A 133,806-nucleotide genomic window follows, 5' to 3' on the forward strand; every position below is an offset into this window, starting at 1 on the left:
CACTATGGAAAAAGATGTTTTATTGTCTTGTGGATAATTTGTGCACATGTCCCTGGAATGTATCTGAGCTAGAATTTAAAATAAGCCTCTGAGGTTTGAGAAGTGCTCATTCTCGGGATTATCAGGTGTTTAATAATGATATATTATCCAGTTATTTGCATTTTATCTCCATGACAGGATGATTCTCAAGGCAGCACACCAATTAGAGTAGCGAGTTTGTTTACTCCCAAACAGATATGTAAATGAATATCTTGAGTTCATAAATTCATCCTAATGATCAGTTAGACGCAGACTTGTACTGCGTAAAAATAAACCCAAGTGATTTTTCACAGGTGTCTCTGTAATTCGGGGCCCCTCCTTACGTTTAACAAATCTCCATCTGCCAGACGCTGTGTTCCTCAAAAACCACCCGAAGGTTAAAGTTTGAAAATGTTTTCATGTATTGGCATGCTCTGCTGTGGAGGCTCCTGCCGCTGCGCTCTCTGCAGACGTGTATTCACTTCAGTTCAGTGCAAAAACACTTACAAATTGGCATTACTTTCACTCTGTATTTATTGTCACAGCAGGGGAATTTTATTTTGCTGTCTGAGCTTGTTTTTTTATGGCGTTTAAGCTACTTTATTATTTTGTTTCAAATATGCTGTGGTTTTAGATAAGAAAGTTGTTTTGCAAACGTTTTGCAAATGTTTACTGAATAGATGTGAAGACTCTACGCAACTTTCTAAAGATATCTAATGTCTCCCAAAAGGTATCACAGCTTAAACAGAAGCAGAATAAAGTAAATAAAATATCATTATCACCACAGATTAGACATATATTATAATGTCCTTAACCAAAAGAATACAGCAAAAAAAAAAACTAAACTAAAAATTAGGTTAGAATAAATGGCTGAAACTTTTACACACACTCCCTTTGTCCTTTTTACTGGACTTCCAAAAAAAAAAAAAAAAAATCAATATAATGAATAATTCATACAAGAAACTGAAAATTGGGAAAGAAATGGAAAAGTTTAATTCATGTATGTGGCATGTATCCAATTATATTTTCAAGCTTTTGATAGCAACCCTCTAATTTAAATGAGGTACACCTGCTGGGTTGAGATGTTCCAGGTTTAATGCTGCAAACTAACCTGATTGGACGAATTTCAGATATTCTTTAATGAGGAAGGTAATTAGGGCGAGTTCATGATGCGTTTACTGAACCTACTGACAAGTCAGTACCTTAAAGCATATGGCTGGTGATTATTTTTATTTATTTATGTCAACAAATCTCATGTGCCAAACCAACATCTAATTGATCCCACTTGCAAGTGTTGTGTGTGCCTCATATTGTATTCCTCCTTCATTTGTTGTTGTCCAAAAATGATTAAAAACACGTCAATGAGCAACACCGCTGCAATGGATGACATGCTTCTTCACCCCTGAAAAGTTTTGGGCTTGTTAGATTGTTTGGAAAAGTCTCCAAACATTAATAACAGTAATCATATTGTCAGTCATTGCCTTCTGTGTAGGCAGATGCACAGGAACATAGTGTTGTTTTGAGTGCTTCTAAGTAGTACTTTGCATACATTTTTCAAAGAACTTCAGTACATAGTCAAGAAGTTATGACATGTAGCACAAGTGGTGTCTGTCTTACACAGAACTAATCTCTGGAGACTTAAAACGTGATCCCTGTTTTGTTTGTTTTGTTTCTAAACAAACTATTGTTCTCTATTATTCTCTTCAAGAAGAAAGAACATGTCACCCACTGCAGCAATGTGACTCGCTGATCTGATGTGCTTTTAATAGTTTTAGGACAACAACGGAGGTCTATGGCAGAGAACAATAAGATATGTCAGCCTTTGGATACACACACAATACTTGTAAGTAAATGAATTCATTGTTAGTTTGGCTCTGTACGTATTTATCTTTATCCTTTGAATGTATAGCCACACAAATATCAAAATAAGATAATACATCAAATTTGTGAAGGTGATTACATATTGAAGCTCGTGTTTAGACATAAACACATCCTGAACATACTGAACAAAGGCATCACAAGTTCCAATAAACTAGATTCTACAAGAAACAAAACCTTTCACACACAAAAAAAACTATATGATTTTATGCTTGTGGTTGTTTTTTTTAACAGGTGTAATATATAATATTACATAATCACTGTAATATATCCAGAGTCTGGGTGGTTGATGCAGTTGTTAATCAATAAGAATGACTCAGCATGTAGGTGGCCAGTGGCTGAGAGCTCTGCTTGTCATAAATCACTCGTGCTCTGTGCTGGAAGCTCATTTACTGTAAACGAGCCCCCGGTGTCATATTTCACTCTCAAATAAAAAATGATAAAGTATTATTTTAACACATTTCAGAGAGGTGTGTCTTCATGGATATTATGAAAATTTGATTTTTTTTCATTAACAAGCCAATCAATACCGCAGCAGGTGGCTACTCATTTACTCTGTTTCTTGGGCCGTGCTGACTAGAATTAGCAACATCACACATTCATCAGTCTCATTTTACACTAACAATGCAATATTTGTGGTGTTTCATTAATTCCCTTCAGCTCTTTGTAACTTTGGCTCCTTCAAGCCTAAAGCTCTTTATAAAGAAAATGCCCATTCACCCACATACCAAGGTACTCATACGAGCATGTAATCTGGGGTATACACACACACATACACACACATTGTGCCAAATCTCCTTAGTGTCAGTTCTAATGGGGTGTGCTCTCCTTGTGTTTGGTGTGACCAAGGCCCACTTCTCTCCGCCAATCAGGAGCCACAGGCAGTCAGGCCACCTGTAAGTCCACATCATCCACAGTCCACTCAGGAGGAAAGCTTCTGGCACGGAAAAAAGGATATGAGCAGATTTAAAGCAACATGCTGCAAGAATAGTGAGGAACAATGCTGAACAATGCTGCTTAGCGGAAAACTCCACCAAATTCACTGACAGTGTTGATCCAATCCTAAACAGTGAACAGCTCAACACTTGAGCCTCTTTACACTTTTAGTACTTTGTTGATTGTTGCACTACTTTCTTGTTTATGGCGTTTCTTATGTGATTGTCTGCTTCTTTCTTGAATAATTAATTTAAAATATACTTCTGTGTAGAGGTCTTTCATATTGCACCTGTACCAGATCAGCTACTTGATCTCTGTATGTAAATGTAAATGTAAATATCTGCTACCCAAAATGACAGAAGGTAGTTCGAAACCATAGTGGTATCATACATCTTTCCATTTCAGCTAGAGGATTATGCACCTCGTGATTTATGTGTGATGCCAACACTCAGTGCCAGTTCAGGGATTAGAGTTTCCTCTGTGTACATAAGCAGAAAGCACAGGTATGGGGTGGTAAGGAAAGCCAGGGAGGCCAAATATTCATCTTCATTTTCTCAAAATGTATCATTGGAGGTATGAATTAAAGTCTCTCCCTGGTAGGGATATAGCCACAACATGGCAGAGGTCAACACCTCACAGAGGACTCACAAGTGATATGTTCATTACCTGGAGTCCACAATGGAGGTCTCCAGTAACTTGGGATTAGTTTTCTGTTCACAATAGGATCAATTAAACACTACTTATATTTAAGTTCTGGTTTTGACTGATCACTGATTATTTTGTAAGGTCAGCTTTTTAGTTGGCTAACCAAAGGAAATGCACACTGTCTCCAAAATATACTGCTGACTAATTCTAGTGGTGTTTTGGCTACATTCCCATTTTAAATATGTCAAATTGAAGTCAACATGTATATTATTTTTTTACCATAGTATTTCTTGCTCTACGATGTATAAAGTAATGGAAGAAAAAGTTAGCAAATTAGCTTCTACTAAGAACAAAACAAAAGAATATCCAACACAACACATAAAACCCAAAACTTTTATGGCTGAAGTTGTTTGTGAACATCTTCATCTCCATAACTTCAAATTAATGCAACTGTTTTTGAGGACAGAAATAGTACTGATGGGTATTTATCTGAGCTGCATGCTGATACAAAGGACCATGTGCCTCTAAAATACCAGCGGAGCAAACATACACTCAAACAAAACATACACCCTTTGCTGTAAACTTTTATTCAAGGCTGTTGTCCATTCACTGGGATATAAAGTATGTATATATAGCAATTCATTTAGTTCCTTTAACTGGACATAGTTTATACACTGAGAGAAGAAAATATGTAATTACTGAACAGAAGGGAGTCATAGGTGTTTGCTGACATGGTTTGAAATAATAGTAATTGACTTTTGATGCAATTTTAAAACATTTTTGCAATGAACCTCTTTATTCTCTTTAATGTGTCCTTAATTCTCAGCCAACATTTGAAGGACCAGATTGTGCTCACTGCATTACCTATTTCAACAGCTTTGAACAGTGAGGTCTGTCTTTTTTAAATTAAATTCTTCCTTATACAAAGCTGTTAAATATTGAACAGGTGTTCTCCTTTTGTATTATCTTTTATGGGAAGTGTTATACTGAGTTATACAAGTTCTCTCTCAGCAGTGCCTTGCATCACATTTCACAAGCTGCCCAGCAGAATTAAAGTCTCGTGTTTTCAGCAGCTGGTGTTTTAATGTCTTGCTTGGAGGAGAACTCCTCCCTTAATATACTGCTATATATCGTTTTTTGGTTTCTGGTTTTCTGCTGTTATTTTGTGACTGCCCTCTAATTTAGCATTTGTTGCACCCACATTGCTTCAGTCTGCCTCATCTACAATACCTGTGAGCCCAGAATGCAACCTGAAGAGAGTCTGAACTTGATGTATTTCAGCTGTGGGTAATACATTATATTACAGCAGTAGATGAAATGTAACTAAAAAAAGAGTCATTCCCATTTCTCAAATTGCAGCATATCCCGAGGCTGCTCTGTTGAGGTTTACTGATGCTGCTGTGGGTGGAGAAAGTTGTGTCATCCTCTTGACATTATATTCCATAATATGCATTTAGCTTTTGTTTAAAAGTACTTTAAAAAACAAAAGCTGGATGTCATTTAAACTTCCAAACAGTTAAAGGTTGGACTGGTGCTCATTAAAGATGGATTTCTCTCTGTGTGATTGTTGAATGGTAGTAATGTTTAAATGCTGTTGAGGTTTCAGCTTCCTGAAATAAATCTTGAGGTGACATCACATTATCAACATGGCCAGTTAAAGCAGGAGGGGGAAGAACAAACAACAAATATATATCCAGACATGCAGTAAACTATGTCACCAACAGCTGTTTTCGTACTTGTTACAGGATGATTACAGGACAGGCTACTTTTCTTTGAAGGGCAACATTGAATTTTTGCTGTGGAGGTTTTCAGATTTTCCCAACAAAAAGATATGAACTGGCAACATTCATGTTACAAAATACCCTTTACTAATGGAAAATAAAAATAATACACGTGTATTTAATCAGTTAGGGTTTTCAACTCTTCCCAAATTAAACAGTTTGAATAATTTCGTCAGTGAATATAACTTTATAACAATTGATAAACTTTGTCCAGGGTCTTCGGTACTGTTTTTACTCAATATCAGTTTCAAAGCTTTACAAAAATCTATGTTGTGACATTGAAACAGTGCAGGAGGTCCCACTGATCATGATGTCAAACATACTGTGTAATGCTGAAATGTTCGGTTCAACTTACCAAACATTTGTGTTGTGAAATCGATCAAACACCCTCACCAGAACTCTTCTGCCCTTTTTGACTTTGCAAGTTGGGTATGTACAGTTTTAATAGTTTCACGCCGAGAATGTGGCTTGTCAGTTCCAAGGTATGCAGGCTAAGGCTTCTAAAAATCACACTGCCTCTGGTTAAATTACTGTGTCAATAGCCAACATGCTCAAACTCCTAATCCCCTGAACGCCTTCAGCAAGACTGTACACACACTGGGAAACGGACAGAAAATGGTTCTCTTGTTAAATTAACCTTTTTTAAATTAAGTAGAAGTTGCAATTGTTAAAAGAGCATGATGTAAAACAAATACCTTAAAATGAAATTATATGAAAAAACGGAGAGAGGTTGAGCTGCCTGTGCTTTCGTCGAGGAAGTTTATTTTATCCTTTACTCTTGAGTAGTAATTTCTTAAAGCAAGTTATCATCCCAATCAATAACAGGCAAATAGACAAATCATAGAGCAATAATAAACAAACAGAAATTGAATATTGAGTAGTAGAAATTGAGAAATACTTCAAAGATGTGCACTTTACCTACAATCTAGATATTCTGTGAGAACAGATGACATTTTTGCTGAGTAACAAGCATCTATGAGTCTATGATAAGACAAGCATTGACAGCTGAATCTACTGTAGTTCTTGTTTTTTCTCTGTTTCAGCAGTCACCATCCTGCACCATAGTAAAAAAGAATGTGCAAAAACTCGACCAGGAGTCCTTGCAGTACTCGTATGCCAGTTTCTTGTTATCAGGGAGACAGGATTTGACACCTGTGGACGCGGGCCGTGGGGCAGAAGGCGGGGCAGGGATCCTCGATGCATTATGGAGTCTGAAATTTGCATCACTGGCAGCTCTTCTGCACATTCCTGCTCTGATCATCGCTTTACTGTCCTGGCACACATTTTTTTGCTTCTTCAGCGCCCTGGCAATTTGCTTCCAGTACAGTCTGATATTGGAAGCGTACTCAGGACAGACAGCCGGTCTGGCAACATACTCACAGCTGAAGCTCCTGTCTCCCTTCTTGCAGGTGACACTGAGGGTGAAAAGATCTTCACCTGTTGCAGCCCAGGTACAATCTGATTTGTCTTTGGTGACCATTTTCCCCTTAATGGGCTGTGGGGTGACCGATTTAGATTGGCGGCTCACTTTTATCCCCCTGCTCCTGTCTTGTCCTCTGTCTACTCTTCCCCTCTTTCCCTGGCTCTTCTGACAGCTGCTTAACATCAGCTGATGGGAGATGCAAGCCAGGACCAGCAGGATGGTGAAATTGGTGATGAGAGCCATGAAAACAGCACAAAACACCCTGCAAGAGGATAAACTGAGATTTAGATATCTGACCTCAAATCACCTTTACTTTCCCTTCTCAAAAAGAGCCATTATAATCCCATATTAGACCTGTAAAAATGTACATTAATAAGATATTCCATTGTTTAAATTAGCTGCTCTTTTCTCTTGTTCTCTAAAATATTAAGCAGAGTCAAGGTTAGGGATAGAGCTACATTTTGTCTATGAAAGGGGTTAGATGGTTGTTATATAAATGAAGCTTTTTATTATATTCTGGAGATGACACAAGCACCTGTCTGACACTTACTGAAATATGTTCATTACAAAGTTATGGAGTAACACACTACATCAAAAAACAAATCAATTTAAAAGTTGGTTCTTGAAAACTCAGAATTCAGTGAAACCTAGTGGAAATACCCCTTAAGCTCCAAAAGTAAGGTTTTTTATTTCTATAACATACATATAGTGAATATTAAAAATGTACACATATCATTGACATTTTTTGGGTACAGTCAGTACACACACAGCGATCCGTTGACTAATCCTAATCCTACCTTGACTAACCTTAAATACCTTTAGTAAGATTATAGGAATCCCACAGAATTACCATAGAAATTGAAACAAACACATAAAAACAAATGTAAAGCAAGTCACCGCAAGCCCCAGAAAATCTATTAATGAATAATACGAACATTAAAGGTACGAATTAATAAATCAGGGTCCAACAAAGACACACACAAACACTTTAAGTGCCAACAGTAATACTACGGTAATGCAAAAGTGAATTCTTATCAGCATGACTCACCTGAAGTTTGCAGAGTGAACTTTAGTTCTATGTCCTGACACCTGAGAGCTGAGAGTCGACATGAGCTGCAGCTTGAAATATGCTGCTGCAGAATTAACCCACCCATTTACACACACACACACACACACACACACACACACACACACACACACACACACACACACACACACACACACACACACACACACACACACACACACACACACACACTTTTGTTTACTTAAGTCACTTTTGGGGTATTTACATAGCCGGGCATTAATTTCCTGGAGACTAACCCTGCATGAGCTGGCCTCAGTCAACTGGCCTTAAATCTGGTGTGTGTCCCTGAAAGTGACTTAAGTCAAACCACACACACACACACACACACACACACACACACACACACACACACACACACACACACACACACACACACACACACACACACACAGTTTAATGAGCTCAGACTAGTCCAATGGACAAATGATCCTAATTTCAAATTTAATTTTCTTGCAGCAAATAAAATTATCATAAACCCAGCAAACGACTTCAATCACCATTAAATAATACTAATTTGACTAAAAACTATCACAAACCGAAAGGCATAATAACATAACAAATGTTTTCACCATTCTATTTACCTTTAAGACATCACCTCCTCAGTTAATTTACAGTTTAATTCTTACAACAGCAAAAAAATGATAAGCCTCTCACCAAAGGCAGAGGCTAATGATGTTGAGATATCTGGTCTCAAGATTTATTTTTATACAAATACAAATAACTGAGCGTTTTTTAATATGGACCATCTGGTGTTACAGTGTGCCAAAGATTTATAAATAAATACATTTGAATATATTAAAACGAGCCAGATGTCTTTGCAGGATAAAATCACTGAGAGATTGAAGTTAGTGTTGGTGGCTTCTTTAATTTACGCAACACTGACATCCAATGGTACAATGTGGTACTGCAGGTGACTCAGTATTTTACGATGGCTACACGAATGGTTCCTCAGTAGAGTCCACATTTTTAACAGTTTCAGCACTCATCACACAGTCAATTTTACAAACATGCTACTGCTGGCGGTTTTTGAAATAGTAAATGACTTTGTGATCTCTCTGCTATTTGTGTATGTGTTGTCTCTTAATCGTTGATAGTGAGTGTTATAAATGTGTATATATTTTGTAAACAAACTTTTTATTACAAAAATAGCCTACAGTAAGATTTGTAGCTCTCTATAGAGCCTAGTCATAGAAGTGCAGCAGAAAATGATTCAGTGGGGCTCTATTTTTGACAGTTTGTTTGGTTTCAGGTTGAATATAGATGCATCAGTGTGGTTATGATTTGGCTATATGAACAAACGTTAGTTTTTTAACATAAACTGAAGAGTTTTTAAGAAAAATGAGTGCAGATCCACACTATTGTTGGCTGTTTGTGTTTGAGCGAGAAAAAGTATACACAGAATTTAAAGGCTGTAGTCATTGAATGCGTTTGAGAGGAAGCAATGCAAATGTCATCACAGTTTGATACAAGATTGTTGCTGTACAGTTGAGTTTTGAAGTTGCATACTCCGTACTGAACCATGCAAGTAACTAACTGTAAAAAAAACTGTATGTAACTATAATAATATTAATAATGCATTTCATTTATAAAGCACTTTCCAAGATTTCAAAGACGCTTCACACAAGTTTATATTAAAGTGTTGTAAAGCATCCATTATTTATATACTAATTTAGCAATCAAATCTCAATAGAGTCAATAACTTCTACAGTTTATCGAAGGATTTTGCAGTCTTTCATAAAGAAGGATGAATAAAAGATAAAAAAGAACATCCATACAGAAATACTAGGAAATAATGTTTATTCACTTTATAAAAAACATTTTAACATTCAGTTGTTTTTTTTGGGTCAAATACACCGATACAGAAGCCACTGCCTTTTAAGAACCATTCCCAACAATGTAATATTCAAGGTAATATTAAGTTATGCAAATTGGTTAAATACTAGTAAAAACAAAACAAAACCCACAAATACAAATAAATGACACCAATGAGCTTTCTGTCATGTTCGAACATATTGATGAAAAGTTTTATTAAGAAGTACTTTTCTTGTCCCATTTCATACGTGTGTTTCATAGCTCACGGTATAAACCATTCTTAGAAGTAGTAGAGGTCCCCCAATCTTGATTGCATAGGTCACAGTGGAATTTGATGCATGCATGATTCATTGAGGAAAATCCTGCCAGTCTTGGTAATGCCATCTCTCCCCTGAAGAGAGCGCTACATTTCTTTTACTGCCACTAACAAACAGCTGGTCGGGTATATCCACCCCAGGGCAGGTTTAATCAGACATCAGAAGTTATCTTCATCACAATTGTAAATCTGTGAATATAACAGAAGGGGAGGAAATGGTTGAAAATTATGTGCATCAGTAACATCTTAAACAAAGAAGAGAAAAAAGTTTGAGTTTAGCAAGTGAATGCTGGAGGCACTCTCGACTTTCTCTCTCTCTCTCTCTCGCTCTCTCTCTCTCTCTCTCTCTCGCTCTCTCTCTCTCTCTCTCTCTCTCTCTCTCTCACACACACACACACACACACACACACACACACACACACACACACACACACACACACACACACACACACACACACACACACACACACACACACACACACACACAAGAACTCTCATTCCACCACAGTAATCTTGGATTATTCATAAAACAACTTAATAGATGGTGTGTGTGAATAAAGAAGCCCAGTACTTCTACTCACCTTCCTCGTTAATTCCGAAACAAACCGATGATGTAGGTGCAGACGCCTTGAAGTGACCTCCAGCAGTACTTCTGAGCCATCCTCTTACGATAGCTCTCAACAGTCGGTGCTGTTGGCTGTGGAATGGCTTTCTGTGTGGTCTTTACTCTTGGTGAGATTTGGGTGGATTTTGTGGAGGCTTGTCTCACTGAACCAGACCTTATAGATGGTAGAATTTTGGGTTGAGGTCTTGTAGGCTGTACTGCTGGTCTTGATCCTGTCTTGGAAGCCCCTGACCAGGAAAAGGAAGCCGATGAGAAGACCATTTGAGAATCATTGCTTGCCTTCCTGCACATGTGAGGTTGGATCTCCCTGGGAGCCTGGCAGGCATTGTGGAGCTTTCTCAGACCCCACATCATCTGGACGAAGTAGTGACGAGGGTTTTTGTTGTAGGGGCTGCATGTGTAAGGTTTCCCCAAGTACTCACACCAATATGAGCGCTTGTTGCTCCGGCATGACAGCCTCAGCCTGGTGTACTCCCCATGCCCGGTGATCACCATGGTGCACAGGTCCTTAGCTTTGGTGTTGAATTGGATGGGATCATCCCAGATGCTTTGTCTCCTGCCGCTGTTGCTATGAGCCTCGGCTGGACAAAGGCAGCAGGCGAGCAGCAGCAGAGCACTGGCCTGGATCCACATGGTGTCAGATGGATACTGAGTGTGAGAGGAGGAGAGTGGGACTGCTCAAACTAAGGGTCCCTCCTGCTATATATTGGCTAAGCAGACAAAGAGGGAATTCAGGTCACAAAAAAAAGTAGTCAGACTAAACAAAACTTTCTGAACAGGAGGAGGAGAGCAGCAACACCATCAGATAAAGCAAGAGCCACATGTCAATCCAGCTGAGATGTTGATAATGGTACTCATGTTTATTCATGTGTTATATAACAGAAGTACATACTGTAACACATGAAAAATTCCTGAAGAACTCAGTTATGTCAATTGCACCTCATATAACCATTTCTTAGCGACCAGACTGACGCATTTTCTTGCCCGAGGGTTAATATAATCATGCAAACTTCACAGTTCCCAGTAACTCTTCTCAATTAAACAGTGGCACGTCTGGGAATACGCTCATGTAAACGAGCCCCCCCGAAGTTCATGCTTGTTTTAAAAGGCAGTTAGCCCTTGCAACCATGCAGCATAACCTATCATTTCCCTCCCAAACATAAACACAGTCAGACTGCACAACCACAAAGAAACTTGAGTAGGAGTCAGTGACACATGGCGGGCAAAGATCAGTGTGGAGCATAGAAAGTAATTGCCATACCAATTAACAGAGAACAAGTAATGCCTCTGTATAATACAGTGGTGGTTGAGTGTGGTTAACAGGGCACAAAAGTGTAGGGTGGGGTATGTTTTAAGTAGCTTTATTTTCATGTCCATCTGTAGAAAAAGGTCTCTTTGTGAGTGAGTCAACACATCCGGAAGCGGTTTAAGTGCAGGTGAAAATAATACAATAATACATTTTTCATTCATTTAGTTTATCATTAAACAACACAAATGATCATGATTATTCAATGTCTCAGTTTTGGGATGAAGGGAAATTCTTCAGCTGCAGTCCCACATTTTTCTATACACCAAATCAACACAGTTTCTCTTAAAATTGTCCTTCCCCTCCCATTTTAGTGTATGCATTCCCCTGAGATTGCACCATATTCTCCTGCACACTTGGTATAATGTCAGTAGTACAATATGTTGTCTAATGCTATGTATAATATTCAGTTCAAAACAGCTTTACTTTTCCCTGTAGGGCAATTGTAGCTATGTGGAATAACCCACATGATAAACTTTGCAATAACAATAACCACTAATTAGATTATAAATTCAGAACAATACACATTTAAAAGCTAAAATTTGTGTATGTGACGTTCTAATGATAAACACATTCATAAATAAAAAGCTATGAAGCCAACAATATAAAAATAGCATTTCAGCTAGTGGACAGTCCTCATGAGTATTACGTATTTTACTCTTTGAATACTTTTCCACAAAGCACCTTTAAATATATACTTATATGACATTGCAAGTCCTGGTGGTGGTTTTACTGTATTGCTCAGCCCATCAACTTAAAGATGAACTGTACATAAAGTACAATGTGCAGACCTCACTGCAAACCTTGGAAATAACCATTCCCATAAAGCACTTGATGTGTAAAGAAACACAATATAAAGGCGTTTTCTCTGAACCGCTGCTTCTGTTTTTGACTGTTGAGAAGAAGGAATGAGATGTTGTTGTCATGTGGTTTTTCTTTTGGTGTTTATTCACATACTGTTTGGTTCCTGAGAAAAACCTCAGAACGAAGCTTTTGGAAGAAGATAATCATCTCCTATTAAAAATAGCTGACCAGTAACGCAGCCCAGTGGGTTCTGGCCAGCAGTGGCAGCACCACCGAAGAATGACTGTATGACCTGACTGTTGTTAGCATCAAATACACACAACGGAACAAAGTGTGCATTCTTTGTTTTATCCTATAAGACCACACACATACATAGTGTTTATTATTTGCTTAAATCTTATGCAATTTCCTTGTTTGCTGCATACAGATTGTTTTGCCTTACCAAAAAGACCTGAATGTTTTTTTTTTCTCATTTGCTTTGAAGAAAAAAGTATTTACCCAAGCTTAAACCACATTACCCAAAAATGCACTGCATATTCAAATCACTATTACGCCCATATGAATAAAGTCTTACAAAGGCACTATAGTGTAAAGAGGACTGGAAAGAAAGACAGTGAGATAACAATAAACTGAAATCCAGTGTTTATTCACAATTTGTACACTCTCATTTCACCATCACCACCACATATAAAGTTCCTTCCGTGGCACCGTCAGTGCCCAACTTTGAAACATCACACTTCCAACCAGTCACCACTATCTGTCCTGATGGCATCGATCCAGAGTTTGGAGACAAGATATCTAGTTTAAGCACTTAATAAGGGCATATCTTTCTTTCCCCAAGATGCGTCACATCCAGAGTCTTGCAAACAAGAAAAAAACAGTGATAGTCCTGACAAAGTGAGCCCACTGATAACTTCAAAAATGTCCATCTTAACAAGAACTGGGTATTGAAACAAAACAAGAAAAAAAAGAACTGGCAAGCATGCTAATTGAGGCCATTTTGAATTTATATCACAATGAGATTGATACTTTATCTAAGACTAGCAGTATGTACTGTATACTGCATATATATACACTTTTACTATATGCTATATAATGTGTTAAAGTATACTTTATATGAAGTATATAGAACAAGAAGGCAGCTAGCTCACTAGCTTTAGCTACTAGCTAACTAACCTAGATTTGTAACTAACATAGATACATTAGGTATCTACGTGAGGCCAAAATTATTACTTAAAACTGTGAAACCTTTGGGTTACTCAGTTGGATTCATGACATCAGTTAGCTTGTCAATGTGATATAAATTAAAAATTGTCACTGTAAGACTTTTAAAAAGTTGTTTCAAGTGGTAAAACTTTGATGCTCCTGTTATTGGATCAAATAGCTAGCATCAAAGTCCTATCTGCACTTTCTAAAAATAATGAAACGAGAGAAAATATTTCAGTCCACTCGTTTTTTCCAAATGGCAATTTTTGTCTTGGTTCAATATAAGATCAGTTTTTTTTTAGTTAATCCTAAACTAGCATATTCTGATGTTGAACCGTCTAGTAAAATCCAAAATTTGTGTTTATTAAAATGTATTATATTCTTAATAGTGCATTAACACCATCAGCTCTGTAAGCCATAAAGCATTCTACTGTGTCTCTACTGTTTGATTGATATTTCTTACTTGTCTCATGGATGGATTGTCTAATTTTTCACCATCATTACTACAAACAGCAGCTGCAAAATCTATCTAACTTGTAAACATGGAGGTGATGTGGGTGGGATAACTGGATTGGCTTGTCCAATGCGTTAGGAGTTCAGCATATTATATCTCAGCCAACATCATCAAGCAAAACAATTTTTCTTTAAAAAAAACAACCTCTTGAATACATTCACTTGTACCATAGTTTTAAATGTATCCATATAGCTACCTGGGGGTTTATAAAATGTTGAAACAAAATAAGCACATAATTGAGTTAGACCACCTGAGACCTACAGTTAAAAAAACAAGAATTTGGCTTGAGAAAGAAATTCTCCACTTTAAAAAGTATCATCACTATGAAAGAAAGAAAGATCTCAGTAAAAATGTCATGTTAGTCACTTCATCACGTACAGTAGGGAATATACGCTTTTACACTTTTGTCTAAGTATCTGACATATTAGGCAGATATGCTCTGACTTTATGAAGAGATTTAAAAGGGAAAGTCCACCCAAAGTACTGTACTCTAGAAATGATATCTTAACTGTTTTAATAAGTTTGTTGTTTGGTTGTGTGTTGTTTTTTCTCACATGTGATAAATATCCAAACTTCGATGACAGCTTGCTGTGGGGAGATATTTCCAGAGCAGGTTAGCAGCTGTGCTTTTCTGTTTAAAGCAGTGATTCTGAAATCATTCAAATTAGTAATTTTGAGAAGGGAAAATCACTCTTTGGTTAAACTTCTCAAGGCTTGCTGATATGTACAACTTGTGACGAGGAGTTTCACTTACACGTTGCTTTGTTTTAAAGCATCACAAACCACAAATGTTGGGTACCGCTGGTCTAAAACACCAGTAAGAATGAAGGAGAACGTGCACCTTTCAACTGCATCAGTAGACTAGAATAAATTCCCTCAGCAAGCCATGTTTATGGTCTAGTTATGGAGGTGCAACTTACTTTTTCAACTCTCAGACACGCAAGTGCCACAGTTAAAGTAGTCATTCCTTGCTGAGGTTGATAAAAGGCTTTTCTGAGAAAATGTAGAAAGTCAACACCTGAGAAGTAGTGGACAAACATACAGTAGGTGGCACAGGGAAAATTGAAAATGGATACGATGAAAGAAATCGTAAATTTCTGACACATTAAACATCAAAGATTGGTGATTTTTTTACCACTGTAGGAGCATCTGAGGGTGGATTTTCCCTTTGAAAAGCAGCATATCTGTCAAATCGCCAGGAAAAAAAAACAGACTTCTTGAAAGGCAACCAGTCATTTGCAATGTGCCCAAAATCAGCAAAGATGACAAACTTTCTTGTAATATTGTAAACATTTAAAGTCATGCTAAATTTCTTAATATTAATCACAAAAATCCATCTGGGAACAGCCTGTTTCTGTATTTTTACCACGTTAATGGAGTCATCCAGTTCTCAGTCATGAAGGTACCACACACCCACCAACCACACACCCACCAATTCACACATCACGCTGCAGTTATAAAAGTTGTGCCATTTCCAACAAACCAGCGTCTTCTTCCAGAAGAAAAACACATTGTATGTCATATTAATTTACATCATTCCTCACAGGTGTATTGAGAGACTGTTGCATCCTTAACACAGGTTGTATTGAAAGTGATTCATCCATTTTAAGTGCAGGAGAAAAAAGTTTCCTTTAGCAGCTTGTCATGACCTTCCTGTGACTATTTAGCCAGTTTTCAAAAGCACAAACTATTACATAATAATAAACAGGCATCACAGTTATTGTCATGTCCTCTTGCTGAAAATATTTTCAGCATGGTTTTGTGTCTGAACAAATGTAAACGCAGACACAGCAGTCCTTTGAAAAAAAAGAAGCAGAACAAGCCTGGCTCAGATTGATGCTGAGGGAGAAGAAGTTTGATGTCCTGTAGGCAGAGTTTTTCTTGTAGCGGCAGGAAACGTCGGGGGAGCAGGTGAATCGTTCGCTGAAGGTAAAAACACCCAAAAGGATTTGAGTGTTCTCCTGTTGTAAGGAAACCAGTTTTTATAGAGCTTCTTCTGGTCCGAGGGTTCATGAAACAAACGGCTTGAAAATAGATGAAAAAAAGAGAACAAGCTTTGGTTAGTAAACCCAAAATATGCCAAATGTATTCGGACATTACTTTATATATTATTGTATAACCACATGAATCCACTTTTGAACCATCTTGTTAAACTGTCAGGAAAAAAGCTTATCCTTTTTCTTCATATTGTAATTTACTCCAAAAATGTTCCATTCAAGTGAAACTACATTTGCTACATTGGTGAACTTTTTCCAACTTGTTTTAGAGAAAATTAGATTTTCAGACTCAATACAAGAGTAAATTGCTTGGACATCTTAATAGCCATTTAAACCTTGTATTCCCCATTATTGATCCAGGAATCGAAACTCATTCTGATGTTTTGCTGCAACAGATTGAACAAAATGGCACAAATCTAAAATGTAAAAATGTAAGAAAGCAAACTTACTATGCAGTATTTTAGTTCCAGTTTTCGAGGGCACTGGGAAGACAAATATTGAAGGAAAAATGAATTAGATGTATTAAATTATTAAGTGAATAATTCAAGACTTATTGTAATACTTATTGTAATTTTGGATGGCCCAGGAGATTAATGTAGCTGTGGCTGAGTTGTGAAATAAAAGAAATAAGAGAGGCGTCGATGACGCTTTCATGATGCTCCATTGAGGATTGCATTGCTTCTAAAAAAATGTCACTATTTTTACAGTACTCCTATATAACCTGCTTTCAACTGGGAATAAAGCAATATAACCAAGATATTACAAAGTTATATATCCAAATCATCTCGGAGAAAAAGTTATTTACTTACTGTGACATGTAATATGTCAACAACAAATTATTTCAATTAATACTGATTCTGAAGTATTTTCTTAATGGCAAATATTTGTTATACTGCAATCTTAACTTTACATGATGTACTTTGCCGGAGACAATTTCTTCAGTGCAATAATACTGTCAATTGACTGTTTAAAACTTTAATAGTTGTCCAAATTAAAACTATGGCTTAATCTTAATTGCTAATGATGCAATTAGTTAAAGAAGGACAGTGTAACATTTGAAAGAAAAAATAACCAATGTTTTGTTTCTGTAGATATTATTGTATAAGCGACATTACTGAGTCAGTTCATTTGATTCTATGACTTTTTTCTGCTTATATTACATTACACTGTAATTTTAGCATTTACTATTATCCTGTAATTGTCAGTTGTGGCCATGGTGGCTGCTGCTTAGAAAAAGTTACATAGTCTTGCTTTAATATAAATGTCATTAAACATTATTAACTTTTTGAGGAATTTGGGTTCATTTATACATTTCCTAGAATGTAGAGTTGCTTCATTTGAGATAGTTTTGGAAAATAATACCTGCTTATGCATCTTAACAGGATTTTGTCCATACTCTTTTATTGAATATTAACTGGATATTTGCTTATTTGCAGTGTGTGAAAGTTTACTCAGACTGTTTATGTTGTTGTTGTAACAGTGTTTATGTTTCCCTTTTGGCCAGGTCTCTGTTGAAAAGGAGATTTTAATTTTAACAATCTTAGCGAAATAATTGCTTTGCATGTCTTTGCAAAGCAATTATTTGAAGGATTCAACTGAAAACCAAGTGAATGAATTTAAACATATAAGGCACTTCAGACAGGCTACTGTTTGTTTTGAAAAACAGTCTTTTTTTAGTACTAAACTACATTACTCCAAATTATCATCAAACACAGCAAAAAACAACCTAGACGAGAGAGAGGTAATAAGCACACACAGCATTCCTTTTCTAGAGCACACTGACTAAGCAGTCACAAACAGTCAGACATAAATACCGTGAAGACATTTATGGTTCGTTAGTGATTCCAAAATTAGCAGTTCTCACCATGATGGTTTTCCTGCAAAGTCACTGTGAGCAGAAAAGCACTAAAACAAGCTGTAAAGAAGTGCGAGAGGGTTAGTTTAGACGGGTACGTAAGAAACAGAAAGAAATACGATGAAGAACGAGGAGAGAGGTTGGATGGATTCTTGGCAGACAGACAGCAGGGTGAGATGACAGCTGTGTGACGGACGATTGAAATGAAAGTAATAAAATAAAACCGGTGTTAGATTAAAACAGAGGTCTGACACGTTGTACCTTTCAGGAGCCAGAACAAAAGCCGGCTCTCTGTCACCAGTCAATGTGCCTCGGAGGAGCCGAGGCCCGTGGGAACCTGTTCATAGTGTCATACGTAGGGATGCTACCAGCACACACACACACACACACACACACACACACACACACACACACACACACACACACACACACACACACACACACAAAAGGCAAAACATTAACAGCCACGGATGTAAAATTCAACAATCACCATTTTGTGAAGCCGTCACCTGCTTCTCTCGGACCTTTAATTTGGCAAAGAGGAGCAGAATGAATGGTTCACGAGGCAGAGAGCAGAACATTTAATCCTCTTAACTGTACGGGCTGTTAAAGGGGCAATATGTAAATTTTTTCCAGTCTGAAAACAAAATAATGTTCATATTAGTGTATCTCTGTGGGGTAGATGGGATGATTGATCAATAACAGGGTGAAAAGGATGATTTTACCTGTTTCTGAGATTTCTGGCGTCAGAATTTAAAGTTTAGAGGAAACTTTTTCTATTAGTCTTTTTGTAATAATCCTAATTTTCCCATGTCGTTCTAACGTAATTTATTTGTGTCACTTTACAGGTTAACGTAGTTTAAATAGAGACAAAAGGGTGAAATGTCAGTGCTTTAATATCTACTGGCTGCTGGTCAACATAGGTAAATATTACTTATTGCCCCTTTAAAATCATACTTGACTTATTTATTGTTTTCATTCCAAAATCCTGCATTCATTTTATTTCAAATTTGTAAATATTTAAAAAATGTAGACAATTACATTTTTGTGAAAATGCTCCAGTTTTCTAGGTGATCTATTTCAAGCTTTGACAATTTTTCTGTGGGTGTTTTTATACCTTTTAGCAAACTTATTTAGCCCAAAAAGCATTGCTCACTTGTGGATAGCTTGTTTTAGAATTAAACTCTTCCACTGTAAACATACCCTTACATACTGTTCTGGGTCAAATTGACCCATTTTAAAATTTGAGAGTGGTAAAAACACCCTATACACATTTCTTTTAGCCAGACTTTTCCTACTGTGAGAAACAGTTTACAAAAATAGAAATAAATTGCATCATGTTATTAAACATTCAAACATGTGTATTAATCATATTCTAAAAAATGCTCTCCTGGACCATAAAAAAGTGATTGTGAATGTCTTTTTTCATTGTATTTATCAAACAGGGGGATTAATCAAACATTTATTGATGACTGATGGATAATTTATGAATGTGAATTGATGTAGAGACTTATTATGAGTCAGAATATGAACAGTATGTAAGGGTTAAAAGACAACACGTTTTAATGATGATTTGGAGGATAATTGTGGAAGCACAGACCAGTGGGATGACTGGTTTTAGTTGTTTTGCTCTCTGCCTTTAGTTACTGTTACACTAGGCTGGTTGTCGAAACGTATCCCGGTCCAAATGCAACTTAAAAATATAAAACATGCAGTTAGACGTTTTTGTTAGATTAAGGAGAACATAAAAGGAGCAGCATTCTCAGCATCACACCAAAGCTTGACATGCTTGCCTCTCTCTGAACAAAATGATCAGGTGTACATTCATCGGATTTTGGCTGACTCTAGACGACAGGAAACAGGAAGATTTTTCAATCCGTGTGAGTATCCCAGCGCGCACACATGCAATGGGTTAGTGACATGGCAAATTCCCCAAAACCACACCGAACATGAAGCAACAAGTCTGAGAGAAAGGAAGCAAAGATAGCAATAATATAAAAATGGGAGGTATTGAGCAATACATTTATAAGAGACAATTCCTTTCTGAAGTAGTTTTCTTTTCACTCTCTGGGAAACATACTGATTCACTTTCTGTCTAAGAGTGAGGTGAGAAGATCGATACCACTAAGTCCCACTAAGTACTGTATGGAGCTAGAGCCAGTAGGCTATTAGCTTAGCTTAGTATAACATAAAGACTAATGGAAACAGGAAGTCTAGCTGTCTTCAAAGTTCGAAAATATGATTGCCAGCACCTTTAAAACACCTGAATGTCATGCTGTAGCTTGTTTGTTTAATCTCCTCACACATGTGGTTCTAGTGTGAGTTAATCACTGGAACAATTTCATGATGAACAACAGGTCAGCATAATATCATTGCAACTGACTTTTTGTTTGCCAAGTAATACAGTAATTACAGTATATAGCAGATTAAATGACACACGTGTGTTAAGTGAGCTTTAAAGGTTAAGCTAAGCTAATTGTCTCCTGGCTACAGGCGAGAGATGTGAGAGTGGTATCGATCTTGTCATATAACTCTCAGAAAGAAAGTGAAAATGTTGAAGTTTTCCTTTAAAGCACCTAATGACAATTATTAAAAAAAAAAAAAAAAATTAAATAAAAGGATTACAAAACACAATAAAGCTTTTAATGTTATTGTTCAATTTGGTGACCTCCCAATGTGTCATGTGTGTACGTGCAATGAATCAACTCCCTCATACGCATGCACTGTTTCTGGCCATGTCATTAAGCTTGTAAAAAAACAAAAAAAACAAAAAAAACCACATTCCCAGACATGCCTCCACTCCCCATCACATGCAGTCAACATGATTGATATAACTTTTACCTCATCATCATAGGATTTGGGATACCTTGTGAGTGCTCACTATGATAACCATTATTACCAATTTCCATACTGAAAACGAAATATCGCATACAAAAAAAAGGGGATGAAAAATGTAAAGTGAGAGACATGGCATGCTGATAAAACCTTTAGAGTAGAAATGCTTATTTTTGAGTAGCCCAACTTTGCAATAGTGTTAGGACATACATATTTTTTAAAAGTATAAACCATAGTTTTCTTTTTTTATATGTATTTACACATTAACTTACAAAAAACAGGTGAACTTGTAAGGTAATGATTGCAAGAGCCCTTCATGAAAGGTAAGGGGCACTTTTAAAAGGTAGCACACGACAAGAAGCCACATCATCCACCCATATAAGAGCAAGTCCAAGCTTAAAAACGTAAACCAGCACCAAGAATTTAGTAAACAAGTCTATGTACAAGATTCAGAGAAAAGCACAGAGTGATAGAAGTTGAAAAGCAGAGGGAGGTGGGTAAAATGTCTTACGTTTTCATGGGAATTGTCTCAATGCTATAAAGGTACACAAAACAAACAAAATAATAATGTTATTGAAATGTTCAGCCATCGAAATGTACCAGAAAGTAGCCACATGGCCAGAAACGCCACTAACTGAGACATTATGTTGTATTCATGTAAAGCTGTGACCCAACCAGAGAGGGTGGACAAAACATCTATGAAGAAGAAATATGAATTGACGAATGCGTCAGTGATTCTTTGTAAAGTGCCAAGTGCTTGACAGAGAGGAATGAAACCAAAAAAATAAATAAAAAATACAAGATATGGAAGATGGAAATAGTAGAAATGGTTATCACAAAGTAAAATGCCAAGTCCCCGAAACAGAGGAACTACAAAGAAGAGAGAATAGGGGAGAAAATAAACCAACAATCAATCACAAGAGTTACTACGGCAAAAATAACGCCTTTAAAGTTATTTATGTTGTATTGAATCAATTAAAAAAACCTCAATATTATCATATAATACTATAAATCTTCAAGAAGGCAAACTACAAACTGAAAGGTTTCTTCTTATAATTAGCAGGAAATTTTGGCAGAGCATGCAGAGAATAAGAAACTAGAGATGAGAAGGATGTCCTGCAACCATGTACATCATATAAATTAACTACTGTAATGACAACATACTATTTATTAGAAATTGCCAATCAGCATCTTTTAATCTCGTCAAGGTGGTCGGTATCCAATCAGGGCAACATATCTTATTTTATACTCTATATCCTATAAAATACAAGATAAATGAATGTGCTTTAAATGCAGTTGAAAAGGAGGGAAACAGCTACTCACTCGTCGTAAACATCCTCTGTGTCCATCCTGCGGTAGTACTTGGCTAATTTCACTGCAAGGATGACACTTGGGAGCAGGAAGAGGGTGCTGCAGCCCAGGCCCATCCAGAAAGTGTTCTGTGGAAAACATAAAATATTAGTATTACTGTTGTTTGAGACAAAGCAAGACATTTGAGGTTGCACCTTGGGGTGGCTTTGGGAAACAGTAGTCAACATTTTCCACCATTTTTTGACAGTTTATTGACTAAACGACAAGTTCATAGAGAAAATAATGGGAAAATGAATCAATAAAGGAACATTTATTACTTTAGTTTGACATTTATAGACCAAATGATTACAATAATCCACTGATTAATCGATAATAAAAAGCAATCATTAGGTGCAGCCCTTCAAGCTATTATTAAAAACATTTGTAAATGTATATTGCATTCTTGTGTATGTTTATCAATGTGCAAAATGTAACCAGTAAATACGTTATTACAATTATTATTTTTTATTAATTTCATATTTGGGTTCCATACTGGCTGTGACATGTATGTAAGCCTATTAGAAAACCGTCTAACCTTCTCCACAAACTTTTTAAGAGATTTGTGACCGAAGTGGTTGTATTATAAAGTATTAGACCCCCTTAACAAAGACTATAGTTAACCACCATACCTCTAGTTTTTCATAACATGTTCCCACATGATAAATTGGGTTTCTGTCCCTGTATCACATAATCATTACCATAGAGTCAATCAGGAAACTGCAAGCTATGATCTCCGCTGTGTCCACCATGTTGCTGAAGGGCTTGCATGGTGCTACCTCCATGGCCAGCTGCAGAAAGCAAAATACAAACAGGAAACGTCAGTCACATATCTGATTTAATACATAATGTAAACCAACATATGATGTTTTCTGGTTGCTAATGTTAAACCCTCTCATGTCACCATACCCATTGTTAAAACTGTCACTACACTTTTACACATTGCACAGTAGACTGCTGCGCTTTTAGTGAAAACAAGAACATTGAGATTGAAAAAAAAGGTCCCATTGACAGTTGTGAGATCAACAAAACAGCTTCAGGCTTCAAACATCTTTTTGACTTTGTTTTGAATTCTCTGGTTAACTCCAGCAGAAACCATATGTGCCACGAAGCAAATTCCTCAAATTTATAGAGGTTGTAACTGTTATATTTGTCGACTCTATATTTACTAGAATGCTCTTGCATAACATTCAAAGGTCTTTGCCTGAACATAACTCTAACACTTTGGTTTTGACTGAATTAACATATATATTAACATTGAGAAGTGACAACCACATGAGTCTTGGCAAGTTAACACATTAACACTTACAGATGTTCTGACCCATTCTACGTATTGATGGAAGTAGCCAACAAGGGTCGCTGTGTATTTTTCTGTTTCCTGAGGAAGATTAGGACATCATGTTAGTTACATGTCTGTTTTAAAATTGAGAATGTTAGCAAAGAAATGAATCCTGTAGTTACCTGTTTGATTAAATGTGTAGCATTCTGGGAGATGAGAAACTGTGCGATTTCAATGGCCTCAAGAACCGCTAAGACTTTGTTCTATAGAAACAAAACAAAATATTCAAGTTAGTTTAAGACTAAACCTAAATCCAGATTACAGAACGGAGGGCTGGTTTACTCACCGGCAGGTCTGACGCTGTTCTCTCCAGGAATCTCATACTCTGGTTCAGTGCGCTCTTTAGAAAGAAAAAAGAAAAGTAAGTTAACATCAGCAGTGTCAAAGGTCATGAGGTCATTTTAACACCTGGAAACGTACGCAGATGATACATGTGAAGACACCAGGCAACACCAAAACTGAATGAATGAACAATATTCTGTTTACAGTGCAAGCATGCTGAAGAATTTTGGTCCAAAATCAAATATCCACAAAGTAAAGAAAATGCTTTCTTCCTTAATACAGTTGCATGTAAAAATACAGAATATATATATAATATAGAATAAAATAGTTTTTTTGCTATCCACGATTGACAAAAAAGTCAAGCGTTGAGTCTCCTGAGTGGCTGAAGAAAGTATTTTTTCTTTTCTCAGTGAAATGGTTTGACATCCTTTGAAATACAAGTCAGAGTAAGATGAGAAGATCGATACCTCTCTCATTTTAAAGGTGCTATCGGACTTCTCACCAAACTTTTTGCAAGAATGTGAATAATTGTATTTTCCAAAATGTCAAGCTATTCCTTTTCAAGTGGATAACATCTTGACACAAAATTCCTTATTGTTATCACCATAAATGACCTTAACTCGGATGTAAATACAAACAGACATACAATATAGTACAATACCATCCAAAATGAATATTTTTACTCAGATGACTACATGTCATGTGTGTTTATATGAATGTTTCATGTAATGGATGGGACACTTAATACACAGGATGGAAACATTTCTGCTTACCCTTGCTCTAACATATTTCTTGAGGTTGAAAGTGGGGAAAAAGAAAAACAAAAGGAAAAAAACAAAGAAAAACAGTAAAAGCCTAGTTGGAGCACATCACTGGTCTAGAAGCTAAGTGCTGTAAATGCTTGATGCTTTTCAAAAGAATGGCATTGCCTTTGACAGAAAATAAAGCTGAATATTTAATTTGTTTTTCACAGACATGGTATTTTTGATGACATGCCTGAGGGTCAAAAACATTCTGCTTTTGATGATATTAAATTAAATATTGGAATATATTTTCCCTGTCAAGGCTGATGCCATTCTTTTAAGTACACATTTGCATGATGATAACACACCAATTACTCTAACTCAGTGGCTTTCACTTCAGCCATACAGCACATTACAGCTGTTTATGCTGGATAACATTTTGGAGTAGACCTTCTTTAAACCTGAATGAATTGATTTTTTGACCCTCTCGGGGACAGCACAAAAAGCTGCAAATCCAACACTGGCATATCATAATAAGTTGATACGGTAAACACGTTAGCAAATAATTGCTTATTCACACATCTTATGCAGACTGATAAATGAAAGTTCAGTATTTTTACCAACTCCTGAGGGGAATATCTGTTCTTTTATTTATTGATGTGGCACTATGTTCACCAGCCAGTCGCTAACTTTGTCTGTTGTATGTTGGATGGGTAGCTTAGAGCAGGTTTATCAGAGCTTTTTTTGCCTGCTGCTGCTGCTACTGAAAAAACAATTGATAAAAGAGACTGAATCATAACAGTAAAGTTGCAGGCCATAAAACCAAAATAATGGGCTGAAAGAAGCTGAAACACTCAGAGGAACTTCAGAGGCAGGGTGTATTTGATGCCTTGTTAATATAAAAGTATTGATCAGAGCAGCTTTAAAGTCTACTTAACATTAAAATCGTTAAGACAAGAAACACACCACATGCTGTAAAACACAGACAATAAATAACAACATAACTTTTTGGATCATGACGTTAAAACTAATGTATCAAACAGAAAGTGTCAGTTATGTTCCTCAATATATTCTTAATGTGTTTTCCTACATTAACAAGAATGCCTTTGACCACCAGTTGAGAATGAGTAAGTATGCATTGCAGATTGGTTAGCATACATGCATACATCCATGTGGACAGAGCAATAATAAAAGCATTTTACATTATAAGCATTCTGGTCTTCTGAGGCCAATGTGGGTGAGCAAATCAGTCTCTATGCTTTTTCTATGCTGGGTTTCTGTATGACTGCTGAACTCTGGTGCTGTAATAACATAATAACAACATGAATGTTAATGTGAAAGGTGGTACGGTAAGGTTTTTAGTTTTTTTTTAAAGTCTAACCAAAAAGCAGTCCCATCAGACATAAATATTTGGACTAAAAAACTGATTACCATGGCCTGCTCCATGGGGATGATCTGCTGGCTGTGGATCTGCCGCAGAGTGCCGACATAGCCTTTCAGAGCAGACTGCAGAGGGCCTCTGGGCTAAAAAACACACAAACAGAGAGAAAAACATTTTGGGTGAAATATCATTTATCAAAGCACAGAATGAAATTTAAACCCATACATAACAGTAAAAGTCATGTCAGAGACATGGAGGTATTTGTTGTTTCCCTTGCAAAAAAAAAATGTATTAACTTATACTTTCTTTTTCCCCTATCATATAAAAGTCATAATTTTTCCTGTCATATAGAGGTCAGGTGCAAGAACTTTACACTATAAAAGGAAGAAACAAGAGAGACATTTGGTATTAACTATGGATATGAAAAATGCTGCATGTCATACCTTCGATGCCATTACAGAGTGAACAGGAGTCAAACTTTAAAATAAATCCTGTTTTACTAGCTCCTTCATTTAAACTGATATATCTGCAAGCTTGAGTTGCCATTTAGAGGTGAATACATTATGTTGCCTTCCTGAACCTGAACTGTTATGTGTTGGATAACGACAGACCGAGCTTGGTGAGTAAAGGCAACCAAATCCAAGATCAAGCGTGGCATTGCAAATAAATAAGCAAATCAAATTAAGCAACTATGTACTAAGGAAACACAGAAGCTGAATTTAGAGGATGTTTATATATCAGCCAGTACGGCACCAAGGTGCTCTTACCATGAGGTCCGTCTGGGCCTCCAGCTCTCTGGCAAATGAGAGCAGGTCCACCACAGTGACTCCTTTGTTGACCTGCAGATAATCAGGTAAGAGTAAGAGAAAGACATATTGTAACTACTCATACTACTTTCTGGTGATAATTTCAAGTGTTATCTTTTCAATTACTACCATCTATAGTTTGTGAGATAGAAAGTTGCTTTAATATTTTATTCTTTTATACTTTTTTCATAGTATTGTAGAAATCTGACAGCGTCCTGGACAAGCTACTAAAGAATAAAGAGGCTTGATATGAATAATAGAGAAAAGCTGTAAAACACAGATCAGCAGATCAGCATTACCTTTTAAAGCACGTCAATTAATAGTTCTTACAGCACTTTTTTGACAAAGGGCAAACTTAAAACGACTTAATTTTAAGACTGAATATTATCATTAAATAACAAAGTAATACAACCCCCCTTTTCACCTTTCCATTAAACTGCTGTGTAGAAATAACTCAATTAATTAAGGCCAAAGATCAGATCTTATGTTAAGCTGCACAGCTGATTGAAGTAAATGAAATGGCTGAAAACCTGAATTAGTGCACGGGGGCTTTATGTGGTTTTAAAAGTGTTTCTAATCTTTTAACCTGAGACATGGCTAAATCTGCTTACAAAAAGGTACAAAAAGGTGCTGAGAGAAATGTGTTGGACATTAAAATCTCTGGATTGTGTGATTTGTTCATCAGGGCAAGTGGTACACGTGTTTTTCCTCGCCCTCTCTCTGGAAGTAAACCTGACCGTTAGTGTTGGAGATGACAGGGAATGCCAAGTCTGGCTTGTTCCTACACACTCTTTGGCTTGGCAGGAGCAGTTTTGGATAATCGAGCTTCAGTGGTCCTCAACAGAGCGCAGTGTACTGTGTCATGTCGCGGCTCATATCAGGTGAAGCAGGGCTGCCTGCTGTATGTTCACTGACAGCCAAGGAGGAGGGTGTTCAGCTGAAGCCAAGCTATTTCTGGTAACATACCATTAAAGTACAAATGTAATACAATAATATTAGTAAATGTGTAGAATAATCTGTCGTTAATATTTACACTGATCTGTCATATATGCACTGGAATGTATGGTAAGCTAATAAAATGACGTCAAACTGGTACAAACTGGTATCACAAAGATTACATTTATCGTTTTTCTGTCATTTTTAATCAGATTTTGTTTAGTTAGTGTGTGTGTGTGTGTGTGTGTTATCTGTGTTATCTGTGTTTCCAGCTCATTATTTCTGTTTGTGAATCACTTATGAGTTTGTGCCTGCTTGTCCTTCTGTTCCTGCTGCTTCATGTGAGTTTGCCTGTTGTCCAATGTCATTTGTGTGCTTCCCTGCTCATCCGTGCACAGTTTGAGCATGTCTATTTGTCTGCTCATTCACATGTGTCGGTGTGTATCTGTCTGCTTTTGTGTACCTCTTCCAGGTAGTCGGCGTAGTTGATTTCTGACAGTCCTGCTTCGGAGAAATCCTGCAGGTTCTGTTTCCCCTCCGCCTCTAACAAGATTATTGCCCTCAGGTCGATCTTCACACTGTCCAGCTGACTCACCATATCCTTAGTAAACTGCAAACAACAACACAACAACAAATAGTGTACAGAAATACATCTGAAAAGAGTAAAACATTACAGCTTATCTAACGAACTAGTTGGAAAATGTTTGGGTTTGCATACGTTTATGTGTGTGTTAATTCTCTAATTTTATAAATCTACATAAAAAACACACAGTACTTGGAGTAAAACACAAAACTAACTTTCCAGACTTCCTGACAATTTCATGAAAGTGATCAATCTTTTTAAATCTGTGTGGAACTGAAGCAGACAAATACTGTAACTATACATAAACAATGTTGACATGATGAAAGGTCAACAAAAAGGCACATCAAATGTTGGCAGTAGAGTGAGAACAGATCTTATGTGGTTTGGATGCAACTCATATCCCACTGGAGAGGTATTTTTATGTTGTTTCTCCTTGTCTTCTTATTGATAAATGCATTCCTGCACTTGATACTCTCTCTTTATTTGTCTAATTAAAGACTCACATATATCTACACCAGCTGAACAAGTAGCCTAATTCTCACATATAGAGGCCAACTGAGCAGAATACAAAATGCTGCATTATAAAATAGTTTATTAGTACTTAATTTCTTTGTCTCTTCTGAAATTAACCAAAGACATGTAACTTTGGGACACGTCTCAATTTATTTATTCAATTTATTTATATTTTTTGCTGAAGTGCCACAAACTGATTTTCATTGTGTTTTAACAGTGACAATAAAGATCTATCCATTTTCTTAGATGTCTTGAATAACAATATGCAATTGTACCACCAAAAAAGAAAACTTGTTTTTTTGTGGCACAATAAAGAGAAGAAAACAATGTTGCCAATAAAGTTCCTCATATTACTGACACTGTATGTTAACTCAGACGTCTCTGCCACAGAGTGAGTCTATGGGAAAAACCCATTTTGGGCCAGTGTGCATCATGTGAAGTTTAATTACAAAATTTGGCTGCTAAGTCATTTTTGCTTTGAAGCCTGGCCCTGTTCCTGGATGCTGTTCCCTTTAAACATCTATGGGAGCAGTCTTCTTCGATGGAGCCCAACATGTTGCACCGCCTTGTTTCTACAGTAGCTTTAATGCTTTAAATCATCAGTCAGCAGAAAACTAATACAAATATATTATCAGACCATCAGATGTCAGATGTGATATTTTGAGAGTGGCCTGGTGTTGAACCATATCTTCTCAAGATAATAAAATGTCATTACACATTAAATAGAGGAGTTTTTTATTTTATTTCAAATGTTCATATATACCCAGTTGGAAATATTTTATCAGCGAAGATAAAAAAAATCTGTTGCCTCATCATCAGATAAAATAACAGTTTTTACTTTAATGAAATTATTTCAGGTAGGCTGCCACACTTTTGGAAACTCCTCCAACATTTGCAGGCGCTAAATGAAGACAAATGACCAGTGTGCAGAAACCGACGCAGTGTGGGACATAGCTGTCGGCTATAACGAGCCAAGACAGTCTTGCCAACTGGCAGGCGAGCACTGAATATCTTTGGAAGGCAGAAGTGGCTGGCTGGTGGTCAAAAAGAAATACAAACTTACATCAATGTAATGTCTCAGGCATAGACTGAGGTAAAGGGTAAAGCATGATAAAGGTTTTCGGCTGTCACAATTCACTTTATGTTGGCAGCAAAGAAATCATTAGGTAATGTTAATGCAGTGCGGCAGCCGAGGATGAAGATTGTGGGACACTCCATCACTATTAGCATATAAAACTACATACTTTTATATTCTTGGATGTGGTATTTATGGTCTCTCACAATGAATCTCAATATCATCTCGATAGTTCTGAATCATGACCTATATTTGGAGTAAGTGGCTCATGAAATACAGAAGGCTACAGCTGTTAATTGAATGTGTCAGACATATTTAATTAACATTTCATATATTATTCTACTAATCTCCTTTTTTTCAGGCTGTGCATACAAGTTGTGAACATTTAAATAGGATGCCACTAAAAACGGTACTATTTCTGTCTTTTTCAGTCAAATAAAAGTGATTAGATATCTTTGAGTTGTAGTTATTTTAGCCTGTAGTTACTTGGGAATGTTTGAATGTGAACCTAATAAGATTTGATAAGGGATTTAAACAGATTTGGATTCAGAAAATGGATTTGAATTTGATTAAATTGTATCAAACTCCACCCCTGACTGGCATTGGAAGTATCTTAGAAAACAGATTTACTGGCTGAACTTGAAATTGATCGATTAGTGTGCAAAAAGATGCAACTCGATGATTTCCAGTTAGTACTAATGAACACTGCACATTTATTTTGTTTGCACACAATGTGTCTATAATAGCATTTGATGAAGATTACTGCATAGCTCAAGTTCATAGTTTAAATTTAGTGTACATTCCTAGAAAGCACAGCTACCTTACAGATCTATCTTAATGATTGCTTCTTGTATCCTTGTATTAATTGTATCCAGAGGTCAGCAAAATGTCTTTGCTTTAAGTTTGAGTTATTTTTGTATGTTAACATAACATGTATGTTAAGCTTTTTTTCATATGAAAGTCAAAGCTTCAGAAACACTTGTAGTATAGAATGACTTTAGCCTTTAAAGCCTTTTTTCCCTTCTCTGTACACCTTGGAGGTAGGTGAAGTTGTGCCAGAAACCTCTACTACTAAAACAATATACAGCACTGAATGTACTGAATGAATGAATTGTGCTTGTGTGCTGCATTTAAGTATATTGTCTGTATATTTGGCTCTAACATAATAGTGACATTACTCATATTAGTCACAAACTTACAAAACTGTTTATACCTTATACCTGTGACCAGATAAAATAACACTGCTTCCTAGTTTAATATCATGTTTCTTATATTATATGATTAACTTAAAATATTTTTGTAAAGCTTAAATTTCAGGTTTGATTATTTAAAAAAAAAATTAGAGTTATATTTCCATCACTTAGTTTCCAATTAAAGGAATAAATGAATACAAAGACACCCAGACAACCCCAACAACATATGACAGCATGCTATTAATGATGTGTGTTGCGTTTACTGACCACTGTAGTGTTCAGGAACGAGGAGATGTTGAAGACTCTGTCCAGACGCATGGCGGAGTAGATACCTTTGTTTTCTTTGCAAGTACTAAGAAAGACAAACATACACATACACATACAGGCATGACAGAGAAGAAAAAAAGAGGGGAGAAAAGTCAACTTTAAAGTTTAAAGTCAGAGTGAAAATATTTGCTGCCACCAAGTGAAAATGATTGGAAGTACACGAAACATGACAGGTCTCCTGATAGGAAACAGTGTGATATTCCATATAAGCTTTGAATAGTTGCTAATGTTCAATGATAACATTTAGACTGCCACATACCATATAGACTCACATAATGCACACAGAATTAGCACTGCTTGCTTTCTAACGGGAGACGACTGCTGAAGCAACACTGCTCTATTTGGAAATATAATGACTGCAGGTCTGCCGCCCCGGTTACTGAGGATACGCAGTCTCTCACTGGAGGCAGATGATGAAAGCTGATGCAATGTGTGAGTAAGAAGCTGAAGAAAAGCAGCACAGATAGTGTAGAAAAATGATGCTAATTAGATACTCAAGGTTAATAACACTTCTCTGTCTCATTTGCATCCCCATCCACGGAGTTTAAATATTCAGTTGCCTGCTTGATGCCTGACCGAAAGCCTCCGCCAATAAACTGCATCATCTAGTAATTCTGCCGACTGTAACTGAATAAATGGCTTGTAATGCTGCAAAATCCTTTCTGTTTGGTAATTAAATTTTAACATGACACAAAGTGAACAGTAAATCAAAACGCTGAGTGGGCCCAGAGGACAATACTCATCACCAAAGTACTGCCTCTGAGAGGTAACACTGTCATACACTGTTGCCCAAAATACATAAAAATTAGTTTTCTTTGCCTGTACAAACTCTCCGAAGTCAGCTCGAGGTCAGAGTCGTTGTACATGTAGCCGGGGATGAAGTTCTTCCACTCTGAGTTGACCAGATATGGCGTGTCCACGACCTGGTGAAACAGAGAGCCAGAGAGAGGATGTGTGAGACCCAAACAGAGCAGCATCCGAGCTTCACTTTGACCTGTGTTCACAAATTTTGTTTGTTTTTCTAAATGAGGTAAAAACATCTTTACCAATGAACATTTGTTATAGAAAAAAAGAAGCTAATGCTCAGTGCATTTTTCTTGAATTACTGTAATACTGGTTGAAGTAAGGCTTTTTATTTTCATAGTAAGTAGCAGAGAGGCCGACAGGAAACAGAGCAAGAGAGGGGTGTGACCTGCAGCATAGGTCCCCTGCCAGAATCGTACCAGGGACGCTGCCATTATGTGGCATGCACAGTAACTACTCAGCTACCAAGGTACTACGAACTAAGGCCTATAAAAAATCTTAACTCTTTTTTACTATTTTCTTTATGTTGTGTGTTCTACGCTATTAATACTGCAGCATGATGACTTTAACTATGAATGAAATGTGCAGTGCAAATCAAATGTATTACTCTTTTTTATTATTAATCTTGTATACTATGTCACCATATTCTGTTAAGGAAAGTCACTCCGCTTATCAAATTTGCTTTATTAAGAGAAAAGGAGGGACACATAATGGAGCAAATTCTGTTAGGAAATCAATATCAGAAAGTTGTTTAATTTACCGTTTTGTAATGAAAATCAAACAGTAAAGTAAGAAAAAGAACATTTTCCACATTATTGATGACTAAATTACAGCAGAACTTTGGGCCTAATGAAATAGACAGCATGCCACATAAAAGTGGGAGTAGTAGCTAGTCTTTAAAGTCTTTCAGTCCAACCCAAGAGACACTGACTTGTATGTTAAATTATAGAGGAAGAACAGTGTCTTGACTTAATCTATCTGAAAGACAAGCTAATTTAGGGTTTTAGTTATATGATTATGAATCTTATGGACTAAAGTCCATCCAGTCAAGATGTACTGTATGTATCAAACACACAAAATATGTATTGTATGAAAAGTACTTGAAATATACTGTATATATCCATTGTGTGGTGAGGGTGCCTATTTATACTTTAAATTTTAGGGGAACCCTTGTATCATTTCTTGGTGAAAATGTCCTATTTCTGACTCTCTGACTTACCTTAAAGAGTTCTTTAGTGTGGAAAGGTTCACAGAAAAGTTTCTCTAAGTTTCCTCCAGTCAGGAAGATGACGGTCACCACTCCCATCAACACCCAGGAGAAGATGAAGCTGAATCCAACGCCACTGTGGAGATAAACAGACAGGACCTCAGATACAGCCGAAGCAGAGAAAAACAGGAGAGTAGAAACCACTGTACTGAAGGATAGTACTGAGTGGCAGGTGGAAGTCAAGGAGGTGAAAGAGTAGCAGGCTGGTCGTAGTATTATAATATTTACAGTGGTAAAAAAAAGCATCTAGTCTTTCACCTTTCAGAAGTGCTGTAGCATGTACAGTAAATAGTCTAGTGAAGTAGCAGATGTAGTGGCTGGTATACTAGAAGTACTAGCACCTGAACAAGTTCTAAAAATACTTATAGGCAGGTGTATCATGACAATAAAACAGACAAATTTACATTAAAAACCTTGTTAACACTTTTTGTTTAAGATCTTGAAAATCACAGAGTTTTTAAGTGCATAGCTGACTTACGCCATGAGCATCGTTCCTCCTGTGTTAGAGATGCAGCCCCGTGTTGTAGGCGAGGCGTGCTTGTCATATCCCAGGGTGCCACACAGCAGGCCCAGGTAGTTGAAGGCCAGGACCAGGACCACCATGCAGCACAAAGCGATACAGCCAACCCACCTGTAAGCAGTAGGCAAAGCTAAACAGTCAGATCTCTCACTGAAGGTTGTCTCCAGCTTCCTCTCCCACCACAGCTACAGTACAGGAAAGCTTAAAACATTACTCATTATAAAACGAGCACATGAGATAAAGGGAGGTAAATTAAAATTTAATGCAAAGCTTTTAAAACTGATACATCTTCTCGGGTTTCCCCTCCACTGCACTATTTTAAACTGAATTAATGTAGAAGTATGAATATTTCATCAATGCAAAATATTGATGCAGGCTAATACGCTCAATTTAATTTTACATTACTTGTGGATTGAGTCTGGTCAGCACAGACAGCATCAAGCTGAATCCCAAAGCTATAGACAGTGTCCACATTACATTATTTATATTGTCGTTTTAACAGATTTGTTCAGGTTTGATTTATGTGAGGGAACTATTTGTAAATGTATAATATATTATTGTCAATTTTATTATCATTTTACAATAACTATAATAATATGTCTACCTGTAGAAGTCCATTTGGTCAATTTCAGGGTAGTAGTCCTCAATCTTGGCGTGAGCATGGCTGATGAAGATAGTGAAGTTGGACAGGCAGCTCTGCACCGGGAACGCCTTGGTAAAGCTGCTGATGTTGCTGCCGATATCGTCCACCAGACTCTGCACATCTGAAGGAGCAGTCGGTTTCAGTTAAATGGCTCGGGTAAAAACAGCGGAAAAAAATACTAAAAACACCTGAAAGTTACACACAGTAAAACTCAAACACTCAGATATTAAAGTAATGTGACATCAGTAAACTGCACATAGTAGGCTTACTCATGTTTATTAGTGCGTGTGATTTGTGTTGCATAATAAGAAGCCACAGGATGCCAAAGAGCTACACATTTTGGGATTTAGGCTGGCAAATTGTGTATTTTACACTGAAATCCAACCCCCCTGTTGTCCTTGGTTGAATTTTGACCGGGGAGAACAACAGGTGTTAACTCAAAAATTAGGTATAGTTTCATTTAAAGCAGGTCTATTGAGAAAAAATTCCAATATATATATAAAAACTCTGATAATAAGTTGGAATAAAGTTGGCTAAAAAGGTCTAACAAAGAATTTTGTGATCATTTATACCGTATGCTTTATAAACCAAACTGGGTCAATTTTCAGATTCAAACATATAAACCATGTTATTAGGCTCAAAAGCACATAAAAGTGGAGGAAAAAAGATATGTAGACAGAAAAGGTAAGAATATAAAGTAGTAAATGAGTGGAGATAGATGTCAACAGTAAGGAGAGTTATTAGATTAATATGTTTGCTCTCAGAAATGGGTTTAAGAAATATAAAATGTATCTTACTCTCCACGACACTCCTGGTCTGTTCAGTCACCATGTTTGGCGTGTTGTTCAAAGAGGAGTAACCCTGTGAGGGGGAAGAACTTTATTAAAATGAGTAAACAGTGCATCACCATATTCAGATTATTTAATGTCAAACACCTACAAGATGTGACATGCTTTAACTCACTTTTACTTGCCTGTAAAACTTTCTATGTTTCTCTCTCTGTGCTGTCACTGTCATTTTTCCACACCTATGCATAACACTACAGATGCATGGAAAATAAGGGATACAGTTTCCTAACATTTTAATTTATTCTGTTTATTTCTCAGGGTAAGAGCATATAATAAATAATAAACATCACTGTAAATAAGCCAGAATTAGCCAAGAGGGTGGCAGCTGTCATAGGCACCCAAGAGTGCAAAAAAAGCATCAACATACTTTATAAGACCGAATATTTCAATTGTAAAAATCCACAGAGACTGATTTACATTTGTGTGATGTTCAGGGAGTTTTTCTTCTTAGTTTTATAGCAATTTGTTTCATAATGGACATCTATAGCAAAAGTTTTTCAGATTCAATGGACATCATGTTACCCACGGTTCGGGCTGTGACAATAACACCAAAATTGCTGCATAGCCAGATAATTGCTAAAACTCATGCCACAAATGTATGCCTGTTTTTAGGTGTTATGTAATGTTGTTGATGCAAATAGAAAAATAACTTCTTAAGTATGCTGACATCGTAGAAAGACAGCTGTGTAAGATTAGTGTATGACTGGCTAAGACTCACCCTCTGGACAATAGTGCTGAGGTCTGTTCTCAATACATTGTTCATCTTCTCCAGCTGAGTCGTCACTTTGGGTAGCTGAAATAAGAAAAAAATGAGACATCAGTAGTTGCCAATTCTTATCCTTAACTTAAACATTAGTTGACAGCTTAAAACAGAACCTGTCATTGTGTTATTTTTTACATAACATTTCATCGTGAAGTAGCAATCTTTCCATTATTCATCCCCACAGCAAGTCATCTTTAGAATATGTTTTATTCAGTTTTGTACCCGTGTGAAGTTGGCGCTGATCTGCAGCTGGGACAGTGACTGGCGGATGTTGCGGCACAGCTGGGCAGTGGTGGCATCTGAATCCTCGTCATGACAGCCGGGGTCGTTTAGTGTGCGGTTAATGCTGACCCGGACCAGGCTCAGGTTAAAATTGAGTTTTCCCGTTCCTTCCTGGAGGACTTCGAGAGAAACACTAACATTCTCCAGGGCTTCCTTGGTTTCTCGCATGGCTGCATTAAAAGAGAGCAGATATGAATAGAGACAGACGAAGTGGGCTAGATTGATGTAATGAGGGAAAACCAGGGCAAGAAGGAGAGAATGCCCATCAAAACAACAGACTCTCTTAACATATTTTCCCTCCTGAAAAGTGACACCATTTCCATTGTTTCTCAACCAAATATATTGTTTTTACAAAATCTAAAATGAGTCAAGTGCTTGTTGATAAGAGTGTCTCTATTTCAAGATATTGCCAAGTTATGAGAAAAACAATATTAGCAGTACAGTATTAGCTGAATTGTATTTTGGCGTGACATTTTAAATAGAATGAGTTGTTAGGAACAGTGTTTTGTTTTTTCTGGCTCATAATGATGAATATTTCATTAAAACCCTCCACTTCTGTCCTGGGACAGTTTGTAGAATTGTTATAATTAGAAGTGTATAGATGTAGACTTGTATTCAGAGCAGTAGAGTAACTTTTTTTTGTCAATCATGAAGCTATGACGTTTCTGACTGACATCAGAGAAACAGATATTTAGTAGCTGGTGAAGTGGTACCATCACATATTGATCAGTTACCTGTGAAAGAGGCCAAATGGTTTAATTCACCAAGTGATAAATGTGCTAACAATATCAGCACACACAGAAAAACATAATATTGGGTCATTATACACAAAAACACAGACACATACAAAACACACTGAACAAAAACTGCACTTATTGTAAGAACAAGGCCTGAGCCGAGTATAAGTGTGCCAGCTGTGGTCCTTGTTAATGAGTTTGGACTTTAGTATGTCTGGTGTGTGTTCATATTTAGGTGTAAATCTCAATTATCTAAAGTTGGACTTTTGGCTACTTGAAAATGTTGCTGTTGAGTATCTGAGATCTTGTAAGTTGGACATTTCAATAGCAAGTAAATGCATCACTAAACAACAGCCATGTGTTTGTTAACAATCACAAAGTAGCGTGAGGCAGACTTTTAAAATTTAAAAGGATAAAGCAAGCTAAACTGTGGCATCCTTGTCCATATAAAATATGCAGAAATGTAGGAAGGAAACAGTGAATTTACTAGCAGCTAAGTGCTTTAAATGAATAGCAACACTGGAGGAAGAAAAAAATACAGATAGATGCTCTGTGCTAAATGCATAAATACCTTATTCACTTCTACTTGTGCTTACTGAAATATTCCTTTTGTTTCTCCAATTACGATCCCTTAATATTTAGTTGAATAATTTAGTATCATACAAAACACAATACTGGATACTAAAACCCTCTGACTACTTGGCTCAGCCCTTGTAAGAACAAAAATAGTGCACAAACATTGAGAACACAACTGTAATCACAATCATGTAATAACTGTGGTCATCTAATCAGATGCTCAGTCAACACACACAGCAATGCACTTCACTTCATTGCTATAGGCATGCTTGCTGACTGCTGCCTCATCGACAGTATCCGTCCAATGTGCTGCAAAGCTTTCTTAACCCTTATAGTCGATACATCAGTTATTAGCTGCTTGTTGTAATTATTTAATGAGTAAAATTATTCTTTCATTGTCTGTTAAATATTCAAATATGTGATTGTTTTGGATTGTTAAGATTACATTGTAGTTTCTAATAAAAGTGTTACAAAAACACATTATTTTATGTTCACTTTACACAGAGGAACACAATTGGAGTAACAGGAAGGGAAATGTCCGGGTGCAGGTTGATGTTGTGTTAGGGTTTTGGCAAGATCTGGGGATGTCACTAACTTAAAACTGCACTAGGCAAGAACTGAAGGAAAGATTCCCTTCCCCCTCTCGATCCTGTTTTTCCCCAATTTAACTGTCTGGTGGTAGTTAAATTCACAGGCAGAAATTTATCTTGTCATGTAGGAGGTGGTGAATTTGATCTCACAAACAAAACCCCAACATTTTTCCTCATGGGTAGCATGTAAACATTGCATCAAAAGAAAACCAGACTTCAGAAAGACAGTGGAGCCTGCTGTGAAACGATGTTTTACACCACCTCCGTCCCCTCCAGTCACTATGAGTAACGACTTCAGATTCAAGCATACACTTAACTGATCCTTCAGACACACTCATCCGTTGTCTGAGGTCACCAAAGTGTGAAATTGCATAGTGCAGTTTTAATGTATAAATGGCTTGTTGTTCATTAAGATGGCAATTGGGGAACTGATAGGTCCAAATGCTCAAGGAGGATCACAAAGGAGCAAATCATAGGAGTAATAACAGTGTCAAAGTTCACAAGGTCAGGGGTCAAGGGATCATAGGTTATTATCCAATAACTGTTACCTTTGATGGCTCTCTCGATTTTCACTTTACAGAAAAAATAAAAAAGGAAAATTGGGGAAAAAAACATACTTAACTATTATTAGAAAGTTTTATCATCAATTAATCACAATTCATAGGTTTCACTGAACACTGAAATATTATAATTAGATCCTAAAAACTGTTCACTGTGTATCATATGCATGTAACAGGTGATTTATTATTTAATAGAGTTTTTAAACAGTATATAATTATACATACTGTTGTATAGTATAGGTTTAATAGGGTAAAAATGTGATTATGTGATTATACTCCGAACTGTGCAGCTGTAACCTGAATTCAGTAGCTTTCAGCTGACAGTAACCTGATGGCATCGTGATAGAAAGAGGAAATGAAAATTGAGCGGATGTACCTCCAGCCATATTGAGCACTTTGTCCAGGGCAGGGTGGACCTCCTTATCCAACTGATCGTGTATCCTTCCACCCAATAACGGTCCAATATCTGTGGAAAACACAGCATCAGATCAACAGAATAAACAACAAAATTGTCCATTATGTCCCTTAATATTATGTGACTTGTGTTCAGCCATCTCCACTTCTGATCTCATGGTTTGCAGGTATAGAGACACATCATATTATCGTGTTGAAAGTATGCTATACAGGTATTGCTTTTGCAGGTCTTAACTTTCAGCAAAGAACTGTCTGCAGTGCTATCGCAGGAGAAAAGTAGGATGAATACTCAAGAGATCTTCTATAACAGTCACCGCTGTAGCTATCTAGACCTAGTTATGTCACAAATCTGTTGTGAAAACAAGTCAAGGAAAGTAGACATTCAGATAATAAGCATGATATATGACCAAGAGCAACAACTCAGTGAATCGTTTCTGTCCACTTAGTTCACTATCAGAGGCACAGAGAAGTTCTACTTACTATCTAGGTCATAGATGACTTTGTTCTTGGCTGTGGCGTATTGGGATATTAGGTAATCAATTTGCTGCAAACAGGAAACAAAACAGAACAGAGTTTCACAAATGGAGGCAGATAAAAATGTGTTTATTCTAATCTACTCACAGATACCAACAAGCACCCTGAAGCATAATCTCAACATTATGTTTTTTCTGGCAAAAAATGAAGTAAAGGAAATGACAAAATACAAAACCTATAATGTTAAATAAGCTAAGAATTTGTTTGAATGTTGAATGAGGACAACAATTTAACTCCCACGAGTGAATTCAAAGTGAAAACCCGTGCTCCTGAAATTTCATGGAATGAGACACATGTTTTAGAAATCAAATTTGCAGCTGTCGCACATATAAGATGTGAGAAAATTCTCTTTTGCCACTTTGAAGGTGTTATATAAAGGAGGCACGACAAGAAACGGTAGCAGACTGACAGGAGGAAAGCACACTGGGACACGAAGGCCTTATAATTGGGGTGGTGTCTTCACGTATCAGGAGAATTGGATGTTTCGACTCGGTTGTTTCATATTCAACCATGACTGAATTCTCTCCCATACCCTACATGAACCATTATAGCTTAGTTTAATATCAGCAAACAAGTGTCCAATTCAAGGGGGTCAAACTCATTTTAGTTCAGGGGCTACAAGCAGCCTAGTTTGATCTGCGGTCTGGAACAGTAAAACCACTGCATTATAACCCATAAATAATAATAATATATATATTGTAACTTTACTATAATAAACCATCTATTTACCTAATAAAAATGAGCAATTTCAACAATATTTTGTCTGTTTTTTTCAGATTATTTTGCACAGAAGCTGCTGATTGACCAAATTTAAAATGTTTAAAATGAATTACCACAATATGTATTATTATATATATTAATCATAAATGTATGTATGCTTTATTTCAGATATTTGCATTCCTTGGTGGGCCAGTTCTAGCCCTGAGCCCTATGTTTGACACCCCTGGTCTAATTCATGGTATCACACAATGTAATTTGTAGTATCGTAGGGAAAAGGATTCTGGTTTGTAAGACAATGGGTTATGGATTTAAATGCTTATATTTAGCCATTAACACTATATTATATTCATGGTCTCTGTGTCATACCATTGGTGTGTCATTAGCGAAGGTTTGCAGGTCCCTCATGTTGCTGTTCACCAGTCTCCGTATGTTCTTCACTTGTGAGCTCAGGTTCTGGTTGGCAGCATACGCACACAGCACTCCAATCCTGCACACAAAACGACAAAAACAAACACTGTGACCTTTTCTATCTCGAGACAGAGTGATATTGCTCCTCAACACCACCAAGATGCCTGGAGGTGTGCTTTACAGAGCAGGGTGATAACATGTTATCAACATTAGGGGTCAGTATGCACCACTGCATTTCTTGCAGGTTTCTTAGCAACTTCTATTAAAGTGCACCTGTAGAATGAGCTTAATTTTCTTGACAACCAGCATTACAAAAGACAATGCACGTAATCACAGTAATGCATGATTGTCAACACACACGAGTATTAATCATCTTTCTCTTTTTAAATATAATTCTCATTAATCCCATTTATATTAATGGTATAAAAATAGCATTTACTGTAAATCAAGCATGTTTATAAATGAGTGGAAGCTGGCACATTGCAAGTCTGAAAGCCTCATTAATGCTACTTTCCAAAATCATACATCAACAGAAAATAGTTACACATACTCAGCAATCATATAAAATGACTGGAGGGAAATATTTTATTATTATTGTTATTATTATTTTATGCACAAGGTTTGTCTGCTTGTCTGCATTTTTAATATAAAAATAACTTCAGGAGGAGATTTGATTTCCCAAGCAATTTGGAAAACAACATAAAGCAGGAAATTCAGGTGTATCTACATTACACTCCAAGGCCTTATCTGTATAATCTGCGGTCCCTTGCTTGTAAACATATTCTAATTAAATGCGAGAACACAGAATTGCACAAAGCAGACCATTAAAGTGAGTCTCTTGCATACTTCAAAAAGACCTGAGTAGCTCGGTACGAAGCTTAATTAGCTTGAGAAACATCAAGGGAAAGACAGCCCATAATATTAAGCTGTTTCCATGACTCACTCTCATCCCAGCTGAATTTTAAGCTCAGCACCTCACAGCCGGCGCCATGCTTATAAGTACGTGTGTGCACATGGTTTCATTGCCGCATGTACTGTATATGTCTGCAAGTGAGCGTGGCTGGGGTGATTAACTTCAGAAGAGACAGTCACAAAAAAATTTCTCTACGATGGATTGTGAGGGGTTTTTCTTGACGATACAGTTGTATAACACAGAAAATCTAATTTATAGAAATGCTTCAGTGGGATAAGCAGCTTTATGAATGATGCAAGATGACTCGTAGAAAAGAATAACAAACGGACTCAGAAGCCACTGGGAAGGTTTAGATCAATGGAGATGAATCGGGGTGGTTGTGACTCACTGTATAATAAGGGAGAGGTATGTGTATGTGGGCCTGCGTATCTGTGTTTCTGTGAAGGTATGCATAAGAGCGAGTGTGTATGTATATGACTGCAGTGCATGTAAAGTGAGGTTACGCCCCATTCCTTGTCTGATTGCTAATGCATGAAAAAGGTGGTCTGTGCCTGTCTGTGTGTGTTGGTGTGTGTTACAGTCACTGCTGTAGAAGTCTCCCTTTGTGGATATAATCCTGTTAATATAATCTTATCTAACCTGCAATAGAGATTTTACAGTATGTTTAAACACTGCAAAATTTGATGGCACATTTTATAATCATGAGGTACATTAAAAGCCAGATAATAGTCATTATACGTAATTTACTTAAATCATTTGATTCAATCTGTATAGATAGGCAGTGTAGTTTAGAGAGGCGAGGGCTATCATTTATTTTCCTTTCCTTCATTATTTAGTGAATGTCAAAAGTAGTGAAATTGCACATGACAAGTTCTGAGAGTCCCGAATGTGATTTGAAAAAAAAAAAAAAAGCAACTGTGGAAATCAGCAAATTCTTAAACTTTAGAAGCCGGAAACATTCATCTTATGGCATTTTTGTTGAATTCGTGGATTCAATGATTATCGGTTATCAGAATAGTTGTTGAATTACTTTGTGTTGATTGATTGATTGACTAATCCTTGCAGCTCAAGATTAGAGTATCTTGTACTGCTTACAAAGCTCAAATGGTCCTTACATGCATCAGTTCACAGAAGAACAGCATGAAAATGAATACCTGGAGAATTAAAAACCTGCTTGAGACGACCAACCAATTACACTGAGTGAGCCATTAGTCGCCTTTTTCATCAGTGTTTCTTTATCTTTGTGCAGTAATGCATTTGTGACTTGGGACCAATTTTTTGAGTTCATTTTAGAGACACTGTGCCAGCTGAGATTTGACAAATGACTTCGAAAGAGAATCTGATGGTTAAAAAAATAAATAAATGAATCAGACCCAGAAGATAAAAAAAATAAGGATTTTGTGAGTATAAACAGTCTGCTACTGTTCGGCAAATGACTCAAACCCGTGGATGTCAGAGCCTCTTTGATTGTACCTAGAAGTAGATTTTTCAACAGTCTCTGCTAAAAAAATATGTATCTTAGATGCAATTTGTTGTTACTAAGCCAAAACATATAGAACCACTGACACAGCTTTTAAAGAACAAATATCTTATATGATCATTTGCTGCCCCTGGGAGAGAAACTCTTTGCATCTGTGTGGCATTTAGGTGCATCACGTCTGGAGGAATTATGATGATGTTTGCCATAAATAGAGAGAGGGGCCGACATAGTAAACACCGCCATGGTATAAGTGGAGACTTAATCAGAAACTAGGCCAAACAACTAGGCTGGGACACAGTGAAGTGGAGCCATCCGGAACCAGGGGAAGATTCAAAATGGCCACATCCAAAACAAAAGCCCTTTGTCAAACTCTTTCTCTGCCCTCTCTCTGTCTCTTTCTTTCTCTCTCTCTCTCTCTCTCTCTCTCTCTCTCTCTCTCACACACACACACAAGTACACACTTTCATACACATTCTGCCTCTTTCTCTGTTACATACACACATTCACGCACACACACACCCATCTTCCTTCTCTCTGTCTCTGGTTGTCTATGTCTTCATCAGCAGGGATCATACTTCCCTCTCGTCTGTCTCTCTAGCCCTCTCCCATTTGTCTTTCTGCTCTTACTCGTCTGTTTTCATCTACGTCTCTTTCATTTCACTACTCGTCTATTTCTCAGTATCCCCTGCTCAGACTTTTTTCCTGTTTTTCTCTTCCACTATTTTACTACCAAGCTCATTCTGTAATTATCTGCATTTTCATACAGCACCCTTCTGTTTTTCTCCTCCTCTGTCTCCTCTTTTGTCCTCAGTTCCCTTTTTCCTTTCCTTTTTTTCTCTCTCTATCCACCTCCCTCTCTTTTTCTTTGTCTCTCGCTCACTCCCTCTCCCTGCTGGTGTCCAGCAAGGTCAGTGGAATCTGCAGCCAAACAAAGACTCTTTGAGGAAAACGCCAAGTGCTTTCCAATGAGCTGTGTAGTACACCACGGCCCACCTTAGTTCAGTAGAATCAAGCGGGGTTTAGTTTTGAGTTGGGATTGTTTCCTCTTTGGTTGCTTTTTAGAATTTTTTTTTTCTTGTTTGAGAAAGGATGAAATTAATTAAGGAATAAAACAATGAAAGATGAGAGAAAAACCCCCACAAAAATACACATTTATTTATGAAAAAGAAAATGATCAAACAAACAGTAAACTCGTGATGGCAAACAAGACACGCCAAAGCTGAATAACAGAAAATAAACAAGCACCGCTGTTGAGTGAATTAATGTGGGAAAGCCTGTTTTCTTATTGATGCTTACAGCGTCTAAATCCAGGAAAAAAGGCAAACATGTCACCATTCCCTCTGAACTAATTACCTCCATTTCACCTTACATTTAATGATGTATTTCATATCACACACTGTATAACTGCAAAGTACTCCATTCAGAAGAATTGTTATTTTAAAAGCAACGTCGTAAAACTCACTTGAGTATAGTATGTAAAAAAAGACTCAAGATAACCGAAGAGCAGGTTAAGGATTCAAAGATGTGAAGTTCAAACATAAAGTACATAAAATACAACCACTCATACTGACAAATGAAAGAGTTTCTTTCAGTAATGTCACTTTTCTTTTTCCCCGTTTACTGTAAAAAGTAACACAGGAGTAAAATTATGACTACGGCATAATATTGAAACTCCTATTGAAATTTGTATGCAAATACTTTGTTAGTAATCATTCATATTTAGGTAATCTTGAATTCTAACTTCCACATGACTGTTACTCTCTAAAATGACCCCTGAAAAAAACAATTTATTGATTCAACTGTTCATCTTTGAGAAAATGAGCAACTGGTCCCTTGTGCTGCATCATCACATTTCTCTGTTATCAGCAGCTCTTCAACTGACCCGCTAGCTCACACTGTGCCTACTGGCTGCTCGGCAGTGTGGCTTGTTGATAGTGTGTTTGCTCTGGACCACAGGAGACAATTTAAGCACAGTGGGAGCATGATTTACCTCTAGCCACCCTGAAAAAGGCCTGTAATCCCTGATTGAACTGGAGGCAAATGACACATGAAACTCTGCCAAAGGGTGGAAACCCCACAACATGCAGATGGAGAAGAGCATGGAACTAGTACAGTGCCCCAGAATCTAGGCCACTACTGGGGGCTGGGTAGTGAGTGTTACATGGTCTGGTAGCTCCATAGCTTTTACAAACTCTAAACAATGGCCCGCTTTCAGCATGATTGTAGTTGCGAGGCTGGGACAGTCGCCTTTCAGCCCCTCCCTGCTTTCACGCTGCTGAAACTGGACCTCTATTATGCCTCCTCTCTCTCTCAGCAAGAAAATGATAACTGGTGTCATTGTGACCGTTATAAAACTAATAATATTCCTAACATTTTAAAACTATTGCAATGCTTGGGAAGATGTGCTTTTGTGCATTGTGCATGAAGTCCTTTTATTGCCGTGTCATTTTTAAGCCTACAATGTAGACAACTGAGTCACATAAGACATGCAAACTATCAACTAACAACTAACAGACAACTCAAAACATTACATTTATAGCTTTGAATATGGAAATTCTGCAGCATTTTCAGTCCTCTTTGTGTCAGCCTGACCTGAGTGACCTGCATTTAAAAGCTGAACAGATAAATACCACATAACAGTTGATGTGTATGTGTGTAACAAAGCATCAGTTTACTAAATAACCAATTGTACGTGCATTGAAATTGTCGGGCACAGCTGCTGGGTCCTGTCATACTGTGCTATAATTTTGATTTGGACAGCAACACTTCTTTGAATTGAACTCAATTTGAATTGACTTTTGAGACCACGTCGCAACAACAAGTATAAGCCACCATTTCATTGTATTTTAGCCACTGTTTGATTTCATAAAGCCAATATGACTCTCAATACAGCCACATTTTGCTCAATATTACCATTTTTATTGACTACTATACAGTCCTATCAACTGTTATATTCAATTATAGCCCATATTATTTTCAATTGAGCCACAATTTAATTCTGTTAAGCCTCTAGTGAGCCTGTTTACATGGCAATAACTGCCTTTTCCCCTCAAGTAGCCATTGTTATATCCTTTTATCCACTGTTTTATTTGTCTCTCTCTTAGAGCTTGGCAGGGTCAGCTTGAGCCTGATCTCAGTCCGGCACTGGTGTGTTGTATAAAGAATTTAACCAGACAATGAATACTTAAGCTATCTGACTCCAGGGCCCTTGCTCTGGGCATAACAACCAAGTAATCACCACCCAGCCTCCACTGCCTATAAGGACAGCGCGTAAGTTGCTGTCTGTTCCATCTAAAGACTGGCTGCAGTAGCTTGATGGGAGGCAACAGACCATTAATTCAACCCAGGAATGATATGAATACTAAACTCTTAAGCCAAACAGCCTGTAGGGCTCAGGGTTGTACAAACAGCCACATAAGGTCACTGAAGTGTAGTAGTATTTTAAAATCTGTAGAGGGGCCAAAAGACACATTTTTTAAAAATCTGGTCCATCCAACAGAAGGAAGCAGTGCACCGCATGATTTATTTAGCCATTATTCTGTCATATCCGCAAGCTTATACTGACTTTTTGGGCTTGAATTTAGGCAATTAGGATCCTTCCATGGCAACAAATCACCAGATTTATGAATCAAATTGGCAGATTCTGTTTTCAATCCCTGCCTTGGAAAAACCTTTTTAAAGCAGCAGCCAATGCATTTCAGTGCACTGCATAAAAGTAAAGAAATGGAAAAAAAGAAATTAGAGCACAGGTGTGGTTTAGGAATTTGAAGACTATCATTCAAATATTTCCATGAGGATATCAAAAAACAAAGGTGATGTTGAAACACATTTGTTGTGCTCAATAAACCATCCCTGTATAAATTAACGTTTTTAAAAAGAATTAACCTTTCAAGCAATAATGTGTAATTTATGAAATAAATGTCAACTGTCCAAAAGAAAAAAAAGAAAAAAAAACTTGTGTAGAGAAATGACTGATGAAGAGATTTACTGTGCAGAGCAGGTAATTTACTCTGTGATAAATAACTCCATAACAACTTTGTGCACTCTGTTAAGTTTTGACAAACCAAAATGATGCTGTGAATTGAATCACTGATGAGTTGCACTTCATAATTTAGCTCTCAGCCTCAGAAGGTCTCTGTAGAAGGACTTGATATGAGGACTGTTAGTACTGAAAGTCTATTTATCACAGACTCTGGAGTTCAGTGACAATAAAAACTCACTGAATCACTGTGTTTGGTTATAATTGTGTGGTCATTCACCAGTAGCTGAGTTCTGCAAGGAGCAAACACTGCAACGGTCTGTGGTTTTATGTCCACTGGGTGTACATTATATATAGAGTGAATGATTGGGGGCGATTCAAGGAGCTTTGGATAAAAGTAACCACCTCTAGAGTGTGCACAATGTTTATCACATGATCAGCATTGAGTTTTGCACAGTCGCTTCAGGGGAATCTACACAGACATGCAAAAAAACAGACAAGCAAGCACAGAACACTATGTACAGTATCCACGATGCTACACATCAGTTCAGTTGGCTAAAAAATAAAAATGCCATTTCAACTCTTGTCACACACAATAATCATGAATCTCCAATGTCCGTTGTTGCCTATGAATATTCTTGCTCGATAAAGCGACTAATTGTGTCAGCTCTAATGTCACTGTAGGTTTCTCCAGTAGGGTTTAGCCCAAAACATAACTATAGGTGTGATTGCGTCCTTATTGTTTCTGTCTGTTTAGCAGTGGCAATTTTAGACCCTTTTTTAGGGATGCTCAAGCACCTCTAAATTTGATCTCATATATAATCTTTCCCTCAGGGTTCATTAACTATCTTAGTGTCCTCTCTGTAGAAATCTGTGATTGTTTATTCTGAACTATTATTATCATACATTATAGTAGACCACTTTACTATGTATTTCTTGTTGTATTTTACGTTATCCAGTGAAATGTGTAATTTAACAGGGGGTTTGAACACTTGCAGGGCATTGTATGTCAAATTCTCATTAGGAGCTGAGCCCCCTGAAGGTCTGATCCTAGAATCACCCCTGCTGTGTAGATTATAGGGAAGCATAGGAACCCTCTCAACACAGAAAGAAAGAAAGCCAGAGTGGTGTGTTAGTCTTTTCTATTTTTTTTTATCACCAGGCTGTTAAACAGTGGCTGATTACTGGTCAAAGTGGCTGCTAGAGTAAAACATTTTACCAACCACAGCCAAAATGTCTAAGCATTTGGCTGTTGGATTGGAGCTCACATCTGACCAAGTTAAAACAGAGTGGCACAAAGAAATGAAAGACAGTTCTCTGCATTTGAAATACTGCTATTTCTGGGTTATAAATCCTCCCAGTCAGACGTCCCCGAGACAGAGAGCACCACTTAGCTGTAAACCACATCACCTAGCCCTACAGCTTTGCCTTCTCACATCTCTTCTTGCTCCTGTGCAACAATGTGCCACATCATCACTATTGTAACATGAATGTCTCCAATAAATTCGAAAGAAAGCCTGACCAAGCTGTGAACATCCATTAGTTTCACTGTGTTGAATTCCTGTTGGAGTAATTTTTGATATGAAGGGTGCACAGTGAAAAAAGACCTTGGGATGATATGGCGAAAAAAAGTAATTAGTAAAAAATAAAAAATGGATTTTAGCTATAAACCAGAAATTATGAAGAATTACAATGATTAGTAAGAGTGAATTCTCTCCAGGAGATGTGATAAATTATGGGATGCACATCATACTCAAACATCCTCTCTAGTTAATTAGCTTGGCAGTGGTTTGTGTAAAGCTGCCATTGTGTGCTGTCTACGTGCTGGGCAGCGATCACGGATATTCTTGGACGTCATGGACAGCAAGGGAGAGGCGATGAGCTTACTTCAGTTCAAAAATAGAAATTCAACTTACAACGAGGGACATTAAACACAACAGCAAACACATACAATAAAAAAATATGTTCCAATATAAAGCCATAACAATACGTCTTTAGGTACAATGCATATAAAAGAAAAGGACAAAAGCAATATTGTCCAAATTGTGAAAAAAGTTGAACATTTCAATGCATCCAATATATGTAATCTTCAACTACTCATGCACTGTGTGAGGTTTCTGCTGCCTGTGCTTGCTGTGTCAGCTTTACTCTCATGTTACTGCATCAATCCGCAAGACTCTGCATCAGTCTCATCAATAACTGATGTGCACATTTTTTTGTACATGGCCAATAAAATATAATGACCATCTAAAATAAATCATGTCACTGTAACATTTTGTCAACCCCTGCCTGGTTCAGGACCCCTGAATTCCTGCACATATCTCTGATATTTTCAAAGTGTTGTGATAATTGACAACTACTTCCCAAGGTTGTAAAAATAACCAAGCCTTTGGTTAACAAGCAGGACATCATGTTCCTGTGTAAGAGTCCGTAAAATACAGACAGAAATGCGGCAACACATGTAGTGACAAATCTGGATGTGATTGAGGCAGCTCTACAGGCTGTTGTAAGACGGCTTAACTCCTTTGATGACATATTCTTTCATTTACATGACAAAGTTATCTGCTCCTAGAAACATTTTGCGGCGACCATAAAGATTGAATAATAAAGTTAAAATAAAAAGGCAGTGCATTTTTATGATAAGGCTGATAAATATTAACAATTTAGAGACTGAGAAAATTTAAAAAAAATGTTTTAAAACAATGACCCAAAGCTCAACACACTGATGTTACTACTCCTACTGATGTTAAATGATTAATTATTTGCACCTGCATATTCTCAGTATCATATTGGTGTACATAAAACTTTTCTAAATGACCTATTAAATAAGCAACTGAGAGAGTTAGTGAATGAATAAATAAATAAATGATCTTTTGTGTATTTAATGATGCTATGAACTACTGAACTCGATAACACTGCATAAATCATAAGTCGATGTGACAGGTGAAAATGATTTTTTTTGTATTCACACTCTAATATTTGCATTTTCAACAGCTTATTTTTTATCATCATGACATCCTTTTTCCCACAGCCTCCTCAGTTTCATTTTGCTTTAAAACTTGGCTCTGACATTGGAAACAGATTCCCAATGAAGGCTTCCCACGGTTTGACATTTAGTCAGCAAGAGACATCTTCATAGTCATTGTCGTTTCCTTCATGACAGCGAAGCACTGAAGTTAATGCTCATCACACTATTAATGAATGCCCTAAAAATAGCCCTGCATGTGATGACTCCCCAGGGTGGCTGTTATCCGAGCGACGTGTGGGGTAGGAGGCAGAGGAAGTGTGAGTGTGTGCGTTTGGTCGTGCGGGTCTCTAAGTGACTAATTGTATGCTTGTTTTTTCTCTGTGTCTGAGAGACAGAGATTGTTATGTATTTGTGTCAGGAGTAAGTAGGTGGCAGCGAGGCATTTCATTACCATTACTGGTTTACCTCTTATCAAATATAAAATATACAGCGGTTCAACAAAGAATGAAATACCAGTTTCCTGATTACTTTCATTTATTAAGGTTAAGCAAGGAAGAAGTGAAAGACTGAGTAATATATGACATGTCTGAATACAGATTCACTGTGCCACATTTTATGGAGACATTACTGTATAACGCTGGCAGCGATTTTGATTGATGCTCTGGGTTTCTAACTTACAGTTAAAACAGTATTCCCAAATGTAATCCCCATCCCAACAAGTGTATCCTATCACATGAAAAACCCTGTATGTGTGAGCCAACAAGAGGGGAAAGAGAGAGACTACATGTCTAGATTTATTTGTGTAGTATTGTATATTTAAATGTGTGTGTGTGTGTGTGTGTGTGTGTGTGTGTGTGAGCTTTTGGCTGCTGAGTTCCTGACGCTGTCTCTTCAGTGCGCTGTGCTCCAATAAAAAGTGGACCAGTGAAGGAAATTAATTGGGTCACTTTATTAATAATTCAGCAGAATTCAGAGCTAATATATCTTGTTACATAAATAAGAGTAAAACTACTGTTTTCCAAAAAGCCCATTCACTGTAGAAACTCAACTCAAATACATTGAAAACAGAGATAACTTCGTTCTTTGTGTTCTCACTCAGAGGTCAGAGGTCAAGTCATTATAAGTACCGGCCAGAGGCAGAATCTAAACCAGGGAGCCCCGAAACAAATTAAACCTTAAGCTTTGTTTTTTTTTTGTTTAGACTTTTTTATGTCATAATGTTTATAAAGCTATTGCTCTGTAGGTTAACATCATGAGACATTCACCTCTGCAGCACTTCTGAAGGAGCTGTGTTTGAATATTTTGGAAAAAGTCATCATCTGGATCAAAAATGATCAGTGTGAGGTACGAAATTTCACCAGATGTTTGAATTCCATCATACATGTATCTAGGTCTAGCTTTAAACCATCTTAAACCAAACAAACCCTAAAGGCATATAGACGTCTGGTCCTATTTAATGCAGAAATTAGCAGCTGGTCAAAATCACAAAAGCTTTTGATGATATTCTGGTAGTTTATATATACAGTAGATGTGTAAAAAAATATGATATGATATGATTTTATTATATGTTTAATTCAGAAAATATTACACAACCACTCAGAAAGTATTACATGTTGCCTTTTTTCTTTTTTGCCATCTGTAAACTTGTGTCTGAAATCTCAAAATGCTGAGTTTCTTCATGCAGTTGATTGCACTTCGCCATTATAACATTTCATTTCATGAGCTAGGGGGACATGTTGGAATTTGCCAATGCTGGAACATATTTTGGGATTATCTAACACTATTCAGCATTTTTTCCAATGTATTAAGAAAATGTTAAGTAAAAAACTACAAATTTAGGGAGTGAAAGATGGGGGGTAAATGCAGCCAAAAGTTGGGGACATTGTAGTTATGTGGTTTTCACCTTAGACAACCACCTGCAGATCTAAGAGAGCAGATCTCTTATTTGAGGTCAAGCTCTTCAAATCTAACCTGATTGACAGCGGTTTAAAGTGCGAAGTGCCAAAGGCTCAGTTCACTGGCGCCTACATTATCATTAATTAGACTCCATATGATTAGCATGAGTTACTAAGCCTATAATGTTGAGACCTTTTTCTGTTAATAGTGTTAGACACCCTGTGACTGAAATAAACTAATGAAAGGCATGCTGGGTAACACCATGAGGCAAGGGTCTTCCACTTGGCCTGAACAGAGGGAAGGATGTTCTATCTGTCATTTTATCATAATAAATCCATGCGGGGGCTATGTGGGATCCGAGCTGATTAGTATAGACTGAAATAGTTCCAGATGTTCTTTTAATAAAGTGCGGTGTGTCCTTATAGTAGCTGGCAGGCACAATGCAAATGCTGCTGTAGTAAATAGTGCATGAATGTATGCATGAGCTAAGAGACGATAAGTTTATGGCAGATGAACACATGTGAGCTGGTGTGTTGAGAAGTCGTCGTGCTGCAAAACGACCACATTTGTGATCACATTCACAAGACAGTTAACAGTAAGCAAATATTGGGATTTGATTTTTATTTTGTTCATACAGATATCAAACAGAATAGTCTGTCAAGGCTGCATCACTCATATAACAATGTGTTTCATTTTCTGAGCTGGAAATAGTTTCACATTTGTCTATAAGACACTAAGTGTGCATGATGTAATGTAAACTGATACGCGCCAGATTAAAAACAACACATATAATTTGTGTCTGCGGCGGGTTATTTAGGTTCAATAACACCACAGCTGGCTTCATGGGACAAATCATGTCCATAACAAGGCTGTTTACATAATAACATTCATCATTACTGCATCACTGCGGCCATTATAACAATCCCAATAAACTTGTCTCTAATTAGCTGTTGGCGGAGAGGGATCGGATCTACACACTGCTAACTGCTAATGCTGCTGTTTATGTATAAAGACACTGCTTTACTTTTGTTTCTCTCATTCGTCCATACGCCACGATTCAAAGCTCTGGAAGAAATCTGTCGTAGGTATTTACGTGCTAGCTTTCGACATCCATTCAACGAGTTTAACCCAGAGAAAGTGTTAATCAAACAGCTGCACTAATAAGTGTATTGCCTTAATCTGGCTCTAATGAAATGATTAGTGCTTATATGAACGCACTGATTCAACAAATTTCTTCATCATCCATATTTATCCTGACAAGCTGAGCCCAATTATCTGACTTTATGACATAACATTCATTATTATTACATATTCCATATTAGTCATCCTCTGTGCTATTTTTCAAATTTCATTTGAGATGAGTGTCATTTAGAGCTAACCATGCATGCCTACCACTTTTCTGTGAGTAGGATGAATGAGTGTAGTCATTACTTCAGTACAACAGGGTATTTAGACTCTAAACTTTAGAAAAGTTTGGTGCCTTCAGACAACATCTTGACATAGCTGACAGCAGATAAACCCACACGGCTGGTTGAATTGTGACGGTTTAATCTGTGTGCAGTGTTTCCAAAATAACATTTAAAGATAAGCAATTTTAATGGTAAACAGGCAGCCGGTGAAAAGGGCATCACCTGGGTAGATCACCTGGACCTATGTAGCTGTAAACAACTATTTTACGCCAGGTCTCTTTTAGATAAATGTACGAAGTTGTGTATTTTACAATATAAAGACAAGAACTGATAGGTTAGCAAAGACTTATATCTGCTGCGGATGAAGAGAAAACCAAGCATGTGCCACATACACAGAAAATACAAAAAAAACTAAAGCTGCTCAGTTATCAAGGGATTTTTATGAAGGGCAGCCCAGAAACACCACAACAATGATTGTTTAGCATCAAAGATGTGTTGTCAAGTAACTCAAGGATTACCAATAAACTACACAAACGTACTTTGTGAACTTTATTGTCAGTTTTTTTTATATATCTTCCACTGTTGCTCATCTTAACCAGAATGTGAAGTTCAGGCCTCCTAACTATCATTTAGTTTCTGACGTTTTTACTGTCTTCTTTCTTTTTTTCTAGTTTTATTGTCCCCATTCTTACCTGGGTGTCTTATACCCTTCTTAATCCAATTTTAACAGCTCTTGGAACATAAATGTCACCCCTTGCTACTTCTCTGTGGCTGGCTGTCAGCTTTCTAGTGGGGGTAAAAAGCAGTGTGAGCCTCCAGTGTGGACTCCGTACTCATCCCTCTCCTGCCTGTAATTGCTTCATTAGAGCCTCTGCAGTGTCTCTGCCTGGTAGCTTGGGAGATTTAATAACACTGCTGAGGACGCTTTCAAACTCTTGCGTCTCGGCTGCTAGGATATTGCCGTGGAATTTCTAATAACTGGGCCTCGTTCCAGTGCCGACTGAAAGTCAAAGAACATCAAACTAAGTACGCTCCTGGATCCCTTCAGTCTAGTGAAAGAGACAAACGCAGCTCTACCAAGCCCTTTGTACTGCGGCCGCATCCCCGGCAGCTACTGCTTCTTCTACCGCTGAGAGAGTAAAACAAAAGTGGAGAGTGGATTAAGTTTCCCGCTGTCCACTCACTGAGAGATGAGTTTCAGTGAGATGCAGGGCAGCTAGATGATGTAATAGGCTAAGAAGATCCCATTCATGTTGTAAGATATATAAAAATACTCTGCTTGGAAGAATAATGTGTCTAATATGTTTTCTCCTCAAAAAAAGTATGATTACCTTTATTAAAAACCTTAAAATATCCTCTGGCCCTTTTCCCTGATTGAAAAAACCCATAATTGATGAATATGCAAATGTTCATTTCAAAAGTTGAACTGCTAGACAAACGTTTCTCCTTCACTGTAAAGTTAATTCCCAGTGTCTGTGCACTGAATGCTTCAAGTTTCCACATCACACTTGTATAAGTTGCATACTGAGTCCTGATTAGCCTCTAAACTGGTTTTGATTTTGCAAATCATGATCGTATCAGCCGCCCACAGAGAAACTTTTCACTTTCAGCAGATGAATGTGAAAACAGCCATCTAGTTTCAAACTCTGCACGTACATCATTCTGCACAATGAAGCTCAAACATCCCACTGAACGAATAAGAAGAACCTTTTTTGAGTGGAGGGACTTTTTCAGCCCTTTGACTTTTACCATCTTGTAGCATTTGAGCTGAAATCTCATTTGCGTCACTACCATTTCTTATTTGCCAGGATGGTGCCACCTTACAGGAAACATGTGAACAAAAAGAGGAAGTTTTCAATCATGACCTTCCCCTCACCTTTTTTTTTTTTTACTTTGTCACAGCCAAAAGACTTATCTTGAAGAACTGCAGATCTGTTTGTACACCGTTTAGCAGTGACTTCTTCGCTACACCCAGTGAAAAGTTCAACAAATAAAATATTGAGAGCTGTGGAAGTTTAGGGAAGTCACAATCTTCTCCTACGGTTATTACACTAACATCCTTGTTTACCTGAAGCTAGGTGGAAGCTTCCTGTCTTTCTGTATGAAATGTTTATAAAAGGTCAATTTCCTGACCAACCACTGTAGTAACACTTGATGACTCATGGAAAAAACAGGGCTCAGGTTGAAAACAGATGGAGGTATTAAATTCCTAAATTAAAACAATTATTTATAATCACTACTGGCTTAAACATAAGCAATCAAACACACGCTGTTTACTGTATTCCCCCCTGGATAAAATCATCAGCTAAATGCTTATAATGTACAAGTAAAATGGGGAAATGACAGCTGGAGCAGTAATATTGTACAATAAACCTCGAAGGGGGATGCAGTGGGTATTATAATTATTATGCAAAAAAACAAAGGAGAATAATAAGGGTGTTGATTGTAGCACTGAAGAGCACATTTCTGCTATAATTATTTAAAAAGCATGATACCTACTCATGTATAGAAATCTTGAGATCAAATAATAGGGTAAGAGTACTTTTGGATTTGTGATACACCTGTTTATATTTGACTTATTACTGTTACAGATGTTGATAATGTTATATATAATTATAAAATCAACATTTCTCAATACAGTAAATGAAAGCTTTCAGTGTGTATTCCTTGCAGGGAACAACCAATGCTTAGACTGAACATGAGTATGTAGTGCGCTGCCACATAATATCTACAGTAGGACTTTACTATATATAGCAAACAGCACGGGGGGATGGGGAGCGCTGATGACCGGCGTGTGCGCGTGAAACAGACTCACACGTTGACCAGGGGAGCGTGTGTGTGTGTGTGTACAGTGTGTTTTTCCCCTGAATGTATGTACATGAATGCATCCTGCTCAGTAAAAGGCGAAGGACTGTAGACTGAATATAATCCATAATGTATGTCAACATGCATATACAATACAAGTGTGCACACATTGTTGCAGCTTGCAATTGTGCTCATAAGCTGACATTAGTGTATTTTTTATATATGTGTGTCATGTATGCATGTGTCATACTCACGTGATGACCAGCGAGGTGGAGAAAAGCAGCGTTCCCAGCAGGCCACGCCGACAGTCTGCGTTCTTCCTCTGCCGTTGGTGCATCTCCCCGCCGCAGTTATCACAGCAGCGGCACAAGCAGAAGAAGAGGCCGATTATGGGCATCAGGATGGCGAACAGCAGGCCAACCGCTGCACATATAAGGAAGCCTATCTCGTAGTAGATGGCCTGGGGTCAGCGGGGGAAGGAATGAAAGAAACAATGAGATGAAGAATGAGGGGCGAATTGTTGAGGAGCAATAAAGGATGGAAGGAGGTGAGAAAAGGGACAAAGAGAGGGAAATGGAAAGGGTGGAGGGGAGGGGGGGATCAGAGGTGAAAGAGGAAAAAGGAGATGAAACGACAAGAAGAGAAATGGGGTGAAGGTTGTTGAGAAAATGGATTGGATAGAAGGAGATGCAGATGAGTTGGGGAGTGAAGGAGAAAAGAAAGGATTAATAACGGCATACAGGAGAAGAAGGGAGGACACACAAGGCGGCAGAGGATAAAATGAGCAACAAATCTAAATATATCTGGTGGGATCCATCCACTGGAAATTCTCTCCCTGCTCTTTGTCCAAAAGGGATTTGTGAATAAACAATACTCACATTGTGTAACACTACTTATTCCTGGAGAATCCTTTATTCCTGTTTCTTCAGTACCACAAGACAATTCAATAATCAGCTCCTTCACAACATTATGACACTACATTAATGCCAAATTCTCAATAATCGGTGGGAGTATATTGTTGTTCTTGCATACGATGCTGCAAGCTCAAACTGAAGAAAAATCAGTCGAGACCCAGAGCAAGCAATTCGTGAGGGCTGTTTTTTTTTTTTTTTTTTTTAAATACATTTCTAACAAACCACAATATGCACTGAAAATAGCAACACAAGAAAGATAATAGGGAAATGTTTAAATGAGTCAGAGCCATCTATGTAGCCCTGTGGTGCAGTTTTCTCACTCTAATGAAGGCGAAAGAAAGTATTTCTGATGAGAATCTGGCTTCAATAGCAATGGACTGAAGGTAGTTTGTGAGCTGCAGAGAAACTTCATCCCAAGAAGTACTTAAGACTTCTAATAATTTATAAAAAACAGATTTCTCCTCGAAGGAAGTGATTAAATCAGTCCATGGGGTGAAATAATAACACTAGTTTCATTGTCAATTTCACAACAAAAGGTACATCCAATTTATTTCCACTTGAAGAAATCAAAAAAGCATGAAACAAAGGTGACATTATCTCTAGACAACAGCAGATTTCTGTCACTTGGTTCAAGATATGATCTGTATCTGATAAATGTCTGGGTAGAAACTCCTGCTTCAATCACTGTCATGATGCTGGTTTCTTACTGTGAGATCACCCAGCTAAAACTATTGCAGTCCATTACAACAGCCATGCAGTGTGAATCCTACCTTCATAAAAGTCATGTTTTATCCACTTCATTTATATTAATGAAGCTGTTTGTACTATAAAATGTCAGAAAATGGTGAAATGTCTTGTTGGGTTGTAACCATCCATAACGTAACGATATTCAGTTTACTATCATAGAGGTTTAAAGAAACTAGATAATATATTCACATTTAAAAAGGTGGAAAAAATGACTCCAAACAATAAATCGATTATTAAAGTAGTTGGTGAATTATTTGACTATTAATCAACTAATACTTGCAGCTCTAATGAAGTGAGACAAAAAATTAGACACACTAATAGTGCAATGTAATATAAACAGTACAAACTATAGCCTTCCTAAAGTTAAATCAACAGTTTAAACAAAAACTGAACTTAATAACCTTTATGAAAGAAAGGGTTTTAATTCACAGCTGTTGTATTAGACAGATTTAGTTTGAACTCAGTGTACTTAATCTTTTGGCAAGTGTATACTACCTTTGCAGAGAAAAGTCAAATCCTGATTGATTAAACTGGAAAATGCACAGTTGTCAATAATTTACCTGAAGAACAAAGCACCACAGTCCACATGCATTTGTAAGTTGCAGATACAGTATACACTGTCTGCAATGAATGGTTAGCGTGTTAAGATTAGAGGTGGCAGTTAGGGTTAAATTGTTAATAATAAATTAGTAAGGTTAGAGATCTACAATATTGTTGTGACAAGTAAGATTACAATGTATGAATTGTGCCATTGAGCTCAGGAGTGAGCGGAGAAATGCTGACTGTTGTATACTTAAATATCAGAAACTTAGAAAACTCTGTATACAGCTTCATTATACTGTACACATATAATTCTGCCTTGTCTCTGCTCATCACTCATCACAAAGCCTCAATAATCCTCAGCTTTGATTGAATATTTAGAAATATTCAAGGTGACTCAACAGAGATTCTGACAAATTCCCCTCAATATATTGAGAGAGTTAAATTGCTGCTGGTGGCAGGTTCTCAGCAGAGCTTCCACCTCCCCTTGTCATTTACCACACTGCTCCCACTTAATCTGCCGCTATCTAAACCACACTCAGCACAGGCTTTGGAAATTTGCAAAATTGAATAGGGATTGGTAATTCCCACACCGTATGTAAGTTGTCACAGTGATGTTCAATAGCTTCTCATTATAAAAGGATCAAAGCACGGTTGCTATCGCCGCTCCTGAATGGACAAACTGCTCTCCCAGCTGGCCCCGACTGATTTACGCTAATCTTAATCGTCCTCGTAAGTCAGTGACCCTGCCTTCTCCGGGGACCTGCAGCTTTTGCTTTTTAACATGTAGGGTGACATAAAATGACTTCTGAAATTGTCAGGGAGGGAGTATTCTTCCCCGGTTCATTCAGAAATCTCTGTGCAAACTTGGAAATCTCTGGTGGCGAGCGTAATCCAAATTCTAAAAGATAGTGTTTGGATGAGAGAGGCTCCTGGCTGTGTCAAGAACATAGTGCCCTTTCTGATCTTAAAGAATAATAATAGGTGTGATTTCATGGTCAATGGAAACAGGTTTGAAGTTACAGGGACGCAAAAAAAGAAAGAAAATGAGGTATTGGGCGCATGTGAGTGTATGTGTGTCCCATGTCATATAAAAGCACCAATGTCAACCCAGTTGTTGAGGACATTGTGAATAACTGAATGCTGGCATTGTCATTCTGCTGCTGGGCTCTGCTTGCTATTGAGTAAATCTTCACAAAAAAGGTCAAATTTTGTCGTTTTTTATTTTTTCCAGTACCACTCTTCAAGGGCCTGCAGCTCAGACTATTTTTTGACTATAGCTTTGTCTTGGCAAGTCCCTAAAAGAGGAAGGTGACCTTCCAAAAAGAACAAATTGGATGACGAGGTGGCAGCATGTCTGAGTGGTGAAAAAAGACAATGCTGTGACTTTAATCAGATTTAATGCCAGCAGCAGCCATGAGGCCTGCTGAGGGCTCCTCGAGCAAGATGCTGTTATTCTAACCGTTCATTCACTGTGAGCTAAATGTTTGAGATACAGAAGGTGAATGAATTAATGGATTATTGCCATGCATCATTGTTTTCATCTTTGCTTCCGGATCTGATTCATTACTGAGGGCTCAGATCCTGTTGGCAAATTGATTTGGGAGTTGCAGCACAGCACTCTGAAACAAATAAGCTGTGAAGAGACATGATATTCTATATTATGTCTTTGCAATCTGCATAATCACAAATCAGCAAGCCTTTGACTACAGCTGGGCTTTTATTCTAATCAAGACTTTATCAGGGGGGATTTCACTGATGAGCTCACCTTCAAGAAGCGTCAACAATCAGTGGAAACATCTGTTGTAGCTTTGTTTTAGTGACAACATACAGTCTTTAAAGGACGTCGCCATCTGTGTTTTCTGGCGTTAGAGCACAAAAATTTGTTCAGATATACTAAAAACTATTTTGGATTGCTGTGTCTGAGTGGGTAAGATGTTTACAAATGCACCGGACGGAGCGGAGGGACAGACAGCTGCTGGGTGCCGGGAGCTCTGGAGGAAAGCCGGAGCTTCGGGATGAATAACAACCGCGAGTCAAACCGGATTCTGCTGTGATCCGGAGCCATTTACTGGTGGGAGGGAGAGCTCAGAGATTATTTTTAAAACTTTGAGCAGCAGCAACTTCAGTCTGTCTCTGTCGCCAACTGACTAGCTGGCTCGGGCCTTTATATCGGTTTATATGTGGCAATGTCATCATGCAGAAACCTACGTCAGGTCACATGGGAAAAAGGTTTTTAGAAGAGCCCCCTTAAACATAGGTACTTTAACCAAAATTTGAACTTTGGGGGGTTTACTTTACAAATCGTTGGAGGAAGCAGCTTCAGTATGAATGACAGTGGGATCTATAATGACTAGTTAACATCATACTGGGTCCATCTTTCTCTGTTCTTTAATGAATTACTGGCTTTGATTCTGTGTTGGTGCTTGGAGGGCCCCCATTGAGAGATTGAGACCATATTGACTCATTGGAAAAGATTATTGACTTAGTATTTCTAGAAAAAAGTTGAAGCCAGGTGTTTTTTTGGAGCTAGCATCTCATGACTGTTGGTGACATTGCACTTTAAAATACTTCTGCATTAGCTTCAGCCTCAAATCGTGATATTTGCTACTTGATTGGACCTGATAATGCAAAAAACAAAACTGATCTCCTTCTTTTTAAATAAAGACATTTGTGTAATTTGTAAACATTGTGTTTTCTAAACCCTGCTGTTAGGTGTTGTAATTGTAAAATCACATATTTCATTCCAGTACTGGAAAACTGATTATCTCCTCCTCATTACTGATGCAGAGGGAAATGAGATTTACATGGAGAATTTTCTTGGGTAATGCGTTTGAAGCTCCGTGGCAGATGGATGTTTTTCTAGGAGCTGTAGCAACACTGCATAGTGTGTCAGTGGTCCAGGTCAGTGTGTGGAGAATTACAGTAATAGAAACAGATTTGCCAACATCAGCACGCAACAGATGAAGTCTGTGTTTGTGTTCATCCTCGCTGGGGTTTGTGTGGGTATTATAGCAAACACTGCCAATTGTAGACCAGCTTATTCAGTAGTTTTCAAGCTGTTCACTACATTTTATGTTACTACAGTGGTACACATTTGCAGAACATCACCTGTTTTATCATAAGGCTCTATTATCTGTGTGGTAATCCATAATATTTAAAGGGTCAGAATGGATTTTTTAATTTAAAGGCGTGGTACTGAAACTGATTCAAACCCATATTGTTTTTTTCCAGCATGATTGGTTTTGTTATGATTGTGCTGTTTTGTGTTAAATGCACTTCCACAACAACTCGTGATGCAGTCAGCATTGTTGCTCCTCCATGAAGCTAAAGAGCTCTAAATCGGCATATGCTTCAAATGACACAGGTGTTACAGTTTTGGTAGTTGCAAGGTGGAAAAGGATGGCCGGGACAGAGTCATAGGGCTGCACAATAAATTATACACTTCAATAATAAAGATAAAACAAATAATATAAAAATTGTAAAGTTCAGACCGAACTAAATAGTTTATTATTCAAGCTATAATTGTGCAGCACTAGTGACTCGGGACAGTGAAGCATGATGAGACAGGGAGGATGGGTTGGACTGTGAGTCCAGTGTGCAGACTTTACCTGAAGGGTCAGCACTATGTTCTCTGGCTGAGGGAGGCCAGATCAGATCAGAGTAGATCAGATGAAGAGGGCATGCAGAAGACAAAGGCAACGCAGCGTCAAAGAAAGAGCAAAGCCACAAGACAAAAAAAAAACATTTGGACGAAAGAGAACAAAATTAAAGAGAAAAACAAAACAAAAACAAAAAACTGCCATGCATATTCACATATTGTAACATTGCACACAAAAAAGCAAATTCTGTTATTAAAGAAACATACAGATTGACCTTATACTGTATTTTAAGGTCTCAGGAATAGCCAAAGAGCTATGAAAAGTTTTGAGTTCTTCATAAAAGCTCAAATGACGTATCTCCCTTGCTTAATTCACATGCTGTGCCAGAAGCAATTACCATTTTTTTGTGGGCTGCCGGTAAAAAGATGGCTTTGCCTTGGCTTGCAAAAGCTATTAACACCTTGCTTCAGAAAAGTCACGGAGCACATAGTATCTCAGAAGGATATTTCGTCTGTAATTTATATCATAAATTGCTGCATCCAATCAGAAGAACATAATGTAATATGGTGGATGAAAAAGCACAGCAAAACAATCATTTTTAATATGAGCACATACACACACACACACACACACACACACACACACACACACACACACACACACACACACACACACACACTCACACACACACACACACACACACACACACACACACACACACACACACACACAAACACACACACACACACACACACACACACACACACACACACACAGACAAACACACACAAACACACACACACACACACACACACACACACACACACACACACACACACACACAAACACACACACACACACACACACACACACACACACACACACACACAGACAAACACACACAAACACACACACACACACACACACACACACACACACACACACACACACACACACACACACACACACACACACACACAGGGTTACCTTTTGATATTCCGTCTGAATGGCTCCAAACCTGTCCTTCGCCAGTTTGACAAGAAGATCTGCAACAGCACAGAAAACACAAACATAACATGAAGAGATCTGTTGTTGCTTTTCTATAATTGGTATATGTTTGCTCAAGGTGTTTCCTTCATCCTTTAAGCTCATTTGTATGATCCTTTGATTGGATAATTGAGGCAGCTTCCATGTTTACATAAATGAAACTGTTGTGATGCTTTCCCATATACCGAAATATCATAAATTAATAAATATTCCAGCAGTGAGCGAGACAGTGAGCTGGAGTTTTCTCATTGTTATTCAAGTTGTGCTTTCCTCCGACACACCTGTCACATACTCAGGTGTGCAGAGACTTTTTCAATTTGAGGTTTTCTATAATGAAATATAACATGCATGGAGGGATACTTTATCCAACCACTTCTGACATACCATGATTGCAGTGTCCCCTTCATGCCCTTCTCTCCCCTCTGGGCTTAGATTGGGGCCCTACTATTTATTTCTACACTGACATTGTGTTGTGTTGCTGTTGGTGGTGCTGACATGCTGACTCCTTTTGAATCATAAGAACTCTCAGTGAAACTCTATTCTAGTTTTGTGGAAATGAAAGGGCTCGTAATTGCACCTGTTAAGTGGCTGTTTCAAAATCCAACATAATAGCTAGAGATGTGCGGTAAGACGATACCGTGTGATGATAGAAAAATGTCATTTATTTTCTTGTGTCTGTCCATCTTTTGCATAGATGATATAAATAAATGACTCTTCTTGGCTTTTATCGCACTTACAGTAACTTAATGAATGTAATTTTCATCAACTCGAGGACTTCACCTGGTTCACTCACTGTATATAATTATGGAGGATGTATCTCCATTTCCTAACACTACGCAACAGACTTCTTCTTAAAAGTCCTCATATAATCCAGCAAGGACTGAGGACACATACAAAGTTATCTACCTACTACACTGGCTGACTATGTATTCTGCACATGTGCATGCGGGCGCACTTGCAGGTGCGTGCTGTCTGCACAATAATAAATTAGCATCATTAAATGTGTCCTTCAGGCGGACACAGGCACTTAATGAAATTTACATTAGGTCCTTGACATACGTCAATAACAGCACAGACATCATGGATACGCACACGGTTTTGTTTATCCTGCACTCACTATCTGTTTCACACGTGTACTTAACTTGAACCACTGCAACCTGGATGCAGAAATGATGAATGTTTCCTACTTTACAGTGTATATTTTTCTAATAAATCACAAGGTTATCACAGATTAAAACTAGAGTCTCCAGTACAACAGACCTGCATGTGCTTGTACTGTTGTAAGAAACCAATATCGGTGCAGGGCCTGTTAAATTAGATTGGGATATACAGTGAAATTGGGAGTTTCCTTACTATAACTGAATTGCCTTGAAATGCCGATACACAAAGTTTGCACTAACTGTGTTAACTGTGTGCAAATATGTGCAAACACAAAAAAACAAATGATCCTTTTTCTTGGAGATAAGTGGCTGAAATTACAACTGTTCTACTGGTTGCAAGTCAATTTTCAACAGTTCAATCACATCCAATCACACAATCAATTACAAAAAAATCTTTTCAATCATAAAGACACCACGAAACAACACACAAAAGAGTATCTCCTGTATCTCCTACTATTTGTTGCCATTCTCTTTCACATCTACACCTGGAGCAGCTCTCAGTCTGACTCATCATATAATGATGACAGAGACGGCAAGTCTTCTCAGAGGCAATAGATTTCCAAAAATAAGTTGCGAAAGAAACAATGTTTTCTCCCTCTTCTGCAATGCAGTGTTTCTTTTTTTCTGACAAAAGAATATGTCTTACAGAAGAAGTATTAACAAGACTTACAATCACTGCCTATTATTCAAAGCATGAGATTTGTATTAATAGGAGGGTGCTTGAGGGTTACACTCCTCCCAGTTATTGCAGCTATTTAGGAAGAGAGGACTCATGACTAATTGCCTTTATGTAAACATTTATTAATGCAGGATTATTTGACTGAATAACCCTCTTATTCCTCAGTCAGTCTTCCTTACACTTGTATATTTCCACACTTGACTTGCCCAATATAACCACAGGCTTGTACTGGTTGCTACAGAGCTGGAACAGGTGCTCTGGGGCAGTTTGATAGTAGTTAGCGATTGAAGCAATGTTTCTGTGATTTTCCCAGCAAGTCTTAGAAACAAGGTCAGCTCCTCCACCCCAAGAAGGCACTATTGTGTGTTTTGGGGTCAGGTGTAAAACAATCCGATGTTTTGGTGAAAAATAAAAGCACAGCGAGCCAAGCCGAGCTATCATCTTTTCTAGTTCTAGTGGCCCTTTGTGTGTTTTTCTAAAAAAAAGTCTCTGACCTTGGGGTGAAGATGTGGTGTTTAAATTCCCTTTGTCTCCTCGAGATACAAACTGTAACTGTGGTAAATAACACAGCGGCAGCATTCAGGCCTAAATACAGTGACAGCATGCCAAAAATATCTGAGAAGTAGTGCCTCAATTTTGTGCTGACCTCACTGAAAGGCTGACGATTATGGGAAAGGAGGTATGAGCTGCAGAAGGAAACTAATTCAAGGAGAAAGATCGGTCATAGTAAATTATTTCTTAACTTTTTCTTTTTTAATGTATTCCAGTCTTTACAAACAGTGTAAAGCGCTTGCTGGTGCTTTTTCAAAAGCCTCAACTCTGTCTCCTCTGAGTTACACTCAATTCATCGACTATGGCTACAATGCATTCACTCAAATACATAGTAATGGTCATCTGGATACTTTAGTTGCCAGTAAAAAGTGTACAGCAAAGCTTGTGTGTGATATATGGAGAATAGATGAATCGGTAGCAGATTTTAAGCAGGTTTTAACTCAACTAAAAGTTATCCTCTGCCTCAGGGTAAAGTTTTTACAGCCAAAACTCCAATTTCTGATGAATGAATGAACTCGGTTGGGGACACTCAGCCAATAGGGAGAGAGCAAAAGGATGAAAAGAGGCACTAGAGGATGGATGAATATACTGTAACATAGGGAAGAGAAAGAAAGGAGAGAGAAAGATCAAAGACATGAGACAAGAGGGATGAGAGAGAAGACAAATAAGAGGTGGAAGAGAGAAAAGCAACAAGGGCTGAGAGAGAGAGAGAGAGAGAGAGAGAGAGAGAGAGAGAGAGAGAGAGAGAGAGAGAGATAGAGAGAGAGAGAGAGAGAGAGAGAGAGCTTGACTGAATCCAACCTCTGTTTTCAGTGAGAGGCGTCTAATCCCTCTCCATGAAGGAAAAGCACACTTGATGCATGTTTCCACCCACGTTAACTTTCTTTTCTTTCCGCCCTCTCTGGTACTATAAAGTAGATGTATTGTGACCTTTGACCCTTGGAAACTAATCTGTTGTTTGTCATGTTTACCATATGTTAGTTTTAGAACACGCTTATTTTCCATGGATTAAAAACTGCTCTCTCAGCAGAATGCAGAGAGAGTAAACGTAGGGAAGATATTAATGGAAATGGAAATGCATGGCAGTAGCCAGCTTCAGTGGCTTCTCAGCTCTGAACCAAATCGAGGTAGAGGTTTTACAGCAGATTTAATGAAGCTTTGCAGGGAGCTCAAGATAAAGCAGAACCCAGTAAGATGAATTTTTTATCAGTTTCTCTGGAAGGGAGTCGCCCACTGCCCACAGGACTCCAGCGGTTTTCTCGGTTATGCTGCTCGGCATTAGAATAGCAGAAGAAGAAGAAGCTATTTCGGTGGCCATAAACAGTAGAGTTTCCTAGGATAACACTCTCTTAAAACTTTATTCTCACCAACGTGGTTCAGGAGTACACAGTTTGTTTTCTTCAGTGAAAATATAAAGTAGCACATTCAGCTCTGTTACATCATTTTTTAATAGTTATTTGGTGCTCGTTTGGTTTGTGAATGAGGACTTTTAAATAAAACATGAACTCAGCTACAGTAGAGTTTTTATAATGGGATCCTGTATGATTCTGACAGCAGGGACTCAAAACTAGTCCAATCCCAGTCTGCGTAACCTTGGCTTAACATTTGCATTGATTTGTCTGCACTCTTTCCATCAATTTACCTTCTGTGGAGCTCATCCTGGCTGAAAACAAATATAAATGAGATTAATAAGACCAACCCAGACTGCACTTTGCCACAAATTGATTTTGTGATGCCCGGCTTTTCTGCATGAGTACCTGCTGTTGGCCAGGTGTCAGCGTCCTTCTCTGTGTACTTTTGTCCTGTAGTTGGTTGACTTTTAAACACTATCTCATTGCTAATGTGCATCGCTACTGCTGGGAAGTTATGACTGGGGATAGGAAGTGGAGTTCTGGTCAGCTTGAATTTAAATTGGTAATAATTGATTCTAGTGGGAAACATTATTTTTTTATGCTGGAAAAAAGAATCAAACTACCATAAAAGCTTAACCCTTACATACTGTTCGGATGAAATTTGACTTGTTTTGACATTTGAGAGCTGTAAAAACAACCCAAATGTTTTTCTTTTATCCTGAAATTTGATGACTTTTCCTAAAGTGGCCCAAAATGCACAAAAATTAAAATATTTTAACCCTTAAACAGGCAACTTGCACCAGGAGATACATACATATATACATTTTTTATTCCTAAATAGGGGCAACATATCCTTTTCACACATTTTCCACTCCTGCCTGTTTAAGGGTTCAAATGTTATACTGTTGTATAGGTGCTGCACATTTTTGTCCATTGAGGCTGTTCTGGGTCAAATTTGACCCGTATCTATTGACATGGCTTTTTGTTAAATTAATAGTTTTAATAAGATAGTTATGAGGATTTCTTTTTATGATGTATCAGAGATGACTGATGGCTGTTATAATTATACAATAAACAGCACAGGTTCATAAAGTTCTTCTGATTCCGTGTGATCTAAACTGTAATATTTACACCAAAATATGGCTGAATATACTTCTTTCATCTGAGTCTACACACGTGCAGTAAATACACCTGTCAGTGTAGAATACAATTTGTCATATTTGGGGACTATCATCATTTTACAATCTTAGGAAGAATGTTAAAAACACACAAAATCAAAAGACTGAAATAAAGAGTTGGTAATCCAGAGTGACAGAGGCCAAGTCTATTTGAATTTGAAAACAATGCAACATCCATAGTTAATGCACCATAAAGTCATATATTTCATTTATTAACTAAATAAATAAGAGAGGAAAATGATCACAGCAAACTTAACTGTGATGTGTGACTGTTAATCCACCCAGCAGCCCCTCAGGGTGTCCATGGAAAAAAAAAGCTGATTAGCGCTATGGATTAAATGACTTGAGTGAAGTGTTCAAACCTACGCCTTTAGTGGCTGAATACAATAAACACCGAGGTCATCTGTGCATGGATTGTCTTTAAGGATTTGCAGCGGCAATGCTTCTGTGTAGGTGAAACATACACAAAGGCATTAAGCTGCCATGATCCACATACAGTTTTCCAATTCTTATGACATGAAATAGAAAATAAAATAGAAACTTTAAATACAGGATATAAGACTAAGATCAAATAACTTTTTAACCTCAGACATTTTTTAGAGTGTATCAAGGTCAGATGACCTAAACCACAGCAGACTAGTCTATGGGGAGACAGTTTACAATGGCTGGATTATTTGTTTTGGCACCATCATCCAGAGCAACGTGTGAACAGAGCAGAGTTTAATGTTTTGGACATTTAAATACGTTACCTGACTCTTAATGGGCAGACTTTGATGTTGTTTGCTTGGGCCCCAAACTTCAGTCTCCCTAAGTACTAAATCATAAACCGGGGCTGTGTGCAACCACACATCTATCTATTCTATCACACACATACTAATACCACCTTTTGATTAATATGTTTAGGGCTAGATATTGTTGAAATTCTTCAATCCTGTTGCTGCTAATAAAATACCTAAGTTTTGGTACCAATACCAATTGATACTTATAATCTTGTTATCATCCTTATGATTTTCATGAAATCAAACCTTTTTTTGCACTGTTGATCTGCAATTTAGGTGTAAGCACAGGTGGTTCAACCTGCTGGGCATTTCTGCCTGTCGCACTTCCGAAGGTGCCATTGAGCAGACTGCAGGATGGTCAGCTGGGATCCACCCTTCACTGATGTTTTGCTCCATTAATTTCCCAATCCCCCAACAATTAATGCCCCCGACAATTTACATTATATAATTACAGGTACTTCTCAATTAGAGCTTCAACGATTAGTCGATTAATCGTCTAGTCATTTTTTAAAAGTAAAAACAGCAAACAATGTGGTTTAAGCTTCTTAAAAATGGGTTAATGTAATTTTCTTTTCTTCATCATATCTGATAATTAAGTTAATATCTTTGAGTTTTGGACTGTTGGTCAGACACGATACATTTTAAAATGTCTTCTTTGTGTGTGGGGAACGATTTTCTAAAATTTGGGGTTTTAGATTTCATAGACATTTTATAGACAAGTCAATTAATTAAATGTTAAAGAAAAGAGTTATCTAGTATTGTCTATTATTACTATGTAATAGGAACAACTGATTCACACAAAATGTATGTAATCTAACGTAATTTTATCTAATTGAAATCAGCCTCACTTTTTATTGTTCACTTAGCTGCAGCAGTATTGGATCAGTATTAAGTCACTGCAACTTGCAAGCATGGAGTGACTTATTATGAAGAAGTCACTGAAAAACTCAATGTAATTAAGGTTAATACTGACAGTGAGTAATGGAACAAGAAAGAGCAGCCAGCAGCTCCTCAGCTAGTTAGCCAACTTTACTGTGTCCTGCTGTGTGGAAAGCTACTTGCTTTGCACAAAATCAGATCGCAGTTGATCAATAAAGACTTCTTTACTAAAACATCAGGATTTATTTGGCTGCACTGTAAACAGAGACATATACCAGTTGCTCTTTTTTTGTAATTCTGACAAAGTTCACCTTCAAGACACTTGTATTTCTTTACTCTTAAGTTTTTAGGTTGTATGTCTCCCCATAGGAGGGCCATCCAACAAGCCTGGTGGGTTGCATATTTCTGTTACCTGTAGTATTAAACCATACTTTCTGTTACCACGATAACCACAAGTGTCACCAAATCAACCAGGACTGACATTTTATGGATTAAAGCTTCAATGGCAGAATTATTATTTAAATCAATAACTTTTAAATACTTTAATTAATATAATAACAAGAACTCTTTGTTGAAATAAACAGGTATTATTTATTTAGAGTATTCTGTCAGTTACTTTACAAATAATGTCGTTTTTTAACATTATTTGTTAATCAATTATTTCATGTAGAAGAGTTATTCAAGTAATAATAAAAGTTTTTTATTTTATTTTAAAAGATACTGTACAGTATGTGTACGATGGAAAGTCTTCAAAAAAGAACAGGGATATTTTTTTGTGAAGCTGTAAAAATATAACTGATGCGATGTTGAGTAGCTGTTAGTGTTCCTGCTGTTGATCACTGATGTTTTGTCTGATCAAAACCTTTTTCATCTCAGCAGTCGAGTCAGAGCTTCAGCAATACAATAGTTATTACAGTGTGTGACGGGAACGGGGATCTTTGTGTTATGACACAGTCTGTGTAACCAATAGGACATCCTGTGGTTGTTATTGAAGCAGAGCTGCTGAGATGACTGACCTTTGTCAACGCTGTGCTCAGGCTCAAACAATTTCAGCTATTCAAGAATATCATGTAACATACAGTCTTGAAAATACCAATAACCTTGTTCCTGGGAGATAACAGCCTTTTTCTTTCCTAAACAAATATCACACAAAACAGATCCAATTGAAAGTGTAGCAGTCTGTCTGGGAGGAGACGACAGACGGTTGTGCAAACCACAAAAGAGAATACATTTGTGCTAACCCTACATTTTAACCTTTCACTTCTCAAATAAATACTCTTTCTTCTCTACTTTTTAGTAATAATGTTGGGGCTTTGACACTCAGCCTCTCACTGTTGCTTGTCTGAAAGTTTGGAAACCTTGGAACTAAAATCTTATCGGCTGCTGCAGTCACTCGAAATCTATCTGAATAATAGCGAAAATATAAATGCTAAAGTATGTCTTCATGTTCCATCCAACTATTATCTCCATCTATCTTCATCAACCTTTAATGCTGATAGGCTATACAGTATTTATAGACAGAACAACATGAACAAGTAGGTAGTAGTATTTTGGTAAAAGTCGAACAACAATTAAGTTTGATGACTGAGCAAATTAAACCTAATTTAATTGGTATAGCATCACTTTGTTTACAGTGTAGCCTAACTGACCAGTTTTTCAGGCTGATTATGGCTGCAACTAATGATTGTTTTCATTATTCATTACTCTGCTGATTATTTTCTTCCATCAATTAACCAGTTTGTCTACAAAATAAAATAAAAAAATAGTGAAAAAATGTTAAAATCTCCCATAGCCCAAGATTACATCTTTAGTCTGACCAGCAGTCTGTCCATTCAGTTTACTATCAGATATTTGGTATTTTTGCTTTAAAAAATGACTCAAATTATATTTCATTATCAAAATAGTCGGCCGATTAACAGTTAGTTAATTAGTTTCTATATTACCTCAAACATATTTGTGGCATTTCTGAACAACAATTTCTTTATACTCATCAGCTGACATATAAACAACATATACACTAAGCTAATATCAATCAATATATTAACCTAGCTGATAAATAAGTTTGGTCCTAGTTGACACTGTTGAATGAATGGTGTGATCATCTCTGCTTTTCACTGATTGTTCATAATAATCCACCAGGTGTTCTGCAGAAACTGAAATAGGAGTGAAGTAAATCTTGACTGAAGTGACAGAAAGCACGTCGCAGACATGTGCACTCCTTTCTACTAGACGCTGTTAATGCTGCTGGTGACAGGACTGAAGCTTATTTTACATCCTCACTTATTTCAAGTCACTCTGCATAAGAGCATAAGCTAAACGGCTGAAATGGAAATGCAGAAAGTGCAAAAGAGGAAGAGACAGAAGGAAGGACTGCCGAAGGGAGAAAAAAAAAAACTGGAACAAGCTGAGACAGATGGACACAGAAAAAAACAGCAGAGAGAGAAAGACAGAGGGAGATAGATAGAGATAGAGTGAATACTAAGAGAGAATTGGAGGATGGATGGTCAGATGATACAAAAAGATCAATACATGTACAAATAGATGGAGAGATGATAGAGGGTTTCTTGTTCATGTGGCTGGTAGAACGTACATGAACTGCATCTAAAAAAAAACAACAAGAAATTCCAATCAACTTGCTACGAAAGCCACGAGCCGAATCAACACAACTCTAATATTCCCCCTACTAAGCCCCAGCAGTCGTCTGTGACAACACCCGTTGCTAACAGGCTTATTGGGGGGAAAGAAAAAAAGAAAGAAAAAAAGAAAAATAAATATGTGAGTAAGCCTGGCCATGAGATGCATTTCTACACCACAAAACTTCATTCAGCTCCTCTCTGCTTGTAAGGCGTACTGTGCAACAAAGCAGACAGCCAGTTTGGGGATTTTTTCCTGAACAGAGGGATGCTGTTACCAACTACACGGATTCTCCCTTGTTGAGTTATCTGAAGACACACACACGCACACACACACACACGAGGGAGAATTTCTGAATTAAATGCAGCAGGAGTTGTAAAACTAAAGCAGACAGGGGGAACTCTGCTTGGTCCAATACAATCGCTGAGTGAGTTTATTGAACAAATCAGCAATTGGATGTAAGTTTTCTTCAGTTAAAGAAAGATAAAACTGAAGTCATTGTTTTCGGAGCCGAGGACGAACGATTAAAAGTCAGCGCTCGGCTTCAATCGATAAAAAAAAACACAAACCGAGCCAGAAATCTTGGTATAGTCTTGGACTCAGACCTGAATTTCAACAGCCGCATTAAGACAATTAAAAAGTCAGTCAACTATCACCTTAAGAATAAATAAAGGATTAAAGGTATTATGTCTAAGCAGGATTTGGAAAACCTTGTCCATGCTTTTATCTTCAGTAGACTCGACTACTATAACTACAGGTCTCCCTAAAAAAGAATGAAACCAAGTTTGAGGGGTTAATATCTTACACCGCACTGAAACTTTCATTCTTCTGTTTTATCTGTCATATTCTATTTGTGTGTTGTTTTTATACTCTGTCTTGATGCATTTTATAATCTATGTAAAGCACTTTGAATTACCTTGTTGCTCAAATCTGCTATAAACGTGCCTTGGCCTTTCTGTCATAGAAGTGACAAAAACCAGGGTGTCTCATGGTGCCCTCATTTTAATAACACAATATTTTTTTACTGAATTTAAAGATTAAATGTATAACAACTTCAATAATAACATATGTCGCCCCAATGTGCTTTCCTGTTGAGTCGTGTCATCAAGGTGCAGCTGTGAAAATCTAGTAACAGCAGGGGCTAAAAGCATGCAAGGAGCATTTCTTTATTCTTGTTGCTATGCAACTAAAAAGTTTCAGTACTTTTATGGAGTGACTTGGTGTTTTTTTTTGTTTACTAGAAACATGTTTACTAGAGAGTTTGAAATGAAGGCAGATGGGGAAGATTATGAGAGAAAGAACAGTGAAGAGGGAGAGAAAGGGTCGTTGGCTCGATTTAGACGATATGGCAGCAATGCAAAATGAGCTACATGGCATCTCTCAGCTTTAAGGGACACTCCACTGATTTTAACAATTGAGGCTATAGTCAAAAGGAATACTAGTCAGTTTTATGGCTTCTGTAGCTCTGGAGGAGCTTTGTCAAGTCTGAGAAAAGCAGGGTTATCTCAGCTTGTTATGAGTGGATTAGGTCTCCTTTATTCCCTGTGTCCTCCTCCTTTTTCCCCTCCCTTGTGTGTTGGTTTGTGTCTCTCCGTGTTAGTGTGCGTGTGTGTGTGTGTGTATGCTGGGGCTTCCTGGTTTCACTCTCCGGCTGTTCAACCTACAGCTGATCACCTAATCAACTCAACAAGCTACTGCAGCATAAAACCCCAGCTCATCCATCTACACTCTGCCACATCGTTCAGTCTACCACGTGGTACAAATGTCAAGGCCAGTTCTAGATAATTATTCTTCGTATCCGTTTCCACTTTGCTAATTCTGAGTCTTCCCAAGCTCCAGGTTTACACTCCAGTCTGCCACACTTGCCTGCCTGCTTTGTACTCGTCACTTGTTGGATTTGTATCCTCTGCTCATAGCCTGTCCAGCTGTGCCACAAACCCCATTCTCCTACCAGCTTTTATACAATCCAGTACCCCTCACCTGCTCCACTCCACCTGCTCCATCTGCCACTCCGTGCTCACTGGTGATATGAAACCAAGCTGTTTTGCAATAAACCCTTTACAAACTGCTTCTGTTTACTAGTGAGTTGAGTTATTATAACGCATCTTGATTTTGGTGACTACATATTTTTGGATGGTCTAACAAAAATATTTTATTAATGGCTTTATGAGGAATGAAGGATCCAATGGTTGTGAAACTCGAGTGATACTGAAGGGCTGAAATTCAGGATATCTCTGCTTTTTCTACGTCACTATCTGAGACAAACTGTTTTGCTTTGCTCCAAAAAGGAATCTGTGTGATTCACCTCAAACCATCACATCCTACATACACAATGAAAACCCTACCTCCCATTTCCTTTTTTCCTGTTTTCCACACACCAGGATCCCAGGACCTCACCATGGGGTTGCAAGATAAAGCTTTATCTTATAGTTTGCACTACGATTCATAGGATAGGAAAGGAAAATAAATCCTACTGTAGCTTTGCAACACATATTTTTGGTTCTTCTTTCCTAAGCTTTTTCTTTTTTTTGTTGGGGGTGGTTGATTCTTTGGGCATTTAAAAGGCTTCCTGCAAATTGAAGCAGCAGTGGCTAAAAAATATCTTCGCTGGATGGTAATTATTCCTATGCCAGACCACCATCTACCCCACCAAGCCCTCCATGTCCAACTTGGAGATGCAAAACGAGGTGCACTGCAATGTAAACCTTACCCATGTTGAACCTTTCACATTCGATAGATCAGCCTGGCAGATCACCAGGGTGAAGAAACAAATACATCACACCAACCAACCAACAGAGGTGAACCAAAAGATAAGCCCAACAACACTGGAGGACCACCTGTATTACTGCAACATCTGGGCTCCCTTTCCCCACCTGTGGATAAGTGTATGGCTTACGCATTGGCCTCCACAGCCACATGAAGTGGCACCAGCGTCAGTGGCACTGAAATAATAAGCAGCTAACGTAAGATGAAATAACAAGAAACAATCTGAGAGGGCTGAAAAGATAAATCGATCCTTTTAACTGAACAGTTTGAGATACACAACAAAGCATATTTTTACATCCATAGAGGAGTTAGTGGAAAAATACAACTTACATTGACCGATCCATAACAGGCAACCTAAAATATTAAAATCAATTGCTGCTGTACTATTACTTAAAGCTTTCTATGATTAGTTACATGCATTATTCAATACTGAGTCCACACAGTCAAAATGATTCACACAGTCAACTTTACCAACACACTGCTGGGCACAACCGTTCATTTTACACATATAAGCAAATCCTTACAGCTGACACACTTGATTTTATTGATAACAGCCAACATAAGATGCATCTTCTTCATCAAACAAACTTTCCTTTAGTAAAAACAGTAAGATCTCTCTATAAAATGTATTATAGTGTCATAGATATGCAGCAGGAAAGGTTTTAGTGGAGTTGGTTGAATATAGATGCATTTCAAAGTGGTTATAGTTAAATTAGGCGAATTGGTGTGTACAGCATATGACATGTTAATTTGTGAGCATAAACCGAAGAGTTTTGAAGTGCATGCATGTAAGCATTTGCAAAAAGACTGCAGATACACAGTTTTTTGTTCGTTGTGTGTGCTTGACTGAAGGAAGTATTCATGAAATTTGAAGGCTGTAGTCCTTGAAGGCTTTTTTGTGTGAAAGGAATGCAAATATCATCACAGTTTGTTCCATAATTGTTGCTACTGTGTTTACTGTGTGAAGGGTTTTGAAGATACGTGCGCAGTATCGAATCATGCATGGAATAAATCATAAGAAAATGTTAACGTCCACAAGCATTAACGTCAGAATACAAACAGCTGATTTGTTTATAGGTTCCCTTCCACTAAATCCATGATTACAGATCAGATCAGATCCTGTCTACCAGTGAATGTTCAGCTCAGCAGTGACTTGACATTTAACTGAAACACTTCGGAGAAAGGAGGACAATTAGGTTTGCGTGTTTGCGCGCGCGCGTGTGTGTGTGTGTGTGGCTTTCTCTCAGCTGACTTCCCATGAGCTCGGTGTAAAAACATCTCTGTTACCATAGAATCTGTAACTATGGAACGAGTATCAGGCTTAACTTTACACAACCTATAGACAGGAGGAGAGAGCACACACAAACATTTTTACTTAGGTCACTTTTGGGGACATTACATAGACTTACATTCATTTCTTTTTACTCTAACCCTAACCATAACCACTACTTGTTTAACCCCAACCCTTATCCTAACCTTACTACTGAGCTGAAAACCAGCTTCTTCCCAACTGGGGACACAGCTTTTGTCTCCAATTGGACAATCTGCCCCCAATTAATTTGTCTTTAGTGTCCCTGAAAGTAGGCTTAGCTAGACCACACACACACACACACACACACACACACACACACACACACACACACACACACACACACACACACACACACAGGCTTTTAATTTAAAACCGTTAATCTTTCTACCTTGATACCGTGGTAACAATGTTCCCCCAGAATTTCGGCGGTTGAGGACAAGTTGCTGTGACTAATAAAAAAGGTATTAGTCTAGACAACTTGACCTACCATGAGAACGTTATCCTGCACATTTCAATTAATCCTTACACACTGCTCATATTGTGACCCACGGTTCATACTTTTGAACCACAACTTTTCATTTATAAGTACCTTATAACAGCCATTATTGTTTCATTAAATTGCTTTTTTAATAGTGATTTTTGAATTATTTAACAAATATTGTACAAATTTAACCCAGAACATTTCAATATTTTTTTTTTTCCCAAAGAAGAAAAGATGATTAGGTTAGGTTATGATGCGGTTTGATTACATGTTAGATTTTGTTTGAATGTTGGTTGTTATAATTCAACATGTTAGGCTATAAAGGACGTTGGTGTATTAAAATCTTGCTCCATGTGCTCCTTTTAAACTTTGAGCACATGCTGCTCTAAGGCCAAATTCAAACCAAATCCGTTGGTGTGCCAGTCAGCCCATTCATTTAAATGGGTGTAGTGTGTTTAGGCTGCAGAGGTTTTGGCCCAAGAGGTGCTGCACCAGCCTGTGGCGCAAAAGTTGATCCAGAGTCAACTTTTGGAGAAATGCAACCTGACATCATGCTGCAGAGGCCAATCACAGCTGGCGATCACACTGTACAAACACGCCATGAGAGAGTACAAAGACATTACTAGGAGGAGGGAAAGACATTTCTCTTTGTTTGATAATGTCAAAAGTAAAGATAGACTTCGCTTTCAGCTTCCCCATCTTACAAACGACAAGAGAAAAAGAGGAAAGAGAGAGAGAGAGAGAGAGAGCAGCTTTGGTCAAGCTAGCTAGAAAGTGACTGCAGAGAGGCAATGGTGGTAGTGAGAGAGTCGGTGAATCAAATCAATAAAACATTATTTTTTGATTGTTTCACAGAGGGTACGCTGTAGAGCACAAACATGCCCACACCTCAGCACAACCCTGCAGCAGTCTCAAATGCAGGTCTCTGCACAGCCCTGTATTTCAACATAGGAACATAACTTGAAGAAAGTAGAGATTGTATTTGCCAAATAGTGTAAAATAACCTGTGGGTTGGTTTTCCTCTTTCCTCTCTAATTTTTTGAGTCACCAGCTGCAACTTAAGTGTATACATACAATATGTTTATCCATACAGTATGTATGTGTGTGGGTGTGTGGAGGGCACTTTATTGTGGCCTCCCATGTAAACAGCGGAGTCTCTTGCCTGCATAAACAGCTGGAGTGCCACACTCTATTTGACTCTGTTTTCACATAGCAGCCTGATGAGCACATATGCGCTCATAGGAAGAAACATCCGCATCTCTTATCTCCTCGAGAGTTCACGTGCAGATACAGCATCTTGCTGAAATGCAACTTTAGTCACAATAAAACAATTCAGTGCTCACATTTAGTATGTTAATTAACTTGACAGCCTCGCCTCAAGTACAAATCACATCGATGGGTAGAAAAGCATGATGAGGGGAGATGCAAACAAACATACACACATGAAGAGAGAGAGAAAGAGAGACAGAGAGAGAGAGATAAAAATAAATCTGGGAGACATGGCAACAGACACTAATAAACCATGTTATATTGAACAGGGACATGCTGCAATATTGTCCACTGACTTTGAGAAATGGCAATATAAATTCAGTGAACTGGGGATCTGAATGATAAACATAAAGTAGAGTGATGCCTTCAGAGATGCAATAGTCTACCATCTGGCGTAGTATCTGTTCATTTTATTATTTCACAAATTAACATTTTTTATGTCCCATTTCAGACATCAGGCTACACTGTGCTGCTCTACACAACAAAGATTTAAATGATTGCACAGCTTTTTTGAGAGAATTGTCCTCCCTCTTTCCTGAGAACACTGACACCAAAATCATCCAAGTTTCACAGTGAAATTATGTATTCAATGCAGCATGTTTACATACACTACACTATGCATATTGACACAGTATGGTGCAGCATATGGCATTATAAGGTATATCTGTACCTCTCAGAGCTCAACACTGTGCTGAAATGATTCCACAAAATGTTCAGGTATTTAAAAGTATTTTCAGTTTAGCCAAAAAAAAACACACAACTGTCATTAAAACTTGGTTGGACAATACAATGTGTGACATGGTTGTTTCAAATATATTGAACCATTGACCAAGTTAGTTCGACTGGAGTTTCTGATTACATTTCATAGTCAACAAATTTTACTTCATTTAATTTATTGTGGGATTTTACTACATGGATGAATGATATAAACAGAAATATTGCTGAGCAGTTCAGTGAGGAAAATCTTCAACTCTTTAACTTTAGTCCAATAAATATTTCTGTTTGTCATTTTCATATAAACAACTGTATATCAAGTGGCTAAAATGACTAAGAAAGCTGATTAATACATGTTTTGGCCATATAAAAGTGTCAGCCTGACTAATCTGTACCCAGATTGTTCAGCTTCAGAGCAGTTCAATCGTCAACCTTTAGGTTAAGTAGTTAAATGAGAGTCCAGGGACAAAAGGACAAGCAGTCTGCAGTGGAGTTTGCTCGGTGCGCTGACCGCTGCACAGCCAAGAGGATTGGCCCGTCTGACCCAGGTAAACAAAGTCCCAGATTACCATGTGCTAATCAAGGCTGAGGCCATGGTGCTAAGGTGACAATGACAGACACAAACATTGACCTGCAGGCTGTATCGACTAACCAATCAGAGGAGGCAATCTATCATCCACCTGTTGACAGTTAACACAACAAAAGGAGACGTGCCATTGAACTGTCCTGAGGAGGAGTACATGTACACATTCATGAGTTTAGCATACATGGTACACATTAATACATTAATGTTGATGGACAAACTGAAATCAGCCTCTCCTTTGTCTATCCTGCAGCGTCAAACTAATTAATCAGACATTCATGTGTACAGATTGACACCAAGGATGATTCTGGACATCAAATTCATTCATTCCTTAATTTAATGTTAGGCATTTCCAGCTTGTCTTCAGTTAAATTTGATTTTTTGCCAACCTGTCAGCATCTGTTAATGATAATGTGTTTCTTATTTACGTAATCATCCTGTGGACAGTATAGCAGACAAACTGAGACACAGCAAGCTACTTATGTAACAGTAGCTGTGATTAAGGAGAGGTAACACTGTCCCAATGGGGCAGAATATACCATCTATACACACACACAGTAGGTTGACTTTAATATGTTTAACACTGTACATGGTCCCAATAATCAAATTACTATTACTAACGTTTTAAAAAGGACATAACATGCACATTTCCAGGTCTATATTTTTATTCTGGGGCTATATTAGAATATCTGTGTATGATTTACAATCTTTATGCAGCGGTTCAGTATAATCTAAATAAATAATCAGAATTTTTCAGTCAGACTTTTAAATGTGTTTTGGGGAAAGATTTGTATTGATCACGCTATAAGAAAAATAAAACAAAACCAACATGAAACCAATAACCACTGATACAAACAGAATTTATCAGAGCACACCCAGCTAGTGTGTTGCAATGTGGTAAAAATAGCCACTTTTAGAGGTAATAAGTTCAAATAGTTTGTGTTGATGTTACTTTCATCTAATATGGGTGCAAGCTAAATGAGTTTTGGATCAAGAACAGCGCATTTAGTGCTTGGTTAAAAGCCTGTTGAAAATAATGACTCTGAAGCCTGCTGCAACTTGTGCAAGAAAATGCTGAAATTAAAACCCTTGGGTATAAAATCATTACAGTTGCATTGGAAGTCAGAAAAACAGCCGCTGTAAAAAGCCACCCACTAACGCTTCATCATCCAGTACTGTTCACATCAGGAGCATCACCAAAGTTCAGCCCCAGTGCGATCCACTCGTCACCTACAATGTTAACTCCTGCACCTCTGGTAACCTCTGGACAGCGTTTGAATCAGCATATAGATAACATTTAATCACAAGAAGCATGATATGTACTCTTTAAACAAAAGGTTCAAACAGGGGTCTTCCTGCTGTCAAAATGATGCAACTTCTAAACAAACACCTCTGTCCATCTCATCCTCCAATCACAGGTCTACATGTCAAACACTTTTTTTCTCTCTTTCAGTGAACAATGATTAACAGTATGCAATGATCACTTTAAAAAAAACAAAAACCTTTTTGTATTTAAACTAAAATAAGAGTACCTGTCAATAGCTACTGATAAAATCCTAAAGATAGTCATTTCCTTTAGGTGATAAAGTCAACCAGGTCCAGTAGGGATTGATCCCAAACCATTTATAATCAATAGTACTTTACTAAATCGAGCATACTTGACACACAGCTTGTCATTCTGAGCTAAATTACAACCCCTAAAAGTCCTCTCTGAGTTGTGACAAAGCCATGTTCCTGTGACACATCCCTCTCAGGGGAACCGCTCTCCAGTGCTCGGTGAAGGCTATAAGCGTCTTGTAAAGGAGTGTGATGAGTGGCACCGAGACTAAACGCTACGTTGGAGAGGAAGGCCGTTTAGACTAGTCATCTCCATTGTTGGCAGGTTGACCCCTTAGTGCCACACATCTGCAATTACAAGTCACCATGTCCCCAGAGTCTACTCGTAGCGGGCACCACTGCGCCCACCAGTGAAGCGGAAATAAGGGACAGAGAGCGCATGACTTGCCATCCATTCAGCAGGACTGAGCCGCTCGTTTCGCCTCGCCTCTCCTGCTTGGCTACCCAGGCCTGACCCAAATATGACGTCCCCGAATGAGACACGGCTTTAGCAGCACCCGGGGAAGTGGTAGTTCTTTCTCCAACACAGCTTCTCCTTTTCCCTTCTGCTTTTGTTTTATTTCTTGCATCTTTAAATAAGATGATCTTTCTCAGCCTTTCTTGCTCCGGTGATCTTTTGATTTTCGTCCCTACCTGTGCTTTCACTCCGTCTGGCTTTGCCACATTTCTCACCTGCTCTCTGTCAGATAGCTGGAAGCTTAAGCCGATGGTGGCATTATAATATTACCTTGAAATGGCTCAAACGTTCAACTCATCTTAATGCCATGCCTCTTATCTCACTCTACTTAGTCTGCTAATATGCCAGCCCCTACTGAAGCAAGCTTCAAATGAGAAGCATCACTTTTCTCGCAGCAAAAACAGAACAGAGAGCAGATTTCGGGGCTGCTTGTTGTCTACTGATCTTCTGTTTTCCTTTTATACTGTAAGAACACACTTCAATACTTGGAGTCTAGCAGTCCCTCTTGAATTCAACAGTTTGTATGTTAAATAATGAGGTAAACATAAGTAATCCCTGTAAGCAAAAAGAACTGGCTTCAGACTGCTCTCAACGCTCGGTTTTCAACAGCTTTTTCTACTTTCAACCCGAGCTGATGACAGTATGTGACCGATTTCTTTATATGGTCATCTGCTCCACACACAGCGCATGACTTCACTGGTGTATGATAAGATGTATACCTGTTGGAGGTGTGCCTGTCATCTGCAGCTCTTCATTAAACATCATTCTCACTGTGGCTGTTTCTGCTCGTACTATTCCTCACTGCGTTATTTCTCGGACTCAATAAGGAAAACATTAATTTCCTATAAATTCTTCACAATAAAAGGCTCCCATTATATAGTTATTTAAAAGCTTTTAATATGAAGCAGTAAAGCAGGAAATGTTTGGATCGGCGCCTGGCCAGTCACAACAGAGTGTGAGAGGGGCCTTAATAAGACAGCAGCTAAAACTGCCTGTTAAGTGACAGAGGCTGAACTGAGTAAAGCTGCATAAAGGGTCAGTATAAGATAAATGAGAAGGTTTTTTTAACTGCAAATCATGCAAAGCTACTCTAGTGGAATCCCAGAACAAAAGATATAGAGCTGGGAATGGCAGCCAAGCATAATAGCTCCCCCTCAATAAAAGCTGTATCAATGAGTGAGTTTAATTAGGGAAGTATTTCTTTGAAGCACTAGTAATTTGAACGTCCTTCACATATAACAAAACACAAACATACTAATTACTGCATTGACGAGAGTAATACGTAAAAAAAAAGAAGATTTTTGTGAGTTATTGCATCTATCTCATAGTCTATGCATCTGAACAACAGCTCATCTTGGATTCTCCTTTGGAGCAAAAATAAGCATTTACAGTAGTAATTTAGTGCAATTCTAGTTAGTTTTTGTAATTTTTTTCCACATTCAAGCATCTTTGTGTTAAAATGAATACATTTTTGCTTGTCTTTCTTTTATATTTTATGCTATACTAAACCAAATTCAGGCAGATCCTAAGGAGGCCAAACAGTGAATAAATGTGCTGGTGGGGAGGCAGAGAGCAGCTGACCTGTCAATCATAGTTCACAGACTTGATCCTTAAAATAGCCAACGTGTCCATCAACATTTCTTTCAAACATTTATTGAGCACGACGACAGAATCATAGCCCGAAGGACAGTTTTTTTGTTGAATGACACATGCACTGTTGTTGCGGCAGGGATCTAACTTCTGACCTTTTGATTGATAAGTGTCATATACAATCTAAATAGACTATAGTAGCTCAATAGATCAGTATGAATAGATAAAGATCAGTCTCCTTCCTGTCTTAAACTTCCATTTGTCCAATGTGTTATTTCACATTTACAGTTACAGACACATTTACACCATTTTTCAATATAGAGGATGTCACTTAAAACAGTGTCTAAATTTAGGTAATAAACAGAACTTTTGTTAGTTTAAGGTGAGGTCAACTTTGGTAAGTGAGGTGGAATTAAGCTGCTGGTTGTTTGAGCTGAAGGGAAAGTTTAACTGATCCACCAATTTCATTTTCACAGCTTGACTGAGCTGATTTTGATGTCAAGCTGCCGCCTGTCTTAAGATATGTGTCCATTATCAAATCAGCTTTAGGTGGAGAAATCTATTCCTCTCACTCCACCCACGTATACATGTGTTATGTACATTTTGTAATATCATGTCTCAGTAATAGAAGAAGTACTGTGATACTTTACTTATGTAAAATGACCAATTGTAAGTATATAAGTAAAAGCAGCAAATTTTACTTATAGTACAAAACATTAAATTAAAAGTACTCATTCAGTCCCTGTGACTGATATATTATATATTATTATTATATATTATTCTTAGATTATTAGATATATGGTAATTATCAGCATGTAAGCAGCATGTTACTGTTGTAGCTGCAGGAGTTGGAGCTTTGAACTACTTTATATACAGATAGCTAGTTTAGTCCAGTGGTTCCCAACCTAGGGGTCGGGCCCCCTCTAAGGATCACGAGGAAAATCTGAGGTTTTGTGAGATGAGTAATGGGAGAGAAAAGAAAAAAAAGTTCTGATACACAAATCTGTTTTCAGCTTTTTCTCTAATCTTTGATTTTTGCTGAAATATTGGATCATTTGAACATTAATTGAAATTAAACTATGTGAGAAGTATAGAGGCAAAAACCACTGTTTTGAAGCAATTAACAACTCATAGACGTCTGAAATGTGACCTCATCTTTAATAATATGTTGTATTTTTTAAAAATTGTAAAATCTTAATCTTAAAAAATAATTAATAGCTAAAACAGTCAAATTTTAAATGATTTTTTTGATTGAAGCAGTTAATTTACAGCTGGCCACCCTGCTGGCTGGCTGGGCCAACAGGAAGACTAATCCCAGATTTGTGGATCCATTTCAAGAGAAACGACATGTAGCTAAAGGCCATTTCGATATCTTTTCACAGGATGGGAGCTGTTGGAAAGGAATTAAAGTGCTGCACAATATTACTTTTTGTGTTCTGATTATGCAGTGTGATCGTCTCTCACAAAGCTGGAGCAGTGGCAGCTTGAATGTGAAAGAAGCTGGTGTGTGTCAACAGTGTTACCAGTTTGTGTCTTTCACCTGCTAGACATGTCTTGGCTGGGAATGGAAAGCATCTTTTTCTCCTTTAAAATCTCCACACAATAATACACATAATGGGAAGATTATGTTCCCCCACCATAGAAGGCTTTTGTGCCAAAACCACAGAATGAAATGCCAGTATTTGACACATGAACAGGCTTGCGAACTGTGCCGAGCAGAATAATTCAGCTAAAACTTGTTTTCATCGTTGATTTATCTGTCAATTATTTATTTGGTCCAGCAATGAATTGTTGAGACTATAAAGCATCGGAAAATAGTGAAAAATAGCCAATCACATCTTCCCACAGCCAATTACAATAACATTTACTAATTTTTTAAGAGAAGTAAATCCTCATATTTGACAAGCTGGAATCAGAGTATATCTGCCATTTTTGGTTGATAAATTGATTAATAGTTTCAGAAAAGAAGGTTATTAAAGGTTAGGTAGACAAACCCTCAGCGTATGAATCCAGATGACTGGTGTCCAAAGTAAAATCCAAGCTACAGCATTGTACTACTTCACCCTTCAGGTGACTTTACACTGAAAATGAGGCAAATTTCAGAGGCAGTTACATAATAAGACAGCTAAAGGTGTGCGTGGATGCAAATTTGAGCAGGGTGTTGAGAATTGAAAAGAAGATGCAGAGACAGGAGGACGATGACAAGAGTAGGTGTTGAGTTTTGTGTAGAAGCCCATTTCTACCAGAAAAAGGAGGGACATTTATTTAAAATGATACAATACTCATGGGAGGTAAATCAAAATTATGAGATACTTAATTCAAATGATCTGATATCATATCTTTGATTTACCATGAGAATATGTATCATATTTTTTTCTTCTCCTGTTGTAAATGGACTTCTGCAGTGTTGAGGTCAGTCAGTTTCCACACACACACAGAAACACACTTGGTCTATGCATATGTTGTTAGCCAGTGATGTCTGTACAGTCTGTATAATATATAATATATAATGTATAATAGGCTCTTTGGTGCGAGTAATTATTGTTTGTGTTTAATGTGAACACACCTTTCCCTTTCACCATTTTTAGTATCAATATAGAATTGCCTATTACATGAAATCTTGTCGTCAGATTTTAGAGGTAGTGTGCTCCAACAACAGTGTGAATGTGTGTAACTGTTTGAGTGATGACTTGCAGGATGGAGTTAGAAGAAGAAGAAGAAGAAGAAGAAGATTACCACATTTAAATTACACATGGCATATATGTGTGAATATGTAATGTACATATCTGTGAGCGTATTCCACCACACAGAATGTGCCCGATGATAAAACACACGTAAATATGTACAGAAAGATGGAAACTAGTGAAATGTATGTCATTTTGTACACATTCACCTATGATGGCCTCCTTGGCTCTCTGCTGCAGTGACACATTGCCTCTGGCAATCAGCTGGCATTATGTTGTAGGCGACTACGACTGTGCATGTTTGTGTCCTGAAGCATCACAGTGCCAATGGCATCGCTGTCAGTGCAATGACAAGACTGCGTGTGACAGCACAAAAACACTGCAGAGGAACTATGTACGTCACTTTCTGTCATGCAGATGCTACTACAGTATGACCGGGGAGAGCGCGGAGTATGCAGATATACAAAATTGACTGATTGTTTTATAGCAGAATTGTTTTCTTACATTTTAGAAATTCACATTTAAAATTATAATCTCTTAGTTTGGGGAGATGGTTAGATTATTAGATAATATGGTAAATTTCCATCGTGGTTTAATGAATCCTCTTATATTCACATCTGATCTTGTTCTGTAACAGATGGAAGCTGAGAAGAGTTTCAAATATTAATTTAATAATACTGATAGATCTTCACAACCAGATACGTTTACACTCAGGCCCTCGGGGCAGCTATACAAGCTACAGAATGATGTAGCAACATGATCCCATTTTCTCTGTGAACGTCAACATGTTTGGACCCAATTACACATCGTTCATGTTTTCCTTTAGTCTTTAAATTCAATCATGTTCATAAAAAATGAGAAGAATCCAATGTCCTGCAGTAAGGTAATCTGCATTGTGTTGCACCTCACCTTGCAAGACATCTTCATTTCATTCATTCATTCATATTGCATCTCGCTCTACGAATATTGAGTAATTTAACCCTCGGTAATGACAAAAATAGCAAAATAAGACACCAGCCCATCAATTAATTAAAGATCTCAGCACACGTGGTTCTGTAAGTCGTTGGTGTACCTACTTGTTTTTGATATTATGAATGGAGAAATGATTTGGATGTGCCAAACATTATGATGCAAATGTAAACCCTTCTGGGGGAACATCACAGTATCTAATGGTAATCTCCACAGATGTGCCTGCTGCTCAAGAAATCTCTAATTAGCAAAATGTTTGCAACTGGCTGGAAAAAAGCTGAAAAATAATGACTCATGGCTCATAAGTTTCCCTCTTTTCCTCTAACACCCCCAACTAAAAGGTTTGTGTCTCCGCACAGAGACGCAGGGGTCAGCTACAGACCGACACTCACGCTCTCAGTATCTTGCTGAAGGACACTTCAGCACAGCAGATGCTTTCTGTCAAGGGGCTCGAACTCTGATGTTCCATATGAAGGACACTCTCTTTAATCACTTTACCACCATGCTGTGGTCGAACAGTGCCTGCGGGTAGCCTCTGGGTGAAGAAATTCAGTCAAATTGGACCCAGGGGAGTTGATGGTCTTTGCTGTGTTCAAGGTTAAAATATCACAGTCAAACTACTGTGATACAACTTTTTTCCTCATCTGCATATGAGTGGTCTGATTTGGCTACCAGGCAGCCTAAAAATTAGTTTTAGATTAACTAATAAGGACTGCCTATTCGAGGCATTTAACACAGATCCATTTTTTCTTCCTAATCTGTCTTTCATCAGTAAAATCTAAATAATAAATTAAGATACATACATACTATTTCATTGAACAAAATATTGAATCACAGAATGCTGTCGTTTCTTGACATTTTCACTTCAGCTCCAAAATGCTAAAAGACTAAGTATGCGCAGTCTAATCCACTAACGGTGATTTGTTATGCTTGTAATTTGGTTCTTGTTTGGTTTAATGGGCTATAATAATGTTAATAGGCAGTTTGGAATGAATTAAAGGCTAAAATTATGAGATCATGTCAAAGGCGCTGAATTAATGTGGGGGTTATGTGCTGTAGCTGCTCCCCCTGAAAACAAATCAACAAGTCTATCATATCCTAAATATCCTGAGGAAATGTTGAGAAAGCTTGCACTGCTTAGAATAATTACATTAAGATAAATGGAAGGAATACGAAAAAATAAGGGAAAAAATGCAACCAAATAAGTAGAGAAGTAGAGCTACCTTCAGTCACCTGTGGAGGATCTGAGGTGCTCTCTCTGGGTCCTGGATACTTTGGTGCTAGATGATACTCTACCTTGAATTATACACTTAAATGTTTTTTAAAAGGTCAAATTGTTAATAGTCTGGATGTGAGTTATTGTGAGCGTGTTAGTCAGCTAGCTCAGATTGCAGCAATTTACAGGGTAACGCAAAAGGATGCACTTCATATCAATACTCTGTGAATGCAGGTTTTATTACAATTTTAAGTCAAATGATCTGTTCTGGAGTTCACCTGGAGAACCATCTATGTCCAAATCTAAGCTGTAGAATAATTAAGAACTATTTGATATTAAATATTTATGATGCTATTTCTTGTGTAGATTTGGCAGCTGAAGGCTTCCTACTTCCTAAAAATGTGAAGTCTCAGCTAATCTCAGGATTGTGTACAATCATCCAGAGATGAAACTAAAAAAGGAGAAATGTGAGGACGGTTTTCAGCAATAAGAAGGTTGGAGAACAAGCAAAGATTCAGGCAAAGTTTCAGCCTGTTTACTGGCATAGTGGAGATTTATCAGTATTTATGCTTTACCAGGCTCCTGCTTTGTCTACATTTCTTCTTCTGTGAACATGAAAGGCATCAAAAGCAAAACGTCTGCTACTTTATAATTCCAGCAAATCTCAGATGCACTTAACGAAGCGCTTCGATCTCTTCCGTGTCCTTGGTTGGAAACCTTTTGAAGTATTCCTCTTCAGTTTCTTTCTGCATGTCCTTCACTGAACTGAAGTCCCTTTATGTGTCACAAAAAAATGAAATAAAATATAATAAAATAAACACACACCTTGAACTTCCTTTTGAAGAGTGTGCTGAAGTAAATAACAAACATGCAGCAAGATCATATAACCTGCGCCGTATGAATATTGAGCACAGTCAGTCCTGCCTCTTTTACTTCACATCACATCGGTGCAGTCAGACATATGTAGGGCAGCGAGGTGAACCACAACACACCAGCCATGATAGCCGCTCATGGGTTTCCCTGGCAACTGTTACTTGCCTTAAATTAATGCCACATTTTCACTCTTCTTCTGTGACTGAATTCCAACCTAGGCGTGGTTTCTCGAGGAGAGGCAACAAAAAAAAACAGACACTAATGAGAAAACTCTTTCCAACAGGGATCTGCTGCATGACAGTGGTTGGCATCGTCTCCCCATGTAGCCGCGCTCACCCACAGGCGTGAAACGATACTGTTAAAACTGCAGAAGGAGCTTAATGTACCTCTATTCTCATGTGATGGTTGACTTGCACCAAGATTAATTATAAGACATGAAAGAGGAATCCAAGAGGCCTGAAATAATACGATGGTGATACATGTACTGTTTTTATTTATTCGTTTGGGCAGAGTTGTAGATGAAATAAATTCCTTGCAGCTGAAGGTTGTCGGCTTCTGATGTGTGTCCACCCACATATTTTATACCGAAGTGTCCTTGAGCAAAAGAAGCTGCATCAAAATCTTAACTCCCTGCTTCAATCTTAAGAGTGTGTGTGTGTGTGTGTGTGTGTTACTCATGATCCCTGTGTATCACTCTGTGCTTTGGCATGTTGCAGTTGTGTGTTGGTGAGCGTGTGGGAAGGTGTGAAGGAGGGCGGGGAGCGTCAACAGCTCCTGCGGGGCTTCCACACTGCAGCGAAAATGTTAGAGAGAATATGTCACTGTTCATTTGCTTTGTGTGGGAGCCAGTGATAGACATTTGTTGCTTCTTTTGCTAATAACACCTCCCACGAGCTGGGATGCACAGACAGTTGGATCCAGAGAATGAACGTGTCAGTCGACTGCAGCAGACATTCACGAGGGCATAAAGACAGCGATTGAGGAAGACGTGATGAAGGGCCGTCGCTGATTACACAGCAATATAATGTTCATCTGACTGAGTGGCTTTCTGAGGTTAGGCTCATATATTTGGCCGATATTGACTGTTAATTGAGTACTTTCTGCTTCAGTGTGATACTGTATGCTGACATTTAGATGGAGCTAATGAACAGAAAAACTTTAATTTTCAAAAGGTGACCGTCCACGACTAGTTGGAAATTCTGGAGTCTTTCTTTGAGACTAAAGCTGCAAGAATTAATCAGAAAATGAATCAGCAACATTGTTGAAGCAATTTCATTGGTTCCAGCTTCTCAAACAAGGATATTTTCTGGTTTTCACCCTCTTCTGTGACAATAAATCGATTATCGTTTGGTCTTGGACTGTTATTCAGTCTAAACATGACATTTTGAACATGTGAAGGACATTTTGAACTTGTGAAGGACATTTTTCACAATTAACTGAATAATCTGTGCAGTAAATTAATTGATAATGAAAATACTGTTTTTGTTGCAGCCCTATTTGAGACAAAACTATGTTAAAACCCTTTACAAAAAAAGCCAAAGTTTCTCAGAAATGTCTCAAGAAGCAGCTGTAGAATAATTTAACCTTCATAAAATAATCCTAAAATTGGCAAAACTATGATTTAAATCAGGAACTGTCTGATCAAAGAGTGATTGTCGCAGATTATGAATCTGTTGACTTGATGCCAGTTGATGATTTGTCTGATGCCAACTTTCAGGACTTCATGGTTTTCATGAATCTTGCTAGAGACACATTTCCCTTCGTAGTGTTGAAGTTCAATATTATGGCTTTTTAATTAGGGTTGAACAAATTAGTCAATTAACAAGAAATAAATTCAAATGCAATCCATGTAGCCTAAACCTTGCAGTAGAACAGAGCTGCATCGCTTGAGTGACAAGCTAACAGGTGACCTCAGATTAGTTGCTATAGAAATGTTACTGCAAGGTAGTCAGCAAACACTTCTACCCAACGCTTTTTTATATGGTGTCAAATCTAAAATACTTCTGTCATGATTATTCTTTACTAGGTTCTTTGTTTTGCTTTAATGAAGCATTATAAGTAAGAGTGTAAGGTATTTATCAAGACACATACAAACATTCACTGCTTCTAACATAAAGATCTGCTGTTTTTTTTAAATAATATCTGTTGGTCGTTCATAACTGGCGCACCTCTGAGAACTTGAAGGGAAATGTTCACTGTTTTATGACATTTTATAGACTACATGGTTAATCAGTTAATTGCTTAATAAAAATCTGCTGATTATTCCATAGTTAAAACAAATGTTAGTTTCAGCTGTAATAGTTGTCCACTCTAATTCTGCATTTAACTATTTTGTGTAACAGTGTAACAGTGAAAACTGTGAATTGGATCTTATTATTCTAAACATGTTGCTGTTGAAGTGTTTTTCTTTTTCAATGTAATTTCTTGTGAAGTGTCCTTCTAAACAAGACATGATTTAAAGATTAACTACAAGTAAAATGTATTTTTGCAGCTTGAGGATTCAATGATTCATTCTTTAAATGTCTGCTGGAAGCAGAATTACACTGTGGCTAACCGCAGGCTAAAGTGAAGAGACACCCTCATCCACACAACCTAAACAGACACACAATCTCTGACATCTGCACCACCTCCAGTCAGAAACCACTGGAGTGGAAAGCATTCACAGATTTCTTTTACCTCACTTGTCATAGATTTTAATGTAACAACAAGTTATATTCTCCAACAAACTGCAGCGTGCAAGGAAAATTCCTGTGACAAGCTCTCAAAGTCCCAAAGGTTTGCTGCAAACCAACCCAGCATCATCAAAACAGACCTGACAGATCACTGGATTTATCACATTGAATATCCATGCATGCATCGCCTCTATAATAATCCAATGGCCTTTACTTATGCCATAGATGAACCCAAAATAACGATGAATCCCCCTGAGGCATGCAAGAACAAAACTATGTTGTGAACAAACATCTGATTCATTCCCTTTGAGTTGTAAACAAGAGGTTTATTTTGATGCACTGTTGTGTATGAACCAACAGTTTGTCCATGATTTCCAGTCTCCGCCTTGCATCACTGGGTGGATGCACCCATGAGTGAACTAACAACTCCACTGAGCAGTGGTCTGCTCCATAGGATTAGGGCTTGAGCCCCCAAGTGCTGGTGACAAACTGGAAGCTAAAAGGCCAACAACATATGGCCAAGGGGCTTATGGGATTACCCAATTAACAAGGTGACTCAGAGAGCTGCTAATCTGCAAAATGTTCCGATGGAGTATGAACACAGACTGTGACGCATGCAGGGGGTGGGGGGCAGCATCTTTTGAGCATCTACGACCCCATTAAACACACACACCTCATGTGTATGGTTAAGCAGTCAGCTCTAATTGCATTAAATGTAGAACCACGCGCACAGTGGGTTTTCTGGGTGTCTGGGTGCTCCACGCGCTCATCTGATCTCCCAGTAAACATTAGGGCGAAAAGGGTGTGTGACCAGCCACTGGCCATGTGATGCTGTCAGCAGAAGCCTCATTACTTGTAATTATCCTGACATAAAGTGAGCCGCGGGCACAAACACCACTGTCAACTCGCGCCATCAGCTCTGCGAGCAAAGCAAAACGCACAGAGGGACGTGACGCATACATGGGCAACGTATCAGCGAGTGGACACCTTTTTTCCCTGCTATAAAACACAAAACAAGCCAATCACGATCAGCTGAGAAGAAGATTCATTCATGCCAACTGATTAAAACAGCTTTGCATGCAGAGTTTTGGCGCAGTAGAAAGTGCCAAGTGGGTTTTCATGAAACTACAAGCAGGGTTCCACTAACATCACTAGATCTCATCCTACAGTTAATCTGGATATTCTGGATGCAATTCACTCTCTCAGCTTTCAGGAAGAAATACTTTGCACTAGCATTTATCGCCCAGTGTCAATTAATCACTACCTTGAGTTTGACCCAGCAGAATGTTTCCCAAAAGTGTTCATTCAGGGATTTCTGCACTGTGAGGATGAGGAGGAGGAGGAGGATGCTTACCTTGAGGGAAAGCGTTGGGTTGCACGATGTACAGATAAGTGTGCACCATGTGAAACAGAATCCCAATCGGTCCCGGTTCATAGTGGGCCAGTGTCTCGTAAACTCCCGCAGGCACATAACCGAAATCCAACTTTCCCGGCGGTGGGAGTCTCCGCGATTCCGTCTCTTGCTCGAGTTCGCCGGACGCCTGGAGCACCCGAAGCAGGAGCAGGAGAATCCCGGTCTTCCACATCGTGAACTCCAGCTCTCTGTTAAACTAGAGTTAGAAACCAAACGAGGAATGCACGCTGGAAGACGACTGCCTGGATCCTAATCGTCCTTATCAGAGGGGAAGGGGAATAAAAGGGGAAAGGGGGGGACGAGAATATATGTGAAAAGTGTCCAGATGGATGGACCGCAGCTTTCTAAGTCCTGCTGCCCGTGGAGAGACTCGTTGTGAGCATCGTTGCCCGCGGTCTGTGGCTCCCGATGGACGCAAACCGGGTGTTCTTCTGCCCCTGTCTCCGCTCTGCGATGCTTTCAGTCCCTCCGAGGTGAGCTACACGGGGATGCGCTGCATTCACGGGAGCGGGCGGGGATGCGCGCCGCCGTCTCGTCTGTAGAGAGGGAGGACTGGTCCAGGGGGACGCGCTCCTCCTGCCGGGGACAGGAGGAGGGAGTCAGAGGAACATTTTGTTTTTCTAGATCTCATAAATACAACTGCGTATTAGGGCCATATATGTAAACATATGTGGAGAAAAAAAAGGTGTTTTTTATTCTGCCAAGCAGTCACATAGCATCACTTTGCAACATTGGAGAGACGTCGCTTGTCGTGCATTATGCCTTCAGTGGAAGAACTGATCAAATTGTACTTTTCAGTTGGGTTTAGCAATAAAAAGATACTTGTGTACCGAGTCTATAGACACCCATACTTAAAAAGGTTATAAAATAAAACGGAGGCTCCCCTGCTTGAACAGGACAGCCACACATTTATTACTCTTCACTTTTCTGATCACACCTCAATGATGCATAAACTCTTTTTTATATACATATATGGCCCTAATACGCCATCATACTAAAATCTCTGAGGAATTTGAATTGAAATCTCTAAGGGACTCAGGCAGTGATGGGATGTAACTGAGTATTTATGTAACTACTCTACTTTGGAGACAATTTGAGGTGTTTTCACTCAGTGGGGAAATACTCATATTCTCCTAAGCAGAAAGCATGCAGTAAATATATGTTAAAACAAGTAAAAGTCCACCATTCAACATTTTACTCTAGTAAAGTATCACATTTAAAAGTAGTTGACCTCACAGAGTAGTTTTGCTTGTAAAATCTGAATCTGCAAAGTACAGTAAAAGTGCCTCAAAGTTTTACTTGAATAAATATACTTAGTTCCTTTTCAACACAGCTTTCCAAATTCCCCCAGTGTGGGACTAGTAAGGAATATCTCTACTTAACTTTACTACTTCCATTTTGTGGAAAGTACCATTTTCCCATTTTGATGATACTCCATGTAGACCTGTAAATAATGGTGCCTGCATGTCAATATCAGTCAAATATTAGCTGTATAATATTTAGCAAAATAATTCATTTTAATTTTGATAGTTCTTTGCTGATAATATTTCTTTGTTTAGTAACATTTTGACTTGTAATGGAGTAAAATGTGATATTTGTGTACTGGAGATAAGCTGATTAACTGATTAGCCTATAGACACAAAATTAATTGGCAACAAGTTTGATATTTGTTTTCTTTGGTTAAGTTGATTATCAAGCAGAGATACCAAAACATTAACTTAGTTGCAGCTTCTCAAATGTGATGATGTTCTATTTGTTATCTGATGGTAAATTAAATATCTTTGGATTCAGTTAAAATATATAACGATGTGAATTAAACTGTGTAACTTATGTGCAGACATAAAGTCATAAAGGGAAAAACAAATGCGGTTTTGTTTTTTAATGAAAATATAGTCATAAAAATGTGGAATATAGTGGGAATTATGGGATTTTTTATGTAATGATTACTTCAGTTTTTATTCAGGATGCTAGGTAAGTGTAGTAAAACCAATATTCAAGTTAGTCACATACACAAATCACCCTTATTTACAAAGTTTTTATGCTCTGTATTTTGCCGTCAACAATTTAAAACTAAGAAAATAGGAGGCTTTTAATCAATTTACTTTTTGAAAAAGACAGTTATTCTTGTGCTGCTCTGTCTCTCATTCGTTTGAATGACTTTCATGAATGTGTCTCGCAGCTAACACTGTATCTCTCCTGTCAACAGGTGCACTGTCTTCTTGACCTTTGACCCCCTTTTCAACCCAGAGGACAGACAGAGGATACCTGAGGTGCAGCCCACATGGTGCGATTGGTGGAGCGGTGGTCAGGTGGGCTGATCTTCTGTCTCTGTGCACAATAACATGCTTGTCCTCTCTCTGGAGCTCGGGGGGCCCTGGATCCTGGAGACTGGGGGACTCCTGTTTGGAAAGCTTTGATCACTGATTCTGAGCACCTTTTCTTCACTGATGACACACACTCAATTAGACCTGCAGGGGGACAGATGGGAGTCTTTTTGGCACAGACACTTATGAAACACTAGAGGAAGAAAACAGGTGAATGGTTGAAGACAAACTCTGCCAAAAAAACAGATTAATAAACATTAAAATACTAAAGCTCTCGGCCTTTCTTCTTCATCTTGCTTTAAAAATAATTCAGTACTTTCACAGTTATCATCATTATCATTTTCAAAGTCTGATTCATGCGCTGGACTTTCTCCAAGTACTACTACTACTGCAGGCCTCTCTTAAGATGACTTCCTGTTAGCCGCAACAGAGCTGAAGCTCATTTCAGCCCTCAGCAGTGTAAGGAGCTTAGCTCTCTAATAATGTCTGCCACAGATTTACACTCACTGACCTTACTTCCTGAACAGATATTGTGAGGCCCGACCTCAGGACAGGTGAGGTCATCGAAAGGTGTTAACCTCTTGCTTACACACAGCAGTAAAACAACAAGAAGAAAGCTCCTTCCTGTTATCCTGTCGAGTTGTAATCCTTTGTTTTGGTGTGCTACTCAACAGCAGAGATATAGTTTTATAGCAACTCAAGCTTTTTCTGGAGCTTTCAATCATATTTTATAGTCTTGATCAGCGGATTGGGGTTCGCTCAGTTGTCATGAAGATGGATCCGTTGAAGAGGTCAGCAGCTGTTATGATTTCCTGCACAGCACTTCCAGGAGTTCTCATTGGCTTCAAACTTAAGAATGAAAGTTCATTCTTGGCACTGACTAGCTTTACCCAGAACTGAGCTGCTTGTTTTTATACACAAAATCTATTTGCTGACGAGAAAGCTGAAGTACATTTTACATATGAAAGCGAGATTCACACACAGGAAGAACATGACATGACATTTTGTCATCTGGCACATTTAATCTTAAACGTCTCAACATAATTTCATATCTGAATCAGCATATAGCTACTTTGTGGGGGTTTTGGTAGTTAATATGTAAAAAAAATATGCTGATGGATCTTAAACTCAGTAATAACAGACATTTTTTATATGACTTTAAAGTAATGGAAGTGATCAAATTCAATTCTTATTTTCCAGTTTAGACTTGTGAAACACACTTTAAAAGGAAACTTCTGTACTGAGTGATAAATTAAACTGACCGATTCTGTGGAACTTGAGTCACATCTGCAGAAAATGTTGACTCATCGTGACCCAAATTGATTTAAGTGCACTTGAAAAGCATGAAGTCTAATGCTCAATATTTATCCAAAATAATTGGAGAATTTTAAAAATAAGTCCAACTCCTACGCAGAGAGAAGAGACTGCAATGAAAGAACAAACACATTTGTGACATATCTTCAGTGTAAAAATAGAACCAGAGATAATTATTATTTTTCATATTTTTACATTAAAACAACACACTTGAGAAACCAACTTTTATTAATCCAAAAGGGAGCATAGAATATCAAGGTAGGAATTAAATAAGGAACCAAACTGATGAGACAAAGCAGGCAGTGTACCAGACCATCGCAGCTTGCATAAGAACACTTTTGCCTCGTCTCCGTTAGCTGAGCTGAGTCCAGCTGTGGTTCAGTTATAAACAGCTGGATCTCCGCTGCAGACATAAAGCAGCGAGGCTCAGCCAGCCGACAGCGGAGATGCTCCATGAGCCAGAGGGACCACAGCGAGGCCGAGCTCAGGCCAGCGGAGACGAAGCATTTCACAAAACCACGAGTCAAGTTTCATGCGCAAAAACAAAAATTATCAAATCACAACTTGGCAGCTCCAAAAATAGAACTTTCTTCCTTATTACAATGGTAATGAACATTAAAAAGAGCCTTTTCTCAAAAACTGAATCAAACAATTGCAGATATGTTTTTACACTATATACATCATCTTCCTACTGCTGCATGTAAAATATGACTTTATGACAGCTTTTACCAAAGCAACTTTAAATATATTATCATGTCATTTGTTATAGAGTGCATTAAACATGGCAGAAAAGTACCTTTTAAAGTCCCAAATAAAGTAGGAGTGATTAGACAAGTGCTCTAGAAGGTACATTTTAAAATTTAAGATTAATTTGTTTTGAGACTATAGATCATTTATAACCTTAATAATTATATTCTGTATCAGTCATGTATCTATCTTTGTAATTATTCAAATTGCTGCGACTATTCTAATAAAGCCAAAGCACTACATATCATACCATTATTATTTGATTTAAATACATTTTGATCAGATTAACTAAAGTGACTTGAGCTCTGTTATGTAAATATTGGGCATGACTGCTGGAGCTTCATGGCCTGAACTCTAATTTTAAAGCTGATATCATTTTAGGAAAATTATATTGTATTTTATGTTACACTCGATTACATACATGAGTCACAAATAAAAGCCTAAATGGTAAATATGTGATAATAATGTAAGGTAGATATTGTATTTAATAGATTTTGTTTTGCAATCAAAGAAAAAGGCAAAATCAATAACAAACAACTTCACAAAGTCAGTTGACAAAAAACAAGTTTTAAAATTCACATGCAAAAAAAAAAAGAAGGCATTTTGTTGTGGAAATATTGCTTCTATCGTCCTAAGACGGATGAGAAAACATGACCAGTCGTGTATTTAACACAACACGGCCCATCAGTGCAAATATTCATGAGATCAAAAGTAATGAAAGATGAAGTACCAGCGATATTGGTAAGCGACGAAGGATGCTGTATCATATTAGTAAAAGTGATGATGACCCTGTTTTGCTATAATTTATATCTCAGACATTTTAAATGATGGATTTCTGATGACTGTTTGTCTCTAGCTAAAATAGAGACATAGATAATGGAAAAATGGAACCTACACAAGCAAAAAAAAAAAAAACTATCTCCAGTGTCTATCTGTGTTTTGTTGCATCTTTCAAGCGAAAAAGCAAAATGTTCTTCTCTGTTTGTTAAAGTGGACGTCTGAAAGTTGTATGGCTGTGTATAAGCGGCTGATGGAAGCAGCAGATTTTAGAGTCAGCGGTCAGAATTTACCAGCATTTTGACCGGCAGCTTCTGTTAATGACGTACGCTGACTGGTTCTGTAATGAAAGGTCCTTCGGTCGCTGCGGGGCTCAGTGTGGGCTGCCAATGGCTTCATCTGCTGGCTGTGTAAACGAAAGGCTCTACTTAAGGCTCTAATTTTTTAAAAAGTCACTGTTCTCAGTTGAATTCATAACGCCGTCAAACCATGTTGAAAAAAAAAAAAAGAAGATGCATCACTTAAATTTTTTTATCTAATCCCGCTGAGGTATACTCTGTATTCACCAGTTAATGGAGCAAGCAGCAATGCATAGATTGTAATATTAACAGTGTGTGATTCCTATCGCAGTGCTTCCCAACCTTTTTTGGATCGTGACGCCTTATTTTTGCAACTTCTTCACCAGCTGTTCCCTGTTCAACCGAAGAGTGATTACATTTGTTTTTCTGCATTAGAGACCAAAAAAAGAGATTATCCAGTTAATTCAGCAGGAAAAGGGCAAAAAGATTTTTAGATATTACTTTTTTTCTGAGGGTCATGACTTTAGGTTGGGAACCACTGGCTTAAAGTCCTGTGTTTGAAGGAACGTCACACTTTTTAAAACTGATATCAGATCTAAATTTCTGTGCTAAATTGCTGAAGTAGCCCCAGTGTCTGATTGGGTTGATATGTTGGATGACACCCATTAAGAAAAAAAAAAAGAAAAAAAATAGAGAAAAAAAAAACTTTTCGAAATGACGTTTTCTTGAGGAGAAAGTAAACATTTGGTACAGTGAAAAAATTATTCAGGTGTTACTTATAATAGAATCTGGAAGTTTGTTTTTTGGCTGCTGAGCGAACTGAGAAACTTCTGACTTCTGGTCCCAGTGCTGCTCAGACAGGAAGTGCTTGTGTGCTGTCACGCTCACACATACGTTGTCTCACACACCCTCACACCTGCATGTTCACTCTAAATACTGAATCATCCTAACACTTCCACACGCACACACACACTTTCTCACACACAATTTCTCGCACACACGTCAGTTCATCCTGACGACTAGGCTACCTCAGTCACACTCTCTTTCTCCTGCTGTTAGCCAGCTGAAGTTTTGTGTGTCAAACTTGTCGACTTCAGGCACCAACAACAGCAGGATCGTCTGACACTGTGTGTCCACATTCACAATAACTTACTGTATTGTCACTGACTTTAATAAATACTCAGCTTTCTGCTGCTGTTGGCCAGGAGAGCCAGGCTGAGGCGCCGTTTGCTCTCCATCTTTCCTGAGTGGTTAATCGCTACATCCCGCTGGTCAGTCGATGCGGTTACCACAGATTGTGAAACGGTCGATCTCCAGCAGGTCCTTTTTAGGAGTCCTGTGCTTCAGTTCTGAGTCTCCGTGTGCCTCAGCCTCCTCTTCTTTGGGGAGCGAGGTTGCAGGTTGCTCATCTTCAGGCGGTGGGATCGGAGGATGGCTAGCCGGTGCATCAGGGCTGGCTTCAGTGGGCGGCGGAGGAAACAAGTCAGTCCTGGGGGTCGGCTGAGTGGTCACAAAGGAGGAAGAGGAAGAGGATGGTGTGCTGCAAGGTGTGACAGGAATCTGCTCCACCTTTGATTCACCTGCAAAGAACAGTGAACTTAAATTTAACTCAGACAGAAACGATGACAAATGGATGAATGAAACTTTAGCATTAGCGTGGTACTACTACTATGTTACCATCGCCACAAGCAGCTACACAATGTGACTGTGAAACTCTTAAATGCCATCTTCCTTCTCTTCACTATCAATATTTCCACTTCTGTTTGCACTTTCATATGAAGCACAGCGATGTCTCAGTGCAGAACTTTGCTCTGTGAAGTGACAGTTCAGTCTTTTTCCTCTCCTCTCTATCAGCCACGGTGGACTTTTCTAGGGTTGAACTGTAATATAAAACTCAAATAGAATCTGAATCAGAAACAGGTTTATAGCCAAGCAGGTTTTCACATAGTTACCTGTGTGCATGATGGTCAAATTATAAAAGTAAGAAAAAACAATTAACAATTAGAGCAGCAACTAATGATTCATAATCAACTGGATTGATTGTTTCGTCCATAAAATATCAGAACTATAGCCCCAATAAAAGAAGACCATCCATTTGTTTTGTTCCTACGGTTTTTTCTTCTTCTTCCGACCAACAGTTCAAATTCAAAGATATCCAATTTACAATAACTGCAAGTAGCAAATCCCCATATTTGGTAGCCGCACCCAGCAAACATTTGGCATATTTTTATGATGTATGACTGTAATGTCTATCATTTATTCAGTAAATTATTGTATTGTTTCAGCAAATTGGATATAACTTCTTGCTAGAAGATTATAAAAGTAACCATCACCCTCTGCACGGTTGTCATCCTTCTTTTGTATGAGCATTTTTATTTTCCCCCCATTCTCCATACTTGAGTTATTCTACTGCTGCCTGTTGTAGCTGTTTTAAAAGCTGTTTCATCTGCTTTTCAAACTGGGAATGAATCACTACTGTCTAACATACAAGGATGCTTGAAAAACAAATAAAATAGATCATTTAGAGCAAGAAGAGACAGATGATACAGTATGGAGGAGGGTGATGTGCTGACTTTGAGCAACAATCTTCAGCCTGTAACAAAAGGAGGAAAGTTGTTGTGGCTTGAGAGAGAGGAAGTGATTCAACCTGTTTGCTCTACGAGTGAAAAAACCTGCAGCCAACAGTTTCAAAAGAGCTCAGAGGGAGAAGAATGAAATGTCGCCATAAAAAAAGGAAGGAAGCCGAAATGAGGTATGCATCTTCACAGTTAAATCTTATCACAATCCATCGCATTATGTGAAGAGAAAACACTGCACAGGCTATTTTTTTTTTTTTTTACTTTGAGAGTGTAGTTACATTAGAAATCTACCAAACAGAATAATTCATTATATTGGAGAGAATTGAGCAAAGCCGCATTGGATATTAACAAGACGGCCCACAGGGACCACCACCCAGCCCCGGGCTAACTGGCTACAACAAACCTCCAATTCTTACTGTAGACAGAGCTGAACTGACACTTTACAGTACAGAACTACAGCAGTCTACTATGTGTATATATACTGTATATGTGTGTTTGAGTAAGGCATTAAAAAATAATTTATAGACATGATAGCGGTCACAGGAATAGACCGCATCATTGCAGGCCAACAGAATATTAGAAATGGGGTTTTCTTCACTTCTGTCTGAATAATTCAGTGCTGAGTTAGTGAGGAATTCATTGACCTGCTTTTTAATGGTCAATACATAAATCCATCCCCACACACCTTATTTCATCCCTTGTTTCAGCTGTATTTTGACTTAACCCTTACATACTGTTCACAGTCAAATTTGACCTTTTTTTTTTTTCTTTTTTTTTTACATTTGAGAGCTGTAAAAACACCTTATACACATTTATTTGATCCAGCCATTCCTAATATGATGATCCCCAGTCTAAAAAAGTTGATACACATTTTTTTATATATGCAAATGTTCAGATTTGATGTGTTTATTAAAAAACAAATATCAAAAATCAGCATTCAAACATTTGTTGTATTCATCATATTCTATAAAATGTTCTCCTGGACCATAAAATAGTGTTAAATGCCTTTCCTCCATTTAGGAATGACTGATGGGGAATTTATGAATGTGAATTGGTGTAGAGATGAATTATGAGTCAGAATTTGAACAGTATGTAAGGGTTAAAGGTTTGACTTAGAACATATTAAAGGTGGGATCAGAATATTTTTGCCTGTGGAGATGGTCACAGTTTGAGATTAGGTGATCACAGTTGTATATTCTTGCTGTGAGTTGGCTGAGGCACGGTCGACTATGCGTTGGACCCTGAACAAACATAGTTTGACTTCACTGTTCCACCTGACCGAATCAACAACATCATTTCTCTTTCACTTCACCATGTGGCTTTCGCTTGAGCAAATGGCTGATGTGAAACCGCTCATTACTCATTTCTGCCTTCCGGATAAAAACATGCAGTATAGACAGATGGTGTATATAATTTTATGTGAATCCAGATCACTCTAAAGAAAAAAGACATACAGAAGAACATAATTGTGCAGTGAATCCGCTTGAGAAGCAGGTAAAGCTTGAGGCACGGACTAAAGTAGTTAGTGTGGCATCTGAGGTCGCTGGTCAAATCCCAGCAGCGGAATATGTGGGAAGCAGAAGGAAAGACTTTAATTTCCCACAACCTCAAAGTGGTTATTATTATACTATGTATTTTGAAGTGTGGCGCCTTAAGCCTTGTAGCTGCTACCGCTGCTTTCAGATTCATTTGAAACTCAAGCACTGGTAGCTTTGATGTTTGATATGACATGATGCACCATCAGGATCTTTGTCATTTTTAAAGCTCTTGGCTCAGCTCAGCGGGCGGGTCCGTGGCACACACGGGAGAAAAGATCTGCAGGGATTTGGCTGCGGATGACAGGAAGATACTGCCACCTCCGAATCTGTGTCTGATTGTGTGTGTGTGTGTGTGTGTCCGTGAACAATTTGTCAAAATGTTAACATGAATCTTAATGAAGGAATTCATATGTAAATACATTTAAGTGAAAGTAAGTTGTCTTTTTACTGTTGATATGCATTAAATGTGACATATAGGACGATTTTTAAGACACCGCTATCACTGCACAGTTTAGTCCCTAAAATGTCAGTTTTATGTTCATGATGAAAAAGTTACATCACTATATTGTGAAGCCCAAGGTGGCATCTTTATATTGTCTGACGAAAAGACCCAAAGATATTAAAGTTACTATCATACAAGACAGACAAGCAGCAAATACTCACAGTTCTGAAGCTGTAGCAAAGCAGTGTTTTTACAACAATGAATTGATTATCAATAATAGTTATCTAGAAAAACAAACCTGGAACATCCCAACAGTTTCTGTCACTCAAAGTCTCCAACTTGCTTTACACCTTCAGCTATCAATACAAAATATGGACTTGTCTAACTATCAACAATAAAGTTTGTGCTTAAATCATCTCAATTACTGCTGGTATAAAGTTAATGGGCTTGATTATAATTATTTAGTTTAGACAAATTAAAGTGTAAGGCCTAATCAAAGTGCTACAATCAAAAGTTCAGTATGACTATGAAAATGCTTCAACTTAAATATTATATTATAGACCAAATCCACACAGGTTGAACTGAAAAGATTAGTCTGTTGAATTACATTGAATCTCCAACTCCTTTGATCACTGATAGATCATTTGGATAGTTTTTCAAGCAAAAATGCCACATTTGTTATTTTCAGCTCTTGAAATGTGAAGATTTGCTGCATTTCTGTCTCATATAATTGTAAGTGAATATCTTTCAGGGGGGTTTTGACAGTTGACGTGACAAAACAAGCAATAATATGTTATCTTGAGCTCTGGGAGCTTATAAAGAGCATTTTCAATTTGTCCTGACATTTTATGGATGAAACACTTCATCAACAAATAGAAACATGTTTACTTTGGTAAGTTACCACTTAGAACATAAAACAGTGTGCAAAAAATGATTTGGGGAACATAAATGTGTTTAAAGTGTTTTGGAAAGACTCAAACTTAACATCTGACAGGCCATGATCTGATATTTAGACACCTGCCTAAAGCTGGAAACTGAGCTCCAACCTGCTGACAAATCTGTGTAGATACAAGTATCAGCTAAATGCCTAAAAATTTAAATTTAAGTGTAAGCTAAATGCCTTATTCTTCCCTTAGGTGTTGTGAGTTGGTAAACCTTGTGTCTCTTTGGAATCTACAGTGCAGGAAATGGACAAAAACAGCATTTGAAAACATTAGTAATTAGCTCGTATTTACTGTAAATCAGTATTAAAGCCTCTACTTGAAGATATAAAACAACATTGCTTTCTTTTCTGTGAAAGAAATACAGACTAATGAGTATTCTGCTCATGTATGTGTTATTGAATGGCCCTTGTTTTATTTACAGTGTGTCAAAGTGCAGAGAGACAGGAAAGATCAGCGAGTGAGTAGGAAGGAGAGAGCAACATGGATCATTTTTCAAAAGCAAGATTAAATCCCTGGATGTCTCATTTACAAGATATCCTTCTAGAGAACCACAGGGACGCACTCTACACTTATCCTATCTCCAAAACAGCATGTAGCCATTTATAATATACAACTTATAACATTTCAAAAATTAAAGTTTAATAAATACAAGCTTGTGTCTAATTGAAAATAATTTTAAGTTGTCTGTCATCTGCATGATCACCTGAAAAACCACTGACTTTTTTCATGATGAGGATAACAATGCTCAATAAAACATCAATGTCCAATGTATTATCACTAATTTGGGAATATTGGTTAAAACATTTATATTATAGTATGTATTTATGGCAACTACAGTAGTCATCAATGTCAATGGACTTATTTAATCAGGATATTAGTTTTCTTATTAAATAAAAAGAAACAATGTAAAATAGGAAATGTAGTTCCAGTATATAAAAGCCTGGAAATATAAACTTTCACTGTAGGAACACTGATATTTCCACACAGTGTAATTAGGGAGAGGGACAAAGTGTGATCAAGCAGAGATTTTTTAATAATTATGTAGAGTGATTTGAACACTCCCCCTTAAAAATAGGCCAACCTGCATGTTCCTCTCTTCAGATAAACCTGACCCAACGGTATTTTGTCCCTGTTACAGTAATGAACACATTATTTGGTACCTGCTCTGACCAAAACCGGATAAATAGGATTATGATGTGAATTACTGTTTGTACGTTGTTTAAAATGCAGTAGCTCTATAAATAAAAGTTTTAAATGCTTTGAACTTTTAGAATATATATCCAAATTCTCTCACCATTATCTCAGAGTAGACTGTTGTATTATTTGGTTAAAACTGATAGAAACTTGGTCTGTGAGTGCTTTACCTGAAGGTGTCGGACATGTGGCCTGGTCAGCTTTGCCGGGGCTCTTCGTAGACGATGACGGAGCTGTCGAGGGTCTCTCAAACAGTTTGTCCTCCATGTTGGCCCTCTTCACGTAAACACATGACTTTCCCAGCAGCACGATACTGTTCAGCACTTTCAGTGTAACGAGCCTACAGAGAGAAGAGACCACTGCAGTTAGACCTAGACTTTCCCTTTTTTCAAAAACTGCTTGGAGTAGAAACTAATTTAAAAACAAAACAATAAAGATGTGACAAAGTGTTAGGCGCTCCACTGCAGTGCTACACATTTATCTGACTCTATTTGTTGGTTTTCCTTTAAATATGTGCAATCCATCACAAAATATTGCTTTGCTGACAGCGTTAAAACATTTCATACATCTTTTTGCTCATTTGGTTGATGGACTCTGCCCTAAGTTAAAAATACTGTAGAGTCTGGAAAATTGTGATGACAATAAATTGCAAAATAATGAGGATTACGATTATAGTCATAAATTAACAGCCTGTTCCAATCTCCTTTGCTGTTTTTCTGCACCGAGATGTAGCAGAGTTAAGTCAGTGCTGTCTTGAGCTGGGCTTCAGCTATAATGAATCTCTTCTAGCATCTGGTTTAAATCGCCACTGTTCACATCTTACCACTGACACCAAGATATTCGTGTGTATCATCCTTCTGTGTTTCTGGGCTTTGCTATAAGGCCTAAACTTGACACTGTGATCAGACAGAGACAGACACATTTAGGTCTGTGGACCACTGCTTGCTGTGACAGGGTGTTTCGGACTGAGAGCATGGCTGATTCTTTGCCAAGGCACATCGGTCTGTTCAGGCCAGAGCTATTTTTAAATAAGGGGGTAGGGGAGGCCAGAGATGGCACTAGAGATGACAACATTGTATTCTTCACCCTGAGGGAAACTCTTCAATGGTACAAGCCCAATAGGATACAGCAAATGAGAATGAGTGCAGATATCAGCAGCTCATCGCAGGGTGAACGTGAGGGTAAAGTGTTAATGCTTATGTAACCGTGCATGTCTGTGAATGTGTGTTTATGACGGTGCCTGCATGTGTTAGTGTGCATTTAAGAGACCGAGGCTGTGCAAGCTTGTCTGTATATAAGTGTGTGTGTGTGTGTGTGTGTGTGTGTGAGTATCTGTGCATACTCAACACACTATGAACAAAAAAAATGAAATGCAAACATTCGCTGATCCGTAACAAAATGAATACTATGTAAAGAAATTAAAATATAGTAATACAGACGTCTATGATCCTACAGTTCAATAAGGAGAGGGAGTGAACTGCAAAATACTGAGCACCAGATTATTGTGCATGAACAACTTCAATTTCAGCTTTTAAATCTCTTACAGAACCACATTTTTCCAGTCAGATTAAAATATATACAGCATATAAAATAATAATGTCAAGTTCAGTATTATTTGGCATAAAAGGTCATTTAATTGTAGATGCTGGAAAGGGCAATCTTCAATAAAATAATGCAATAACAATAAAGCAAACACTATGATTTTAATATACTTACCCAAGATAAAAAAGGAACACACATGTGTATGACAGTGCTCCCTGCACCTTTACTGAACTCATCACCACTCGAATAAGCTGTTAAAACATAAAAAAGCATAACAGAGTTTCACATTTTGTAGCTTTTGTAAGAAGTAAGACTCAATTATTGGTATTTAGTGCGTGAACAGCGACAGAAGGCAGCCTTTCTTACCAGAACAGCCAAAGGCAGAGGGATGAAGCCCATCCTCCGAGCCACTGAGTCACTGTAGTCAGTACAAGCCTACACAGTGACAGACAAGCACAGGTTACAGCATTCAACAAAACTGCATTGATTAGCTGCGTAGGCTCAATGTTGTTTATGCAAGTAAAATGACAGCAGGCGGTGTGAAGAAAGAGTCGCTTACATTCTTCTGTCGACTGCTGACAAGATCGAAGGCCAAACTGGCTCTGTATTCACTGTACACCTGTGACAGAGACGAGAAGGAGAATGTAGTTTGGGAGCAAACAAGTCTCATTTAAGAAAGGCAGTGGACAACAGAGTACAGTGTTACAGTACACATGTGCTGTGTGTGACGAGTCGTTAGCTGGTGGATGAGGCTGTTTTAGGAGTAATGATCAGATTTAGGTCTTACATCTGCAGTGATGTCGTTGAACTTAGTGATGAATGCATGCTTAATGATGTCAACAGCAACTTCAGAGGTGAGGACCATAAAGACATCAGGGAACAACACCCACAGGTGGTCTGAGGGAAGAAATGACACAAGAAAGTTTAAATGTTACACATAAAAATGTTTTAGACTTAATTCATGCTGGGAAAGTTTCCTGGATTGTGGGGCTGTAGCTGTGACCCCAACTATTGCCCCACTGCAACCTTTACATCTCATGTACAACTAACAATTCATTTCCAATACCAATGTATTTACCCCCCCTCACGATGAGCCCACTCTCTTCAGAATGGCCAAAGTTACTGCTGATGAAAATCCAACATTTCCTGCTTTTGCCACTTCATATTAAAAGCTTTTAAATGACTAAATAACAAGCACTTACATTATTTTCCTCATTATGTGACACTTTGGCCATGTTTAATATAAACATCTGACACTGTAACATTATATATATGACTGAAAATAAGGAAAGAAATAATAGGTCCCTTTTAAAAGAACAAACCTTTTCTGAAGGTTAGTATATTTGCAAACATTACCAATATTTAATGTACATAGCAGCTTTGGCTCTCATTACACACTTCTCATTTTAACAGTTAAAATGGATGTGATGGAGGTGTTAAGTAGGTAATTAGCAGAGAGACGTTGATTTGGTTTTACCGCATATTGTAAACAAAGCAGAGCAGGCACCACTAATGCAGCAATGCAGGATAAGTGAATTACAGAGGAGTTGAGATTCTTGTGCCTCTTGAGCAAAAGAAGGTTGTGGCTTTCATTATATTAGTGCATCAGCTATGATTGGTGTTGACAGGCCATGTCTGTCATGGTGAGTCTGGTTTGGAGAGTGGCAGGAGGAGCTGACTGTTTTCAGAGAGCTGTCAAACAGAAACGCCCAGCTCTCATCCCTCACTCTGCTCTGTCGGCAGTTGAAAGATCCCCATGGTGTTGCAGTGGTTCAACAAAAAATATAAGGAAAGGAGCTGCTAAGACTGAAACCATGACTACAACCGACCCTTGTGCTGGAGTGGAAGTATTTTAAACTTTAAAGTTTAATATATGCTTCTTACTAGATCCCTGACAGATAATTACCCAGGTTCCATGAGAACTGCTCCATATTCCTGAGACAAACGATGAGCAGGAGAACGTAGCTGGTGAACCGCTCCTTGATATCTGCCGAGATAAAATAATCAAATGTGTAATTACAGTATCTAAACCCTGTAACAACATGGCTAAATACACATTTTATGTCATTGTGCTGTATATGTGTAAATGTGTGAAAGAAGGTTTTCAATAAGACAGATCCATCAATTTTTATCATGCACTACTTTGCTAAGAAATGCACAGTGAAGTAACTGAAGAGTAATTGTGCATTCATTATAGCAGCACATAAAAGCTACATTACCAAATTAATGGATGCTATAAACATCCATCTAGAGTAAAAGGAAGACTCAGCTGAGGATGTTTAGCATGCAATCATCTGTTCTGATAATGCCATGCTCTTTAAGACCAAGCTTAGCTCAATAAACAGTCAATCTTCCTGGTTGTGAGTGAAAATGGTGAGGGAAATGGCAGTTGATAACAGCTTATTGTCTTCTGCTGTCATTACAATACAATAAGAGTGACTAAGATAATAATAAAAATAAAAAAAAAACCTGCTGCCTCGGGGGAATTAAAGGAGAAATGCACAAGGAATTTAATCTATACCTGCATTTGTATTCTTCCTATTAAATCAACATGGATGGATTCGTAAAAGCTTCCTATGTGAGGAAGAGAGAGTAACCCTTTGTATGCTTTGGTTGTTCCTTGCTCTGAAGGTTTACATTTATGGTTCAGTGCTCAACATTTTTACCAGGAGTAAAGTCATTTCTGTCATACATCTATCTAATAGAAACTGATAAACAAAGTATTTCAACAGGTCTGTCACATTTTAAACTTTTGCCTTTCTATCAAACAACTGACACATTTTCTGGAGAGCGATATCAGAAAGTACAAAAGATACTTATTTTGTACAACATATTCTTCAGATTTCCCCCTGTTGTTAAACTGAAGCAGTAAAGCCAAGGGCTCGTGAAGCAAATAAAGCCTTTAGGTAAAGACTGTGAGACACTTATTCTCTGTGAATATTTTTACATGTTTTTAATTTTGTAAGTGTAAATTTGGAGCAGACTGACTTCATTAAATAAACAGTGAAACAACACAATCAACCATGGGCGTAGATGACGTAGGGTTGGTGGGTTTTGTAAACCCATGGGCCCTCTTGTGGTGAAATCCTGCGGCATCACCATACTGCCGAGGTTTTTTTATTTTTATTTTTTTGGTTTAAATCAGGGGCGGCTGGTCATAGGGAGGTTCGGGACGTGGTTGACCGCGGCTGCCTTCCCTCGTAGCGGCAGGTAGCACAGAGTGTAACGTCAGACTGGGTCACTGCATTATGTTGCAGGGGGGATACGAGCGGCCCCTCGATCCTAACCTCGAAAAATTATATCGGATCTATCTCACTGTTCCAATAAGCAGTGCACAGGCAAAGCGCATTTTAAGTCGCCTTAAACTAATTAAGTCATACCTGCGCTCAACAATGAGTGAGTCTCGTCTCTCAAACCTGGCATTACTTTTCATTGAGAGAGATTTCTGAGAAGGCTAACTTTAACAATGTTGTTGAGACATTTGCCAGAATGAAGAACAGAAAAACACAGTTCTAGCTCAGTAGTGGCAGTAATGCAAAGTTGCAAACTCATTTATTTTGTGCCTGTGAATATTCTCATTTGTCCAGGTCATCGTTATCCCCAAAGAAATTTAAATCAAAAGCAACTGGACTTGGTTATTTGTCTAGGAAGACTGGAACAGTCCCAGCCTGGTCAGATGCGTACATGAACTGATGAAGCGGAGCCTCTTGGATGAGAGGTGAAACGTCTTCCTAGACAAATAACCAAGTCTGGTTGCTTTTGTTTTAGATTTCTTTGGGGATCATTTATTTTGTATTTTTTCAATAGCCCTTTTTTCTCTCATGCAGCTGCACTTTTATGTTTACCAATGTTTATCAAAGTTATTCTTAGTGAGAAGATTTCTATGCCTGGTAGTGTAATGGCACCTTTAATTATTTTATTGTAATTTTATTTTGTGTATTTATTTGTATTTGGATTGCGTTGGGAAAGTGTTATTTATGTTATGTTGGTCATGTGTGTCATTTATTTATTAATTTAATTTGCCTGTTTGTATAGGGTCTGGGGAATGGTTGGCAATAAAAGAAGGCGGCTATTGCAATTCTAATCACTCTCATGGTTCATTCTTGATGCACTTTTTTGGCTTTTTTTCTGTCCTCTATTTGTGTGTGCGGCGGGCCCCTTTGACCTCAAAACCCATGTGGAATACAGCCCAGCTACGCCACTGCAATCAACACTAATAATAATGAATTAAATGAATGATTTTGGAAAAGACAATGCATATCTTACCACTGTTGGACATCTGGAATAAGTTGTTCTTCTCAAATTTCTTGAACACACTTCCTTTTATCTCCACAAACTGTGTTTAAGAAAACACAAAAGGACAAAGAAAGAAATGCAGTTAGTCATAAATACTATCCTGAAAATAAAAAAAAGATAAATTGCCATGTTGCAGCTACAACAGCAACATTTCATCACCGGCATGTCAAGTTCCATCTTCCTGGGATACATCAGCATACATATTATTCAAATAAAATGCGGTTTGCAGGCACATGTGCATATATTTTGTTTGTGTGCATGTGTAGCTGCTTCAAGAATCACATCAGGCTTTTCGGTTTGTGGACAGATTGTTGTGTGCACTTGTGTAATAGTAGTAGTAGGTTTGCATATGACCGGCTGTCGTGTGTGTTTGTGTGTGTGTGTGTGTGTGTGTGGTGGGGGGTACTAACGTTGTTGGACATCATGATGGTGAGCAAGGACTTGTTGTGTGAGTTGAAGGCGACATTGAGGGTGGAGGCTTGGACCATGATGAGGATAGCATGGAGGACTAATGGACGTTCACTCAGGAAAACAATGGATGTGAAAAGCCATTTAGCACTGAACCATAAAAATCTAGTTAAAAGCAATGCAGCTTACTGGTTAAACAGACTACCTTCTAACCAAAACCACAAGTACAATACTTCAAAGCAGTCCAGCTGCGACCATCAGAAGTAATTTGTCCTCTGCACTGCCACTCTGTATAGTAAAAGCATCAGCTACATGCTTAGATTATTAAATGTAAGCATTTAAACACTCCAAGATCAATATCATCTTAACAGTTCAGTCACAAAAACCTGGAATGTATATCTGAATGACTTGTGTTAAAGACAACTAAATATACACATAGTGCACTGAACTAAACTTGTTCAAATTCAAGGCACAAAAAAAGCACATTCAAAAATGTTTTTTAAGTTCTAGTCTGTCTAGTTGGGACAAAATAAAATAAAATGAATTGTAGTGACTGTCACGCTGAGCTTAGAGACTTTGTTCATCCCCTCTAATGGTCACAGAGCTCACAAGTCACACAATAGTTATGAGCATTTCATCAGACTTTACATCATTGGAAAGTTAGAAACAGAGGAAAGACGTCAACTGTCAATCACAAAATATAATATCAGCTTACTTCACAAACGTCAAGCCTGTGCCTTTGAACAAGAAGGATACAAACATAAAAGACAGCCATTAAGAAGTGAGGGATGACTCCTATACTGTCTCTTTTCCGTTCTTTGGGTTCTGTAGCTGTCCAGTAGAGAGCATCCAGGATGTCTTGACCAAAGGAGGAGAAGAGGCGATCTGCTACCTGACAGAGGAAGGACAGGTGAACTTAATCAATCAGTATGTGCTTCAAACAGATGTATAGTTCTCTTTTTTTCACCAGTATCTATACATCTTGTTGCTAATATTAGGATCTCAGGTAGATTATTGTCACTCAGCTTGAAAACCCATATGAATTTCATCCTTTTCATCCTTGTTTTTTTTTTTCTTTTGAAATTACATCACACGCTTTATTTACATTTTAAGCATTTCGCTGTTAGATCTCAATTGTATCACCTTTCAGTTACATTAAGTACTATTCACACAACAAATATAACCATATAACAAATAGAAATGGGTCCCCAAATACATCAAATGTGCAGCAAATGTGCACCTCAACATTTTTGATATCAAGACTTTCCTAGAAATGTCTACCAAGGCTTTAATAATGTGTCATGGCAAATTTCACTGATTACCTAGCAACATGGTTTCTAAATGATCTCAAAGATATACTTGGCATTTCTGTCCTGCAATTTCCTTCCACCTCTAGGTCAATTAATATACCAATATGGATACATCTGCTATAAGCTAATATTAACTCTACATTATCTCACTTGCTTTCTCACTGTAACCAAGTGATCAGACCACCTGATTGCATTATTTAATCACAATAATCTGCAGCCTCAGCATCACTATGCACAGCTATTAAGCACCATTATGCTGCATACTGGACACATACATGTTACTATGAGGCGATTTGAGTGTGTACTGTAAAACATATGATGTACCTCCAACATGTTGTAGATGATGTAGAGTTTGATGACCGACTGTCCTCTGATCAGGTGGTACATCATGGAGTAATCTACATAATGCATCATGGAGAAGCACAGCACCAGGATCAGGCCCTTCAGCATGTCGCACACCTGTGCTGGCTGCAGCAGCCGGGACCCACTAACCAAACACACACACACAAAAACATTCACTTATAGTAACTGTATATGGTTATTTAGACACATTTCTACAACTTGTAGTGTATTTGAATGCAGTCTTGCATGCTGAGATACACAGTGCAGTATACTCTGTATATCCGCATGCACACAACATAAGCATTCAATATAGCATCTAAGTGAACAATTACATCTGTTTACACTATTACAATATACATGTATGCTGACAAACATACATTTTTTAGTGAGCTATGTATGAATTTGAAAGCATACATGCATTTACAGCACTGACACTATTTTATAAACTTCAGTGATACTGAGATCTACTGACGCACAGTGAAAGAAGCCAAGTGAGGAGGGAGCTGTCTGAGGATTCATTACAAGAACAGATGAACAGTATCACTGACTAATGCTGCTGCTCACGAAAGATCTCTGCTATTCATCTCATGCAAGGAAAACAGGAGAACAACACATACAGGGATAAATAGTCCATTTCTGTTCAAAATTAGATATTCCACACAAGGGGAATGGGAACATGCAATGATAACACAAAAACACATTATGAAATATTGAAGTTAGTATCTGCTTTATACTAAAAAATCTAATTCATAAGATCACCATTTATATTTAATATCTCTCTGTTTGGGCTCTATGTTTCTTTATTAAATCTGTTCTTATATGATTAAATTCTTATCTGCCAAACATCCCACAGTGCATCTAAAAAAATCATACCATTTTGAGCATGGAAAATCTATCCTTTTTTTTTGGTAAATATCTCACCTGCATCACAAAAATAGGAACAGCATTTTGGACAGAAATGTTTCTAATGGAGTTGGGTGAATTGATGGAGGAAAAACACACTGGCTAAGCTGTCGCATAATGCCGGAACAACAAAGCATGTCTTCTACGGGTAATAACTTGTGTTTCAAACATGTGAAGCTTTATAATTAATGGCAGTGGTTGTCAGTGGCAGCTTGGGAGCATGTTAAGAGGAGGGCTGACAAATCCATAGGGCCGATTATTTAGTATTTACTATGACAGGGATAACTGGGAACAGCCAGAGAGCTTAATTCCAATATATTTGCCATGGCAGCTCTGTGACTGGTCTACATGTCTGCACCCACTTTCTAACTACAGCATTAAAAATATCTTTCATCTACTCACCACACAGGCTGCCTTGTTAACAAATTCAGTATTATATATATATATATTCAATAATATTCGGGTTTTCATGAAGGGAAAGGTGACTTCTGATGTGTTACAATAACTTTCACAGTGCTGTTTCATGTTAAAGACTATTCTACAGATACTGCTGTCAAATTTCCCATGAAATCACTATAAACAACACACACACTAATCCTGGACCAACTCACTAATGCACAAGACACAGCAGAACAACAATGAACTACTCTAGCAGCCACCATTACCTTAATTAACTTAAGCGACTGTTGATTAATCTTGCGTCGTGTCAACAGTGCTCCCCCTTACTTTACACTTTTTTTTTTTAAAACAACAAAAAAAAACACACAAGAAAGGAAAAGAGATCATATTTCAGATGGAAGAGGTGGTTATCTGATATCTGAAGTATTTTAAGAGCTGACTCCAACCTGAGAAAAAAAAAAAGAAGAAAAAAAGGCCTGTGTTGGAGAAGATGTGTAAATTAGCTTAATCAAGGGTCTCACTGTCGGCTGAATCTATGAGCAGCTGAGCGCAGAGCTGCGAAGAGAACAGGATGAAATGAAGATATGGGCCTTTTTTTGTCCGAAGCATAAAAGACAGTGATTGCCATCGTATGAATTGGAAGAAAAGAATGGTTGGAGTTTACTTTGAATGTACCATTTATTTCCTGTAATTATGATGAGTTGACCCTAGTTTAAAATCATTAACCCTTAGTGTTTTCTTTTATACAGTATCTATGCTAATCACAAAAAGAGAAGATGCAGATAAAATGGGCTATAATCAAATATCATTAAGATTCCCCCCGAGTTCCTTTAGTTTGCTTTCCTGCTGCTATGACTCCATCCAGTGGTCAAAATATTCATGTATTCCCCTTTTTTGATATTTATCACTTGATTTAAATGCTTTTGTTCACTAATTAATTAACAGCAGTAACTAAGAGTAGATAAATATATAAATAAAAAGGTATAAACGTGTTCTCTCCTAGATTAAAGGAAGTGTAACAGAAGATAAAAGAGTGAGGGGTGTATAAAACGGAATAGTAATGGGGTAAAAAAATAATTAAATCAGATATATGAGATATTTGAGATGTGTATACAAAAATGTGAATATATGTATGTATTTTCTTTCATTATTATTTAATTTTTTAAATTTTTCCATGTTCATAGAGCAGTTACTATACACACGGTGGTATACAAACATGTGAAAAGTTTATAAAAACACTGTGGCAAAAAAAACAAATTAGTAGTAATTCCTGGAGGCCAAGAAAAACCCCCCCAAAGATATTTAATTTAAAATGATATAAAATTGAGAACTTTGACATTTTTGCTGAGTAAAAAACTGAAATGATCAATTGATTAATTGTCAATTAACTCATCAATAATGGATTCATTATTTCAGCTCTAATCAACACTATTACACTTCCCTACAAAAAAAGAAAAACACATGTTGGTAAATATCTGCTTTAGTATTCAGATGGTTAAGGTACAAACACAGAGCGACCTCCTCTCACTGTATCTTCTCCTCAACATGTGAAAACACACATTTTTGCTCTCTGGATGCAAAACTGCTAGCAGCAGTGCTCAGTATCTCCGGTCTAAAAGCATTATCTCCATAACACACATGAATATTATGTTTTGGTGCAGTCGGCTATCGTGCTGCATTCCAAGTAGCCGTCTCTATGTGCCATTCCATACTGTATTACCCTAGCAGTATGCATTAAGCAAGAGGGAGCTTTCTGATGTAAAACCTTGTTACAGAAGAAGAAAATATCTGTTTTGCTTCTGTGGAGCAGCTGGGGATATCTGTACAAGGGAAGGTGAATAATCAGAGTTTTTCCTTCTTTTATAATACTGCTGAGAAATATTCTTCAAGTCAAGGCTACAGAGCTCCAAACTGCTCCAGAAGAGCTGCTCAGCGATGTTATTAGGCAGCCCTCCAGTTTGAGCATGTGCAGCTGTGTCACTGACAAGCAACATGGGGATGAGAATGAGCACGCATGCTCAGCAAATCTCCCTGGATGGGTTTGAAAAAAAAATAAAAATAAAAAATAAAAAAATCGAGGAACCAACATGGCTGCTGTGGCTTCGACAATTAAACATCACGTGCTTTGGGGCCAAGCTCTACATATTAACAGACACGACGATGGAGATGAGGAGAAACTGGTGAATGAGTGTGGAGGCCAGTTCAGGACAGTGGTAATATTAATGCAGCCTCGATGGGCTCATGGGAGCGTACCTGCTTCTTCTGCAGTAGGGGCATGTGCGTGCCCTGCAGGGGGAGGAAGGGAAGGGCAGAATCAGACAGACAGTGAGGCGGGCATGAGGACAGGGGGGGGGGTGCCCATTGGTTGGTTTAGGTGTTTATACCCTGAAGCTGTTTGCTTACTGCACAGCTATTCAATTTTTCTTTTTTTAATGATTCATAGAGTACTGGGTTGTGTAAACATGTGTTTAGAGTGGAAATACTCACTGTGTATATCAAAAGATTATATACTACAACATAAGAGTATAAAACCATATGTGAAGTTGTGACCTGACAGAAAGATACACAGAGCTGGGCTTAAACTACCAGTATGGTTTTGTAATATTCTATCCAATAGATTTAAACACTTTGCAGACCTGAATGGGAAAATTGAAACACCTGATATAATGATGGGCAAGAGATCAACACAGAGGTAGACGACTAATAAGCCAAACCTTGAAACAGTAGCTGATATACAAGCAGTATATCAGAATGAGCAAAAAGGCCTAATCTTAAATTTATATAATAGATTAAACCATTTCTTATTTACAAAAACCGTGTATAGAAACTATACAATCAAATCATGCCTTTATATCTCGCATTTTCTGTTAAAAGTAGTAACTAATGTTTGAAAGGAGGACATACAAACATACTTTGCAAGGCCTTTTCATGCAGGTTTCATAATGTTTCAATGTTTCAGACTGTTCAACAACATTTAAAAAGGAAGAAGGCAAGTGTTGCATTTATTTTTAGACAAATCATGCTCATGTACCAAACCAAAACAATCTGAACACAAGTTTTACAATAGGGTCGTATGTATGAATGCATTTGTGTGAGCACCTATATTATATTTAGTTCATCTGATGTATATGTAGAGCTACATTTTTATCTTTTCTTATATGTACCAGTCAGGTTGCACATTTAATCATACATGATTTTGACTCCCACAGTAGATTCAACAGTCTCTATTTTTGACACGTTGTATTCAGTTAATCCTTACATACCGTTCAGGGTCAAATACTCTAATATAAGGAAATCAGAACAGACTTGACCTATAATCTATAACGTCTATCTCTTGTGCTGACACTCACAGGCAGCCATTCAGTCTCCTTCCCTCTGTGCTGTTTGTGTATATTTAGGATGGTGTTATATAAATTTAGGTAACAAAAAATAGCATAGTAATAGTTACTGAATGAGAGGTTAGTGCCATTCCTTCTATTAAATTGACATGAAATGTAATTTTCAACATTTTACAGATCAAAGCTGAGCCACAATGGACACAATGTGTGTGTGTGTGTGTGTGTGTGTGTGTGTGTGTGTGTGTGTGTGTGTGTGTGTGTGTGTGTGTGTGTGTGTGTGTGTGTGTGTGTGTGTGTGTGTGTACATGTGTGGGCTCTGACCTGAAGCCACAGCATGGCAGGGTGAGGAGGCGGAGCAGGGCCAGCAGCACCCTTAGGGGCAGCAGAGTGAAGACGTACAGGAAGGCATCCACGCACAAGAAGAAGCCGAATGTCATCAGCTGTAAAAGTTACACACAAACACATCTGAGTCATACAATAATCTTCAGTGTAAATAATAGTGAGTAGGGATCACATCCACCCGCCTTTAAAAATGTGTAATATAGAAAGATTTTTCCATGCTGAACAACAACCCTGAGTAAAATATTAGGTAGTTAATTGAGGTACAACTTTCACTGAATAAAACTAATTTTGTTTTTCAAGCACTGTACATTAAAATTAAAATAAAGAGAGAGAAACTAAACATTTTTGAGTAATTCTCTTTCTCATGTCTCGTTTGCATCTGAAGAAAAGCCAGCCAAAAGCTAATAATCACTAAAAGAAATTAGATTGTCAGTGTAAACAATACAGTGAGTAAGCATTACATCCACCTAACTTTAAAAATGTACAATATTATAGGTAACTGAGTAAACTGGTTTTAAATTTCAATCACTATACATTAAAATAAACATAAAACTAGATCATCATCTGGAGAGAAACACTATAGGCTCATCAAATCAACACACTTCCAACTCTAACATTTTTTGAGTCATTCACCTATTTTGTGTCACTTTGAGTAGAAGAAGAAAAGCCAGCCGAAAGCCACTTAAACCACTAAAAAAAAGGTTCAGGCCTAAAATCAGTTAAGCAGCAGGCACATACCTTCACATTTTCCCATATTTGATAAGCCATTTCCTTGACATTTTTAGAAGGAATATTCTAAGAGCAGTACATTAAAAAAAAGCATCTGATGTCCTCTGACACCCACTGCTAACTGAGAAAACATGACAGCACTGAGCTGTAGTATTGGGTAGAAGCTGGTGGGAGGGTTTGTCTCTCATTGGTAGATGCTGTGTGACTTTTCTTGGGGGCCTTGTCAGGTATCCACAAAGTTGGTTAGTGCTGCTTAACATAGTCAAGGCACTGAGTTCTCTTATGTTTACACACATTCCTCTCCTGCCCCACGGCCGAGGGGGAAAACCGAGCCAGAAAGAGCGACGTGAACCTGGGCTCACTTGTTAGGACTTCATTTATGCTGAGAAATGGAGTCTATGTAACTCTGAAAATAGATTAAGATCTGTACCCCATATATAAACATAAAGCCTAAATAGCTGATTTATGCTTTTTAATGCATCACATGCAACATTATTTTAAACAGGTCAGAGGTTTATATTTATATTTATCATTGTGTGTGTCTGTTTTGTGTGGACTGCTGTAATATGTTTTTACATCTTTTATATTATCTCTAGTAAAGCACTTTGTGACATTAGTCTGTGAAAAGTGCTATATAAATATAATGTATTGTTATTATCATTATTATTATTATTATTATTATTATTATTATTATTATTATTATTATTATACAATAAAGATATGATAATTAACAAGAGGTGATGTAAAACGCTGATTCCTGAAAAGAGACTGCATTAAGTTTGATGCACTTCAGATGAACTCCAACGCTGCCACCTGCTGGCTCATGAGAAGAACAACAAAAATAAACTCTACAGCACGTGGCAAAACAAATGCTGTTTTACACACTGCTGCTTCACAAACATATATTATTAATATAAAAAAATAATATGTGTATGATGTAGGTGGAGTTGGGTCTGCCCCTAATGATTACTGTCATTATTAATTCATCTTTATATGACTTTCTAAATAATTAGTCATCGAATAAATTAAATTAAAGATAATGATCAATATAAACTTTAACCAAGTCTAAATTTATGTTTTAAAGCTGCAATCAAACCATGCGTAAATAAAGTAAAGTAAAGTAAAGTAAAGAAAAGAAAAACAAAACAAAACAAAACAACACAAAAGGAAAGGAAAGAAAACAAAAGAAAACAAATAGTTAATTTAAAACAGTGATTGGATTTATTTTTGTGGTCTATAATATAATAATATGACAATATGGCTGTGCCTTGTGTCTGCTGTTATATGAATGACCAAAGGGAGATAACTGAGGTTAAAAGGAGGTTATTTTATTTTATTTACACAGACTATGTGTAAATAAAAGAAAATTAAAAGAAAAAAAAGAAGAAAAAAAAAGAAAACCTATAGCTTTTCATTTGTGAAGCTAAATGTAAAAAGTAATGGGATATTTTTTGTGGTATACAATAATAATATGGCCATGTCTTGTATGTGCTGTTTTATGAATGACCAGACAGAGATAACTGAGGTTTAAAGGGGGCGGCAGCATTCAGGGCTTATATTATACCGTACCTTCTCAAGCTCCTTGGGAATACGCATGCATGTGTAAACTCTCTCCCTGCGTTCGGTGTACTTTGCCTCATTGTGCTCCAGGAAGTAGCCTCTTGTGAGCTCTGTGCAAATGAAGCGTGTCAACGACGGATCTGGAACAACGTGGGAGCAAAAACAGTGTTAGCACAAGGCCATTGTCTGCAACAATTACAACACACCGCTATCGACACAATGAGAGCGCCAACCTTTTGGAGAGTAACACCGCAAAGTGAAAGAGGAGGAAACTTCTCTGGACGATGGAAACTGGAGGACTGGCAATATTCTTAACTCACTGTTTGATTCAGTGCATAAAGCTGAGCATGCTTCGTGAAGTTCTGTATGTATATCCTGCCTCACCTGATCCTCTGTAATGAGAGACAGTTAAGTTACATAGAGCGGTTTTTAACTTCAACATGGACTTTCTCCACTCCTCTACTCTACTCCACTACTGATATCACAATGCAGTCACTGTTGCCTTGTAACACACTGTACCTTTGAATCAAGAGAGGAATGTCGCTTATTTAAGGGCATTTCAAAATAAAACTCTGATTAGATTATGGTGCAGGTTAAACTTAGAAACTCTTTAAATTAAAATGAAGGTTCATAAAAAAAACTCGGGATACATAACTAAAAACAAATTTTTAGTTGCTTTCCCTTCTTTCTGCAGTCGCTGTTGTCTGTGTTGAACCGTCTCAGGCTGTCATTACCCTAAATGCCCCCCATACTGTCTGCAGATATTTTCCACTTGACTTCAACCTGTGAGAACCTGTCAAACATGTCACACTTCATGAGCTCAACACAGAGTTGAGTACGCTGTGCATTCAGCATCTCGTGACCTAACGGTGTAGTGTTGGCTGAACTTTGCAACAGTTTTGCTGTGAAAGTCACACAGAGCGGAGGGTTCAAGTAATTTCGTATCCACAAGCATGCCTTTATTTATTTCTTTAGTGTTGTTTTCCTGGTGTGTACCCAACTTAATATGAATGGATGAATGCCTTTATTGTTATTGCATGTTCATATACAATGACATTTGCTATCTCTCATAAAAGAAAACTGTTTCCATTCACTCTGCTCAAACATACACTCACATAAAATAGAATAACGGTTAAATAAATGAACAATGTGCAGGCTCAGTGTGTGTGTGGGGCCCATAAAGTATGCTTATGGGTAACACACACACCCGATCTATGACCCAGTTAGGACTTTTAGCTACATAATGATTTGATAAGGTGAAAAATGTTGATAAATGTGCTTTCACCGTGCAGAAGATTGTGGCCTGTCAGTCTCACAAACTGACAGCTAGGACCGCTACTAACGATTATTCTCATTATCATTTAATATGTTGATTATTTCCTTCAGAAAATGGTGAAATATGTCGATCACTGTTTCCCAAATCGCAATATGCACCCTAAAATGTCTTCTTCTGTCCTTACCAACAGTCCACCACCTAAATACAGAAAATATTCTATATATTTAAGAAGCAGAAACCAGAGAACATTAACATTTTTCTTCTAAATATTACTCAAACTAATTAATCAATTTTCAAAATAGCTGTAGTTTGATAAATTTGCTTTCAGTTATTTGGTCCTTAAAAGTTCAGAAAATGCTGAAATATGTCGATCGCTGTTTCCCAAAGCGCGAGATGCAACCTACAGTCCACAAACCAAATATATTCAGTGAATTATTATACAGGGCTAAAGAAACCAGTAAATATTCAATATATTTAAGAAGCTGGAACCAGAGAAATGTTATTTGTTGCTCAAACTAATTAATCGATTTCAATATAATTGTGGTTTAACTATTGTTGCAGCTCTAGTGTCAACAACATATTGGTGAGATGCCACAACAGTAGGGCTGCAACTAACTATTGCTTTCATTAATGATAAATCTGCTGTTTATTTTCTCCATAAATCAATTTGTTAATAAAATATCTAACATGCCTGTTCCAGCCAACAGACAATAACCCAGATATATTCATATATAATATATATTCATCATATAAGAGAAAGAAGGAGAGGCAGGAACCAGGATGGTATCTTAGGAGTTTTGCTTAAAAGTGACCAAAACAAGAGACTGATTGCCAAAAACATGGTTTCAGGCCTACACACTTTTTTGCTATATCAACTATTAAAATGCATGACCCTAACAAAATGGTATACAGGCACCAATATGGTGATAAAGTGTGATAAAAACAACTGCAGTGGCAAAATGTCTTAAAAGGATGGCTTCACAAATGTTCAATCTGTCTTTAAACAACAGTCAGGTGTCCAAATCAACACTGAAACAGGTTTGCTGTAATCATTCCTCCTGTTCATACTGACCATTAGAGGATGTTTTCATAATGCATATACAATGTAAGGGATGTGGGACACAATCCACAACTCTTCTTCTGTGCAAAACTGTATTTAAAAGGTTATCTGAAGCTAATATGATGCTTCAGTCATAAAAAATAGTCAAATTAAGTAGATATTGTAGGAGCCATTTCTATGTCAATGTGTGGAAGGTACCAAATTGGGCCAGTAGGTGTCCTCATGGTGATGGGTGTACATTTCTGTATAGGTGGGAACTTTCTGACAGGTGTCAGGTGTTGCTAGACGGAGGAGCACACAGTTTTTCGACCGCTCCGGTCTCCGTCACGTTTGTCTTGTTGTCTGTGGCACAGCTGAATGAACTTTATATGCACTGGCAATGGATACTTGCATGTCATTGAATATCCAGGAAACTGTGAGAAATAAAATACGCATTAAATCAAGAAGGAAATCAGCAAGCTGTTTGTTTCACTAGACACAAGTTATAGTCGTGCAGTAGCCAGCGCGTCGACTACTCTTAGCCTGTCTATGCAGCCTCTCAGTGGCTTTAAGTTTTAGATTTAGCCGCTACATTCAAGTCGAAAAACTGCTTAATGATGCCGGAACGGCACTAGAGGTAGCAGACGATGCTGTAGTTTCCAGCTGATAGGATCCTGGAAAGCGGACATCAGCGTTAATATTGGACACTGTATTTACCTGAAAGTCCACCTGTGTGCATACTGCTGTCTGCGAGAGGACGCCGGTAAGCCGGCCATAGGCAGCTAACGCTGTCAGCATCCACCACCTTTCTGTGGAGCCGGGCCATGCCAGCGTGAGGACACCGGGAGTCTATCTTCAAACGCCGGCGGCACAGGAGTCATTCACCGGGATCATCATGGCGCCCACCGTGAGTAGTAGCGCTACAAATTTATGAATGGCCATTCATGTTTAAGTGCACAGTTGTTCGCTACATACAATCGGGGCTTAAATCCAATGCATTGGTGGTCTAAGGGGAGGACAATTAACTTCATGAACTTTGCGCGTGTGGGGAAATCATTATGGATGCGCGTGAACTTGAGAGTGAGCCAGCTGAGGCTATTGCGCAATCGGCTGAGACGAACATCAATACTAATGGCGTTGGTACGCAAAAGGACAAACCAAAACGTGTTGTAACTCTAACTGTTAAAGCTTTTGCTGAAAAGTGTGATAGGTTACAAGCTACTAGGAAAGCTAAGCTAAATAAAGCAGGTAATTGAAGAGGAAAAATGAAGGTGCTTATGCAAAGCAAAGACAAAGTAAAGGTTCAAGGTGCTCTTGATGATCTTGTCAATTTGTGTGATGAAGCCAAAGGTATTCATGATTCTTTGATGTGTATTTTACCTGATGATGAAAAAGAAAAACACAACATATGGTTCAAAGCAAAAATGATATCCAATAATGAATGTATTTCTCATGTGAAAAAATGGGTTTCATGTGCTGAACTAACTTTAAAGGGTGATGATGATGATGTTGAGGATGATGATGACGATGATGATGATGATGTGAATCCCGAGGACAGTATTTCAAATGTGGCTAGCAAACACTCAAGCAGAAAAAGCTCACATAGTGGAAAATCAAGCACTACTTCCTCTGCAAGAATTAAAGCAGAGGTTGAAAGAGCTGAGTTGCTTGCTCTTGTGGCAGCTTTACAGAAAATGCATGCTTTGGAGGAACAAGAGCAACAGCTTAAAAGGAAAAAGGAACAACTCGAGCTGGAAGCAAAGCTAGCTGCATCTGCTGCTAAATTAGCAGTGCTACAGGCCGCTGGCACTCAAAGTGGTTCTAAAGCGTCATCAAATGCAATGAACTCCTACCTGGACAAGCAAAAAAAGGCAACAGCTTCTAATAGTCTCAACCCAATGGCAAAAGAGTACAGACCTGTAAAGCAGAGCAAACGACAGCCAAAGAATTGGTCATTGCCAACATATGCCCCTCCACAAATTGCTATGCTATCACAGGAGGCTAGTCAGTCATGCACAGCTCAATTGGATGCATTTTCACAGCCTTTGGAACCCACACTGTTAGTCCCTCAGTCAAAGGATGAAGGGCAATTTGGAAACATCTGTGCCATAATGGAAAGACAGAATGAAATAACAGCAGCTCTTGTACATCAGCAACGTTTAATGTTATTACCGGCACGTGATATTCCAATATTTGATGGGGATCCTCTTCAATACATTTCCTTTAAGCGAGCATTTGAGCAAGGAGTGGAGGAGAAGGTCAGCAGAGGTGATTGCTTGTATTATCTCGAACAGTTCACCAGAGGGCAGCCAAGGGAACTGGTTCGGAGCTGCCAGCATATGGCTCCAGAGTATGGCTTTGCTCAAGCAAAACGGCTGCTTCAAGAACACTTTGGCAATGAGTACAAGATCGCCACTGCATACATTGAAAAGGTGTTGGCTTGGACTGCAATAAAGGCAGAGGATGTAAATGCATTACAAGCTTACTCTCTTTTTCTGCGTTCTTGTTGTAATGTTATGGATAAGCAGCATTACATGAGGGAATTGTACATTCCAAGTACCATGAGAGCTGTCATGTCTAAGCTGCCATTTAAGCTGAGAGAGCGATGGAGGACTGTTGCACATGACATACTGGAAGCATCTGAACATAGAGCTGTTTTCAAGGATCTGGTTGCGTTCATTGAAAAACATGTCCGAATACTATCTGACCCTCTATTTGGTGACATTCGGGATGCACCTTCTGGACCATCTACTTCTAAGGTCAGCAATAGGATGAAGTCACAACCAGTGAGTAAGATGAGAGGAAAAAGTTTTGCTACCACCATTGCACCAGTGCAATCAGTGGAGAACTCCAGAGGCTTAAAGGTAGATTCACTTGCACATGGCTCTGTAGTGAAGTCAACTTGTGTGTTTTGTTATGGAAGTCACTTATTGGAAGGATGTCAGCAGTTTGAAAGGAAGAAACATAGAGACAAAATAAGCTTTCTAATGGAAAAGGAGCTTTGCTTCGGCTGTCTAGGTGCTGGGCACAGGAGTCAAGACTGTGACAAGCGTTTGACCTGCAGAGTTTGTAGTCAAACCCACCCCAGTGTGCTTCATATTGACAAAAGGGACAGAGGTAACACAAACACAAAGTATTCCAAGGAGCCTGTATGCAACATCACAGCATCTCATAAAACTTGTGGTCATACAGGGGCTGGAGACGATCGCTGTCTTCTTTCCATTCTCCCAGTCCAAGTTAAATCCATCAAGGGAGACCGTATCATAAACACGTATGCATTTTTGGATCCTGGCAGTACAGCCACCTTTTGTTCAGAACATCTTATGCAAAGGCTCAATCTTGCTGGTAGGCGAACCAATTTTTTCCTACAAACTATGGGACAGGAAAGGGTTGTCCCAGCATATTCACTATCTGGCGTGGAAATAGCTGGTTTGGAGACTAACCTTTTCTATAAACTTCCTGAAGTACTCACCCAGAGGAAGATGCCTGTAAACATGGACAACATTGTGACGGAAGAGGATCTGGCAAAGTGGTCCTACCTTGCAAAGGTAAAAATTCCCAGCATAAAGGCTAATGTGGATTTGTTGATTGGAAGCAACGTTCCCAAGATGTTGGAACCTTGGGAGGTCGTAAATAGCCAAGGGGAAGGCCCGTATGCTATAAGAACAGCACTGGGATGGGTTATTAATGGCACTTTGCAAGGAAACGGCAGCAGCTTGGAAGCTGAGGTCCCGTCAGTGGTTGTCAACAGGATTTCTGTGAGCAGACTGGAAAAAATGCTGAGTGAGCAGTACAACCATGACTTTAATGAGAGAGCTACAGAGGAAAAGGGGCTCTCAAGGGAGGACATGAGGTTCATGGAGATTGCTGAAAAGGGTCATTACAGCTTGAAGTTGCCCTTTAAGAAGGATGATGTGTCTCTGCGCAACAACTTTTCCGTCGTGAAACAAAGGTCACTTGGTCTGAAAAGGAAGTTCCTAAGAAATGAGCAGTTTTATGAGGAGTATAAAACATGCCTCAACAGGATCTCGACTATCAGAGGAGCCACTAGAACTGCACAATGGCGGTATGTGAGCTCTAAGGAAAATCCTGCTGATGTTGCATCGAGAGGAATGAGAGTTGGAGATTTCATTCATGACCATAGGTGGATTGAGGGTCCAAAGTTCTTGTATGAACCAGAAGAGGACTGGTCAGCAAACATGGTAGAGACTGCGATAGCAGCAGATGACATTGAGGTCAAGAAGGAAGCCATGGTGAATGTCATCAATGTGGAGGGTTCACCTGATGCCACTGGGCGGCTAATGGCCTACTTCTCAAGTTGGATGAAGCTCAAGGTATCTGTTGCCTGGTTCCTTGAGCTGAAAGGCATTTTGCTGGGAAGATGTCGCAGGAAGAGTGAGGCAGAGGCATCCAATACCAGCAAGCTAAAATCAGACAGGCCAAAGGGACAAGCTTTGTCAGCGAAGGATCTTTTGGAGGCCGAGCTTGCCATCATTCAGTACTGCCAGCAACAAAGATTTGGAGAAGAGATTGCTGCGCTGTCATCTGGGAAAGCTACTGTGAGCAGACACAGTGTTCTCTACAGGTTGGACCCATATTTGGATAATGGGCTTCTGAGAGTTGGAGGACGGTTGACTAAGGGCTCTCTGCCAGAAGAAACTAAGCATCCACTTCTCCTCTCCAAGGATCAACATGTTGCTACTCTCATCCTAAGGCACATTCACAGGCAGCTTGGCCATAGTGGGCGCAATCACACGCTGTCCACACTGAGAAGGAATTACTGGGTCACAAGTGCCAACTCAGCGGTGAGAAAGGTCATAACAGAGTGTGGTTTCTGCAGGAGGTATAATGGAAGAATGGGGGAGCAAAAAATGGCAGATTTGCCAAAGGAAAGGATTCTTCCTGATTATCCACCATTTACCAACGTTGGCATTGACTATTTCGGACCAATTGTTGTGAGCAAAGGACGAGGCACAGTCAAACGCTATGGTGTGGTTTTCACCTGTTTAACCAGCAGAGCGGTCCATTTGGAGGTGGCTAACTCTTTGGATACAGATGCATGTATCAATGCCCTGCGTCGTTTCATCTGCAGGAGAGGTCAAGTTGCTCATATTCAGTCCGACAATGCAACCAACTTCATTGGAGCAGAGAGAGAGCTAAGGGAGGCACTCGCATCGTTGAATCATGCACAAATCCAAGGAGCTTTGCGGAAGGATGGAGTTAATTGGAGGTTCAATCCTCCAGCAGGTTCACATCATGGTGGAGTCTGGGAGCGTGTAATCCGCATGGTGAGAAGGATTCTGAGTTCAGTGCTTCAACAGCAGAGACTGGATGACGATGGACTTCAAACAGTAATGTGTGAAGCTGAAGCCATCTTAAACGACCGGCCCATCACCAAACTCTCAGATGATCCAAACGATTTGGAGCCGCTCACTCCCAATCATATCTTGCTCATGAAAGGAAGACCATCCCTACCACCTGGATTGTTTGAGCCACATGATCTATATGTAAAAAGAAGATGGAGACAGGTCCAGTATATATCTGACCTTTTCTGGAAACGATGGGTACGGGAATACCTACCTCTGTTGCAGGAGAGGCAAAAATGGAACCAGGAAAGGAGGAATCTTAAGCCTGGAGATATTGTGGTCATAATGGATGCTACTGCCCCACGAGGCTCCTGGCCACTAGGAAAAGTCTTGGAGGCTTTTCAGGATAAAAGGGGACTTGTGCGTTCAGTGCGTTTGCAAACAAAGTCTAGTATCATTGAACGTCCTGTGACAAAGCTTTGCTTACTTTGTGAGGTTACAGATTAGCAGGTCAACTCAGTTCCTTTGTATGTGGTACATGAAAGTATTTTGTAAAATGTGTTCATGTATTATTTTGATTATGGCTCCATGGTTTGCATTTAAAATAATTGTATGTCTGGTATCCATTACAATTAGGGGCTGGTATGTAGGAGCCATTTCTATGTCAATGTGTGGAAGGTACCAAATTGGGCCAGTAGGTGTCCTCATGGTGATGGGTGTACATTTCTGTATAGGTGGGAACTTTCTGACAGGTGTCAGGTGTTGCTAGACGGAGGAGCACACAGTTTTTCGACCGCTCCGGTCTCCGTCACGTTTGTCTTGTTGTCTGTGGCACAGCTGAATGAACTTTATATGCACTGGCAATGGATACTTGCATGTCATTGAATATCCAGGAAACTGTGAGAAATAAAATACGCATTAAATCAAGAAGGAAATCAGCAAGCTGTTTGTTTCACTAGACACAAGTTATAGTCGTGCAGTAGCCAGCGCGTCGACTACTCTTAGCCTGTCTATGCAGCCTCTCAGTGGCTTTAAGTTTTAGATTTAGCCGCTACAGATATATTGCAAGGTTACAGTCTTTTTAGTGCTAGTGTCCCTCTTTTTGTTATTATACTTCCACGACAGCTCAACAGGGAAACACAAAGAGGGAATATGAAACATGTAAAGTTAGCTTTCATGCTCACTGAAGTGCCTAAAGTTAAGCAGCAACAGGTGTTATGTCAAAGTCAGTTCCCCCTCTCAAATAATGCCCCCCCTTATTGTTAGAGCTGTGTTTTCCATAGCACCACCTCTGTTGTTTAAGTTAGGTCATCATTTCGCTGAGGCGTGGTAGAGACAACTAGTTGGGGTTAAAGTAAAAACTGTATTTAAAAGTTTATCTGAAGCTAATATATGAAGCTTCAATCATAAAAAAGTCAAATCAAGTACATATCTTGCATATATTTATATATGACTAACTCAGTGTGCTGAAGTCTCATATAAGCTTCAGATGAACTTTTAAAACACATTGTAGTTCACTTATATTGACTGTGCATTTGGAAGTGATCTTTTAATAGCCAGTATGAACAGAGAGGGATGATTACAGTGTTCATTTGGAAAACAGGACTGTTGTTTTAAGACAGACCCAACCTTTAACTTCATCAGCTCAGAGAACATACATATCTTGCAAGGTTACAGTTTTTTTAGTTTCCCCTTTTTTTGTTACTATACTTCCACCACATCTCAATAAGGGAAGATAACTGGTTGGGGTTAAAGTATGCTTTGAGGGGGGATCAGGTTAAGCAACTCAGAGTGGGGGGTGGGGGGTTGGTAAAGTTGGTAACATGCGGCGCCATGTCAAACTAAACTTTTACACATAACTACTACAGTAGCTCCAAAGTAAAGGAGAAGGATCCAAACCTAGGTTAAAGTAATGTCTGTATTGTGTCGGCCAGAGTTGTTTTGAGTTCACTGCAAGTTCAGTGAGTAAAAACAGGAGAGACTTTTCTTTTTTTTTTTTTGACTGTCAACAACAAGCTGCTCATGAGCCATTTTTTTAACTCACGCTTTAATATTACTGCTACTTTTAAACTTATTGGTGAAGGCACGACAGTCACAATGCTACACGACTTTAAAAAAAACCTTACCCTATACAGTATTTGACCCATGTTTACTGCTGAAGGTGTTATTAGCTGTGGCTAAAGCTCAGGAGTGTCATTTTTAAGGGGGGACCCGACGTTTTACCTGCTGACAGATCTCGTCGCTCCCTCCTGACAGCGCTTATATCGTAAAATCCCAGCGTCTCTGGCAGCGGGGGGGTTATGCCGATTTTGCCCGACTTGTGCAAATCATCCCACGGTCGTTTTTGTCTTTTTTTAAGCTCAATTTCTGCTTCTTTCTCTTCTGACAGCTCGGTCCCCGACAAGTCCGCCATCTTTACTTTTGGCCGTCGCGTCACCCTGCGCAACGTCACGGTGAGCAACGTCATGACCAGCGACGTTACGTCAAAGAAGTCAAAAAAACAACAACCACATCATTTAAGTTGTTGTTAATTAAAAAAATAACATAATACGATATTATTTTGAGTCTCTACAATATATAAAAAATAAGAAAAGTTTACCTTATAATGTTTTAATTGACGTGGATTATTAGAACTAATGTAATAATGGCTGTAAAAAACAACATGACACACATGAGTCACTAGTTTTCAGTGTATGCCTTATATGGATGGCATTGAGTGTATGAGTAATAAATAGCATACAATAGAATAGAATAGAATCTTTATTATCAACATACATGTACAACAAAATTGAAAGCAATCTTTAAGGTACCATAGGTAAAAATTAAAGAAGTTGCTTATAAAAGAATAAAATAAATGGATAATTAGTACTAAACTAACTTAAACACATAATACACACACAAACACAAAAGACATTCCACTCACTGCCATCAATATTGCATGATTCCCCCTAATATTACACTCAAAATTGTTGTTGCAGTTATTACAGGATCAGATTTTTGGAGCATTTAGAGTAGTTATTGCTTATCCCTGTTTTAACTGTCCTGTAACGTCTGCCTGAGGGCAACAAACAAATCAGAAAATGTTTTTACAACACTAGGAAAGTCACACCACATGGAACATGTTTCTGGATTTCTCACTTTATAGACATACATTGGCTTAACATTTAGCTTGTTCCTTTTAAATTTGTTTACTATAAATCAAAATGAGAGAACTACATGTAAAAATCTATCCAATAAATGTATTCCTTTCTAGATATTTAAAATAAAAAGGAAATTGATTGAATGATTTTTTTATTTTGTATTTCCTGGTTCAAGACTTGGCCTGAGATTAAATGGAATGTGTTATGATAAAGTCTTAACAAATACATTTCTTTTATGTGTATCTGTATGTATTTTGTGAACAAATGTATTCATATTTAGAAGGACTGAAAATGTTGGCGTGCGTCTACTACCAGTTAATTAGGTTTGAACATGGACTGGTCAGGAAGAGGCCACAGCAGGCAGCTGGCAGTGGTTTCCCCTGATGCATGAGACAATTGGCTCAAGACCATCCATAACTTCTCCAGTGCTCATTGCCCCATACACAGGGGAAGACTAACCCAACACAGCCAGCTGTCTACCAGAGCCTACTGAAATCCAGTGTGAGGGGGAACACTGTCTACCCCTCCACCTGGCCAGATCCCATCCCTCAAGCTTCATCCAGACAGGAGTGAGGGGCCAAGGCTGCTTCTAGTGAGGGAAACGCCGAGCTCCCCTGCAAAACTTGATAAAATAGATCCACTTCTGCAAGCTGAATTCAGAATGAGAAAATAAGTGAACTTTTCTTTAAAATTGGTTGAACAAAATATGAGTTTCTTGTCTCCAATGGAGATTAATGAATTAATTTATTTTTGAGTATTTTTTTGTTATTAGTGATTAAATATATCTCTATAGTCAGATTTTTCTTTTGCCGTTTCCAAATATTTTGGGATGAATCCAAAAAAATAAGACATTGCAGATTGCAACTATTTACATGTGTGCGCTATTTACATGTGTGCCCAATTAGAAATAATTGTGGTCCAGCAGGGGCCTGGACCACCTGGGCTCATGCAGAGTTGCAGCCCACCAGTGTGTTTCTCCTCACTGAACCACTGACCTATGAAAGAGAGGGAAGTCAGAGAGATATAAACAAGTCACACTATTAGTGGTTAATAAAATACAGTGATGTTTTGATCCCAAGACCTAACACCACTGATCTCAACAGCACAAGGGGCTTGATCCACAAACCCTCCATGTGTCCTGCACAGCCTCGTCAATGTTCCAAACTCCTAAGCAGATGTTTTGGAGGTCTGCACAGCAGGTTATTATTGCAAGCACAAATGTGGAACCCACCTCCAGGGTCTTGAAGAAAATGCTGCAGCACCTTGTTTTGATTTTTTCATGATGAAAATTATAGCAGTCTTGGACTCTGCTGTGCAGTGGTTCTCTATTGGGTGTTAGGATACACATTGGCTTCTCCATGCAGGGGTACCCATCCCCTACTCTGTGAGGAGACAGCTGTTGTTAGCACTATTGTGTGTGTTGTGGACTGATCCCGGGCATCCTGCGAAAGGATCTAAAAATGTACCACTACTGTCATAGACTACCTGGAGCTGGACTGAACAAAACAGCTTCATGTTTATACAGTCTCTGGAGGCAGGACCTGCAGGGGCCTTGATCCTTATGGCACCCGTCAATTGAGCCCACACAGGTTTTAAAGGCATCTTGCTGTGCTAGTGCAGCAAAGCCTTTCCGACCTCATCCAGCGCTTCAAGCTGGGATAAATGGATGCAGAACTTATTCTTGTCCACTATCTTCTGTGCCTCTTTAAGGACAACATAGCTGATATTTGACACAGCAAAGGCAAACCACACTATAGGATGACCCATGAGCCAGCCATTAAAAGGAGATAAGAATCTCCAGCGCAGGTTCCAGCCATAGGTCTTGTTGGTGCATACCAGTGCTATAAACATTTTTACAGCACCCTGTGTGACTTGGAAATCCATCCTCAGGTCATCCTCACCATCAAAGTACAACTAGAGTAATGGTACTTAAGTGTTCACCACAGCATAACAAATATGTGATGTCTGGAAAGACAGAATAAAATCAATATGATGCCACTGACACAGTTTGATTCTGTGACACAAGCACAGTGGTCATTACTACCTGCTTTCATTTCATTTTTGAAATCAGAAAGTGATGTATTGTAGCCTTGTGTCAGTGGGATAATAAATAAATGTCACCACCTTTTGAATAATAGGTGAACTATATCACATTACTTTCATTTAACAGACACTTTTATTCAAAGTGACTTACAATCAGGGTTTGACAGCATCTACCCACCCACCAAATGCGGGTAGAATTCGGCAGTGGCAAGTAACACAGTCAGGATATAAATCTCGCTCTCTCTCCTAGACACACACACACACACACACACAAACACACACACACACACACACACACACACACACACACACACAC

General features: G+C 38.2%; 4 protein-coding genes across 4 annotated transcripts; all 4 read right to left on the reverse strand.

Moving 5' to 3' along the window:
- Positions 1-6,297: 6,297 nt before the first annotated feature.
- fgfbp1a (fibroblast growth factor binding protein 1a) lies at positions 6,298-6,924 on the reverse strand. Its single transcript, XM_062426242.1, has one exon. It carries the CDS (start codon positions 6,922-6,924, stop codon positions 6,298-6,300), a length of 627 nt encoding a protein of 208 aa, XP_062282226.1.
- Positions 6,925-10,485: 3,561 nt separating this feature from the next.
- On the reverse strand, positions 10,486-11,154 carry fgfbp2a (fibroblast growth factor binding protein 2a). The gene has a single exon (XM_062426116.1). It carries the CDS (start codon positions 11,152-11,154, stop codon positions 10,486-10,488), a length of 669 nt encoding a protein of 222 aa, XP_062282100.1.
- A 2,102-nt stretch (positions 11,155-13,256) lies between these two features.
- prom1a (prominin 1a) lies at positions 13,257-93,562 on the reverse strand. The gene is made up of 26 exons (XM_062425790.1): positions 93,300-93,562; positions 63,470-63,528; positions 56,934-57,139; positions 41,188-41,308; positions 40,048-40,111; positions 39,530-39,619; positions 36,631-36,860; positions 36,364-36,438; positions 35,595-35,658; positions 34,759-34,918; positions 34,113-34,265; positions 33,587-33,710; positions 32,383-32,486; positions 31,504-31,588; positions 28,336-28,482; positions 26,898-26,969; positions 26,181-26,273; positions 24,011-24,064; positions 23,847-23,927; positions 23,695-23,763; positions 23,087-23,176; positions 22,362-22,477; positions 21,550-21,573; positions 18,465-18,567; positions 16,798-16,830; positions 13,257-16,375 (listed from the first exon to the last, which is right to left on the reverse strand). The coding sequence occupies exons 1-24, from the start codon at positions 93,529-93,531 to the stop codon at positions 18,498-18,500; spliced, it is 2,583 nt and encodes an 860-aa protein (XP_062281774.1). The 5' UTR covers positions 93,532-93,562; the 3' UTR covers positions 13,257-16,375; positions 16,798-16,830; positions 18,465-18,497.
- Positions 93,563-97,213: 3,651 nt separating this feature from the next.
- On the reverse strand, positions 97,214-130,720 carry tapt1a (transmembrane anterior posterior transformation 1a). The gene is made up of 14 exons (XM_062425390.1): positions 130,531-130,720; positions 120,696-120,826; positions 118,377-118,495; positions 113,398-113,560; positions 112,520-112,655; positions 111,766-111,863; positions 111,326-111,395; positions 108,966-109,046; positions 107,847-107,956; positions 107,619-107,678; positions 107,426-107,494; positions 107,234-107,310; positions 105,688-105,857; positions 97,214-100,400 (listed from the first exon to the last, which is right to left on the reverse strand). Exons 1-14 carry the CDS (start codon positions 130,718-130,720, stop codon positions 100,093-100,095), a joined length of 1,782 nt encoding a protein of 593 aa, XP_062281374.1. The 3' UTR covers positions 97,214-100,092.
- Between the last annotated feature and the right edge of the window lie 3,086 nt (positions 130,721-133,806).

This window comes from Scomber scombrus, chromosome 9 (assembly GCF_963691925.1).
Source record: "Scomber scombrus chromosome 9, fScoSco1.1, whole genome shotgun sequence".
NCBI lineage: Eukaryota > Metazoa > Chordata > Actinopteri > Scombriformes > Scombridae > Scomber > Scomber scombrus.

What these genes read in the sequence shown, in the direction of transcription:
- fgfbp1a (XM_062426242.1), bottom strand. Translation starts at nt 6,924, where the DNA reads ATGGCTCTCATCACCAATTTCACCATCCTGCTGGTCCTGGCTTGCATC.
- fgfbp2a (XM_062426116.1), bottom strand. Translation starts at nt 11,154, where the DNA reads ATGTGGATCCAGGCCAGTGCTCTGCTGCTGCTCGCCTGCTGCCTTTGT.
- prom1a (XM_062425790.1), bottom strand. Translation starts at nt 93,531, where the DNA reads ATGTGGAAGACCGGGATTCTCCTGCTCCTGCTTCGGGTGCTCCAGGCG. An exon ending in ACCCAACGCTTTCCCTCAAG is followed by an intron (nt 63,529 to 93,299) that starts GTAAGCATCCTC and finishes GTGCTGTTGCAG; the next exon opens with ATCTTCTTGTCAAACTGGCG. An exon ending in TCCACCTCGCTGGTCATCAC is followed by an intron (nt 41,309 to 56,933) that starts GTGAGTATGACA and finishes TTTTGTGTGCAG; the next exon opens with GATTGGAGTGCTGTGTGCGT.
- tapt1a (XM_062425390.1), bottom strand. Translation starts at nt 130,720, where the DNA reads ATGGCGGACTTGTCGGGGACCGAGCTGTCAGAAGAGAAAGAAGCAGAA. An exon ending in GCAGTTCTCATGGAACCTGG is followed by an intron (nt 107,957 to 108,965) that starts GTAATTATCTGT and finishes TTCTTCCCTCAG; the next exon opens with ACCACCTGTGGGTGTTGTTC. An exon ending in GTGTTCCTTTTTTATCTTGG is followed by an intron (nt 105,858 to 107,233) that starts GTAAGTATATTA and finishes TTCTCTCTGTAG; the next exon opens with GCTCGTTACACTGAAAGTGC.